Here is a 142470-nt window from a genome sequence, read left to right on the forward strand (position 1 = left end):
TGAAGGCGTCCAGGGATGTGCAGGGCCGGCCTCCCTCGGCATCTTCGAGCCGTTTTACTTTGTTTTACTTTGTTTTACTTTGTTCCTCTCAATGGACCATCTCTTCTGTTTCTTTGTATGCTTTGTGATCTTTTGTCAAAGTCTGGGCTTTTAATTCCTTTGGCTTCTTGACTCTGGAATTCTACCAGATGTTAGGGTATATTGGCTGTGTGTTGAGATTCTTCTTCAATATCCAGCCCAGTTTATACTGAATCTACAGATCAGCTTATGGTGAAAAGTTAGATTCTTCACACGGTTTCTAAGCATGCATCTTGCCCTGGCATGTTTGGGACCTTTCAAGAATTTTTCAGTATGTGCAACTGTTTTCTCTCTACAAAAGGATTTTCTCTTCTCCGGTTCTCCTCTTTGGGCCCTGGATTGTGCTGTTTGTATCAATTACAGTCTTTCACCCCAGGCACTGCAGTCATCTCAGCTCTGTTCCCCTGCTCTGCTCCTCCTTTCTGCACTGTTTCTCCATCCTTGGCAAATTCCATGTTAGGCAAAACAAACATGTGCTTTAAGTCAGTCTTCGGAGAAGCAGATTGGAGCTGATGTACAAAGACATATAATGTGTGTGTTTGGGTAAGAGAATCACCAGGCATCAGGGACCAGAACTTCAAGATGTGCAGGCTGCCAAACCATCAAGCCTAAGATGCTGGGCCAAGCCAACAGCTGGGGAGGGGCTCACAAGTGAAGGTGTTCTGCAGCTTTCCAACCAATTTTAGGCTTTCTTTTTCCTGATTCATTGTTTATTGAAAAGTTATCTATTGCCAGTCAATTTCCAGAATTCTGGGAAAGTTGTTTCTGACAGAGTCTGCCAGGTTTCCACTATTCTAGGAAGAGCCATTCACCAGGAACATCTTATTCCATTTTGCTGATGTCACCACCTCAAGTTTTGGGTTCTTATAAATAATTACTTTTTTTAAAGTTTATTATTATCTTTAATAATTTGGCATATTTCATGGATCTGACTCTACAGTTGATATTCAAAAGGATTTGGCAGTTGATAAATCATGCAGAAGTGAACAAAAATTTGATATTGTAGAGGAGCATCGTAGCGTGTTGAAAAAAAGAATTTTTTCACTCTAGCTCAAAGAATGTCAGAAGAAATCATAGTTTTATATGAGGAGCTTTGATTTAGGAGACTTATTTTTTTGGATTGAAGAGTTAAATTGCCTTTTAAATCATTAACCAATTTATCATAATATTGGGGGGTGAAATGCATGCTTTCAAAGGATCTAGAATTGTCATGTCTGCTTTGTTTAACAGAATATTTCCTCAGAAATACCAGAGGTGGCATTAAAAACAGGTAATCAGACCAATTTTTAAATATAAACCTAATTCTTGAGCTGCAATGCTTTTAAACTTCTCTTCCTTCACTAAGTAGGTTATGTCTCTTTTTAGAGCATAGTGTCCTTCTTTCTAGTAGATGAGGCCATTGTTGGCCTGTGGGAGGGTCTGGCTGAGTAGACTGATGTATGAACCCTGGACTTTCCCTTGCCAGCATGCGCAATTAAGGAACCCATGCTCCCATCAGTAAGAGGAGGCTGGAGGGACACACTGGGTATGCCTATGACCAGAACCACATGCATGCTGTCCATTCCCTTTCATTTATGGTTCCATAAGCATTTAGATGTCACTTTCAGGAGATAAGTTCAATAATATTGCAAAATGCAGATAAAATGAGGATGAGATTAGTTTTTGATTCAGAGAGATATTCAAAACAGGAATTACAAATAGACTCAGGTCTCCTGAGTACGGGGTCCTACACCTGAGCCATCCAATATGGGAGCCTCGAGCCACGTGTGGCTGCTGAGCACATGGCTGGCCCAAACTGAACTGTGAGTGCAAAGAATACACTGGGTAGGAAGGTTTGGTATGAACAAAACAATATAAACATCCCATTCACTTTTATATTGACTGTGTGGTGGTTTGCAGCTGTCTGTACACCCGGAAACATGTTCTTAAATCTGACCCCGTGGGTGTGGACCCAGTGTAATAGGGCTCTTTGATGAGGCTTCTTCAGTTGAGGTGTGGCCCAGCTCCCTCAGGACAGTCCTTAATCCTATTACTGGAGTTCAGAGAGGGAGCAAGAAGCTGAAATCAATGAAACCCAGAAGAGATGGGTGCCACCATGTGCCTTGCCATGTGACAGAGGTGCCAAGGATCACGGGCAGCTGGTCTTTTGGCGAAGAAAGTTTCACCCTGATGAGCCTTGGGTTGGACATCATCGTGGCTTCAAAACCATGAAGCAAAAATTCCCATTGTTCAAACTATGAGCCACTTCTTGAAATTTGCTTTGAGCAGCATAGGAAACTAAGACTGCATTTTGAAGGGAACGTATTTTGGACACAGTGGGTTAAATAAAACATTATTAAAAGTAATATCTGTTACTTTTAATAATAGAAAACTTAAATGCTGTGGCGGCTTGCATACGTGGCTCACATTCTATTACTGTTGGGTCATATGCAGTCCTGGGGGGTTGCAGACCCCCAGGGTGTCCCCACCACCCAGGCTGCCCTCCCCTCGAGTACCCCACCCTTTTGACATGCTGGATCCAATCACAGCCACCACCCACACTGCGCTGCATTTGCCATGCTTCTCACCGACCTTCTCCACCTGCCAAACACCCATGTGCTCCCAGGCTCAGAGGCCACGTGCTTGGGGAAGCCCCCAGCTCCATCTGGCCCCTCCCTGAGCCCTTTTTGACCCCCGCTGAATCACGCCTGACACCTCCTGACCTCTCACCTCCTCCCTGGCCTCTGTCCCCTCCTGACCTCTCAGCTCTTCCCTATCCTCAGGCACCCCATTCCTCTCTCCACATTATCAGCCCCACCTCCTCCCAGTCCTCAGGGGTGGACACTGTCCTGGGCATGTCCCCTTCCATCCCCAACCCCTGCCGGGCACACAGGACAGGGGACGGCTCAGCTCAGACAGCCTGAGGGAAGGCAGGGCCCAGTTCCCAGGAAGGGCGAGGCTGAGGGGGATTTGCCTGGCCCTCTGGGGGGCTGCAGGGAGTGAGGCTCAGCAGGATTGCAGGAGCCTGAGGCCTCCCTGTCCAGGTGGGCAGGGACAGGGGTCCCGGGAGGCCCGGCTGGGGCGTGGGTGGGAGCATGGAAGATGAAGGGACTGGAAAGGCCCCAAGTGCTCGGGCCTCACCCAGGCAGGGCCTCAGCCGGCTGTCTGGGCAGGGCCCTCAGGGGTCCATCCTGGGACCGCAGGATGGAGGAGGGGTCTGGGGAATGAGGGGCCATCTCCCCAGAGGTCGTCCCCAGGGAAGGGGAGGAGCAGGGGGGCTGCAGAGAGGACCCAGGGACATGTGAGACAGAGGAGAGCCGGGCCCTGCACCAGGATACTGCGGGCAAGGGCAGGGTGACCAGACGGCGACGACCACCCGGGACCCGGGTGTGACGGGTCTGGGACTGGGGCTGGGCGCTGAGCCGCATCCAGGGAGTCTCCGTGGGGAACAGGCCACGTCTCTGTTGGACAGCGCATGGACAGAAGGACAGAGCACCTCACCTTCAGGGCCTGGGGGCTCAGCCCAGCCCCGAGGCAGGGGGCCTGGAGAGCTGGGGAGCGCAGCACCCAGAAAGGCCATGATGTCCCCGGCACCTGCACCCCACCTCGCCCGGGGTGCACTGCGGGAGGAGCCCGTGGGCCCCCAGCCCTGCTCCCCTCCTGCTGGGCGCACCTCTGCAGCCGCCTCCCGTGGGCCCGGGCCCAGGACGGCCGGGTCAGCTGTGGTGAGGTCCCCGCTGCCCACGCGGCCTCAGGCCCGAGAGGAGTGGCCGAGGGGAGGCGCGCGGCCCCGCAAGCTCCTGGGGAAACCTGCCCCCGCACGCCCCCCGCCTGGGCTGCCCTGGTGGGAGCCCCTGGCCACGGCCCTGAAGGCAGAGCCTCCTCCAGGCAGCCAGGGCAGCGGGGCGAGGCCCACGGCGTCCTGCCGGGTGACTCGGGGGGAGCGGAAGGCAGGCGTCGCCTCGTCCCTGCTCCTCCCACCCGCCCTGCCCCCTGTCGGGGCGTTTCCAGTCCTCTCTGCTCAGAGCTGCGCCAGCTCAAACATCGGAGAAGGAGGTTTTCAAGGAAAGGGTTCCTCTAGGGATTTTGCATCTTGCTGCATGGTCTTTAGGCCCCCAGCCTGCATCCTGAAAACTGAACCAAAATTACGCGAGTCACCCATCACCTCCCCTCCTGGAGAAGCAGCCTGCAGGGGGCCTGCCGCCCCCGGGGGTGCCGCCATTTCCAAGGCCAGGGAGGTCCCGGGCGCCCTGGGAAGGGCCTTGCTGATGCCTCACCCCTAAGCCGGGTCTCCTGCTCCCGGGGGAGCAGGGTGCTCTGCGCGAGTTCAGAAGCCCCCGGCGCAGCTGGGCCTGCTGAAGGCTAGGGCAGAACAGAGTTGGGGTCCATGCCCTCCCCCAGCAGTCCACAGCCGCCTCCCCCTAAAGGCCTCATTTCCGGCCTCCCCCAGCCTGCCATCTGCCGGTGCCGGGAGCTGCTGCCCCGTCTCCCAGGACACGGCACAGGCGCCAAGGGCCCACCCCCAAGCAGGGGGCTCCTCGCACCTTCACCAACCTGTGGGATAGTCGTCTGGTGGTCAGAACCCCGGCCGGAAGGTTCTGGAATTGGCAGGTAGTCAAAATCTGGAATCCTGGCCTCGTGGTGTTTTATTTCTCTCCCACATAAAGATGGAAAGAAAGCCAGTTCTTGACTAAAATGGATCACTAAAATTCATCTGAAATCAAAATGTCTTATTCTAGTCTCATTGGCTCATTGTGGCAAATTTCAACATCTTAATTTAGCCGCTCATGCTGGAAGATAACTTATTGAGATGTGATTTCATTTTTCCAGGTACATATTTTCCCTCCTCTGTTCTGTGAAGTGAGCCACGCCCTCAGTTCTGCTCAGTACAGGCCTGCAGACAGCTTTGCAGAGACCACCACCACCAAGGCCTCGACCCTCTGGGAGGTGGAGGGGCAGGACAGAGGGCTCTGGGGACAGGGACAAAGAAGAGGAAGCCCAGGAGCTGCCTGCAGGTAGGAGAGTGTATTAGTCAGCCCAAGAGGTGCTGCCGCAAAATACCAGAAATGGGTTGGTTTATATAAAGGGTATTTATTTGGGGTAGGAGCTTGCAGATACCAGGCCATAAAGCCTAAGTTACTTCCCTCACCAAAGTCTATTTCCATGTGTGGGAGCAAGATGGCTGCCGACGTCTGCGAGGGCTCAGGCTTCCTGGGTTCCTCTGGGCTCAGCTCTTCTGTTTTCTCCACAAGGTCAGCTGTAGACCACGAGGCTCTCTAGACTTTGCCTCTCTCCACAAGGTCAGCTGTAGACTCTCAGGAAAATAGCTCAGTCTCTCTCCCTGGGGCTCCAGCTTCAGCATCAAACTCCAACATCAAAACTCCAATATTAAAAGGCCCCCCAACTCTGTCCTTTGCCACACCTTTTATCTGTGAGTCTCCACCCACCAAGGTTGCGGAGACTCAACACCCTAAAGACATGGCAAAATTAAAGCCCTAATCAAAACCCAATCATGCCCAAGTACAGATCAGACTACAAACATAATCCAATATCTATTTTCAGAATTCATGACCATATCAAAGTGCTACAGAGAGGATGGGGTGGGGGGCTGCCTGAGGGTAGCAGAGGATGGGGAGTCCATCCGAGGCTCAGAGTTAGGTTAAATCCTTGGGGTGGGGCTGCTGGAGAACTTTCCAGGCACCAGAGAGACAGGGAAAAATTCAGTGATGATATGGTCCCACTGGAACCATAGGATTGGGATTCAGAGTGATTCAATTGGATAGAAGGGATTTATGGGATGTGAGCAGCGTATCCCAGAATTGGATTACAATTCACGCCTGCTGACGCGAGGCTTTGTGACAGTCTCACCTGCCGTCACTTAGCTGGGTGTGAAGGTGGCAAGGGCCCTCTGGTGCCGACAGGAGGGCAGGAGCCCCAGGCCCAGCGCCTGGTCCATAGCCACGGGGTGTGGGCATCGGTCACCCACAGTCTCCACAGCACCACGGGGCTGTCGCTGGCTGAGCAGCGTGGCCTGATTGTCCTCACGTGACGGTCACGGGGAGCAAACCCAGGCTTTGGCCGAGGGATGGGAGGGGGAGCAGGTGCCGTGGAAGGTGGAGGATGTGGGTTCCAGGCGTGAGGCAGGCACTCCGGAGGGTGTCGTGGGGGGACGTGGGCTGTGAGGAGAGCATGGGGGAGCTGGTTGGGAAAGGGGGACTGCGGGGACAGGGGAACAGGAAAGCAGAGAACCCGAGGGCTTGGGCGATGACGGGACCAGCTGGCCTGTGCGGCTTCCAGGACTCAGCTCCGCACGTCGCCTGTGGTCCTGCATGTCCCTGGAACTAGGGTGGCTGCAGGGGGCTTGGGAGCGGGGGCTGGGGCCTGGGGCTGCTTCCCATGGCCTGTGCGGTGAGCTCATGTGTGAGGAGCCTCACGAGGGAGCCTGGGGTTCAGCAAAGAATGTGGAGTCAGGCCCTGGGTCCCCAGGCAGGCACTGACCCCCTGGCCTGACCTTGGGCATGGGGACCTGCAGAGGGGCTGGGCCCACCTGGGGGCTCAGGGTCGGGCTTGCTGATCCCAGCAGAGGCTGAGCTTTGGCAAAGGGGCGCCATAAGCCTGGCGCCTGCCTGCAGAAAGGGGAAAATCAGCCTAACCATGGAAACGTGGTGAAATGTGTGACACGACGGTCAGGAAACCACCTCTAGGTGAGACAGAAGTCCTAGTCCTGTGTGTCCCCTGACTGCAAACACTGCGGTTTTGAGATCTGCTCTTTAAAAGGGCAAGGGATGACTGCAAGCCATGAGCGCCATCTTCTGGAGCCAACTGCACATCACAGGGGACTCCCCAACCCCCAGCCCCCACCTGGGCACCTGGGCATCTGGTGCTGAGGCAGGAAGGCGCTGGGGGGTGACCCTCAGCCCCAGGCCTTCTGGCCCTGCACCCTGGCTCAGGCTTCCCAGGCAATCTCTGAGACAACCCCCATCCAGGGCAGGGTCCCCCATCCCCAGTCTCCTGCCTCTTGTTGGTTTCTGGGTCCCAGGGAACACCTCCCAGGGCCGGTGCTACAGGAGCCAGAATCGGCTTCCTGTGGAGGCCCCACCCAGTGGGGTGGTGAGGTGGGGGGGCCAGTGGGGGGGTCCCAGACACAAGGAATCCTGTCCCTCGGGCTTGAGGGCCCCAGGTCACCTTTGGGCTCAGGAGCTGCCCTGCTGGTCATTCTTCCACAGGACGTCACTGGGGCCCCACCCCATCCCACCCACTCTCCTGCTCCCACCTGAGCCACCTGAGCCACCTGAGCTGAGCAGCGGGGTCCCCGTCCAGCCCCGCCCCCGGGCCCCTCATCTGGGGGTTGCTGGGAGCTGTGCAGAGCCTCGTCCACCCTCAGGACCACCGGGCTCCACTCCCCCCTCCTGGTGGTGGCTGCACAACGTGCCTGGGGCCACGGGGTCAAGCCTTACCGTTGCCAAAGCTCGGGGGTCTTTTCAGAGGTCACCTTTACCCCCAGTACCTCCCACTTCCTGAGGGGCTCCTGAGGTGTGGGCTGAGCGCTGACCCCCACTTCCTGCACGTGAGGGACAAACCGCCCTCGCCTCCCAGGCAGCACAGCCCTGTGGAGGCTGGGGCAGCAGGGGGGACTGTGGGGGGGCAGGTGCTGGGCAGGGGGCAGAGAGGAGCTCAGCGTGACCCCAGGGCTCAGCTTGCCATGAGGAGGAGCAGCTGTGGGAAGAGGAGCAGGAGGGGGCAGGGCACCCCGAGAGGACAGAGGCAGAGGCTCCCCAACATGTGCAGAGAACTCCGGGAGCGCCTGACAGTCCCCGGCGCCCCCTCCTAACTGCCCCTCCGCCTGTCTGGGCCCTGACAGCAGCTCTGTTGGAGTCACGTGACCAACGGGTCACCAGGAGGGACCCTGATGAGTAGGGGCACCGGGCAGCTGCCTGGGAGCCCCTCAGTCCTCCGTGCAGGGGCTGTGGTGGGGGGAAAGGGGTGCGGGCAGCACCCAGAGGGCAAGAGCCTGCAGGAGGAAACGCTGCTGGTTCCCAAGGCTTTCCAGCTTCTGGAGCCCTGGGCCTGGCTGCTGCCACGGCCTGGCCCTCAGGCCCCAGGCCTTCAGCCCCCAGGCCCTGCTGCCGGTCTCCGCCTGGCCCCCCAGGTCCCGCCCTTCAGCTCCACCCAGGACCCGCCCCCAGGCCAGAGACCCTGCCCCAGGCCCCGCCCCTCGGTTCAGTTCTAGGCCCGCCTAGGCCCCACCTCCAGTTCACTCCAGGCCACGCCCCTCGGTTCAGCCCCAGGCCCCGCCCCCTCAGCCCTGTCCTCTGCTCTGGGGTGGCTGCCTCTGCGCAGCCTGAGGCAGGTCAGTCCTGTGCTGCTAGAAGCGGCCTTTGGCAGGGCTGCTTTGATGTTTCCATGGAAACGCCCCTTGGACAGAGGCACTGAGGGACACCGCAGGCTGGGGGCATCTGGAAGTGGCCTGTGGAAAGTTGTGCAGGTTTCATGGTTCCCTGGAAGCTTCCATGTTAGGCGATAGAAGCCCCTACATTCAAGATGCAGCCTTCCAAGCTCCTGAAGCCCCCCTCCCATGATGGGGGTTCCCCCTCCCCAGGCTGGTGTCAAAGTCCAGAGGGGCCTGGCCCTGCTCCCGTCCTTGGGGCTGCCCGGCTCACCTGGTTGTGGCCTGCTTGGGCCTCAGGCCCTGGGGCCTCTGGGAGGGCAAGTCCTGGTCACCACACAGCCCTGGGACCAGTGACCTGCTCAGGGTTCAGCCCTGGAGCCTCAGGCTGGTTCCCTCTGACACCTGACCTTGACCTCTGCCCTCTGTCCCTGTTGACCCTGCCCGTGTTTAGAGACACAGTGTCCCTTGGGATGAGCATCAACCTTGGTCCATGCTGGGAGGGGATGCTGACCCTAGGCCTCTCATTCCCCTGCCAGCCTGGGCCACCTGCCTGTCCCATGGATCAGAAGACAGAGGACAGCAGTGGCCCAGCTGCCACTGCCTCGCCTGGCCCAGGCTGCCCAGCATGGCACAGGCAGAAGCATCTGTGCACATTTGAGAAAAGCAGTTTCCTCTGCGAGTCCTGACCCCCACTCCATCTCCATTCTGGGCTAGGCCTCGATTTGGACATTTTCTCAGCCTCAAGCTGTAAGCTGACAAACTTCCATTGTCTAGGCCACCTGATTTCATGGTATCTGCTTTTTAGCAGCCTAGGAACCCAGAACAGATGTGGGTACCAGGAGAGAGGGGTGCCTCTATTGCAAATGCAAAAGAGTGGAAAGGGCTTTGGAACTGGGTTGGGCAGAGGTTGCAGGAATTGTGAGGTGCTTGAAAGATAAGCCTTAAATTTATTTGAAGAGCCTGTTGGTAGGAATATGAATGCAAAAGGTATTTCTGATGAGTCCTTAGAAAGAATGCATGTGTTATTGAAAATTGGAAGAAAGGTAGTTGTAGCAGTTTGATATGTTTATGAATTCCAATAATAGATATTGGATTATGTTTGTAATCTGGTCTGTACCTGGGTGTTATTGAGTTATGATAAGGGCTTTGATTGGGCCATGTCATTAGGGCTTTGTGTCCCCACCCATTGGTGGGTGGGGACTCACAGATAAAAGGCATGGCAAAGGACAGAGTTGAAGTTTTGATGTTAGAGTTTGATGCTGAAATCTTAAGCTGGAGTCCCAGGGAAAGAGACAGAACCCTCCACTTGATATTCTGCAGTTGACCTTGTGGAGAAAACAGAGGAGCTGAGCCCAGAGGAACCCAGGAAGCCTGAGCCCTCGCAGACATCGGCAGCCATCTTGCTCCCACATGTGGAAATAGACTTTGGTGAGGGAAGTAACTTATGCTTTATGGCCTGGTATCTGTAAGCTCCTACCCCAAATAAATATCCTTTATAAAAACCAACCAATTTCTTGTATTTTGCATCAGCAGCCCTTTGGCTGACTAATACAGCAGTCTTTGTTTTAAAATGGGAGAGAACTTGGCAATATTGAGTCCTGATGACAGACGGGAGAACTTAAGAGCTATGAACTTGAGGATATTTCCAAGCTAAGTGTGGGTGGAAGGTGCAGCCTGCTTCTCCTTGAACCTTATAATAAAACGTGAGAGGAAAGGGATAACTGGAAACTGAACTCTTGGGTACAGGAAAAAAAAAAAGAAATTGATGATTGGGAAAATTCTGAGCTTTGAGAAAGCAAGTCCCAGAAAATAGCGCTCCCTGTGAGGGTTTAGCTGAGCATGGAACCGGGCAGTGGTTTCCTTCCAAGTCAGGACTGGAAATGCGGCTCTCCAGGTCGGAGCTGGGAACGCCCTGCTGCCTGATGGCTGGGACCCCTGTGCAGCACGTGAAAACCAACAAGCTTCTGTGAGATCCCTATGAAAGGAACCCCTGCCAGCCTGGGCTGGAAGGGACAGAAAAGGACAGATGGAAGGAAAACCCCTTCAAGGGCAGAACATGGGAGGCTGAGGTCTGGACCACAGGCATCCACTGGGGCCCAGAGAAGGGGCCACCTGTGCATGTGGGAAGGGCGAGTGTGCCCACAACTGGAGGCTGCGCCTTCCCCCCGTCGCTCAACCAGCGCTGCTGCCCCCAGTTGCTCAACCAGTGCTGCTCCTAACTCCTGAGTGGGCGGAGCCCCCACCCAGGATTGCGGAGGGTCTGGCCCCCAGCCCAGGGCTTGAGGGGGGGGACAGTGAATGGGCACTGCAGGAGCCCGGCCAGGCCAGCGCCTGAAGAGGAGGAGGCAGTCGGCGAGCCCGAGGCCCTGGCTCTGGAAGGCGGGGGTTCTCAGGGTGCAGGGGACCCCGGGCTGCGAGGCCAGTGGGGCCCATGGCTCCAACCCCATCACCGCCCCTCCCTGGGCTGGTCTCGCCCCTGCCTGTGGAGGCCTCAGCAGGGAAGGCCCTGCAGGTAGGGTGGGCGTGGGTGGGGGACCCTCAGGACTCACCTTGCCACCAAGCCCTCAGGTTCCAATCCCCTGCTGCCCTCCCCATGGGGGCTGTTGGGCTGACAGGTGCAGTGCAGGGCCCAGGAGAAGCCCCTTCATCCGCGTTTCCACACAGGGCAGCCCCCGTCCCCCACCACCCCTTCCCTGGCAGGTGATTTGGGACGACAGCCACGTCACATCCTGCCGCCACCTCTCCACGGGGTCTGGCTCCAACTGTGCCTCCCCTCAGCATTGTTCCCAGAGCACATCCTGACACACTAATCACCCCCTGGCCTGCCTGCATCCCCGGGTCTCCTCTAGCTCAGGTAAGCCACCTGGAAGAGGTCAGCTAGCACAGGTGTGCTGACCTGGTCCACCAGGCCCCGTGGGTGTCACTGCCATAGCCCCTCCGCGTGGATGCCAGGGTGACACCAGGAGGCCGGCTCTGAGGTCCTCCTGCTCATGAGGGGTCTGTGCCAGAGCCTGGGGACTCTCCACGTGTCCCTCCTCCCTACCTGGGCTCACGGCTGGACTGAACCCCAGGGCCTGTGGTCAGGTGGGGCCACATCTGAGCTCACGTCAGGGCACATGGCCAGGCAGGCCCCTGCCAGCCTCTCCAGCTCTTCCCCCTCCTGGGTGACGTTCCAATTGGCAGGGCCGCCACTGTCATTGGCCTCGAGTGATCGTGTGGCGGCTCAGCACCCACCGTGGCCAGGAGCCCCTCTGCCCTGTCGGGGTGAGGAGTCCTCCCACATGGCATTTCATGAGTGGGGCTATTTGTTCCCACACCCATTCCAGCTCATTCTGACTCTGCAGGGTCTGCTTCATTTCTGCCTCTCAGGAAATGTGCGTTTATTGCTCTGATTTAAAATAAGGAGGAAGAATTCCCCAGGAGAGTCCCCCTTTCACTCCTCTCAGACGTGGGCAGCTCAGAGGGAGGGCTTGGTTTCTCCAGCCCCGAGGACTCAGGCAGGGGGGGTCACAGAGGGCTGCACCCCTCCTCCCCCCACTAGGGTTGAGGGGCCCCCAATCAAGGCCCCAGCCAAGGGTCAGCTGAGGGGAGGGAGGGTGGGAGAGGGCCAGGGAGGGACTGTCCATGAAATCCTATTTTTCTGAAGCCTCATGTTCAGTTCTCAGCAGAAGCCGAGGTCTGAAGTCCCAGGTGTGGCCATCAGGGGGCCCGGTGACCTCACAGATGACCTCTGACCTAAGCCTGATGCTGCCGCTGTGTCCTCGTGTGCAGGGACAGGGAAGGCATGAGGGGCCACACCAAGCTCGTGTTGGTTATACTAAGAGCGCCCTCAGCCTCCACTGTAGGAGGACGTGGTGGCTTCAGCGGGACTGCGTGGAGTCTTTAGGAGGGACAGATCCATTTCTCCAGAGTCCAGAGCTCCAGGCATGGGCAGGGGTCTGCTCGGTTCACACAGGGTCAGGGGAGCACAGCAGCCAGCTGAGGCACACCAAGCCTTCGGGCACAGCCAGCTGAGGCACACCGAGCCTCGGGGACAGCCAGCTGAGGCACACCGAGCCTCGGGGCACAGCGAGCTCTGAGGCACACTGAGCCTTGGGGCACAGCCAGCACTGAGGCACACCGAGCCTCGGGGCACAGCCAGCTGAGGCACACTGAGCCTCAGGGCACCAATTATGGTCGATCCAATGTGTCTGCCAGAGAAGGAAGAGAGGTCTCTACGCTTCCAGGTGATTGCAACCCCCTTGCTATACTTTTCTTTTTTCAGTGCAAGTAGTTTGGGGGCTGATCCCAGGAACCACCTCAGGAAGGGGGGGTGGAGACGGGGATGAGAAGGAGGCAGAGAGCACAAGGCAGTGGGTCTCAGCGGATGACTGCTGTGGGTAGGACTGAGCCCAGGGGCTCTTAGGAGACAGTGTAGACCACTCGACCGAGTTTTCCCTGCAGAAGTGGATAGGACTGGGGCAGTGGCCCACCAGCTCCTGTGTCCCGTGTGTCTCACTGCAAGGGGCACTGACTCCCTGACATTTCCAGCACGCCCAGTGTGTGGACAGGGCAGGCTCAGGTGACTTGAAAAGCCCCCAGGTGAGACCTGCAGGTGCTGGCAGGTGGAAGTCTTGTTTTGGGGTTTGGGTACACAGTGGGGTGCTGAGGGGACATGGGGGGCAAAGCTACAGCATCTGCCACATCTTTACTGAGTGCTTACTGTGCGACGAGGCATCATCACGGTATAGCTCCCAATCCAGAAGATTAGAACCTAGTAAATTAGAGGCAGCGGGACACCCAGTGAAGCAGGAAGGGGACAGTTTAGTTACAGCAGGTTAGAGCAGGCTTCCGGAGGAAATGGCATCTGAATCTGAATGTTGAGAAGATCCAAAATCCAGACAACTTGGGGAGCAGCATTTTAGGTGCAGGACAACCAGCAAGGAAGGCCTGAGAGGACGGAGGCAATTGTAAAGATGAAAGGAGCTGATACCTTAGAGGACTCTCGGCTTTCCATACTTTTGATCCTAGTTCTGCCCCAGTCCCCCAGAGCCATAAATCCAAAGTCAGTCCTTGAGAGGCATCTGGAAGGGTTTGGACTCCCCCATCCAATTACCCCCACTCCTCAGAAGCCCTTTCACCTTAGACAAGGCCTTCAGCTCCGAGCCTTATTTTCCTCCTCTGCAAAATGGCAGGGACAACTGTGTCTACCTTGTAGGATTGGGATGCAGGTTGGGAGGCTCCCTTTCTCCCAGGCAGAGGAGAAGGGTTCCCAGTGCATGTTACTCTTGTACCCAGGTTGTTGAATTTGTTATTGGCTCTATTACTTTTTTTGTGAATTCTTTGGGATTGTCTATATAAAGGATCCTGTCATCTTGAACAGAGTTTTACTTCTTCCTTTTCTATTTGGATGACTTTTATTTCTTATTCTTGTCTAATTGCTCTGGCTAGAACTTCCAGTACAATGTTGAAGAACAGTAATGAATGCAGAAACCATTATCTTATTCCTGATCTCAGAGGGAAAGCTTTCTGTCTTTCATCATTGAGTAAGATATTAGCTATGGCATTTTCATAAATGCCCTTTAGAATGCCAAGGAAGTTCCCCTCTCTTATTTTTTTCTGAATGTCTTCATCACAAGCAGGTGTTGGATATTTTCAAATGTCTTTACTGTGTCAATTGAGATGACTGTGTATGTTTTTTTCTTTCATTCTATTAATGTGGTGAATTTGTTTGATTGTCTTCTGTTGAACTAGCCTTGTATTCCTGGGATAAATCCTACTTGGTCTTGGTGCAAAATAATTTTAATATGCTATTGGATTCATTTACTAATGTTTTGTTGATGGTTTTTGCATCCACATAAGGAAAATTAGCTCAGGGTGCCCCCACCTCCCACCTACTCCCCAGGCACTGAAGCCCCTCCCCGATGCTTCACGCTGCAGGCTGCAGGGACAGAGCACAGGACGCAGGCGCTGTGACCAAGGGCTGGCTCCACTGAAGCTCTCACCGGGTTAACTACTCCCCCCAGAACCTGGGTCCCTCCAAGTTCAGCCCCACAGTCTCGGGGTGGAGGCAGGACCCAGAGCCCTGATGGAAATTCAAGCTCCAGCTCCCACTCGTTAGCCCCCCAGCTCCCAGAGACAAGGCCAGACACCCCCAAATCCACCGTTGCCAGGCCTCGAGCCAGACCTGGCAGGGGGTGTTGGGGTCCTGGGTTGAAGGCAAAACCGCTGCTCCCACTCCCGTGCCTGAGCTCCGCTGCACCCGTGTGAGCCCCCGCCCTGCTGCCACCGGCCCTGCCGCCTGCTGAGCCCCCACGCTGCCCCTTGCAGGTGCCAGCTGTTGCGAGGGGAAGCCTGCTGCCCTTTCTCTCCAGCAGCTTCCAGGTGACAGGCCTGGCGACGGGAGGGGCCCCCACACTCGCAGACCCGCCACCAAAAGTCACTGCCGAGCAGGTCCCCGCTGGCCGCGCTCAGCAGGGGCCCACGGAGGTGGCCGGGGAGAGGGCTCCTGCCCAGTTCCCGGGTGGGCGCAGGGCTCAGGATTCCACCTCAGGGAGGAGGCAGCTGCCGGCTGATGAGCGGGCACACCTGCCAGGCTGGGAGGCCCTTCTCCCCCTGCGCTGAGCTGGGGCATCTGGACGTCGGGCTTGGCCATGTCTTTCCTCCACGCCTGAGCCACGCTTGTCGGGCTCCCCGTCCTCTGACGCTGTGACTTGCTGGTTTCAAATGGCCGCTCAGTTTTTTTTTTTTTTTTTTTGAACTTTCTCTTTTTTTTTTTTTAATATTTATTTATTATTATTTTTTTAATTACATTAAAAAAAATATATGAGGTCCCATTCAACCCCACCGCCCCCGCCCCCCACTCCCCCCACAGCAACACTCTCTCCCATCATCGTGATACATCCATTGCACCTGGTAAGTTCATCTCTGAGCATCACTGCACCCCATAGTCAATGGTCCACATCATAGCCCAGACTCTCTCACGTTCCATCCAGTGGGCCCTGGGGAGATGAGATGTGGAGGCGTTTTCGGGACGTGGAGTTGTCCTGGATAGTGCTTCACGGACAATTATGGCCGCTCAGTTTTGCGCGGCGGGGATGATGGCTAATTGCTTCTGTGTGACTTCCGTCTCGTGTGTTCCTGTAGTCCTCCCAGAGGTACCTGGCACAGAGTAAGGGCCATATAACTGTTATTATCCCTGCTGCTTCCTCAGGCCTCAGAGCTCTGCAGCCTCTCTCTTGCAACTCGAGAATCTCTGATGACGTGCTGTGCTTCAGCACCTGAAGACCAGAGACGCCCCTCCCCTCCCTTCATCCTCTTTTTTTTTTAATTAATTTTTTTATTGACTTTGTAATAATGTTACATTAAAAATTTATATGTGAGGTCCCATTCATCCCCATCCCCCCACCCCCCCTCTCCCCCCCCCCCAACAACACTCGTTTCCATCATCATGACACATCCATTGGATTTGGTAAGTACATCTTTGGGCACCTCTGCACCTTATAGACAATGGTCCACATCATGGCCCCCACTCTCCTCCATTCCATCCAGTGGGCCCTGTGAGGATTTACAATGTCCGGTGATTACCTCTGAGGCACCATCCAGGGCAGCTCCATGTCCCAAAGACGCCTCCACCTCTCATCTCCTCCTGCCCTTCCCCATACCCATCGTCCACCATGTCCACTTTTCCCAATTCCGTGCCACCTCTTCTATGTGGACATTGGATTGGTTGTGTCCATTGCACCTCTATGTCAAGAGGAGGCTCAGATTCCACATGGATGCTGGATGCAGTCCTCCCATTTTCAGTTGTAATCACTCTAGGCTCCATGGTGTGGTGATTGTCCTTCTTCAACTCCATCTTAGCTGAGTGTGGTAAGTCCAATAAATCAGATTGTAGGTGCTGGAGTCTGTTGAGGCTCAGGACCTGGCTATCACATTGTCGGTCCAGAGATTCAAATCCCCTAAATATATCTTAAACCCCAACGTTAACTGCACCTCCAGCACATTAGCATGAAAGACTTATGAAGGGAGATCCCATCTGAGTCCAGATTCATCACACATAAACACCATTTCCAAAGAGGGGCCATCTGCCCTGATAGTTAACCCCATCGGCCATGACCATAACTCTCATGGGTCTCTTTAGCCTTCAAAGGAACCATTATCTGGGGGTTGTATCTGCTTTATCTATCCTTTAAACCCATCGCTATATGCCATTCCCTAGTAAGGGACCATGACATTATATTGGGCCTCAAATTTCGGGGAGTTCTGGATCACAGAGTGTTTCAACAATGGCAAAGGAGGAATACTGGTATGGGATACCAATTACAGGTGATATATGGCTGACAGGGAGCTATGCAGAACATATGTCCAGAGTGCATGGTAATGATTGGATATACTCATGGTGGCAACAATTGGAAACCACAGCAGGGGGGGTACTGGGTTCCTGGCCAGTGGTGCTCTGTTGTGGTCCCTAGGGGAGCAGCGACAGTCTCCCAGGTACAGTGGTGGGGACCGGGAGGGAGTGAGGGTTCAACGGTGAGCCCCTGATGCTAATGACTATGCTTGTGAGCTGATAAACCTAAAATAAGAACAAGGCCTAGAGCAACATTGTGCCTGGGAATTTCCTCCTGTCAGCCTTCATGTTACTCAAATGTGGCCAGTCTCGAAGCCAAACTCAGCATGTAAATGCAATGCCTTCCCTCCAGCGTGGGACATGACACCCGTGGATGAGCCTCCCTGGCAACGAGGGACCACTATCAAATACCAACTGATGATGCAACTGGAAAAGGACCTTATACGGAAGGTTCAATGCGGATCAGCAGAATATCCATGTCTACATAAAATACCATGACTTTAAAATGCTGTTTGACCTAAAGTAAGGGGGAAATGGAAAGGAGAAATGAGTTTATATGGCTACGAGTTTCTAAAAAAGAGTCTGGAGGCTGGCAGAAGGATTGCCCTCATGCACAACTGAGCAGAGTCAGAGAGACAGATAAAGCAGATACAACCCTTCATCCTCTTGTTTGCGCTGGGGTGAAAAGGTGGCGAGGGATGGGGGGCTGTGTCCTCTGGCCTCGAGAGGCTCAGGCTGGCCCTACGAACCCCGCAGGCCCCCTGGAAGTCGGGGAGGCAGGGAGACAACTTCTAAACAGATGCAGAAGCCCCTCGAGGGGCTCTGAGTCCTTGGGCCAACTCCCTTGGTCTCTGTAAGTCTCATTTTTTTTATCCCTACCTCGGAAGGCTGGAAGCATATAATCTCCCGTTTTCATCCCTTTAAGCTCTCACATTTTAGGATCTGCCTTATGCTGAAAGGTCTCTGAGTAACCTGTGGATTTTAGAATCCACAGAACCTAAATTCAGGGACTGTGGAAGATACCCGATAGATATGGGTTACTGTGGGAAGGCAAAATCTGAGTTAATCAAAATCAGCATCATAAAAGGGCTGGTTTTCCAGATAGCTAACCTTCACTTTTCTAAAGCACCAAAACTTGGAACTCATTACAAAGGAAGACAGCTTGAATGTTTTCAGCATCTACTCTCTCTCATCTAAACCCCCCTTAAGGGAAATTTTCAGAAAAACCAAGTTACAAACTGAATTTTAAAAAGCTGTAAGTGGAGAGAGAATACTGAGGTGCATATGGAAGGGGCTTGTGCGGGGCTGCTTGACACAACCCTGGGTACCCTGGTGCGGTCACCCCTCGGGCTGAAGAGTGGTTTGCTGGCCCGGCGGGGGAGCGGCCGTGGCAGGCCAAGCCGCTGCCCCCATAATAGGGTGGCTGGTCGGACCCACCGCCACCCCTGAAGGAAGCTCGGCATGGGCGCAGAGTGCCCTCAGGTCTCCCCTTCTCGGCAGCCATGCTTCCCCGGCCGCCCCTCCTCCCGGATGGCGCCACACAATGCCTGTGGGGCAGCACCCTTCTTCTTCTTTCTCCCTGCGCAGGCGCAGGGCAGAAAATTCCAGTCTGCCCTTTTCCCCTCCCCCGACAGCAGCAACAGCCAGGCGTGGGCGGGAAACTCCAGTCTGCCCTCTACCCCAGCAACAGCAGCCACCAATCCCTAAACCCTGCCCCTTCCCCCAGCAACAGCGACAGCCAATCCCTAATCACCACCCCTCCCCCGTCCAGTACCGCCCACTGACCTTTCTCCAGCAACCAATCAGAACAGGGCGTGGCTTCGACCAATCAGCCTTCCCCAGCCCCTATAAAACTGTTGCCTCTCCCTCAATAAAGGGGACTTGCATGTTTACCTTGTCTCTGCGGTAGTTCTTCTGCCGTGCGCCCTCCAGTCCTGAGAGCCCCCAACAAGGGCCTGGCCTCCCTTGCCCCCAGTTCATCGCCTGCTTCCCCGGACGACCCCTTTGTCGCTGGCTTCGCCGGGCGACCCCGTCAGCCGAACCGCGCAACCCCTTGTGAGACCGATCCCTCGTCTGCTGCCGGACCGACCCCTCGTCCCAAGTGGGACCGACCCCTCATCCCAAGCGGGACCGACCCCTTGTCCAGAGCTGAGCCGACCCCTCGTCCGCAGCCAGACCCCACTTCTACCGACCGAGCAAACCGTTGCAGCCTGGTATGCTCACTTCATGATTTATTGGTTGTACAGTTGTATTCCCTCCACCTCCATGGTTCCTTCATCTGTCTGCTCGCTGTGCCTGCTTTTGTCTGTTCTTTTTTTTTTTTGTCCCTGCTCCATGTGCCCACTTATCTTCTTTAGGAGACACTGGGAACTGAACCCGGGACCTCCCATGTGGGAGGCAGGTGCCCAACTGTTTGAGCCACATCCGCTCCCTACAGTTGTATTTCTATACATTACTATGCATATAATTCTTCCCAGTTATTAAAAGACTCAAAAGAGCAGCAAATAGGTTACTTGGGCAGTTTTGATAGCCATTGTTTGGTATAAAATACTTGGTGTGTGCAAAGTAGCACTGCTTGAAAGCCACTGACCTGGCCCCACCCTCGTTTAGCCAGCATGTCGTGGTGGACAGGCCTTCTTCAAGAGCACAGATGGACAGCCCCCAGCTCCTGCCCCAGTTGTGTCCAGGCAATGACTGGGCACTCGGAGGTAGCAGCACCGGCCGCTTCCTGCCGGACACCAGACTCTTCTAAAGAGCTATTTGTGCTCGTGGCCTCCCCATTGGCCTGGGTGCCATTTTCTCAGAACTGCGCTGCAATTGAGGCTCTTCCTAGTCCGTCTGTCCTTCCCTCTCTCTCCCTTTGCAGGAGCCTGATGTGGCTCCAGTGTCAAGCCTTCCTGGCTGTCTCTACCATTCACAGGCCATGCTCCCAATAAACCTCTCATATGTCTAATCCCATCTTGGCATCTTCTTCTCAGAGGACCTGAATGGACTCCTTTGTGAATATCAAGGTTTTTTCCTTATGCATATTTTTTTAAATTGAGACCATCCTGGTGTGTATTTTCATATAACATTTTGAGCATTTTCCATACTATTAAACATTCTTCAATATAGGCTTATAAAACTGGCTTAATATATGTTATGAATGCACCATTATTTATTCTTCCTATTTGGGACATTTAGATTTGTGGTGTACACATGTGCTTGAAGCTGCCCAGCATCCTCTGAACATGTTCCTCCATTTGGGAAGTTTCCCAAATTAACAGGCCTTGCCTCCCTACCTAGCAGCCCAAATTTGCTTTCCCAGACTCCCTTGCAGCTAGAGTGCAGAAACACGACTCTGCCAGACATGCCTGCAGGGACCCTGAGTAAGAAGGAGAGCAGTGAGCTGGGAGTGGGGTGGGGGTGGCTTTTGTTGATGATGGCAAACAGAGATGCGTGGCTTTCCAGGGCAGCAGTCCCTGTTTGTTCTTCATCCTTCAAAGTCACCATCTTATTGGTTGTCAGAAAGTAGCAGCCCCCTTTATAAAAAAAGAAAGTAAAATTTGAGGAGATAATTAAGGGTTCAAAGTGACCCAACCATTGTGAGCGAATCCAAACCAGTACTGAAGTCCTCTGACTCCTGACCAAGTGTCCTAAAATTATACACAAGGTGACTGATTAGTCTCTGGGAGGCTAAAAAGGCCAAAGAGGGGACACTAGAGGAGGCATCGGGTTTATGAGAATGGTTTGGCAACATGGTATTTAAAAAAAAGATCCCAGGGTTCTAGAAGCAACACGGTGCAGGCTTCAGACCTGTCTCTTCTCTTGGCTGTCTTTGGTCGAGGCACTGGCTCAGTTCCCTTTACCACCTCTCCATGGTTTCTTTGAGAATAAAATTAGATTATGCTTCTCATAGCAGAAAAGCTAAAAACCAACCAACCAACAAAAGCTAAGTCATTAATATAGAACTGACTAATGACAAATTCATCCAAACAAGAACCGTGCACAGTTGTTTAAAAGAAAGAGGTAGAGCCACATGCTCTGACACAGGAAAACCTCCATGGCTTTGGGTGGGGACGAAATTATCAAGTAGGTTAACTATGATTTTGGTAGGCAAAAATATGAGGGGAGGCATTACATAAGTTTGTTTTTTTTCCCTTGCGTAGGCATAAAACTATAACAGTGATTACTTCACAATTGGAGCACAATAGACTCTTCCCTGAGCTTTACTATAAAACAGTCTAGTCTGATATTTTTTTGAAATGGAAACCTAGATCGAAAACTGACATTTTGCCAAGTCATATTTCCATTTTTGGCTGACCCATTTCAAAGGAAATGGCATTAGCCAGTCCATCTCTGAAGAGTTGAGCACGCATCACCACAACATATTCCCCTACACAATTCCATAAGCACCCGAACATAGCAACCCCCTAGTATAACACCTAGTGTAGTACATAGTCAACTTCCCCCTCTTGTCCCCCGAACATCCTCTGCAACTTTTCTCTTGTATTTGGTTATTAGTCTTTCAGGACTTTTCCAGTCAGGTGCCACTGGTGAAGAGCTTGCGCCTGCACCCGCGTGCCCTCCAAGGGCCCACTGCATTCTGGGCGGGTCTCAGGAGGCAAGGAGACAGCTGCACTCGTGGCACCCTGCACATGGGGCAAAAGCTTCCTTCCACTCGACACACTCCATTTTTTTTATCCATACCACTGAAGAGACCAGGTCACTGGTTTGTAGAACCTGTATTTTAGATTTGCCTGATTGTTTCTTCATGGCATCTGTAGTATCCTGTTCTTCTATTTCCTTAATTTCCTGTAAACTGGCAGTTGGACTTAAAGGTCTGGTGAGGGCCAGGTGATGGATTTTTTGCGGGAACACATTGCCTCATCTGATGCCACCCCCCCCCCCCAGTGATTTCGTTATTACTGATGCGGGATGATCACAGGCAGGTGGAAAGCGCCAGACCGCTCACATTGTCAAAGATTAGGGCCTCCTTTACTTTTCATTTCAAACTCTGCTATACTGTTTGTGTTTTTGCCATGTGCCTATATTAATATTTGCCGTAAAAGGATGATTTCCTTTTTAATCAGAAGTTATTTTAATCTAGAATTTATTTTAACCTGAAATAAGTGCTCCCAAGGATGTAATTTTAAGTCGCGTTTTGAATACCTGGCTTGATAGATCAAAACAACCTTGTTTTAAAATGACAAGGTTTGGCCTTCTTCTCATTGTTCATTACATTTTGGTTGAATAAAAGAATAGTATAAATGAATACTGATCATTAAAAAATTTTTTAACCATGGGGAGATTTCTAGTATATGAAAGTCACCTAGTATGTGGCACACAGTAGGCGTCTTACAAACTAGAGTCCATTCCCTTGGCAGTGCATACCCCACAAGACGGCCACTCAGGTTACATTTGGTTACGACCAGGTGTCCTAACGCCACCCCCCACACACACACAGCCGTGGCGTTGCTGAGCTGCCGTCAACTTGTCCCAGTCCTCGGTGGCATCGGCGCCACCATCGTCCTCCTTTTGCGGCCATCATACAGCCTTTCCCTTTGAGAAGGAACACTTGGCGTCCCTTTCTCCAAGCCTCTTCCTGTCTCGAGGTCTCTCTGGCAGCTCCAGGTGCCAGCACAGCAGTGAACACAATGCTGGGGCAAAAGCCACCCCCAATATTTTGGGATTTTGTGTTATTGTGAAAAAATTAAAACACAGAACACCGAATGCTACCTCCGGGGTGGGAATTCATATTTGACTTGGCTTTGTACACACCAAGCAGCAAGAGGAGTGAAGAAACTGATTTTAAAATGTGTAACTTTCTGGGCTGCAGGGTGGAAGAGAATCCTCTTTCACTGCTCATTTTTCCACATCTTTTTTCACTTTTGCCGCAACCTCTGCCCCTTCCCCCACCTACCCCCCCCCAAACCCTTCAGGGAGGTCTGACCACGAAATCCTTCCAGAGAGAGGTGTCCTAAGCCAAGGCGCAAGCCCCTCTCAGCTTGCCTGCTGAAATCGTGAGGGCCTCGATTCACCTCGCCACCGCCCCCCCTGCCCGTGGCCGAGGGTGAAGAGAGACAGGACGGAGAAGGCCGCCCGCGTGCCTGGGCCTGGGGAACCAGCGAGGCCTGCCGTGGAGAAGCCATGACAAAGAACTCCAGAAGCCTTTCCTCCCAGCACCTCCCACAGGGGCCACGGGCTGCCCCGGGACCCCCACAAGGGGACACGCACCTCCCCGCGGTCCCCTCCAGCTCTCCCTCATCTCTGCATTTTTAAGGACCAATTTCCCGAAGTAAGGAACCTGGCTTCTCATCTTCGAGGGTAGGCGCAAGAACACATACCTTCTAGATTCAACTCTGAGCGTTCTGGTTTAAAACAAATGAAGAGCCCCTCAAGCAGCAGCCTGCTGGAGGGTCCTGGGCATGGCCCGCGCAGTCCAAAGATTTAATACACTCACGGGAAAGTTACAAAAAAATGCAATTTTCAGGGAAAGTTACAAAAAATGCAATTTTCAAAAACGCACTGGTTTTATGAACAAGGAAATTGTTCAGAAGGCATCAACTATGTTGGTGAAAGTAAATGGTTAATATATACTTCAAACACAAAAATGTAAAACCATGTCACTGAACCTCAAGTTAAATAAATGTAAACTGGGGCAGAGGACTTGGCCCAGCAGTTAGGGCGTCCGTCTACCACATGGGAGGTCCGCGGTTCAAACCCCGGGCCTCCTTGACCCATGTGGAGCTGGCCCATGCGCAGTGCTGATGTGCAGGGGTGTCCCCCACGTAGGGGAGACCCACATGCAAGGAATGTGCCCCATAAGGAGAGCCGCCAGCACGAAAGAAAGTGCAGCCCCCCCAGGAATGGCGCCGCCCACACGGAGAGCTGACACAACAAGATGATGCAACAAAAAGCAACACAGATTCCTGGTGCCACTGATAAGGATAGAAGTGGTCACAGAGGCACACACGGCGAATGGACAAGGAGAACAGACAACCGGGGTGAGGGGGGGAAGGGGAGAGAAATAAATAAATCTTAAAAAAAAAATGTAAGCTTGCAAAATGCAAAAGTTAAACAATATTCTCTTTGTTCTAATTATTGAAGGTAATTTTCCAAAAAAGTTAGTTAAAAAACACACTGTCCCTTCCAGTCAAACATCTGACAATTTTAGTTTTATCATTTTTATATTTCCGTGGAGAACCAATACCAGCACACATTGTTGCTCAACTCAAAGCCGCTCTGGTTCTGTTCTTTAAAGAAAAAAAACTAAAAAGATCATTCCATGCTCAGAGGGGCAGATGGACGTCAGCCGTGACTCCAGATGTGCTGGGGGAAGGAGGGACCCGGGCCCTTCATCCCACTGCTTGACGGCAGTCACAGAGTTCCCAGCATCTCTGTGCACCTTTACTTGTCTTAAATGGTGTGCATAAAAATAGCTAAGGTGGTTTACTTCCTCAGAGCAGCTGATGACTGCTGCTACGATTTTCTTGCAAGGATCAGCATCTGAGAGGGGCCAAAGAGGCCCACTCCAAAGCAAGCACATGTTTTCTCTCCTCCCTAAAGGTGCCAGGACATCACGAAAAGGGCTTAGGCAATCTACCCTGACTGCTCAAAGCCTTGGCGTGCTTGTCTGTGAACTCCTCACAGAAGCTTCTATGAGGATAAATTTAAATAAGTCCATCAACACAAAAACCACTTGATCCCAGTGCCTGTTTGTTGGGAACAGTGAAGTTGTTAAACCCAGGTGATGGCTGCTGGACATGGGCCTTGCCAGGATCCAGTGCCCAGGTCCTCAGGCGCCACGCTAGGGGGTGGTGGGGAGGCGCTGCGCAGTGTCGCTGGAGCCCCTCATCAGCAGACTCGGGGTAAGCGAGCATCCTGGATAACCTCGGTGAGCCCGATGCAACCAGGCAAAAGGCCTTCCACGCAGCAGAGGGATCCCCGGGAGGAAGAAATTCCACCCGGGGACAACGGCCTCGGCTGTGCTTGTGGGGCCCCACGTGGCTTGTGATCTTCCTTTTCTGACATCCTGCAGACAACAGCTTCGGCCAGCGCCCGAGAGCGCCACCCTGCCCGTGACCCTCCTTGCCTTGCCCGCCAACCCTCGGGGCTTAGGAGCAGCGTAGCCAGCACCCGCACTCACGCAGGCCAAGTCCTCGCAAGAAATCCACACGCATAGCTTATCTATGCTGTACAGGCTCTTACTGGTTCTCCTCCTCTGGTTGAACCTGACAGACACACCTTCCAACTGCAACAGGATGCTGCTGTTAAAAGAATGAGGCGTGCCTTCCAGCTCTGTCCAAGACCCCAGTAAACGATGAGCAAAGTAAATAATAAAGGAATATAAAGAAATACAAAACTTACTTCTGGGTTAAGGAAGCAGATTGATACATAAACTTAATTTTGTGCCTCCTAAAACTCTAAGAAAACACAGAAATACAGTAAAAGAACTGCTTTTAAAAAGACAAACCTAGAAATATGAAGACGGCTGGGGAGGCAATGACTGCAAAATCATTTCAGAAACTGAAAAGTAGATGGGCCAGTGATGAATTACTCAGCAGATCGGAGAATGCCAAATCCCAAGTCTGCAGAGGGCAAGGAACTGTTGCGTGGTTACTTCTAGAACTTGGGGGAAGAAATGAGGAAGAGCTGGGTGGGAAACAGACCCAGATTCCAAGCTACAGGGCTCCTGGCTCCCCCTCAACTGAGCAGAAGCATGGAGGGTTCTCCTTGGAGTGAGAGAGGCTTTCTGCAGTAGGGCGCCAGGCACAGCTGGCAGCGTGGGTACCACACTGAACAACAGGACTGTGACCACATGCGCCCCACTGAGTGCTGAATGCAAAGCGCCCACTGGGCTCACAGAACGCTGCCAGCCTTATCCTCCAGTCAGGAGCGGAAAGACTCCTCTAGGGAATCTGACAAACTCCAGAAGAAAAACCTAGAAAGACCTTCACTGAGATTCCCCAACAAACAGTGCAGCCAGGTCCTTAGCGTGAAAGGCAGAGACGACAACCCTACCGTGCGTTCTGGAGCTTCCCTCTCTCATGCTTATCAACCAAGGCAACCCAGGAGTACCAGATACCTGAGGTTAAAGCTTCTAATAAAGAAACGAGCAATTAAGAAAGAAAACAACCTCGGAGGAATTAGAAATATGGTGGGAAGAGGAAGGAAACTAAACTATGCTCAGATGAGAACACGTCATAATTGAAACAATTACAAGATGCTAGAAAAATGGATATTCAGAAAATGAAAGAGTTCTTGGAAAATAAAAACGATAGCAAAACCAAAAAACCAACTGAAGGATTCAAAAGATGAAAAGTTGAGGGAATCTCTCTGAAAGAATACCGTAAAGACAAAACCTAGGGGACGGGAAAATGCGGGGACCAGTCCATGGTCTCCAACACGAGCAATCAAAGCTCCAGATCCAGGGGCAGCTCCCCAGGGGTCGGTACCGAGGCCCTCGGGAGCCCGGGGGGGCCTGTGCGTCCTCTCCAGGGCTTCCCAATGCCCACGTACATATGTAGGCAATGGGAAACACTCGGCGCTGCCTTCTTCTCGGCCCAGAGCTTTCCCAGAAAACAGTCCTGGGAGTAATCACCTTTCCGTGGAGAAGGAATTTGGATCTGCGTTAACCTTTTGTCTTCACACATGATGCAGGCAACAGGAGTGTGACAAAGAAGAGCAAGAAGGGAAAATCAGAAATAGATGGTGAAAATTCCCAGTAAATTCTCAGGAAGTGGGGAGAAGTACCAGGCTGACAGCTGGCACCAAACCCGGAAGACAAACTAGCCAGTTTGGGGCAGGGCCTCAAGCCAGGATGTCCCGAGCTGCCTGCACCGTGGCCCCTGCAGCCTGGGTGTCTGCTTAGCACCAACGGTGAGGCGGTCGCAGCCCAGTTCTGGACTTCTATCACGTTGGCCTTGACAATGGGCTGATGAACTCCCTGCTCTCTAAATAAATCAGCTGCAGGTCCTCCTCTCCTCCCACAGGAGAAACCTACAGGGCAGTTGTAGCGGGTGTAAAAACAAACAAAAGCAGCCCACTCCCTCTGACCATCTTTCTGCCAGACAACCAGTACCTGGTCTGGGGACTGTGCTGGTACCCGCCCCAACAGTGGTGGCCTTTTGTTCCCAGGGCCCACTCAATCCCCCGCTCACTGACTTCTCCGTTAGCAGCTCTTGTCAATTACCAGGGAAGCTGAAGTCCACTGTGACCCCGAGATCCCCTCGCCTTCTCTGGCAGACTTCATCCAATGGTGCCAACTAGGGCATTGTCCCCACATAGCTGGGTTTGTGCCTGAAGCTCAGTTTTCAAAACTGAGCAATATACTGTTCCAAGATACCTCCACAGGGGCGTAGATGATACCCCTAAGTCAGGGCGGGGCTTGCTTTGGTGGAGAAGGCGGGAGGGCTCCCGAGGCAGTGACAGTGTTCCACCCCCTCACCTAAGGTGTTGGGTGCCCCGTTTGTTTCCTTCTTCGTGCAACTGCCCATTTGGATTGTAAATGCTCTTCTGCACGCATGAGAATATCATTTGGGGGGGATTCAGATCAAAAGGCATAGACCCATACTAGCAAGAACTGAAGGGGAAGGTCTGACAGCAAGAGGCCAGAGAGGAAATCCCAGAGGGTGCGAGCAGGTGAGCGAGCACGTGGACTAAATACGCTGAGGAAACCCGCGGCAGGGGAGCCAGGGCCAGCAAGCAGCAACACGGGTCCACCCTGCTCCCAGGATCCTCTTCGCATGCCCCTGCCCCGAGAGGACCGTCATTCCAGCGCCAGGCCCTGCTCCGACTTTGAATCCATGCTTGCTCTGGCCCCACCCTGCCCTGCCTACCTCTCTCCAGCCTTGACTCCCCTGGCCCAGGTGGCCCCCTGCCCTGTCAACCCCCAAGGAGGCGCAGCTCGGCTTCCCAGTGCCGATCTCCGGGCTGGTCGGTTGCCGTTTGGCCTCAGTCAGGCCTTCATCTTAGTGGCCGCTCCTCAGCGTTAGGTATGTGGGCGTCTCCTCCACCTCACAAGAAAAAGTCAGGTGAGTCAAGGCTGCCGGGGTTTTCCTCAGCCTCTGCAAGTCCACTGCTGCCTCCCCGTACCACAGAGTCATAGGTGTCTGCTCTGATCAGCAGAAGGCAGAGATGCGGAGGCGCCGTTCGTCCAAGGCCTCGTGGTTAGAGCCGATCATCAGCTCTGCCTCTCCGACTTCTTGGCTGGGCCCTTCTAGAATGATCTAGAATGACGGTGTTCACATGAGACACACACCAACTTGGGGCAGGGCCCATCTGGCTGTGGAACCAGCACCCACCAAGTGCAGTGTCTGGGGGGTTCAGAGACGAGCCTCTCACATGGGTGAGGCGAACCCCTCCTCTCAGCACTACCCGGCAGGGCCCCCGGCAAGGCCTCAGCGGGCCCAGGTGAACGACCTGTGATCTCAGTGATGTAACGGGCCCTCCATTTTAAACAGCTGAGCATCTTTCCCCTTGCAATTATAAAATAAAACCAAGTTCACTGCAGAAAATTTGGAAAATACAGAAGTCTAAAGAAAATAAAATCTCATCCGCTGCTAAGGTTTTGGCATTGTAACCGAGCCCTTCCTAAACAAGTAGCCATGCCCCCTCCCCCTGCACTACCCCCCACCCCCTAGCCCCATTTGCTGGTGGGGGGGGGCTTAAAATCCGTGGAGCAGCTGCCCGCTCTGAGGTTGGCCCTGGGTCATGGCAGTGCAGGGCCAGGCCCCACGGCCGAGGACACCCGGGCAAATGCAGGGGCTGAGGATTTGCCCCAGCTCCCACCCACTCAAGAGCAGAGCCCAGCTCAGTTCTGTAGCTCCCATAGCCCCCAGGGGGCCAAGGCTGCAGGTCCACAGCGGAGGGAGGGACGAGGGAGGTGCCAAAACCAAATCTTCCCCCATGGGCCCAGCCACCACGCCAGCAGTTGGTTTTTCTAGAACATTCTGCCCTCAAGCCCCTCCAAGCCCAAAGAGCAGGGAAGGCAGCCTCTGCTCTGCCTCAGGCCTCTGTCCATCTGAGGCCAGTGCTGGCCTCCCAGGGGCCTCCCCACCACCCCGGCGCAGGGGCTTTTGGGGCCAGGCGGCTGGAAGCCCTGCTGACCCTGCCTGGCAGGCTGGGCGTGGCCTGGGCCTGGTCCCCTGCAGATGAAGCGCTGACTGGACAGCAGGACCTTGGCATCCTGCAGGGCCCCCGAGCACTCAGCTTCACTGCCCCCTTTCCATTTTGCCCCCCCCCGCCCCCCCAAGCCCACACCTGCAGGCCAGAGGGCAGGCTCTAAGGCCCCAAATCCGCTGCCTGGGGCAACGGTGGCCTTGGCCACCATGCCTATTCAATGCTGGACAGAGGGGAAGGATGACACAGGCTGAGGACGCAGGTCCGAGGGCCTCCTGATCGTCCTGAGCTGGGAAGAACGTCGCCCAGCAGCCACGCTCTGCAGAGGAAGGAAGCTGTGGCAAGTTTTAGGAAACCGGCGAAGCTGAGGGCGCAGGAAGGCACGAAACCAAGGGAAACACAGGTGTCTGCACACACAAGTTATAGAAATTGACCTTTATTTGTCGTACTAAAGTCTGTTTAACTTTTGATACAAAGTAACATTTTAGTACAGAAAATCCCAGTCTGCCAGAACAGTACCTGTCTGCTCCCGCGTACCACCCTCAGCCCGAGGCAGCCCGAGGCTCCGAGAAACCACCCCCGAGGGGCCTGAAGGTAACACGGCGAGACCTAGTCTACAGTTTTTCTTAATTGTGTGAGCTAGAAAACTTGTACCTATAAAACAAAGGACAGCATTGAGGACTGAAACTTCTTTTTGAACAACTGTGCAAGAAAATATATCCCTTTAAAAAAAAAAAGTCAGTAATGGTTAAACTACAATCTAATGTCTAGAATTACAAAGAATAAAATGAAATCGGATTTCTTGCTAGGAAAATGAAATGTTAGGAACAGGATGAAAAGGCAGGGCACGCTCCCACAGAGCCCCGTACAGTACCTGGGAAAAGGACGCACAGCTTTAGGAGGACACCTCAACCCTTCCACCAGAGACGCCCGGCATGGGCAGTGCAAGCCAGCCCCAAATGGAGACACCTCCATGGGGCCCGGTGCAGGCAGGGACGGCTGCCACCTAGACTGGAGAGGCCCTTGTTTCAGTTTTAGTTTCAGCATAGAATGCGCCAATGCACTCGCCACACTCTAGAATGTAATAGCTTATGAGGCACCCCGCAAAATCTCCACTGGTCAAGGCTGTCGCCAACTACAGAACCTAAAAAGGACCCTGCGGTCACCCCTCGGGCTGAAGTGTGCTTTGCTGGTCTGGCAGGGGAGCGGCCGTGGCAGGCCAAGCCGCTGCCACCATAATAGGGTGGCTGGTCGGACCCACCGCCACCCCTGAAGGGAGCTCGGCATGGGCGCAGAGTGCCCTCAGGTCTCCCCTTCTCGGCAGCCATGCTTCCGCAGCCGCCCCTCCTCCCAGATGGCGCCACACGATGCCTTGTGGGGCGGCACCCTTCTTCTTCCTTCTCCCTGCGCAGGCGCAGGGCAGAAAATTCCAGTCTGCCCTTTTCCCCTCCCCCGACAGCAGCAACAGCCAGGCGTGGGCGGAGAAATCCAGTCTGCCCTTTTCCCCTCCCCCGACAGCAGCAACAGCCAGGTGTGGGCGGAAAAATCCAGCCCGCCCTTTTCCCTTCCCCCGACAGCAGCAACAGCCAGGCGTGGGTGGAGAAATCCAGTCTGCCCTCCACCCCAGCAACAGCAGCCACCAATCCCTAAACCCTGCCCCTTCCCCCAGCAACAGCGACAGCCAATCCCTAACCACCAGCCCTCCCCCGTCCAGTACCGCCCACTGACCTTTCGCCGGCAACCAATCAGAACAGGGCGTGGCTTCGACCAATCAGCCTTCCCCAGCCCCTATAAAACTGTTGCCTCTCCCTCAGTAAAGTGGACTTGCGTGTTTACCTTGTCTCCGCGGTGGTTCTTCTGCCGTGCGCCCTCCAGTCCTGAGAGCCCCCGACAAGGGCCTGGCCTCCCTTGTCCCCAGTTCGTCGCCTGCTTCTCCGGGCGACCCCTTCGTCGCCGGCTTCGCCGGGCGACCCCTTCGTCGCCGGCTTCGCCGGGCGACCCCGTCAGCCGAACCGCGCAACCCCTTGTGAGACCGATCCCTCGTCTGCTGCCGGACCGACCCCTCGTCCCAAGTGGGACTGACCCCTCGTCCAGAGCTGGACCGACCCCTCGTCCGCAGCCAGACCCCACCTCTACCGACCGAGCAAGCCGCCGCAGGACCCAACGGTACACAGTGGCCCTAGCTGAACAGAACCTGTCACCGGGAGTCTACGAAGCTCCAAGGGACCAAATGCTTAAAGGATAAACCCAGATGGAGGAAAAAACGAGAGGCTGTGGAAGGCAGGAGAGGAGGAGAGAGGCGAGTTTACTGGACTGCTAAAGCAGTCTTCCCTCCCCAGGGGGGGACGCTGCCGCTGGCGAGGCGACTCCACAAAGGCACTGGATCTGCCACCTCAAATGGCCTGAGCACCTGCGGTCACGGGGCCCTCCCTGGACAGGAGGAAGGCTGCCACAGCTCTGGTCCCACCGAGAACCTCCCGGAGCAAAGCAGCCGCTAGTGAGGTTCCAGAGTCGTTTCGCTGAAAGCAGGAAAAGAAACAGATGGGGCAGAAAGATGGAGGGGAGGCGGGGCAGGGGCTTGGCACCAACAACGTGAAGCCGTTCAAGTAAACAGAAACCGCCAAATACTTAGAAAAGGCTTGTAAACTTGTGATCTGGAAGGTTCCCTTTGCAGCATCTCTGATTGGCTGGAGAAAGAAAGGTTGGTGTTGAACCCCTCTGTCGAAAGTCTTTTGTGTGTTTTTGTTCAGTCGAGTCTTAAGCACACAGGTGCGAGGAGCGCGGTCCGCTGCCCAGGCCTGGATCCATTTGGCCGCCACCCTCCGTCACCCGGGCGGGAGCTTCTGGAGCCTGTGCTCGTGGGAGCCTCCCCTTCACGCTCCCGTGCAGTTTTCTGGTTTTAGTCGCTAAAGAGAGCTGAGCCACGGGTTCACGCAGGCAGAACATGTGCAGTCTCTTCACAGGACGAGGTTTCCCTACAACGGGCAGGCTGGGATCCACAGGACTTTATTTTGTTCTTGATTGACCGTTGCCAGGATTTGCGTGCAGATGCTTGAGAGGGCTCCTCCCTGGACGACCCCTGCAAAAGAGCCCCCCAAACACACATTCAGCTCAGAGGGAGGGCCTGGGGTCTTAAGGCCCCTTTTGCTGCCTGCTCTGAGCTTCTGTGGCACCCCTGCCCCCCGCCCACCCCACTCTCCTCCACCAGGCAAGAAGGTGGGGAGGAGAAAGAATCATGAAAAAATAAATAAAAAGATAGAAGACAAAAAATAGAAGAGTGGAGCGCACATCAGTTCCGCATCCCCCCTGTCCCTCCAGCGGCATCTGGTCGGCTCTTCAGCAGGCGGCTGGAAACACAGGCTCCAGCAAGGCTGGGCTGGGCTCCGGTTTATCCTGCAACCCAGGCGGCCAGGGCCTGGCCCCGCGCACACACTGCCCACCGTCCCAATAACTCCCCGGGCTGGGGGATCCCAGCACATGGAAAGCCGCTTAGGGGAGGAAGGGTGGGTGTTGTGTGGCCCAGTCGGTAGAGGGATTCTAAAGGGAACTAGGATGAGTTTAAGGGGTCAGGCTTCCAGGCCCAGAGAAGATTCCAGCAAAGCCAATGAAATGCATTCCACTCTGGCCCAGCTCTGCCCTGCAGGCTTCAACCACAGGTTCGGTGGACGTGGATCGGGGCGACGCACCTCCAAGCTGCGCAGAACAGCGCTGGCCACAAGCAGGCCCCGGCTGCCAGAGGTGAGAGTGGAAGCAGACAGTGTGCAGAAGCCGCCAGAGACGGGCAGGATAACTTTGTGTCAGTTGAATGCAATAAAAAAGAGAGCTCGCATTTTCCAAGTCTGGGGGATTTTTAAGGTTTGTCTCTAGTAATTTGCTTTTAACGTGTTTGACAAAAGGACTGGTCTGTGATGGACTATGGACTGGAAATTAAAACACACGGATGCACCCCTGACCACGGGGGGGCAAAAGAAGGAAGCCCTGTTCTAGATCACAACCCACTCCACGATTCAAGTTCACTGCCCCTTTCTTCCCACGACCAAAACGTTAACCCCCTACGAGTGTCTGATTTTACTGAAGAGGCTGAAAACCAGGAAGGAAAAAGGCAGCAGGTAAGTTGGAGCCATGGTTTTTTTGTTTTGTTTCAGAGCCCAGAGATGGGTTTTCTTCACACAACCCCGTGGCCGAAACTGACCACTGGGGGGACAGACGACCACGGCGCACACGCTGCCTGCTCGCCAGGGAGTGCTCGGATCCGGGGCCGCAGGGACCCAGGAGCTGCGCTACGTGGTTCCCAGGCCCCGAGACGGACCCACGGCTGCCCACTAAGAAGGTGGGTGAGAAAGACCAGCTGGCGACCAGGTGCGCAGCTCAGAGAACTTTACATTTCCATCTTAAAACGCCCAGTGTCGCCCAGCGACGGAAACTCCAACACCTCAGCTGCGGTGAGAGGTGCCTGCAACCAGGCCCGGGAGGCGGCCCGTGAGCCCGGACTCCTCCTGCTCTCAGGAAAGACGCCCTGGAAGCCTCCGGCTCCTCCTCGCCGTGCCTGGCACCTACCTGTGAAGTACCTGCCATACTCCTGCTCGATCTTCTGCGCCGTCTCAAACTGCTCTTTGGAATGCCTCTGAGTCACCTTGTCCCTCAGGTAGATGGGGTCCCTCTGCTCCCTGGTGGGACACTCAGCATAGGCTGAGCCTCTCCCCTCCAAGGCCCTCTTTTTCCTCTCCTCATCCAGGGGAAGGGGCATCCCCCAGGCTGTGGGGCGCCCCAGGAGCACCTCAGAAAGCAGAGCAACAGCCCGCGGGTCCTGTCGGGGCTCTAGGCAGAGGGAACAGTGGGGGGCCCAGTGTGTGCACAGAGAGTGACAGCCAGCTGGCCCCCAATGCGTGGGAGCCCAGGAAGGTAAAAGGAGAAGCAGCCTTGGCGGGCTGAGGACACCCCGAGGAAACGGCACCTCAGCGAGAGCAGAGCTGGCCTGAGGCCGATCCGGGTCGGCCTGGCTCTGCCGGCCCTTTGTGTCCTCTGAGCCCCAAAGTGAGCAGAAGAGGAAAGGGGGGCGGAGAGGTGGGAAGGGGCTGTGCAGACAAAGCTGGGTGTGCGAAGGAACCGTGTGGCCCCTGAGCAGGGCTGAGGGGCTGCCTGGAGGAGGGGACACAGTTAAAGCGGCCTGGCTGAAATGGAACAGGGCCCACGAGGGGCACGGCCCCTCCCTTCCTCCTCCAAGCACCTCCTGCCTCTCCTTCGCTGCCCCCCGCAACCAGGGCCACCGGCCCCCAGCCCTCACCGTCCAGGCCGAGCCCTGGGGCAGCGGCACCTACTTGATCTGCTTTGCGCTCTTGTAGTGGGTGAAGATGACGATGGGGTAGATGTGCATGTTGTGCAGCCGCTCGATGGCGTGGGGCGCGACGTCCAGGAGGCAGTGCCAGTTCTGGGGGAGGAGGGAGCGTGAGTGCCACAGGCAGGGGCGAGGAGAGGGCGGCGCAGCCCAAATCCAGACTTCCTTCCCTGCCTTCGCCCAGGTGTGGGGAACTTCTGGGATCCCAACCACACCCCCAGCCCGGAGGCCTTATTTCTGCCAGACCCAACAAATGAAGAGCTGGAGCGTCCTGGAGGGGAGTGTGGCTTTGCGTGGCTGTGACTGACATACGTTCCCTGGGTCCCCTGAGCCTCCAGGCTGAATGGGGGACAATGAAAGGCCACAGGCTTGTGCCTGGGCCGCCCGCCCCAAACACCCCTGAAGCTGCACCAAACACCCCTGAAGCTGCACCGGGGAGTCCCTTCTTCCGCCCCCACAGGGCAGTGTGCACTTAGAGCCGCAAGAGGCCAACTCCTTCAACAGGAGGAACCAACCCAAAGAGGTGGACTGGCCAGCCCCAGTCGCAGAGACTGAGAAGGACAAGTCCTAAGGGGACCCCGAGTCCCCTGCTCTGCCGGGGTCTTTCCAACACGCCTTGCAGAGCCACCAGTCTTTTTCTCGGGCTTCCCGACAAATGGACCTGAGGGCGTTCAAATGCATACAGAGCTAGATAGCAACGGTATGGAGGCAGGGCCCCCCAGGCGGCCGTGCTGGAAGCTGCGCACCGGCCTCCAGACGAGGCACACAAACCTAAGAGTCTGCTCACAGGTTCAGCAGAATCTGTTTCAGAATTCCCTGCAGGAGGCTCTTCCCTGGAGTTCAAAGCTCTCATCTACCTCCTCGGAGGGGGAGCGGCCACAAGCTTGCCCTGGCGCCAAGAGCCAACGAGGGCAGGCCGCAGGCAGGTGGATTCTGCCAGAGAGCATGTGGATGAGCTCCGTGAAGCTGTGGGAAGAGCTGGGGGTGGGGGCTCTAGAGACACGCAGGGCAGGGATGCACAGGCAAAGGGCCCTGACGCAGCCAGGGGCGCCCAATCCCGACACACAGTCGGGCCTCTTCCCCGCGGCCTAACGCGGGGGATACCTTTTCTGTGATTTCTTTTATTGAAGCCACCGTGGTGACGTCGAAATGCCCGCTTCTCCGCTTGTAGTCGACAAACAGGCAGTCTTTGACGCCCCGCTCGATGGCCTGCTGGGAGGCCTTCATCACCTCTGCAAGGCAGGCACGTGGCATCAGGACTCTGCACCCCAAGGCCCCTTCCAGGTACTGGGCACTGTTAGCCCTCACAGCCTCCCCCGGCCCCGAAGGGGCAACGAAGCCCGCTGTGCACCAGCGCTTCAGGGACACGCCACTGCCCTCGCCCCGGGGGAGGCAGGGCTGGGGCCGCACACTGATCTGACCCAGTCTGTGGTCGCCTGTCCTCTAGGGAAGGCTCCGGAACAGCCTGCTCTGGCTGACTCAGGGACAGACGTGCCCGGCAGGCGAGGGGGCACCCCTTACCAAGGGGGCATCTGCAGAACTTACTGGGCGCCTCGTTCACCAGCATCTCCTTCACCACGTCCAGCAGAGGCCCCAGAACCAGGACGGGCCGCAGGGATGTGCACTCGACCTTCTGCACCCGCTGATAGGCCAGGCTGCTCGCTGGATCTGAAGGAGAGAAGGCGGGGGCATCACCAGGCTCCGTCACTCCCCGATGGATCTGTGGGGTCCGTCACACGGATCCACAGCCCGGCTGGGGACCAACTCGTCCCTGCTGCCTGGGACTCTCCTGCAGGCAGGGGCAATGGGGCCCCTCTGTTGTTCCTGGAGACCAACACAGTTCTCTCCCCCACATGAACAGCCAAGTGTCCCCCGGTCCTTCAGCTCTCACATGCTTCCTTGTGTGCCCCGTGCCTGCTTTCCTTCCACCCAGTATCCAAGCTCCTCTTGAGATAAAGTCTGAGCTTAGCCAGGCCTGGTCATCGGGGTGTGAGCAGCTGCAGCTGCCACTTCCCAGCTCCCTCCCCATCGGCTGGGATGAAGGATGCTGGAGCCAGCCCTGGCCAGAGCCAGCCCTGACCACCAAGGTGAAGACAGGCCTTTGGAAACGGCCGCAAGACAGAAGGGAACTGGGCCCCTGGACGGACCCCACAACACAGCGCCTCCCCCAGGCAACCCACCAGCTTGGACAGTTAGAGGTGACAGAAACAAGCTTCTCATCAAGTTTAAGACACGGTTGTTCGGTCTCAGTGAAGGCAGTTGAAGCAGCATGCACTGCACCCTGCGTCCCACATAATGGACATAAAAGCCCTGGCAGGAGAATACTGTGCCTCAAAACCTGCAAGCATCTTCTTTGCATCCAGCTGGTTCAAGTCACCGCGTTGGCATCTCAGAAGTACAAAGAGTGCACAATAGAAAGCTCAGACTCTGCCTGGCACCAGGAGATAACCGATGTGAAGAGACAACACAAGAGCTGCTTAACAACACTAGGCAGCGGAACAAGGGCCTCCAGATAGCAGCAGGGGGTGGAACAAACGCTAGGGGTTGGAGTAGGGGATGAAGAGGCCACCAGAAGGCCCGGGAGTGGGCGGGATGACAGCTGGGCCCGAGGCGGAGCATGGAGGGATGTGCAGGGCGCCAGGTGAGGGCGAGGGCCAGCGCCAGGCTGAGCAGCAGGCAGGCCTGAGGGCGAGGCTGAGCAGGTCTCCCCGCTCCCTCAACCTGCCCCAAGCGCGGCTTTTTTGACTGCCAGTTGTCCACGCCCATCCATGTGGCTCTCTAAACAACCTAGTGTTCCACAGAAGGCCAGAGTCACAAGACAATCTGTTTTAAAAAAAAGTGAGGGAGGATGTGGTGGTCAAATAAGCTTGGGAAACGCCACACACATCACATTCACCACCTGAGAACCTCCACGCATTTGGGAAAATATCTAAGGAGTCCCCGGAAAAAGATCTTCCTCCAAGAAGAGACGAACATCTTCTTGCGTAAAGAAAAAAAAAATTACAGATAAAGCTAAAGTCCTCTTTGATGCCCATTTCCCAATCCTGGTCCCCTACTGGCCTCTTCAGAGGTGACTAATATTATGGGATGGAAGCATATCCTTCCAGTCATTTTGTTATTCTCAAACGTTGATTTTTATATATTCATAAAACTATATATTGCTATTGCATGTGTTTGACAAAAATAGCATGATAATATATTCTGCAACTCTTTGACTTAGTGTTCTGTTTCTGGAATGCACCCAAGCTGATTCAGACATATCTCATTTACTCCTTTTGAGCTTCACGAATATGCATCCATTCCCCCGTTTCTGGACATTAAATCAGTATTTCCCTTAACTTACTTGAACAAGAACCATATTCTCTTAACTACTGTTAACACCCATTTAACAGATGCACGTCCCTCCCTGACTAATCCCCATCAGAAGTCCTCACAATTACAGAATCGTAGGGCTAGAGAGCATCTTTCCTATCACTGAATCTAACCAGGTAAGTTAGAGGCCCAAAGAACTGTGGGTGTTCCGAGGTCACAGCTAACCAGGGCAGAGCAGAGGGGTGGTCTCAGGGGCTCCGTCCGTACCGTAATGACCTCTTGAAAAGGAAGCACCAGTGCTCAGTGCATAGCCCTGAGACATGCCTGCACAGGTCCCTAAGGGGTCAGGGACAAGGCCAGCCCGTCCTCCGTGGCGGTGGACAGCCCATGATGGTGGGTGTGCAATCACGAGGAGGAGGCCTTCTGGGGACACACGCGGCAGCTGGAACCAATGAACTAAAGCAGGAATTCAAATGCCACATAAAAGAAGAAACACCTTTCTGGAGGCATCACAGAGCTGTTGAAGCAACCAGGAATTGAGATGCAAGATCCTGGGGAGAAGGGAACCCCGAAACAGTAAGCCTCCCTCCAACACAGCATTTGCAGTTTTTGGAGTATAAGCGAGAGGCAAAGAAGCCAGCAGAGCTGTTGGCAACCACCAAGCAGGTGAGATGAAATATAGTTTAGGATTGCCAAGGCAGCCAGGGCTTGAGGGGCCAGGATTCCAGAGAGAAGGGAGAGGCAAAGAACTAAGCCTGATATTCACCCGTTTTTTCTTAAAGTCATTTGCCAAATTCCTAAGCAGAGAAAAGAAGCTGAGAGTTTAAGAAAGTCACTAAATTGCAGAACTGAGGTCCCTGCAGTCTCATGGTGCTGAGGAGACAGAGTCAGGGAGTCAAGGACAGCTAGCAAGGAGGGGCCTAAATGACACCCCAGGCTCAGACGGGACCACTGAAGGGCCATGCCTAGATTTCAGGATGAACCTCCAACTGCACAAAAGCTGCAGCTCAGCCTCAGGTCCGTTCAGTGCCTGCCTGCAGCAAGGTGACCCGCCACTGCTCTGGAGGACAGGGCCCCAACAATTTCCTAAATGCTGACATTTCAGCCAAAGATGACCAGGTATTCCAGGAGAAAAAAGAAAGACAATAGGAGACTCACAGATAACCAGGAAGAATGATGACCCAGTCTTTAAAATTAATGTGATTGATACGTTTAAGAAAACAGATAACAAGAAGGAAAATTTCACCAGGGAATTAAAATCTACTAATGAAGAAGCAAATGAAAACGCTAGAATTAAAAGATGCAATTTATGAAATTAAGAACATACTGGACACAACAGAAGAGGAGATTAAGGAACTAAGAAAAAAGGCCAGTAGAAAACATACATACTGGAACATAGAGAGAAGAAAAGAGACAGAAAACGGAGAAAAAAACATGTCAAAGATAAACGGGCATGGTCAAAAGCACAAAGGAACAGGAGTAGAGCAGAAAGGTAGATAGTGGTTAAAGAACCATGATTTTATTTTATTTTTTTTAATGGTGGAAATAATTGAAAAGCCTAAAACCTAGGGCCATTCAAATAACCAACAATTATTTGAGTGACATTCTGCCAGGCACTGTCAGGGAGACCAACCTAGATCCTCATGACGTGAAATTAGGAAGCTCTGATGCTTATGAATGTGGGAAAGCACTGATGAAAACAGTAAATATTAAAAAGGATATTGAATTGTACACACATGTATATATGTAGTTATGTATGTATGTACAAGTGTGTTTAATACATTACAATAACTATGCAAAAAAAAAAAAAAACCTATGGAAAGAAGACACCACAGTAAGATATACGAAAATATTACAGATTTAAAAACAAAAAAGAAACAATGGCCAGAATTTTCCAAAACTGACCAAAGTGTCAAGCTACGGTATTCAAGAAAATGTTAAGAACTCCCCAAGCAGGATAATCATAAAGAAAACTGAAGACAAATCTTAAAAGCAATGGGGGGTTGGGGAGCAAAATATTACCTTCAACAATAAGGGTATGAAAAATGACTTCTCTCCAGAAACCAGAAACAGCAGGCTCTTCAAAACCATATTCAGGTCCTAATCCCCAGAACTTGTTACTATTACCTTATATGGCAAAAGAGGTGACGCAGTTAAGGATAGCAAGAGGAGGAGCTTACCTGGGTGAGCCCTAAATGCAATCACGGGTGTCCTTGTAAGCGGCAGATACACATGGCAGAGAAGATGGAGCAGAGGGAGAAAGATGCAGGTGCTGTGGTCACAGGCCAGGGAAGGCCAGCTGGCACCAGACCTGGAAGAGGCAAGGAAGGACCCGCCCCAGAGCCTCAGAGGGAGCCTGACTCTCCTAACACCGGATTTCAGTCCAGAGATGCTGAGTGGGACTTCTGGCCTCCGGGCTCTGAGAAAAGTGTGTATTGTTTTCAGCCACATGGTTTGTGGTAATTTTGTTATGATGGCCCAAGGGAAATGAATGTATCATGAAAGCCAGGAGACAGTCAATAACACCTTTAAACTGATTAAATAAAACACCTGTCCATCTAAAACTCTATACTGTCCCCAGTGAAAATCATCTTCAGAAATGATGGCAAAACGGACATTTTCAGACAAACTGAGAGACTTTATCAACAACAACAAACCTGTTCTAAAAGACATACTGAAGGGAGGTGTTCAGCAGAAAGAAAACAAAATCAGAAGTAAACACGTAACTGCAAGAAGGAATGAAGGGGGAAATGGACTTGGCCCAGTGGTTAGGGTGTCCATCTACCACATGGGAGGTCCGTGGTTCAAACACCAGGCCTCCTTGATCCATGTGGAGCTGGCCCATGCGCAGCGCTGATGAGCGCAAGGAGTGCCGCACCACGCAGGGGTGTGCCCCACGTAGGGGAGCCCCATGCACAAGGAGTGCGCCCCCTAAGGAGAGCCACCCAGCACGAAAAGAAAGTGCAGCCTGCCCAGGAATGGCACCACCCACACTTCCCCATGACGCTGACGACAACAGAAGGGGACAAAGAAACAAGACGCAGCAAATGGACACAGAGAACAGACAACAGGAGGGGGGGGATTAAATAAATAAATAAATCTTTAAAAAAAAAGAAGGAATGAAGGGTAATGGAAAGAGTAAGTATAAGTGAACAGTTGGCCGGCAAATCAATAATACTCTCTTGTGTTTAAAGTATACATAGAATTAAAATGCTAATATAAAAGGTGGGAAAGAGGTAAATGAAATTACAGTATTCTGATGATCTAGAATCTTTCCTTATAACTTATATCAGTAGTAAGTCAGTGATGCATGTTGTGTAGTCTACTGTAACCCCACAAAGGAATAAAATGAAAATGAATAACTTTAAAAACTAAGAGATGAGGAAAGGGGTGGGATGAAATAGCAAATATACTTGATTAATACAAAAAAAAAATAAGAAGGGAAAACAGGCAGGAAAAATAGAAAACAAATAGACAATAAATGTAAATCCAAATATATCAGTAATTACATTTCATGTAATGGATGAAATACTCTTATTGAGTGACCAGAACAATTACATGTATGTTCAGGCTGTGAAAACTCTCTATGTTGTTCATGTCTCAGTAAATGTATGTGCCCTTTTCTGTACATATATTTCAGTAGAATTTTTTAAAAAGATATATGGTCACAGTGGATTAAAAAAAAAATCCACATGCTACTTATAAGAGATATTTAAATATGAAGAGACAGGAAGAATTCAAAGTAAAAGGATGGGAAAAGATGACCCAGAAGAAAACTTGTATAACTGAATCAGACAAAATAGATTTCAATGCAAGAAACATGACAGACCTAAAGACATTTCATAATGATAAAAGGGTCAATTTACCAGAAAGATATGTATTAATTTAAAATGTACTTAATGACAATTTCAAAAATTATCATGCAAAACTGAAGGACTAAAAGGAAGATTTGACAAATGGCTGTTTTTCAAAGATATATACATATCTAGGACATACCCCAAATGCACTGGAGACGGTGCCTGCGAGAGGGAAGAAGGGGACAGGGGAGAGCAGGCAGCGAGGAATGAAGGAAAACCCAAATGAGGGAGAAGCGTAGCCCTAGCCCTAACTGAGGCGCTGGCAAACTTTTCCTGTGAAGGGCACGGGAGTATGCATTTCAGACAAACGGCAAAGCTGAGCGAGACTGGGGTAACAGTCCCTTTCACATTTTATATTTAAAAACATAAAAACCACCCTTAGCTCGCAGGCCGCGGAAAAACAGGCAGGCAGACCTGGCCCCCGGGCTCTAGTCTTAACGGAGAGTAATGGGGAGCCCGGGACCCAGGGTGTGGGTAACTCCACTCTCTGAGCCCCAGGCCTCCATTTTAAACACAGAGGAGAAGGGACAGGAAAGGGAGGGAGGAAGGAAACCACCCCCCCTTCTGTTCCCGCCGGCCCCTGCACGCCTTTCCCCTGCCCGTTGTGCCCGCCCTGAGCCATGCCCACCATGCCCCATGCCCGTCCTGCCCCTGCCCGCCCTGCCCAGCTGGCACACATCCTAGGGCTACAGGCCAAAACCAGAGCAGCCTTGGGAAGGGCCTGCTTTACAGGACAAATGCACCCTACCCTCGAGGCCATCTGCCAGGGTCCACCTGACCTTCCCTGGTACTTGATGCCAAGGACCTGTGGAGATGGGTGGCCCTGGGTCACCACCAAGCAGCCTGAAATGCAGCCATTCTGGAAGGAACATCCCTGAGCAGAGACTGCTTTTGGCCTCCCCACTGCCCATCTTTGTCTCTCCCTTACTAATAGGGCTTCCTGTAACGTTGAGGCCACAATGCACCCAGCCAAATCCCTCTTTCCCCATGTCCCTGGCAGATGAGAGTGGTCAGTGAGACACAAGTGGAAGCCACAGCATGGGGCTGTGATTTAAAGAGAGTTGTCAAGCAGAGGTCCAGCCTCCTTTCTGCCACCTGAAACAAAGACATGATGACTAGAGCTGCAAGGACACACATGGTGACCACAGGGAAGCCCCAAGACGGGAGCCACACACTATGGGTGGCAAGCAAAATGATCATAGACTCTGAAAACTGCAGCGCCACCCAACCAACCCAGATGCCTGCCGCCAGCCTTCTTGCATTTGAAAGAAAAATAGACCCTGTGTTGCTTAAGCCACTGTCTTGAGGCTTAAGTGATAAACCTCAATCCAAATCCTGAGAGTCCACTGGAAAACCAAGTTTAGCCACTTGCCTTCAAAGAGTGGAATGGAGTCATTGGAAAAGGCGTCCAAGGCCAGAAGATCCCTCCCTTCTTTGGACCCACTGCGCTTGTGCTTATGTTTCCTTCAAAAGAAGGACCTGAGTGTGGTGGCTGACAGCGTCTTTGCAGCGTTGTTATCATCTTTGACTTCGGACATGCTGAGCCTCCTGGAGAATCCTTGGTCCATCCTGTGGCCACAGAGAATGGCAGCGCTGGGCAAGGCCACTGGGACCGTCTCCCTGCCCACACTGCTCAATGAGGAAGGTGAGAGCCGACACAGGACCAGGGCCTCTTCCAGGGCTCCCCTTTGCAGGTTTCATAGCTACTTCACCCAGCCCACCACCGAGGACCCCTTCACGCACCTTTGCAGGGGGTTGCACAAACACCAGTGCTAGGGGCCAGCTCTTAGGAATTTCTACCACTTTCTACTCAGATCAGTGTCAAAGGAACTGCCACGAAAGCCCTCGCTTAATAGCATTTTCTTGAGCCTGTTTTTCTTCTTTTCTTTTTTTTTTCAGAAGGTACTAGGGATTGAACCTGGGACCTTGTACATGGGAAGCAGGTGCTCAAACCTCTATGCTACAGCTGCTCCCCAGCTTAACAGCGTTTAAAGTTATGCTTCCTGAGTCACCACTGTCTCTCTGCACAATTCTGATTTATGCCAGGGGCAGTTCCTTAGATAATTGATCTTGGCCAACCAGAGGTGGGAACGAGCAGCTTAGCCCTCCCCGCAGCCCAGGCCCCTGCCCTTCATCCCTGGGACAGCTCCATGGCTGGCAGCCCACTCTGCCCCTGCCCGAACCCCCGGCCCGGGGCTGGAGAAGACGTACACATATTTGCTGGGAATCTGCCCGCGCTGGATCTTCTGGGCGTTCTCGTCCATCTGCCAGGCCATCCAGTAGCCAAACGTGCCCTGGGGCAAGGTGTCATCAATATAGAGGATGTCATCCTTCTTAAAGCTCAGCTCATGCTCCACCTCTGCCAGCCGGTCGTACAGGGCCCTGGGTGGGTTGAGGACGCGATCAGGGGGAGCTGCACCCTGAAGGAGCCGCCCCCCAAGACTGCTCTCCTGCACTGTGCTTCCCCCAGACCAAAAAGTCATTCCAGAAACTGGAGCTGGGCCTTCCCACTCTGCAGCGGCTCCCCGAAGGCGGGCGCCCGTGCTCTGCACAGGAGGACGAAGGTGGTGCCTTCCCCTAGGACTAGGGCAGCACCATCTCCCTCAGACTGAGAACTTCTGGCCAAGACCTGAGGCCCTGCCCTCCCCTTCCAAATGGGTCTTCTTGCATGCCTTCCCTCCTGAGGCAAGGACCACAGTTCCGACAGACTAGAGACCCCAAAAGATGGAAATAGGCCATGGAGACAGGGAAATGCACCACATGGTACTTCAGGATCAGTGGTTCTTAATTTTGGGGGGGCTCTCAGATCTGAGGGATCATGAAGAAAGCTAAAAGTCCCTCCCAGGAAATGCTTAATCCTGTGCCTGCACCCACACCATGTCACAAGGCACCCCAACGTCCACATGCACACTGCTGGGCAAGACAGGAAGAGGAGTGCAGACCAGAGGGAAAGGGGGATCTGTGGCCTCCAAATCCCCCCAGGCCCTAAACCCCAAATAAGGAAGCCCACCTGCTCCTCAAAGCCCGCAAGGGTGTTTCGAAGTCACGAGCACCGTGCTGTGACTTGCAGATCAGGCGGTCAAGTAACAGCTAACACGGCCCTACCCTTAGGAGGCAGGAAGCACAGGGGCACTGACGAGGAACGGAGCGCCACTGGAGGCCCCTCCACTGGCCCCGACCCCCCAGGCCCAGCACCTGATGTAGAAGCTGTCGCCAGGCAGGCCCTTGATCCTGGTGAACTCCTCGGGCCGGTACTGCACCTTCAAGCGGAAGCTGTCCTTGGGCTTCAGCATCTCCACGTAGACCTCCTCCACCGTCTTGCTCCGGACGTCCAGGGAGCCGTACTGCCCGGGGACGAGGGGGGTTGGGGTCAGAAGGGCAGAAACCAGGGGGCGGCCTGGATAGCCGGGAGAGGCCAGTGTGGCGAAGAGGCAGAGAACCCACATCCCCCTACCTGGGAGCCCCCCTGCCTCCCCTCTGGAGGAAGGGCTGAATCCTTGGGGTCTCCCCCAGTGCCCAGGAAAAGCCACGTTCGAGTCCTCGTGCAAGTATGAGATATTCGAAATACAGCACTCCCTCTCGTTGCACTTGAACCTTTAAATATCTATGCATCAACTCTCCCATCAAAAGGGGACCCTGTGCAGGGGAGGTACAACTCTCCCCGTCAAATCTGAGGCTGCTGCGCACAAGAGCAGAGCATCTTCCCCTGGACCCCCGCAGCCAGGCTGGGGGGCTCTGCCCACAGCTTCTCAGAGGCCTGCCCGGCTTCCCAGGGGTCTACCCAGAGGGTCTATGCAGCACCCTGAGTTTATGAGGGTTTAAAATAAAATCACCCAGGGGTCACCCGGCATCAAGTCTGCGCTGTCTGTCCCCGGGGCCATCTGAGACAGACCCCCAGGGTGCAGCTAAGGACTCACCTCGAGGAGGAGGTCCCCTGGCACGAGGCCGTCGGGACCCCTGGCAGGGCTGTCGTCCTCCACCTCGGCCACAAACACCCCGTGCAGGTTCCCGCCACATAAGTGCACCCCGAGCTCCAGCTGAGACTTTTTGATGAAGATGACTCGCGGCTCTGGGGTCTTCTTGTTGGCATCTCCCACCATCCTTTCGGGAAGAAAAACGAAGTTGCTCGATCATGCACAGACGGGGAGGCGGGCACGGGCAAGTCAGAACTGCGGCTGATCCGGACCCGGGCTCTACTTGCCTCACGGTCTCCCGCCTCCCCCTGCCACCCTCCTGCAGCCTTTCAACTGCGCCACTGAGCCTGTGCCCAGGACCACGCCCTCTAAACCAGGAGCTCCCTGGGGGTGAAACTGCTCTGACGGCCCCAACCCAGAGCCTGATAAACAAGTGAGGGATAAAAGGAAAAGAGAGAGGAGAGGTGGGGCAGAGAGGGAGTCAATGGGAAAATGAGAAAAAAGAAGGGGGGGAGGAAAAGAGCGGCTATGGCATGCACCTCCCCGCCCCTACCAACACCAAAGACCCGGTGTGTGGCTGGGGTGGCTGGGGTGGCTGGCAGCCGGTGGGGGCGCAGCAGCTGGGGGGTGGGGAGGGCTGGCAGCAGCCCCAGGCCCACGCGCTCAGAGGAAGAGCTGGGGCTCACAAGGACCCCCCGCCTGGCTGCCCGCACAAAGGGAGGGCTCCCAGCCCGTGCCGGCTGGCTGACCTGGAGCTGGGCGCACTCTGCTTGCACGGGGGCGTGCCAGGGCCCTCGTTCTGCTCCATCAGGGGATCGATGGCAGAGGCGTGCTCCGGGGTGGTGGCACCGTTTCCCTGGAGCGCGGAGTGGGTGCTCGCAGGGTCCAGGTGGGAACTGGAGTGGGGAGGGGCAGAGAGAATGAGGGGCAGCCGCCCAGAGCCACACCCCTCCAGTGACAACGCGGGTCCTAAGGGGGAATGGGGTCCACGTGGGTCCTACCCTGAAGCCCAAGGAGATGCAGGTGCCTTGGAGCTTGAACGCGCGTGGCCGGTCACCTGCAGGAGGCGCCGGTCCACCTCTCCCCTACCCAGGGCCCACTATGTCCTCAACCCCGAGGTCCTCTCAGACCACCTCTGGCCTGATGCCTGCGGCACCCCGGTGACACGTGAATTCTCTGTCCCTTTTCCTTGGCTCATGTCTCGACCCCCCACTAAGCTGCAACGTGCTAGGCTACTGGAACCCTGTTTCCCCCTTCTCTCACCTGCCCCACGGCCCACAGCCCGGGGTAAGACACAGGCAGGGGCGCAGGGTCTGCTCAGGACAGAGTGTGCCTGAGAATCCCGCCCTGGGCTTCAGCCTCTGGCTACCCAGTGCGACCCTGGCCCACAGTTAACTCGCCCAGTGTCAGGAGGAGACATGTCCCTTTAAATGTCTCTCTCATCCAAAATCTAGGCTGGTCAACTCTCCTAATCCCAGGAGCGGGAGGCCCAGGAGATGCAGCTGGTAGCCCTGCTCTCCAGCAGCTCGCCCGTCCCGCCCACTCCCCAGCCCACAGTCCAGGGCCTCCAGCCTCACCTGGAGCGTGAGTGGCTGCCCAGCTGGTGCATGTGTGGGTTGTACTGGGCCAGGATGGTGACAGTGTCGCACTGCTGTCCGATGATGAGCCGGGCCTGCTGCTCCGTGGCACTCCGCAGGTTTATGCCATTGAACTGGGGAGACACCCACAAAGGGCTGGGGACAGGATGTGGGGGGTGGGCTAGGCAACAGGGACATGGGGGGTGGGCTGGGGGATGGGCACATGGATGTGGGGGGAGAGCTGGGGGACAGGCACTTGGGGTGCAGGCTGGGGGATGGGGATGGGGACGTGGATGTGGGGTGCAGGCTGGAGGATGGGGATGGGGATGTGGGGGGTGGGCTGGCAGATGGGGAGGAGAGGAGGCCGAGGAGGAGAATGCTGCCACGAACATGCTACGGAGGGCAGCCCTCTCTCACCTCAAGTAACTGATCTCCGTACTCCAGGCCGGCCTGGTGGGCGATGCTTCCCCCGGTCACCTTGGAGACGTAGATCCCGCCCTTCTCACCACTCACGATGGAGATCCCCAGAGGTTCCAGGCCCTTGTGCACCTTGACGTGGCGTGGCTCCTCCACGTAAGGCCTTGGAAGAGAGCCAGCAGTTTGGGGGACTCAGATCCAAAGAGTTCTGGGGAAGGGTCTGTGCTCAGGCATGCAACTGGGCTATGCAGAAGAGGCCAGGGAGCGCGGGTGCTCCTGGGGTGACACAGGCGGGTGGAGGAGTGGCTACCCCAACTCTCTCATGACAAATGATGCACGTTCCTGCTACCTCATGTAATGTGAACATGGCAGCAATGGACACCAAAGCACCCCATCCCAGAGACACGAGAACGGTCCATGTGAACTATAAACACTGATACGTGCAGGGGAAAACCCTGAGATTCTCCACGTGAGCCGAGCTGCCTCACACAGCATGCAATTTACAAACTCCAGCAGGGTCCCAAGAACCCCCTCCTGGGAAAAGAGATGGCTTCTGGGGTGACATTCCCTTGAGGAAAGACAGTATAAAATATCAGTTTTTATATTTATTGGCTACCCAGGGTGATGCAAATTGATTATGGCCCCCTTTGGACGGCTTGGGTTTGCAGCGGCAGTCGGCATGGAAGCCATGGAAAGACCATGCACTTGCTGCGCCCCCGGGGAGCCGCCCCCCGCGCCACGGGCCACGGGGGAGAAGGACCTGGGCCCGGCAGCCACAGGCAGTCTCAGAAGAGGTCTGTGGTGGTACAGACATTTGGAAGGCGCAAAAGGTTGACAGAGAACAGAAGGAACGCTCCGAGGAGGAAGCTGGCACAGCCGCCCAGCGAGAAAAGACGACCGTGTGGGGCTGACCGCTCCCCCAGGACCGGGACCGCACACAGCCGAGGCTCCACTCTCCAGGGCCTGGAAACCCCTCTCCTCCTCTTCCCAGGACAAGCTGAGGCAGGCAGCAGGCCTGACCCCCTCTTTGGAGCCCCTCTAGAGCACAAGGTTGGAGACCCTGAGCCCCCCCAACTCCACGAGCTCAGCGGGCTCAGGTGGGTCCCCGCCGCCCACAGCCAAGCCCTCGCAGGAGAGCTGAGATTACACCTCTGCCGGCACGGCCCTTCCCCCGGCGCCCTGCAGCGCTTCCCTCGGCCTCCCCAGCTCAGACCAGGCCTGGTCCATGGCCAGGTCCTCTCCATGACTCAACCTGCATCCAAACGCAGACGGTTTAGAGGTGCAAGACCTCAGAGAGCAGGTGCCCCCAAGAGGAGGTGCTCCAGCCGGGGACGCCACAGTCCTCCCTTAACACGCCGCCCTCTGTGCCACTTCTAACCAGTACCCTTTCCTCAAAAGAGAAAAGGACAACTGTAAAATAACAGCCATTCAACAGAAGCCATGGAGCCATCACAACTGACGTATCGATCACAACAACTCCTCTGGAAAGACGAACAGGACACACTGGGAAACGAGAAGGCAGGTCCGTACAGCACAATTCCACTTCCACAAATGTGCACGTGCAAACTTACATGTATGCACACGCATGACGACATCACAGAAGACCACCGACATGTTAACAAAGTGGACCTCTAAGTGAGGGCATGTGTGGTGATTTTGCTTGTTAATCTTCTGATTTTAATTTTTTAACATAAGCACAATTAATTTTTCTCAGGATAATGAGGTTGCATTTTTGTGAGCGGTTAAAACACTATTTCCTTGAAATCTTGTTCAATTTTTTAAGGTTCCTTTTAAATAGGTTTATGAAGTATACTTCATGTGACAAGGAGCTTAGAGTAAGTAAAAGATGTGACTATATATAACAAATAAATAATGAAACAGGAATAAAATACACAGACATACACATCACAAACAGTTAGCAGTTATCAAATCTCTGGTTGATGAGATTAGTTTTTTCCTTCTCTCAGGAAAAAAAGGATTATTTTAAATAAGTAAAGTGTTCTCTACTCTGATGACTTGTGTTTTTGTCCAGTTTTCTATGAGTAGTTATATGACAGTATGCTTCAAAATCAGGGGTAAAAAGGATTTTTTTAGGAGGTACCAGAGACTGAACCCAGGACCTTACACATGGGAAGCGGGTGAGCTACATCCGCTCCCCAGGATTATTTTTCACACGTGTTGTCTGTTCTGGTTGCTCGTGTTATCACATTTCTCTGATGAGGCCGTAAGCTCACAACACTTGTGTCCTTCCCAGTGGAGTCCCCAGCTCTCTGCACGGCACAGGGAGCGAAGGGATTACTGGACTGCGACATGACGAAACCCCCTCTACTTCTAAGGACGCACTGACTTCAGGGGAAGGTCTTGGTCTCGCAATGACCAGAGCCGGGGTCGAGAACCTCCAGCCCCGGCCCCACGCCTGCAGGCCGTGTCCCTGTGTGCACACATGGGAAATCCCTGTGGGTGAGGACCGGCCCTCCCCGTGGACTCACACTGTCCCCTAACGGGCCAGGCGCTGGTGAACGGGGACACACCCCTCTCCCAGGCTCTCGGGCTGTTTGACAAGGTCACGCTTTCAAGTCAAACACGAGATTTTCTTAACGGAGCCGCCCTCCCCGACCCTGCCGGCAAAGGTCACTTTTGAGGCTCACGGCTACGGAGGGTCTTCAGCTTTTTGGTCTCGCCTGGACAAGGGCAGCTGTGTTCTTTTTTACGTGATTAAATAAAGGCAAGTTCAAGTTTAATGAGATGGCCTAAAGACCCACACTCTGGACAGGACCTTCTAAATGTAAACACGATCCACCAAATCCCATTTGGAGGAACGACAGAGGGGGACGAGGTGTGTGTGGGCAGCGTGTCTGGAGGGGAGTACGGACTCATAGACGGGGTGGCCTCGGACAGACATGAGGCCTACAGTGAACCTAAGAGCGAAGCAGGGACTGGCCTGCACTTAAAATTGAAACCACGCTGGCTTAGCTGTACATTGAGGCTTTATATTCTTTCTTTGCCCCTTTATGTATATTTCACAATAAAAGGTAGAAATAATAATAACCAAGAGCTATAGCTGTTCTGGGACCAAAGAACAAGGCAAAGAGTGAATCCCAACGCCCACTGCTAAGACGTGACACAGACAAAACACTACAACTTCCCAGCCTCAGTTTTCTCATTTGCAAAATGGGGCTAATGACAATCATAACAACGTCACTCACACTGGGGTTAGTCTGAGGCTCTCATGACTTAATGCACTCACGGTGTTTACACAGAGCGACAGCCGCGGCCGTGGAGCCACCCTCAGGCTCGTGTCCAGCACCCTCCCCGCAGGCCCACCGCGCCCCGCGGCACTCCGTGGAAGGAGCCCACCCTGTTCCTTGCCTTGTCACCTACACGTGCCCACCCCTGGGGGCACAGCAGGCTGGGCTACGGCTCCCACATCCCAAGGCCCCGTGGGTGGCACTAGGGACGCACCAGAGCAAGACACGACCGAGCACCAGCGGAACCCAAACCCAGGTGGCCCAGTCCTGGGATCAAATAACAACGGACCCCGCCAACCCCTGCTGTGTGCGCCCACGAGCCCCCGTTGTGGGATGCACCACCCACCAGTGTGGCCATGACACGGAGCCCAGGCAGTCCTCACCGGTCCTTCCTGCGCTCCCCAAGGGATGCGGGGTTGACTGTGATCCTTGGCAGCGTGGAGGCCGAGGCCTGGGACTGGCTGCAAGAGGACAGGGTGTCAATGTTCAGGGGCAACCGAGGCGGCGTGCTGCACTCAGAATGTGACAGGGAACCTGCAAGAGAGCGTGGGAGCTCGTGGGCCACCATCATCTCCGGGGGCCCCAGCTGCCACGGCCAGGAGGAGGACGTGTCCCCGCCGCTGTGCGCCGCGGGGCCTGACTGCACCACGGGGCCTCCGCAGGGCCTGACTGCGCCGCAGGGCCTGGGTCCATCCCAAGTCGCCAAGCCCAGGGCTGACTCGGCAAACGCTGATCAACGGAAGCAGGTGCAAGTTATCAGCTGTACCCAGACACTCAACAGTGAGGAGAAAGGGAAAGAGCAGGGCTGGCAAGGACGGGGCTGCGAGAGGCGCTTACCTCGATCAGAGCCCATGACAGACCGGGGGTATCGGGGCGTCGACGGGATTTTAATGCGTTCCGCCTTGTACTGCAAGTTACTCGAAGACCCTAGAGTTCCAAGGGGACGAAACTTTAGTCCTACGATTAAACACCAGCCCTCACCACCAATTTGGAAGACCAGAGAGATGTACAATCACAACAAAAACTCTGAGCTGAGCCTTGCCATTCACCCCCTAGAGGTCTAAACGAGAGGAGATGGAGAAAGATAGGCGCTGAGCCCCTGTCCTTGAACAAGCCACACAGCCGACGGCCACTCCAGACAGGACCGCACAGGCAGGGACAGTGACCCAAGCCATGCAGCGGCTGCTCCGTCTTCTCTCCCCAACACCGTGAACCACCCCCTCAGGGTGTCTAGGGGGGACCTGCGAGACCCTACGTGGGGCTACGGTCCCCACAAGTGGACAGCAGAATGCCTCCCCCAGGTCGCGTGCAAGCTTGGGTGCCCAGAGCGAGGCTCCCTAGCCACGGGATTCCTCTGGAGCTACTGCAGCAGGAAGGCAGCAGGGTCACTGAAGGAAGCGAAGAGACACGGGGAGCGGCTCTGAGCCGGGCGGGGTGGGACCGGCCGGCAGGGCTGCGTGGAAACGAGCCGGCCTCCACGGGGGGCGGGCGGAGGCAGCAGGGAGCAGGCCACCGGGAGGCTCTGCCCACAGGGAAGGGGGAGGTAAGCAAGGGCGGGGGCCAGGCGACAGCAGCCGGCGCGGTTACCGAGGCGGGCGCTGGAGGGCAGCGAGTTGGAGCCGTGGGAGGCCCTCATCTCAGGGTCGTCGCTGCAGACCCGGGGGCTCAGGTCCAGGCTCAGACGTCCTTGGTGCTGGACACTGGAGAGAACGAGAGGGGCGAGGGGGCTCAGGGAGGAAGGCCCGAGCGGGGCGCCCGGGGAAGACGTGCGCGCGACGGGCGTCACCGACACCCCCTGGGCTGGCAGAGGGCGGCCCGCAGCCCTGGGACTCTGCTGCTCACGGGCAAACCACTCCCGGGCAGAGGGCCCCTGGAGCAGCACAGAGGGCCACACAGCCGGAGCCGCCAGCCAAGTGCACTTCAGCCAGGGCTCCCGTGAAAAAGGGACTTCCGTATGGGAAGAGGAGCTCCCGAAGCCGGCGGGCTCAGGCAGCTGGAACCACTCCTCCGAGGATGTGGGCCAGGAAAGGCTGGCCCGGAGAGGGGGCTCTGTGCCTTGTTCAGAGGGCATGGCAGGTCACAGAAGAGGGGCTGGCCTGAGCGCAACCCAGGGACGGCTTCTTCCAGCTGTGCAGAGAGGACGCCTCTTGCTTATGCCCTCCCTCCCACAGACCCCACAGGACTTGGGACAAAATCCAAACCTTTGCTTTCAGGCCCCTACGACCTGTGACCCCCTCCTGAGCCACTGTCCCCCACCACACTCCAATCACTCTGCCCCCCAAGCCAGTGCACTGCCTGCTACCCCCCACCCTCGGCCCAGGCACCTACCACTCTGCTCCCCCGGGGCGCTCCCCAGTCTTGGGACAGCCAGCGTCCCCTCCTGCCTCACAGTCACTGCAGCACCCCCCCATCAGGCGGCCCACCCTGCCTTCGAGTCACAGTCCAGCCTGTTGCCATGTTTTCCCGTCTCCAGAGCCACCACCCTGCCTGCCTCCCCACACGTGAACACAGAGCACTGCCGGGCCAGCAAGCTCATCCTTCAGTGCCCCGCTGCATCCCCTTGAAACTAGAACAGTCTGTGGCATCTAGGAGGTGCTCAGTAAATACTTGTCAAATAACTAGATGAATGAGCCCAAGAGTGGCCTCCACCCAGCCCCCTCCTATGCGGCCATCTCCTCCTCCACGACAGGGTCAGTGCTGGCACTTAGCGCACAAACACGCTGCGGACACAAAGCCAGACCTTTAGGGAGGTCTGAGCCTCTGTGGGGTTCAAGAGCTTTACAGATCCTGTGCTGGTGGAGGGAGGGGCCACCTTTAAAGCTCACCTTCCAGGGGACCCCAGGCTGCTCTAAGCCCCTTCCTGGCCAAACTGCCCATGAGCTCTGGGTGCCTGGCAGCCCGGGTAGGCTTGGACAGCAGGGGAGCCAGGGAGGCATGGGGGGTTCGCATACCTGGGGTGCAAACCCTGGGGGCCCAGCTCTCTGGGGATGGGCGGGGAGCTGCAGGGGCCGAGCCTGTGGCTGCGCACGGTGTAGATGGGGTTCCTCAGGATGGAGCTCACGGCGGTGCTCGGTGTCACGCTCCGGGGGATGGTGCCTGGAAAGGGTCTGGGTGAGAACCACTGCCCCAGAGCCCCCTGTCGGCCCCGCGCCCTGCCCCTGGCCCTGAGCACCACCAAGAAGCTGCAGAGTAATTTGGGGAAAGGACTCAGAAGTCCAAAAGGGCGCCAGCTGCCAATCCGCTACCCAGCAAAGAGCTACCTGCCTTTCTCCACCGGTAAAACGGACAAACCCACTTTAATGCTTCCACTTCCCGGCTCGCACGGGGGATAAAGTGCTTTGAGAAATGACTGTCACCGATGCCAGACAAAACATCACAGGTAGGGACCACCTCCAGTTCTTTGGGCCGTAAGCCAACGCCCCCCACCCTCCCAAGTCTGGGCAGACCCATGCGACCACACGGACCTCTGCCCCCACCCATCTCATCAACTCACCCACAGACGCCCTGCTGGGGTAGAGCAGGGGGTTGCCGTGCCGACCGGAATGGCCTGGAGAGTAAGGGGACCACTCCGGGAGCTCCGGGGAGAGGTCACCACCTGCCGGGACACACTTCTGATCCTGAGGAAACAAAGGCAAGAGGCGACTGCTGGAAGCAGGCAGCGACGTGGGCGCGCCTGAAAGCTGACGTCTGCCCAGGAGCTCCTCCCGACACCAAGGCGCTGCTCGTTCACGTTGTGCAGACATTAGCGGAAAGGCAAGAGCTTCCCTTAAAACCAATTCGGAAGAAAAGCAGAGACAGTATCCCTGTTCTTTCAAATAAAGAGGGCTTATGTGTAGAAATGGTGAGAACACGGGTGCTTCCAACACACAGTCACAGCCCGGCTTGCACCGTGTCGTGCTTCCTGTCCGCCAGGAGCGGCACAGCTTCCCTGAATGCTGCCCGCCACCTGTGGCATTCTCTTCCTTCTGGAAATGACTACAGCACACACCAAAACAACCACACTATCCCAGGCTGGCTGAACAGGTACGCCAGCCTGTCTCCCTAAACCTTTCAAGGCAAGTCTGCGCCACCGTGTTTTCTCGCAGATGCTCAAAAGCTGTTTGAATAAGCAAATCAAATGCTACTCCTAAGAAAGGGCTCCTCTTTTAGCTCCGCATTCCCACCTCCCATTGGGGCTGCTTCCCCCCTCCACCTCCTTCACTCCTTTCCCTCCCCTCGGGCGAAGGAGCCAGGGCTAAGCAAGCTTGGGGACCTGGTGCAGGACGCCTTGGTGTGGCTCTCGACTGCTATGACCCCCCATTCCCACGAGGCCCCACTCCCAGGCAGAGCTCTACCTCCAGGAACGGAGCGGGAATGACCACTGGGGCGAGTTTGGGCCGAAAACTGGGAGCAGACTTGGGTCTGCGGCGCTTCTGGCCCAGCTCGTCAGCCTTCTGGGAGGTGAGGTCCTCGTCACAGGACTTCTTGGCCGGCAGGTAGGAGGAGTCCCCGTCACCTTCAGGGTAGTAGCTGGAGGCGATGCGGACCTTCGCCTTACGAGGGGGCGAAGTGCACGTGGGCTCCCCGGGGTCCGCGCCAGGGGGCAGGGCTGCCGGGGGGCTGGTGGATGGGGAGCTGCCCACCAGAGTGGCCTCTGACTCGGAGCTGGTCTCCAGTCTGTGCTGAAACTTCATGGAGTCGCTCCTCCTGGGAGGTTTTGGGGGTGTCAGGGGCCCCACTCTCTTGGAGGCCTGGGGAGAGTGAGCAGGGATGGGGAGAAGGTAGTCTATCTTGGGGGGTGTCTGGGGGCGTTTGAACGTGTTCGGGTCAAAGATGGACTTTCTTTGCTTTGGCTTCTTGTACACAGAGAGCTTCTCCGGCTCCACCACGGAGCTGAGCACGGCCTTGGGCCACGTCCCGCCACTGTTGGAGCTCTCGGGCTCTGCCTTATCCAGGGGGGCCTCAGACACCCCGCAAGGGCCCGCCTCTGTCTCAAAGGGCAGCAGGGGCCGCCGGCTGCACACATCCACCAGCCCATAGCCACGCTCCCCGGAGAGGTCCGAGCGGAAGGAGCTGGGGCTATGCTCCGCGGCGCCTGGGCAGGCCTGCGGGGAGCCCGGGAAGGGCCCCCCAGGGAACGGCTTGTGCAGGAAGGAGCTGCTGCCCCCAGGGGGGCCTGGCTCCTTACGGTCCTCCAGCCTGTCCACGGAGAAGATGTCTGTCTGCGTGGAGTTGTTGTGTTGCATCAAGTTCCGTTTATTGTAAGCCTGGACCTCAGGGCCCTGCGCTCGGAAACTCAACATCTTATCCGAGTCCTTGATATTTTCAAAGATGTTCTGGCCGCTCCATGAGGAGCTCTGAGGGAACACCTAGAGCAGAGGAGCGAGAGCGAGGGAGATGAGACTGCAGGACCTGAAATGGGCCATCCAAAGACCTAGAGGGGCTGATGCACACACCTGCATACACACTCACACACCCCCGTCTCTCTGGCAGGTGCGCCTTGCACCTGCAGTTCTCAGTCCTGGCCCCTTGGAACTCACATGAGCCACATGGTTCCTTTGAATCTGAGCACTTTCTGAATTTACCTATACAACATCTTGCACATTTTTTTAAAAATTATTAAACATAAAAGCAAAATTACAGTGTTAAAAATACACAGCTCTTATCGAAACGGACAAGTAATTTTGTTCTATTATAAATTTTGCCAACTATGTAGAAAAATTAATAGGAAAGTACAATGAGCACCCATAAACCTACCATCTGGATTCAACATTTTACCAAGTTGTTTCTTCCTGTCTGAAAGGAAGTTGCAGATATGACATTTTACTCCAAACAACTTCAGCACATACCTCTCAAAATAAGGCTATTCCCTTACACAAGAAAATAATTCACTATTATCATCTGAATAACTAGATATTATTATATGATAACATCATATTAGATGGTATTCAAATATACCCTACTGCCCCCAAAATATACTTTTGTATATAAATATACAGTTAGAGCTGCTTTTTGTTTTAAGCCAGGATCCCGTCAGGGCTCACGCACGCCCTACATGTTGTGAAACAAGCTTCCGGCAATGCCGAGAAGTAGAGCTGGGGTCCGCAGAGCTGAGGCTCTGTCTGTGTCCCAGACAATGAGAGCAGAGCCAGGCACAGGGAGGGAGCCTCACCTTTAGGAGAGAGAGGGTCAAGGAGTCCTGGCAGCTCCGCAGCAGAGATTCACATTCGTTCAGAGACTTGTTGTCCAGTGCAATGCCATTGATCTAGGACCAAACAGAGAGCCCGTCAAGCCCACCTGCAGGGCGGCCCTGGGCAGACCCCAGGCAGGGGCGTGGCCCGGCTGCCATCCTAGGGGAGCAGGCCTGGTTCTCTAAGGCCACACCTTCTGGAGTGGGCAGATGAGAGAAAGCCGCTCAGTGGTAAGACACAAGGAGCCAGGCACAAGGAGCCAGGCAAAGGTTTCTGAGGCCAGTGAAACACACACCCTTAAAGTCACTCCAGCGGAAAGCGCCTGTCTGTCTGGGGCCAGAGCCCCAAAGATCTTAGGGGGTCATTTCTGTCCCACCACTTCCTGCTGCGTGATGCTGGACGCAGCTCAGAGCTTCCAAGCCCCATTCCTTCATATTAAAAAATGGAAAATAAACTCGAAGCCCTCCCAGAGGCAGTGAGGAGACTGGAAACACGGTTGCAAAAGACTTTGTAAACAGAAAGGAGCCACGTGAAATGAAGGCTCATCTCTCAACCCTTGTCCCTGAATCTCTGCCAACAGCCCTCCAGGCATGTCCAGACCTTTTTTTTTTTTTTTTTTTTGAGGTCCTGGAGCTGGGGATTGAACTCAGGACCTCAGGTGTGGGAAGCCGGTGCCCAACCACCGAACCAGACTGGTTCTCCTGAGTGCTTTGTTTGTTATTTTGCCCAGGGACCGAGCCCAGGACCTCCCTGGGCTTGTATGAGAAGCAGGTGTGCAACTGCTTGAGCCACATCCACTCCCCCGATCTTTTTAAAAGGGCATGTGCAATGTGTGAATGGTTAAACAAACCGTGGTACTTTCATGCCATCAATTAACACTCGGCAATAAAAAGGAACAAACAGCCGATACACAGAGTACCCTGGATGGCTCTCAAAGGCATGAGGCTGAGCGGAAGGAGCCAATCTCAGAAGGTCACATACTGCAGTTCAACTGTATAACATTTTCAAAATGGCAAAATCACAGAGCTGGAAACCAGATGAGTGGTTGCCAGGTTTAGGAATGGTGGGAGGGGAGGGCTGGCTGTTACTACAAAGGGTCAACTCGAGGGCGAGCTTTGTGCAGATGGAACAGTTGTGTGTCTTGACTACACTCGTGGTTCCATGCAACCACACGTGCTGGAACGGCACAGAACCACACATACACATCGTACAGCTGTCCACTCCCTGGTCGAGATGTTCTAGTTGTGTAAGATGTAGCCCTGGAGGGAGAATGGGTAAAGGGTACAGGGGAGCTCTCTAGGTTCTCTTTGCAATTTCCTGTGACTCTATAATTATTTCAAAATCAAGTTAAAAAAAAAAAGTATATGCAGGGTGATTATCAAAGTGCAGGATTAATTTGGTTATTGCTCTCCTTGTAACTTTTCCACGACTTAACATTTTTCACAATGGCCGTTTTAATATGCTTTTAAACCCCAGCTCAAAAGAAAATCTGCGAAAAACTGGCAAAGATGTGAAGCAGGGAGCTCTCTCATATACTGCAGGTGGGAATGAAAAGGCCAGGAGTGAGAAGATCCTATCAACTGCTAAATGCATAGGGCTCCTGGCCGAGCAGTAACACCAGGAATATACCCCATCATACACTTTCCAGGACAGCCTGGAGCCCTCTCCAGCAGTACTTGTAAAGACAAAGATGTCTTGAAAGGAATGCAGAGTGCTGCAGGCACTATAGAAAACAGTAAAGAAATTCCTCAAAGAGTTAAACAATGAATTACCATGACTCTACAACTGCACTCCTAGGTATACACCTAAAAGACCTGACAACAGGGACACAAACAGATACTTAGACACATGTTCACAGCAGCATTACTCACACTGTTAGCCAAAAGTAGAAGCAACGCAAGTATCCATCAGCAGAGCAATGGGTAAACAAATGTGGTCTAGACATACAATGGAATATCCTTCAGCCATAAAAAGGAATGAAGTTCTGACTCATGCTACAACATGGGTGAACCTTGAAGACATCATGTTGAGTGAAATAAGCCAGACACAAAAGGACAGATATTGCAGGATTCCTCTTATATGAAATATCTAGAATAAGCAAATTCCGATGAACAGAAAGTAGATTACAGGTCACCAGGGCTGGGGAGTTGTCTCAAGCGGACACAGAGTTTCTGTTTGGGGTGAGGGGGGAAAAGTCTTGGTAGTGATGGTGGTGATGGCAGCACAACATTGTGAGTATGATTAATGCCACTGACACACTGACATGTACTTAAAAATATTAAAATGGGAAATCTTATATATGTTACCAATGTATATATTTAATTTTTAGGGAAAAAAGTGTCCTAACGACCATCAGGAAGGGACTGGTTCCACAGCTCGTGCTGCTGCCGTCAAGGAACACCATGAAGTTAGCAAAACGGGGAGGCAGACCGGGACATGCAAGTGTGCAAGGACCTCCAAGCCACGCCGCTAGAAACTAAAAGCAAGGCTGACACCTGAGCATGCTCTGATCCCATCTGGATGAAAAGTCAGAGTAGGAAATACCCATGTTTTAAATATTTCTGCAAGAAAACCCAATCAACTGTTAACAGTGGCTGCCGTGGGAGGTTGCCGAGGGAGGTTGGTAGATGCAGAGTCTGGAACTGGAGGAAGAGTTACTTTCACTGCCAGCACTACGACTGGAATTTTGTGGGTATATCATGAAAAAGTTTAAGACATTTTCAAGTTCAGAAAGTGAGTTTAAAATATTAAATGTGCATGCCCTATGACTCAGCAACCTCCCAGCACTTCCTAGAGTAGAGTCACCAGAGAGAGACTCGTGTACCCAAAGCAGCTATGCACACAGGTGACGGTCAGTGCAGAACTGAGCGCAATTCCAAAACTGGAAACGATGCCTATGTCACTGACAGGGGAGGGGGCTTTACATTACACATAATCCAACAGAACATCACTGAGGGGATAGAAATGAGGCTCGATATGGAAAGACAGCCACAATGTAGAGGGCAAATCGTAGAGTAACACAGTATGAGCTCACGTACTCAGAAAGAAACACACACCCACCAGAGCCCTGTACGTGCACATGTGGGTTTGTATAAGCACTTAGGGTCTGGGGGCACACCCAGCAAGTGGGGGCAGAGATTAGCTCTGGGAGCAGGACTGAAGGAAGGAGCCGGACCACTTTTCACTGTATGCATGTATCTATCACTTGAAGATTTTACAGTCTTACTTTGACAATAAAAAAATGAAACAAATAAAGGATATAATGTTTAGTATGAAAGATCCAAAAAGTTACACACCAATGACATCAACTTGTGAAAAAGAAGTTCTCCTAAATGTACATTCATGCATAGAATACAGGCTGCAGGGAAATTCATTAAAATGTTAAGGAAGCTTTTCTACAGGTGGTAGCTATACAAATGACTTTTATTTCCTCCATTTTCTGTATTTCTTAAGTTTCTAAAATAAATAGAAACACATCATCAAGACATCAGGATCAAAAATCTTTTTTTTTAGAGGTAGTGGGGATTGAACCTGGGACCATGGCAAGCAGGAGCTCAAACCACTGAGCTATACCCGCTCCCCCTAAAATTATTTTTAAATGTTCACACGGAGCAATGCCCAAGAACATTTCTTTCTCAAACCTTCCAACTGTAATTCAACTATCTGTCTGCAGCAGGTCATACTGGCCCTAACCTTGTCCCAGCAAGACTTACCGCCACAATCCTGTCTCCCACTGCAAGAGACCCTTCCTTGGCAGCGGGGCTCCCGGGTACCACGGCGGCAGCGTACACTCCATTCTCCAGGCTGACGCCGCTGTCTGCAAGCACAAGGCAGACCATGATCACCGCCTGGCCTGACCGGTCACGGTCCTGCCTCATCATTGCTAACCAGACATCAAAAAGGGGGGTGCTGGCCGACTGCACCCTGCCCGAGCCGGCACCCTGCCCAGGTCAGGCCCCGGATGCAATGCACATCTGGTGAACTGAATCAAGCATGCAAAGGGAGACCAGCAAGACCAGACGGGGAAGGCGCGTGGGCAGCGCTGGAATGACATCCACGCCTTGCCCCTGCAACGAGACCCATCGCCTGCCTGGGAGGAGGCGGCGCCCTGCCCCCTCTGCCGGCCCCTCTACCTTTGTGTCCACTTAGGTTGATGTGCAGCGGTGTGACCACCTTCCCGCCCAGGGATTTGCGCCGCCGCACAACCATGTTGATGGCCCCCCCTCCGTTGAGGAGCGCCTTGACCGCCTGCTTCTTGTCCTTGTTGATAAGATCCACATCGTTAATTCGCAGCAGCCAGTCGTTGACCCTGAGGAGGGGCAAAGCCAGGTCAGCACCCTCACCCACGCCGGACCAGCCGTGCCTGTTTGGAAAGCGGGGACCCCGTGTACGTCCAGAAAGATTTCCTCTTCCCGGCACGTAATGGTTAAACTATTAGGTTGGTGCAAAAGTAATTGCAATTTTGCATTGCTGAAATTTGCCATTTGATATTGGAATACATTCTTAAGTAACTGTGGTTATGTTATACATCATTTTAATGTGCATTTCTAGTTTTATGGTTTTTTGCTAATGACATTACTTGCTGTTTATTTTGTATTTATTTTGGACTATGGAAATGATGTTAGAAAAAAAACAAATTCGAGTGATTTTCTTATTTGAGTTCAAAATGGGTTGTAAGGCAGCAAAGACAACTCACAACACGAACAACACACTTGGCCCAGCAACTGCTAATGAACATACAGTGCAGTGTTGGTTCAAGAAGTTTTGCAAAGGAGATGAGAACCTTGAAGATGAGGAGCGTAGTGGCTGGCCACTGGAAGTTGACAACAACCATTTGAAGGCAATCGTCAAAGCTGATCCTCTTACAACTATAAGAGAAGTTGCCGAAGAACTCAACGTTGACCGTTCTATAGTTGTTCAGCATTTGAAGCAAATTGGAAAGGTGAAAAAGCTTGATAAGTGGTGCCTCAAGAGCTAACCGAAATTCAAAAAAATCGTCAAAGTGTCATCTTCTCCTTTTCTACGCAACAATAAGGAACCATTTCTCGATGGGATTGTGATGTGCAATGAAACGTGGATTATATATGACAACCAGGAATGACCAGCTCAGTGGTTGGACCAAGAAGCTCCAAAGCACTTCCCAAAGCCTAATTTGCACCACAAAAGGTCATGGTCACTGTTGGTTGGTCTTCCGCCAGTCTATCAACCACAGCTTTCTGAATCCCAGCGAAACCATAACATCTGAGAAGTATGCTCAGCAAATCAATGAGATGTACGAAGACTGCAATGCCTGCAGCCAGCATTGGTCAACAGAAAGGGCCCAAGTGTTCTCCATGACAATACCCAACCACATGTCGCACAAACAACGCTTCAAAAGGGAAAGAACTGGGCTACTAAGTTTTGCCTCGTCCGCCATATTCATCTGACTCTCACCAACTGACCACCACTTCTTGAAGCATCTTGACAACTTTTTGCAGGGAAAATGCTTCCACAACCAGCAGGATGCAGAAAATGCTTTCCAAGAGTTCATCAAATCCCAAAGTACGGATTTTTATGCTACAGGAATAAACAAACTTATTTCTCATTGGCAAAAATGAGTTGATTGTAATGGTTCCTATTTTGAGTAATAAAGATGTGTTTGAGCCTAGTTATAATGATTTAAAATTCATGGTCTGAATCACAATTACTTTTGCACCAACCTAACAGCAGACTTAGAGCTGGGCTGCCTGGACTGAGTTCCACCCAACCTTGAGTGACCTTCCGCAAGTGACATAGGCCCTCTGTGCCTCAGTGCCCTCATCTGTAAAAGGGGAGTAATAAAGCATCTTCCTCATAGGATGGTAAAGATTAATGAATTTATTTATATACATGGAGCAAACAGTAAGGACTGTGGAAGCACACAGTATTTTCAGTCATTCCTATTCCAAGGCATGAGCAGGCATGCCCTATGCTTTTACTCATTCCACCGAGACCTTTCCTAGTCAGAGGAGCAAGCGGCAGCACCTTGGTGACAGGGGGAAAGCAGAGGCAGAGGCAACTGAGAGGCAGGGAGGTTCCTACAAGAACAAAATTAGCAGCCGCGCCTGCAGGCCTTGGACGGACGCCCCGCGGGCACACGGGTTTAGTCGCTGCCTGGCGATCTCGGGGCCCGCTGGGAGACGGCCCCTTGCATTGGGTTGGAGGGGACCCCTTCCCTCCAGGGCCTGGGGCTCCTCGGCTCTTACCTTAACCTGCCATCAGCAACACTCCCTTTGTCCACTTTAGTGACAAATATGCCGCAGTCCCCCGGGAAGCAGGGCTCGTTCACGCCTTCTGCCATTTCAAACCCGAGTGCCTTCAAATCCACATCCTCCTGTCAAAGCAGCAGCACACTTGACCGAGCGCCAAGGAGGAAGGTTTGGCTCTCAAACCCCCAGGTCCCCTCACCGTGCCAGACGGAGCCCGGGCCCCCGGCTGGAAACCTGCGAACAGCTGCCCCGCCTGTCAGCCACTGCAGACAGACACATGTCCTCGCGGTGCCACCTCCCCCCTACTCTCTGCTCCTCCCTCTGCCTTCTGCATGCATGCTGGCATCTGCCATGTGACACAGGGGACCGACGTGCTGCCACCCAGCTTGGGGGCCACCCTCACACTCCCTAAAGGCAACTCACCGTCTCCCTCTCAAACTCTACCACTTCCATTTCCCACTCCATGGAATCCGTGTCGATGGCCGAGTCGTGGGAGCTGTGGGCCATCAGCTGTCGGAACCGGGCCTCCTTCTCTAACTGGGATTCCATCTGCTCCCTGCGGAGAGGGTCCTGGGGCAGTTCTCTGGGCGGGGAAGCACCCAGCCTGTCCCAGCTCCCAGCCCAAGCCGAATGCACTCCTTTCCCCCTCCCCTCACACTAGCTTCCCAATCAATCTGGAGGGTCAGTCATGGCCCCTTCAGTCTCAGTGGGTTTTCACGGTGGTTGGTTACTGTGTTTTTTTAAGGAAGACTCAAATCCTTTACAAATTGATCTATACGTTCGATGCATTTCCTACCAAAATTCCAGCAAGATTTTTTCTTGTAGATGTGAATGAGACTATCTAATATTTATACAGAAGAGAAAAGGAACTAAAATAACCAAAACAATTTTGAAAAGTGTGGCAGTTTGATATTACTGAGGAATTCCAAAAAGAAATACTGATTCTGTTTGTAAACTGGTCTGTTCCTCTGGGCTAGTGATACCCTTAAATTGTGTTGAATTTAGGTTTCACTTTTACTTGATTAAATTATGATTAGAGCTTGGATTGAGCCAGTAGGATGTGGGGGCAGACTCACAGAAAACAACATGGCAGAGGAGGCAGTTAAGAGTTTTGGATGCTGGAGCCCTGGGAAGTAAACACACAGGAGAAGAACACAGAGGAATAGATACGGTAGAGACCCCAGGAAGAGAGAGAGCCTGATGGTCCATAGCTACCTTGTGGAAGGAAGAGAGCAGCTGAGACTGGAGAGAGAGATGGGACTTATCCCAGCGATACTGGAGGAAACTTGGACATGGAGCCTTGATGGGGGGAAGGAGGCGGAACTCGAAGACGAGGCAGCCATCGTGCTCCACCATGCAGCAACTTTGGTGAGGGAAGTACCTTACGCTTTATGGCCTGGTGACTGTAAGCTTCTACCCAAAATAAATACCCTTTTAAAAGCCAATATATTTCTGGTACTTTGTCTCAACACCGCTTCGGCTAATACAAAAAGGAAGAATAAATTGCGGACTCACTACCTGACTTCAAGACATATTATATACTACATTGATTGGGACTGTGTGGTACTGACACAGATCAATGGTATGAAATAGAGAGCCTAGAAACAGACCCTCACAAGCAAAGGGCAACGGATTTTTAACAATGTGGATGAAACCAACGCCAGTAGTGGAAGGATGGTCCGTTCAACAAACAGTGCTGGAGCAACTGAACACCACAGGCAAAAAAGTAATGATCTAAACCTCAAAACTTCTACGAATTAACTCAAAATGGATCATGGGTTCAATTTTTAATTTAATTTTGTATATTTAAATGTAAAATTTAAAACCACAAAACTCTGAGAAGGACATATAGGAGAAAATTTTCAAGACTTGGGCTAGGGGAAGATAAAAAGGACTTTCGTGAAATTAAAAACTTCAGCTCTGCAAAAAGCCATGAAAAAGATGACAAAAGACTCGATATCCTGATGACTTGCATGTGATGCCCCTTCTTCCTAAAACCCAAACCCCCTTTCCGGGTTCATCGGTGTGACCCTTCAGCCCCAGGGACGCTCTTTTGTAACCTGCTCGATTCCTGCTCAAGTGTGCCCTCCCCCAAGCCCACAGCTCTGGCCGGCCCGAGGTCTCTCTGGCCATCTCCAAAGGCTGCTTGGCCTTCCTGGGACACCGCCAGTCCCCACCCCAGACCAGGGGAAGGGTGCTTCCACCAGGGTCCCACAGCCCACGGCCAGCGCTCTGCATTTAATGCGTGCTGCACTCGCCCCCGCTGTCATCTGATCGGGTGCACACCTGTGCTCCCACAGGCTGGGGGCTTCCTCGGGAGCAGCACTGACCCCTCGTCGGCATCATGGGTTAGAGAACTTAGGAGCTTAGCAGAGAGAAGGTACAAATCCAAGTATGCCAAAGGAACAAATGGAAGATGCTTGAAAGTTCCCGGCATCTCTGGTGCAATTAAAATGCAAAACCTTCTCCCAGGTTCAAGCTCCAGAGGTTCCAGGATTTAACTTAATTTAGATCCATTGCTCATGAGAGCCAAGGCGGGCGCCTGGCAGGGGGAGCTGGACACTTAGGTTCCAAACGCCTGAGACTTTTCTTAGAGCACTCAAACCCTGGAGATTCTGGTTTGGTTTTTCAAAATAAATATTAGGTTTTACTGAATGGAGGAGGAAGCACTGTCAACTCCCTCAAAGGCCACCACTCAAGTGTGTGCAGGCTTGTACACTCACACAACACACCAGCTCTTACCTCCCCTTCCCCACACTATCAGCATAGGAAAACTTCCAATGTACAGAGAACCACTGCTTCTCAAGTTCAAGTTCTCTATTACACTGATGGGTATTGGGCTCTGCCACTTTCTACGGTTAAAGTGTGATCTTTCTTTTATCAACCACTGCTAAAGGCCACCATGCCTTAAATGGCTCTCCTGGGAGCAAGCTGGAACCACAGGGAGGATGTCTGATACCCCAAAGATTCTCCTCTAAATGGACAGCCTCATAACACAAGCAGAGTGGACGGATGAGCCTGAGATATGCTGCCTTGGAAATACTGACTCACAGTCATGACTATTTTCATTGTTGACATATTTGTCTCTCTAACGGCCCCATCTATCCAGCTCCTCCTAGGGACTTTGCTGGCTCAGCACTGTCTGCCCATGGCTGTCCAGAGGGCCTGGCCCATACCGAGGACATCCTCAACCAACATCACAGAATGAATGAATGGCTGGCAAGTCCCCAGGCAGACTGCCTGGACAGACTGCATTGCAAGGCTTTCCTCCTTTGTGCCTTCACACATGGCTCCTGCTGATGGAGGGGTTGGGGACATGTTCCGCAGCGCTCTAAAGAATTTCTAGTGAGGGACGCAGATGTGGCTCAAGCAACTGAGCTCCTGTCTACCGCACGGGAGGTCCCTGGTTCGGTTCCTGGTGCCTCCTAAAGAAGACAAGCTGAAGTGATGGGCAGGTGCAACAGGGTGATGCAACAAGAGACACAAGAAGAAAAACACAATGAGAGAGACACAACAAAGCAGGGAACAGAGGTGGCTCAAGCGATGAGGTGCCACCCTCCCACACCGGAGGTCCTGGGTTCAGTTCCCAGTGCCTCCTGAAGAAACAAGGAAGACAAATGGACACAGCGAGTGCAAACAATGAGGGGATGGGGAGAAATAAATCTTTAAAAAAAAAGGCGGCACTGAGACCTGCCCTACAGACTGACGGAGCGGGGCAGAGAGAAGGACACGGTGCCCAGGCTGCACGCGGGGAAAAGCCCCTGCCTCGTCCCCAAGGCGCCCACCCCAGCGTACTTGAGCTCCTTGAGCTCCCGGCTGATGTCATTCTTCTGCTTGCGCGTGTCGTCCAGGCTGCGCAGGGCCTCGGCCAGCTCGCTCACCGCCCGGTCCCGCTCCCGCCGCAGGTTGTCACACAGAGTCCTGGCAGAGAGGGGGCAGCGGGCAAGGTCAGCACAAGAGGCGTGGAAAGCTCGAGGGCCTGCAATGGACACTTCTAGATGCACAGAAGGAGGCTGGGGAGCTGGGGGGTGATCATCCAGGCCGGGTCCATCATGAGACAGAGGGGACAGGGAGGACCCCCGAGCAAGCAGCATCAGGTTCCAGGCTCTTCCCACTGTTTCCCCCTCAACGTGCCTGGAGTTACAGACCACCCTCCTCCCCGCCCCACCCTCCTGCAGATGCTCACTCCCACCTGGCTCAAGACCCACCTGGGAGGTCTCTTCCATGAGCCCCCCTGCCCACCTGGCAGCCTGTGCTGCAGAGCCCATGTGTCTAGGGGCTTTCTGGAGCCACCCCCCAACCCACAGCCAGGCGGGAGCCCCAGGCTCACACCTCTGCAGGTCTGAGCCCCTCCAGGGCACAGGCCAGGTGTGGCATGGCTCTCCTAAAGCGACCTGTGGCTTTGAGGACCCTAGGACTACCTCAGCTGTTCCAGAGAGGAGGTGGGCATGGGCAGCCTTGGCAACATGGGAGCCTGGGCTCTGTGCCACTTCCGGAACCGCCTGATGCTGCTGTGCCCAGGGGCTGGTCCCCACCTCTCCACGGCCCCAAACCCCACACCCGGGCCCTGAGCAAGGACTGCACCCCGGAGAAACCACGGAGAGGGTCAGAGCAGGGTCAGAGCGGGAGCAGACAGGGAGCCCGCCACCCCTTCCCCACCTCCACCGGGGCCTCCTGGCCACACCCTCCAGCCCACACTGCGCACTAAGGGGCTCGCTACCGGCAGGGTCCCTGGGGGGGGGCGGTGCCTACCGGATGCTGTCGCGCTCTGCCACGATCTTGTCTCGCTCCTGGAAGGCCCAGTCCCGCCGGCACTTGGCCACATCTGCCTCCTGGAGGGCTTCCTTCAGCTCCTGGCACAGAGCCTTGCACTGCTTTCGAAGGATTTCGACCTCCTTGTTGGCCCTCCCGGCGTCCATTGTCACTGTGTCTTTGATCTGGGGGGGTGAGGGGACAAGCAGAGGGGACTTTTGTGGGGCTTTCTGGCTCCTACCAGGATCAGGGCTGGAGCCGAAGCTCTAGGTTTGGGGGAGGCGCGGATCACAGCCACAGCCGAAGCCAACAGCCGCTCCTTCTCCTGGGCCCGCAACCCCCATGTCCACAGCCACGGCTCGGGCTCCCGATGAGGGGCCCAGTCCACGCCCGGCTCAGGGGAGGCCCCGGCTGAGGGCTTTGTCAGACACCCTGGCCAGCCCCTAACTGGCTTCTATCTGCAAGAGCGTGCTACATCTCTCTAAAGGGCTGGCAACAAAACGTCATGGGGCGAGGCTGCACTGCCCACATGCTCCAGGCAGGAAAAGAATGCTTGCCCCACCTTCTGTGTCTGCCATACTGGTTTTTATAATCTGGCAGACTTCATTATTTTTAAAGGCTAAAACTCCAGGAATTTTTGCTGAAGAACTGTTTATCTCAGCTGGCTTAAAAAGCTGAAATATGAAGCATCTGCATTTTGACACCTCCTCAAAGAATTGCATGCTCCACTAAAATCTCAAATTGAACTTTTATAAGCACTCATGTAGAAAGCTCTCTCTATGCTTCTACAAACCTTAAGAAGGGGAAAAGGTGAAATGACAAAGCAAGTGTCTAGCGCAAAAACCATCTCTGCTTCGAGCTCAACGGCAAGCCGCGTATGACCATGACATTCATTTCCACATGGGCCATCTCCACCTCTGCATAAGGCCAAGGAAGACAAATGAAGAGCGTACCCAGCTACCTCTCCATGGAAGAGAAGAGAACCGCCTCTGCTGAAAACAAATTCAAAAAGACCTCGGGTCCTCACCAAGACACCAGGACGAAGGAGACAGGGGAAGATCCTAGGCGTCACCCTGGAGCTGCCCCCACCTCTCAAGCAGCATCGGAAAGGGCTGGGGCAACTGCACCACAAATACGCCGGAAATCAGCAAGGCCTCTGACCCGCTCTGCTCAGACCTCACATTTCACAAGATCAATTTCAATCACTTTACTTTCCATTTTCCGCAGTTCTCTTCACTCTTATGCAGTGTTCAGTTTGCTATTTTGAAAGGAAACCCTTATTTGTATTACTCTTATGTCAAGTGTTATAATAAGCAACACGTTCAGCAATCACACTCTTAAAACCTGCCGTTTTACTCAATGCTCGGGATTCATTGAGTTCAGGATCTGAGAGGTCTTAGTCCTAGTTCCACTCTGGTAAGGAACCATCTCACTTTGCCGTCCAGAGGTGGAGACCCCAAGGGGGGGGGCGGCTTTCCCCCTCCCCCTCTCCCTCCCCCTGGGCCCCTCAGCCCTGTGGGTCCCAGAAGTGAATTCATCCAAAAAGACTATTTCCTTGTAAGCAGCACAGCAGCTCTGCACTTAGGTCTGTGGAGGGGCACGAAGGCGGTAACTCATAAGGAGCGCTGCAATTCGGGAGCTGAGAGGCCCCGAGAGGGCCCTCTGTGGGAGCCTGGTTTGCTGCCGAGGAACCTCAGGATCCAAGAGGTCCCCCAAGGCCCCTGCTGGTGGGAGCGCTGAGCCCGGACCCCGGCCTTCCAACTCTCACTCCAGAGTTCCTCCCTCTACACCGTGCACCCCCCAAGGTCTCTCCCCACGGCCCCTGGGCAGGGCTGGGGCCCCAGGTTGGGGAAGAACTTGCTGGTTTTCCCACCACTCACCTGGTGCAGGCCTGAAGCCAATTCAAAAGGCCCCTGGGCTGCAGCCCAGCCCCCCAGACGCTCCTCTCAGAGTCCCGTCTCCTGCTGCCTTCCCTGCCCCTGAATAGCTCCAAAACTCCTTCCTGCTCCTTTCCTCTCCCGCACTGCTCAGGCTCTCTCCACCACAGCTGAGCTCCGCTCCTAAAGGGGCACTGCGGTTGCCCGGGCGATGGGGGGGCAGGGACGCAGCAGCCACTGTGCCAGGCAGCCACGCCATCCTTTCTGTGAGCTGGGGGCTTGGTCGGAGGGGCCTGACCTGGGAAGCGACCCAGCACCTGGGGAGAACTTGTGACCAATGGCAGTGCCCACCCCACCCTCCACTGCCCCAGGCAGCACCTTGGTCCACCAGAGGGCCACAAGCCCCAACTGGACCAGGTCAGCTGATGGCCAGAGGCTGGGGGCGTGGTCCAGGACAGGCCCACGCAGCAGCTGGGAAGCAGAAGGGAAGGCAGAGGGATCTGGTGTCCAGAGCTGACCCGACACCCAGAGCAGACCCAGATTCTGGAGAGGACCTGGCGTCCACAGTGGGCCTGGCGCCCAGAGCAGAGCTGGTCCCAGGGCTGGGCAAAGGCCCTGACTGGTCTCCGGACCTCCCGGGCCCCTCCTGCCCATTCAGGAGAAAGGCATGGGAAGGGGAGTGGACCAAGGGAAGGAAAGCAGAAGGGAAGGAGGGAAGAGAGGTGCAGAGAGAAGGGCAGAGACTGCCAGGGAAGCCCGAATCGCACCAGAGACAAAAAGCAGCTGATTCTGAGATCTGGGGGGCAGGTCACCATGGCGGAGGTCCTGGACAGGGCACTGTGGCAAGGCATGGAAAGCAGGGAGGTGTGCCCAGGGAGAGGGTCAGACCCAGGACGGCCCAGGCCACCGGGTGAAGTGGCGCGTCTGGAGGCCAGGCAAAGTGCAGAAGGGAGCCGAGCATTTCAGCCCTGGAAGCCCTTGGCTGCCAGGGGGGGGGAGAGGCTCTCCTCTCCCGCCTGCCGATTTGCAACAGAGCCTAGAAAAGATCTTGGCTCAGCTGGCCGGCAGGCTCCAAGCCCAGCCAAGACCCCCCGCGCAGTCCAGGAAGCGGACTCTGCTTTCGAGTGCACGGGGCAAGCAACTGGCGGCAGTGAGCTCGTTCCTGGAGCTAGCACCCAGGGCAAGGCGGGCATTGATCTGCCCACACTCCCTGTGCTTTCAGTCTTCCTCAAAGGGCACAACTCCTCCAGCGGCAGGCGCCCCCCAGGCAGCCCCGCCACCCCACTGCGCGTCACCTGCGCGATCCACTTTTCTGCATCTGCTCTTCCTTGACCCTTTTGTTTACTTACTGACTCAGTCATTTTCCGTTTTCTTCCTAGTCATTTTGTTTCCCTTTCTGATATGGACAATATCCACTCGCCCCCACCCCCAAAATTAAGTACTTAAATCCCAGAAGGTGAAAATGAGTTGATAGTTTTCCGGGGACCATTACGGAGTTCTAGTGCATTAACTTTGCTTATTAGAAATTCCTTCAACATCTTTTCAAAAATTCCATCAACATAAAAAGTATACCCTATTGCTTTTCAACCACCAGCTAGAGAAGTCTCAGTCCTTTTGAATGAAACTGCCATTATGTGACCCTCTTTTACCTACAAAAACACGATTTCGTATGGTTCAACCTGATATACACAGGGCAGTAAGCTTCCGATGAGAATAATACTAACCTTAATAATAAAAGTAGAGTCAAGTTGTTCCTAAGTCGCATGGGGCCCCACTCTACGTGCTTTTTCTACATTCAACCATTTGATCGTCACAGCCCTGGGAGGCAGCTGCCACTGTCTTCCCCACTTTGCAGGTGAAGAAGCCGAAGCATAGAGTGGCCCCCGGCTGCGGAGGTCCCCTGCAAGCACAAGGCTGTGTCCCTCGCATGCCCGGGTCCCTGGCACCCCTGGCATCCCCGGCACAGGAAGAAAGCCTCGCGGGGCCCTGGACGCCTCTCAGGCACCAGCCCTGCGCCATGCTTGGTAGAGGGGAGGGGTCTGGCTGTGACCACCCAGTGCCCACCTCCCCCTGCCAAGCTGCCCCACCCGTAACACCTTGCTTCTCGTTTCTCACAGACCAACCTTAAAACCTACATTCTGACTGAGCTGCCAAGGAAAGCAGCAACGTGGAGAGGCATAAACAGATGGTTTTGATGGGGGAAGACATTCACTACGATCAAGTTCAGCAGCACACAGCAGAGCTGAAAGATGTAAAAGGGAAGCTCAAATACGGGGGGAGCTCCTGCTGGACACAGATGGCCTCGGGGTCAGCAGCGACCATGAGGAAGGCCTGGGGTGACCAGGTAGGAAGTCTTCAAAAACTCCACACTGAAGGCACAGGATTCCAGCAGAGTGGCCCCATGCTGGTGCTAATGAGCAAGCCTTCCCTTGACCCTGGAGGTAAGGCCCCCAGGGAGCAAGGCTTGAGGAGAAGGGTCTCAGGGTCAACCCAGGATAACATCTTCCCGGAAGAACGCTGACCACCCCTTTAATAAGCAAATGCCCACGACTGAGGGAACACTTCCAGACCCATCGACAGCTTTGGGGACTTGGTTGGCATCTTTCTCCTTCACGAGCAAGCCCTTGCTCTAGCCCCTGACTTTTCAAGATTATCTACTATTGCTTCACCATGGGTCTGGGAGTGAGGGTGCCTGGGCAGCGTCCGAAACTCAGCCAGCGTTTCGGGCGAAAATGAGCAGGCCTTCGTGCCAACTCGGAAGGCGGCTTCTGACCGGCCGCTGTGCCCACTGCAGCCCCCTCCTCCCTGGCTGCTTTAGAAGATGCTGGACGGCCACCGTCCCCCTGCCTACCTGTCGCAGTGCCTCCATCTCCTCGCTGGCCGCCTTCTTCTCAGATGTGCTGCTCTTGAGCTTGGACTCGGCCAGCTCCACCTCGGTCTGCAGCTTGTCCAGCTCAGAGATGACCTGGTCCCGCTCGCTCATGATGAGCTTGTACTCGCTGTACACTGCATCCCGCTCCTCCTTGTACTTCTCCGACTCCTTGGCGGTCTTTGCCTGCGTGGTCCGCAGCTCCGTCAGCTCCGACTGCAGCAGCTCCATCTCCCACTGCAGGTCCTTGTTCTGGGTCGTGGCCTTGTTCAGCTCGTGGTGGATTGCCTCGAACCTAGGAGAGCGGCGCCCAGCGCACCGGGGAGGGGCGGGGGGCCTGCCCAGTCAGCTGCTAGGCCGAGGCCACTGCGCTGGACCGCCTTTCTCCCACACCCCCGACAAAGGAAAGTTATGGAGTCCTGGTGTCCGTGAACCTGGAATCTTTCTCAGCCTTTAACAAATACCAGAAGTTGAGCTGAGGATTTTACACCTCCCGTTTTACTAGAAATAACACCTTATATCTTCCACAGCCAAGCCATGTTCTTTAAAAAATAAAAATAAAGGCTGCAGCAGCCCAGCACACGGGAGCTCAACGCAGCTTTGATCTAAGTTGAGTCCGACCGCCACGTTTTCACAGACACTAAGGCCTCAAGTCAGTCAGCACAGAGACCACAGCTCCAGCCAGCCCCGTGCAAGGCAGCCCTGCAAGTCAGGGCCTGCAGCGCGAGACTGGCATTCTCAAAGGCTGTTCCTTGAAACCCCAGTCCTGCACAGGGTCCCACTAAACATGCTGGGTGCTCTGGAGGCTTATGTTTGGGAACACTGCATCCTGTGCCCCACTCTTGGCAAGTCACATTGCACAATACCAGAGTAAAAGGCCCGGAGAGGTCCTGATGTAAAGAAACCTGTCTGCAATTCAATCCAGCAATTTCCAAACCTATTTATCAAGAGAAAACGTCTACTTAAGAAGCCCAGGAAGACTGCTGAGAATTGGCGTTGTGCAGGAACGTTCCTTACGAAACACTATTTGGAGGAAGGGAGCACACCCCTGAAGAAGATCATATTCCTTAATTTAAAAATAAAACTTTGGAAGGAACAATGCCTAAGACAAGTGGCTGTCCTATTCTCTGGGTGGGTAACTGACACAGATGGAAACGCTTGTGGTGAAACCTGGATGAACTGCATGCTTTGTTGATATGTATCAATAAAATAGATTTTTTTTTTAAAAAAAAAAGAATTACCAGCATTAGAAGAAAGAAAGAGAGAGAGAGAAGGGAGGGAGGGAGGAAGGGAAGAAAAGGAAAGAAAAGGAAAAAAGCAAGCTCAGAGCACTCAGAGCTACTCAGGGGAGAGGAAGGAGCCACAATTCATGAGACTTACTGGGTGTCAAAAACAACGCTTCCTGGAGACCAGTAGCCTGTGCTGGTTTTAATCCCGGAAGGCGCTGGGAGCCTCGCAGATAACCACCAGCCCAGAGGTTAGCCCCCTTCCCCCCCACGCCCAGGGGAGTTCAAGCAGCTCCCCCGCCCTTCTCAGAGAAGGTGGGGCAGGTGCAGGCTCTGCCTGCGCATGCCCCCCTCCCAGCCCCCCGGCTCCTACCTCCTCAAGGAGAGGGCGCACTGGTGCTGCAGCTGGATGGCGGTGTCCCTCTGCTGGGTCAGCATGTCCGTCTGCTTCAGCAGCCGCTGGTTCTCCCGCTCCAGCTGCTCCAGGCGGTTCAGGTCCGAGTTGTGGATGGCCACCTTCTCACTGAACCTCTTCCGCAGGGCGTCGTAGTCCTTCTTGACCCCCTCCAGCTTGTCCATGGCCGTGTCGTACAGCTTGTTGAGAATCTCCGAGGACCCGCTGCGCTTCAGCACCTGGAGACAGAGACTGCCTGGCTCACCCAGGGCCTGCAGGGGCTGGGGGGGCTGTGCCCAGAGCACACCACGCCCACACTTCTATCTGGGAGGGAAGGCCCCACCCTCTAGCTTGGGGGAATCTGGCTGTCTCATTCACAGGCCCTGCAGTCACATGAGGCTGATTCATTCAGATTTATTCATTCACAAATCTCTATTAAGTACTGGGCAGAAAACCATAAACATTGCAGACCTAAGGCTGTGTTTAAGGACAGAAATCCATAAAAAGGCCTGTTTGCAAGGCTGGCCCTTGGCTGGTATCTAGGAACTTGAAGGGTAAACAGTTCCCCACAGTGACATAAAACCTTCCCTAAATGATCAAAGTGGCTCATGGTGCCTAAACTGTACAAATAACATGTTACACTCTGAGCACCTGCTCTTCTTCTGGGAGTCACACACTTAGTCAACAGAAAGCCCTCATGACTTTTAGAGCAAGCAACACCTTGTACCCAGGTCTGGCAAAGTTCCAGTAACTACAATGTATTGCCCTTATTCATGGGAAATAACTCAAAACTTTGAAAAGAAAGACTTCAAATATTCAATTACCAAACATTCCCTAAACCAGGTGAGAACCCGATTAGCTCCAATCTGGTTTACTGTGCGGCCCCGGCACTGCAGTTATTCCCAAAGTAGCCCACAAGGGGGCAGTCTGTTGCAGACCAGCCAAATGCTCTCCAGATTTGTCTCACAAGCTTCACTGAGAAACAAAATAATTTAAAAGGCCATCTGGAGGTGAATGAACACAAACCTGGTAGAGCCCAATTTCACATGTCTGGGACAGAATTTGGAGTCTATATGATGGTTTGGCATCTCTGCATTGTAAGTCCTTCAAATACCCCAGCCTTGAGTTTAAACCCTGACAGTCCGGGGACAATTCAGGGCCGAGTGAATCACAAGTTCGCAGTGAGCAAGGGCACGCAGGGACAAGCCCAGGGATAAGGAGATGACAGAATCTCAGGGTCACAGGGGACCCCGAGGGGCCACTTCCACCAGTGTTATAACCACGCTCACGCACAGGCAGACTGCACAAGAACGCCTGGCTTACTCTGAGCTGAAATCCACCTCCTCTAACTTCAAAGCCTGTTCTTCTACCCCTGGAATCCTACAGAACAATCCTTTCTCCACAGGACAGCAGCCGAAGAGGTGCTCGCGTGCCCACACGCTCCTCAACCTCTTGCCACAGGCAGGTGCGCCGGGGCAGCCTCTGCGCATCACCCTCGACGGCCTCTGGAGAAATCGGGGGGAACCACCGCCTCAGCGCAGACCAGGAAATTTGAAAATTTGAAAAGCTATCCTAGTAGTCCAGACTTTTCCCTTTACACCGTTAGAAGACAGTGTTCTTAGGAGCTAGTTTCCCACACACTGAGTCGCAGTCAACGGTGAGACGTACATAAATGCACACACAACTGCAGCCAAACATTCAGCCTGCCAGCCCAAGGGCGGTGGAGGTCCGAGGGAGAGCATTTACACCCAGCCTGGGATCCTACCATCCTTCTCGTCCCAGGCAGGCAGCGGTCTCCAGAGATGACTCCCCAGGCCTGAGCTCCTGACAGTCTGCCTGGGAGGACGGGGTGGGAGTGGCGGGAGGGAAGGACCAAGCCCCGCGTTCCGCTCTATCCACGCTGCACGACAGCCGCGGCAGGAGCGGCTCCAGAAGGCAAGCAGAGCAAGAAGAGAACGCACCTGGGGCTGCACTCAAGGCGGGTCAAAACGCTCATTATCTGGGCTTCTCCCCAGACGTGTCCTTCAGGGACCAAGAAACCCCTTTGCCCCTCCCTCTGGGCCCATGACAGGGCATTAGCCTGTGGTTCCTGGGAAAAGAAAGTCAACTTTCAGGAACTACAGAAGAAAAATACTGTATTTTAAAGACAGGGGCTAGGGCAAGAAAGAGAAGAGAGAAGGCTCCAGGGGCCTTATGAGTTTCTCAAATAAACTGGCAGAGCCTATAAAAAGAGAAAATGTGCTTTGCCTTGAACCCAGCAATTTTATCTCTAAGAGTCGAACCTAAGAAAATGCGGAAAAAAGAATGAGGGCAGACGTAAGCATGTCCCGGGAAAGATTATTTGTAACAGGATGAAAGTGCAAACAACCAAGGTGCTTAACACACGGAGAACAGGGTTAGGCCATCCCTGACAACGAAACCACGGAACACTTGGCTGGGAGTTCCGAACTGAAAGAAAACTACAAGGAAACCCACGGTATATTGTTGGGTTAGGAGAAAAGGCAGGTTGCAGGAAATGAAAATGAACGCTGTGCATATGTTAAGTATGACACAGAAAAGTATCTACGAAATTAGATGTCAGGGGTGACCGGAGGAGTCCCCTTTCAGGAGGGAACCTGGGGCTGCAGTAGGGGTTGGTAACTGCACGGCTGTTGAAGAGGGTGTTGGTTATTTCGTTCATGGCCTGTTTGACCAAAGAAGACGTACGATTTCAGTAAAGAAAACAGACAGGCACACATCCTGTACCTGCTTCCCCAGCCAAGGCTCGGCAGCCCCTGCCCTGGTCACTGGGGCATCCCCAAGACAGCCAAGAAGAACCCAAAATGCCGCAGCCCGGGGATGCCACATCCGGGCCGCGGCCCTCCCTGTCCCCTCCGCGCACTCAGAGGGCGAAGCGCCCATCTGCCCAAGAGGGAACGGGGCCCGGACCCAGGCCCACGAAGCCCCGCCCACCAGGGCAGACTCACTTCCCGTGAGATAAACCGTACCGAGGGCAGGAGGGCCCCACAAATCCCTCGAGTAAACACACAAGTCAAACAGCACCTTCTACCCAGCAAGGGCCTCTTCACGTTGACAAGGCGTGGGAGGAGGCGAGCCACAAAACCGCCTTGTCCCTGGAGACCGACCTTTAACCCCCAGGCCCCGTGGGGCACAAACCTGGGGCCTGCCACCCGGGCGGAGGGGGCACGGGCAGCCCCGGCAGCTGGACACAGTCCCCGCAGTGGCCAGGCCACTCCTCCCCCAGCCGCCAAGGCGGCGGCACTTGCCCGGTGACAGCCAGTGCCATGAAGGACCTGTGGAGCCTGGAGCACGGGCATTTAGTCCTGGCCCGCGGGACAAGCCTTCAGGAAAAAGAAACCAGGGGATGGGCAAAGGGGCCGACAGAAAACACCCCCACTTTATTTGGGAGGAGGGGGACAGGACAGGGAAGGAGGCGAAGAGAATGGAGATGCAACTCTCAGTCTGGCTGCCTGTCAAAGCCGTGTACCTCCGGAAGAAAGAGTCAGATTTGGAGGCAAAGTTTTATGCTTCATGAGGGCAGATTTTTTGTGTGTGATAGAGTCTTTCTGATATCTAATTCACCCTTTTAAAGTAAAACTTCAGTTGGTGTTTAGTATCTTTATGAGGTTGTGCAATCACCACCGCCACACAATTCCAGAACATTTCCATCACCCCGAAAATAAATCCTGTACCCATGAAGCAGGGGCTCTCTGGTCCTCCTCCCCTCAGCTCCTGGAAATCGCTCATCTGTGCTGAGTCTCGATGGATTTACCTCTTCTGGACATTTCATGGAAAGGAATCCTGCAATACGTGACCGTCTGTGTCTGGCGGCTTTCATTCAAAATAATGGTTTCCAGGCTCATGCACATTGCAGCGTGCACCAGAACGTCATTCTGTTTCTGGCTGAATAGTACGCTGCTGTACGGGTAGACCACATTCTCCTCATCCATCCATCCGTCAGTGGACGTTTGTGTTGTTTCCACCCTGCGGCTACAGTGACCGATGCTGCCATGAACGTTTGTTCAGTTTTGTGTGGACAAGTTCTCGGTTACCTTGGTTTTATACCTAGGAGTGGGTCGCTGCGTCACCAGGTAACACCCGTGCTAACTTTTTTTTTTTTAATATTTATTTTATTTATTTATTTCTCTTCCCTTCCCCCCCACCCTGGTTGTCTGTTCTCTGTGTCTATTTGCTGCATGTTCTTTGTCCGCTTCTGTTATTGTCAGCAGCACGGGAATCTGTGATTCTTTTTGTTGTGTCATCTTGTTGTGTCAGCTCTCCATGTGTGCGGTGCCATTCCTGGGCAGGCTGCACTTTCTTTCGCGCTGGGCGGCTCTCCTTACGGGGCGTACTTCTTGCGCGTGGGGCTCCCCTACGTGGGGGACACCCCTGCGTGGCAGGGCACTCCTTGCGCGCATCAGCACTGCGCATGGCCAGCTCCACATGGGTCAAGGAGGCCCTGGGTTTGAACCGCGGACCTCCCATGTGGCAGACGGACGCCCTAACCACTGGGCCAAGTCCGCCACCCCATGCTAACTTTTTGAGGACATGCCAAACTGCCATCTAATGTTCCCACTAGCAATGTATAAGGGTTCCAATTTCTCCACATCCAGATCTGAAAGGCCCAGGACAATAACAGCAAACATCACCGAGCGCTTCAGACATGCCAGGCCCCTGGTGCTGTGCTCTGCATGCAGGCCTCCTTTAATCTCCTCAGCAACCATGAGATGAACTCAGCCAAAAGCCCACTCTGCCACTTCCCAGCAAGGCTCGAAAGGCAGAGCTGCAAACTCTCTCGAAATGATGAATCCCCCAAAGAAGAATAAAATCTAAATTAGACTCCAAGGCAAAAGGTTATCTGATAATTAAGGTAAGCAAACTCACAGAGACAGACTCTAGATGTAAGTTATGAGGGGACGGGGTAGGGTAAGAAAATGAGGAGTGAATGCTTAGATTGCCCTGAAGTTCTGTTTGGATTGATGGTAAAGTTTTGGTAATGGACAGTGGTGCTGGTAGCACAATGCTGTGAACATAATTAACAGCCCTGAAATATATATTTGAAGGTGGCTAAAAGAGGATTTTTTAGGTTGTATACACGGAACTAGAATAAAAATTGAGAGGAAAAAAAAAAAAAGATGACCTGAGCCAAGGTCAGAGCAGGCAATGGCCAGGAAAAAAGGAGAGGCAAAGGGTGAAGTCAGGGAGGGCCGCCCACCCCTCAGACCAGGAGTCGCCCCTCGCAGTAGAGAGAGGCACGAGGCCTCGGCTGGGGCTCCGTGACCGACTGCCAGGCAGCTCCCGCTGACACCGGGAGCACGGGGGCAGGCCGGCCCGGATCGGCCAGAGCTTCCGACAGGTGAGGCCCACAGTCCTACACGGCTGCTCCGGGAAGCTCGGCGCACAGGCAGGGCAGGCGCACGGGCGCTGGCCTCAAGGCGGCACTTCCTGTCAGCGGCACCTGCCTCCTCTCATCCTTGCAGCAATGCTCCAGGAGCATCGTCCCTCCCTCCTGGGACTTTTACCAGGACAGGGGAAAGGAAGGCGAGGGTGCTGCGGCAGCCGCTCTGAGGTCATGTGTCGGGTCAGCCATGGAGGGGGCATGGGGACCACGTGGTCCATGGCGCTCCCCACGGGGCCCGGGGCCTCCAGCTGCTGTCCTGGCCTGCACCTAACTCCCCTTCCTGGGAGCCTTTCCTCTTGCCAAGAACCAGCCAAGCCCTACAGCTAAGTACCAGCCCCCACCCCAGACTCAGGCCTGACCCTGGCCGGCCATATCCCCCAGCAGGGGGCTCACGGGAGGGATGCAGGGGCATCTCACAGCAAGGCCCTCCCAGGGCCCCCCACCCGGCCTGCCCCATATGCCACACAGGACCTCAGGAGTTATCAGCCAAACAAAATAAACCACGGAAGCAAATTTTTAAATAGAATATAGTGTATAATGGGAAAATACTGAAAATAGCCCTAGGTTTAGTCAATAGGAGACTGGCTGAATCATTTAAGTACTTTCATGGAATGCAATACTCTAGTTAAAAACAATGAGGTAGCCTTGTACCGAAATAGAAAGAAGTACATGACCTATTAAGCAAAGGAAAAAAAATTCTGGCCAGAAATTGTATCGTTTGATGCCATGTCTGTAAAATAAATGGAGACAGAAGGGGTTGTGTTTGTGTGCAGATAAAGTCTCAAACCTTCCACTGGTAGTAGGCTAAGGACACAAATGGCAGTTATTTCTGTGTAGTGAGAATATGGGAAGAATTCTACTTTTAATTTTTGACATTCCTGTATCATCTGATTCTTTCATTATTCAGTACAAAATGTTTATTAATTTTGCAATTGGAAAAAATAACCATAGCATAAAAAAAGAAAAAAGCGCCCCCCCCCCCCCTTTCTGAAGAATTGCACCTGAAAGCGATTAGGTGTGGCAGAGCAAGGCAGGCACCCTGGAGGGGAGGCGCCCTGAGGGGGCTCAGGGCCTGAGTGGGATGGGGAGGGGTCCCCGTGGAGGTGAGGCCCGGAGCAGGAGGGCCCAAGAAGGGCAAGACGGGCCTGGCATGGGGAAGGGGACAGAGTGGCTGGAGACAGGTTACAGAGGCGGGCACTGATCAAAGTTAACAGCTCAAAGAATAACAGGCACCAGGTTTCTCATCGTGTGAGGACCGGGGTAAAAAAAAAAAGGGGGGGGGAATGGGAGAAACCAGGCTAACCCCGTGGTGTCAGTGTAAACTCATGGTGATAATCAATCGAGATGCAAATGTGTGTGCATACACATGTATGTATATACAGATATTCCCTACTTCTATCCACTGAGAAGGCCTAGGAGCAGTGACACCCCAATACCTATGAGCATAGCTGGCATTCAGATCTTGCCCCTAAGTACTGTTCTCCACTAAAAGGAATGAAGGCTCCTTGGAGAAATGGCTAATTTCCAGGGCTAGGGCAGGAGAGGTATAAAATAAGCCTGGAGCATCTTGTACCAGAGAGCAAGGAAGTGCTCAAATAATGATAGAAAATGTCAAAAAAAAAAAAAAGATATAAGTGCAAGGCCGAAGAGGGGGTTCCCACTGGCCTCAACAGATTATAGCCTAGTGACTAAAACAGGAAACCAGAGATGGATAGGTAAATGGATACACAGATGGAGGGATGGAGGACAGGTAATTGAAAATCTGATGACAAATGGGATATCTGCAGTTTCAATGGACAGCCCTAGAAACACTTCTGAATCACGAAGAGGAACTTTACAGTGGAGAAGCTTGGAGACATCGCCTCAGTCAAGTGATTCTAGTGAACAGCATGAGGAGCGGATCAGAGGGCAGCATTTCCCACCGACAGGATACAAGAGAAGAACGCAGGATCCCTTCTGTGACACTCCTACCAAAAATACACTAACCGATTCTAACCATGAGGATCAGAGAACTCTACATTGAGAGCCACCCTACAAAATAACTGGCCTCACGCCCGGGTCAAGAGGATGGGGCGAGGCATGCCAGGGCTCCACCCCGACACAAACTCTGAATAACCTACAAGAACTGGCAGAAACGTCTTTCTCAAACAACGCTCAAGAAAACGGTTAGACAACAGTACCAGGACGAGAACCGAATCAAGAAAAAAAGCTACCTACAAAGCGTTGGCTCTCATGGCACCCTGGCCGGCCCCTCGCCCACCCCTCATGGCTGGGCACGGGGTCAGCAGCGCTCCCAGGGTGGGTCCCTGACCCCGGATGCAGAGGGAGCAAAAGAACCCTCGTGCATATCCTGGCAGCATGCACATCCGGCCCAGCCTGCCTGGCGGTGGCCTGAGGGACTCGCTGCCCCAGAGCGTGCCCTGCCACGGAGGGCAGCTTACCCAGCTCTCCTGCAAAAGGCAGAAGGCAGCCGGGGGCGGCAGGCTGTCAAGCCATGCTGCCTGGGGCAAGGGACTGCTGGCTGGAGGACACAGAAGGCCGTGCTGTGAGGAAACTGCCTCCTAGGAAAGAGGGACATTCCTGTGTGTGTAAACGGGAATTCCCGGGGCCACAGAGCAAGCCCAGGGAAGACCTAACCCGCAGAAAGGGCTCTGAAGGAGAGCACAGGTCAATTTGCAAAGACTGGGAACGATGCATGCTTTCTCCTTTTTTAGCTCTTAGGCTAGCTGTTTACTAGCTTAAGGAACAAACACCTCAGACTCTAAATTCCAGCGATAACACATTAAAAAAATCATTTAAAAAATCGAAACATCCAGCTTTTAATGAAAGATTACAAAACATACAAAGAAAAGGAAGTGATGGGCCAGGCAAAGGAGATGATTAAAGCATTTGAAATTACCCATGAGGAGGGGCCAGACCTGGGACATAACAAAGACTCAAAAAAAAAAAACACCTCTAAATATGTTGAAAGAGCTAAAGGAAAACATGGACAACAAACTAAAGGAAATCAGGGAAATGACAGATGAACGCAGAATAGCAATAGAGATGGAAACTATGAAGGGAGTGGATATGGCTCCAGCAGTTAAGCACCCACCTCACACCCAGGTTCGGTTCAGGTGTCTCCTAAAAAAAAAAAACAAGCAAAACAAACGGAAAAGTCAACCCAGGGAAGCCGATATGGCTCAGTGGGTGGGCACCCACTTCCCATATACAGGGTCCTGGGTTCAATCCCCAGCCCCCATATCTTAAAAAAAAAAAATTATGAAAAGGAATGAAACAGAGCTGAAGACAAGAGTAACAGAAAAATTTAAATTCCTTTAAGGTTCGGTTCAACAACAGATAGGGGCTAGGAAGAATCAGGTAAACTTGAAGATAAGACAGTTGAAATCATCCAGTCTGAGGAAAGACAAAAGAATGAAGAAAAGTGAACAGAGCCAGAGGGAACCTGTGAGACACCATCAAGCACTGTGGGAGTCCCAGGAGAAGAAGGAAAGAAAGGGGCAAAGAGAAAATTCAAAGAAATTATAGCTGAAAACTTCCCAAATTTAACAAAAGACATGAATAACATAACAGCAATATAACAAAAGATATCCAAGACGCTCAAGGAACCCAAAATAGGATAAACCCAAATAGACACACAGTACAGTACCTTTTAATCAAACAGTGCAATACCAAAGATTAAGAGAGAATTCTAAAAGCCCTGAAGAGATGTGTCTCATAAAGAAGCCTCAGTAAGATTAAGTGCCTATTTCTCATGGAAAACCATGGAGGCAAGAAGGCAGTGAGGTAACATATTTAAAGTGCTGAACGCAAACAATTATCAACCAAATTAAAACATTTCCAAATAAACAAAAGCTGAGGGAGTTTGTCTAGCACTAGACCAGCCCTACAAGAGAGACTAAGAGTTTTGAAGGTAGAAAGGAAAGGACACTAGACAATAAATCGAAGCCACATGAAAAGCATCTCCAGTTAGGGTAACAGCTGGGGTATATATAAATACTAGCACCCTTGTGTTTTTGGTTTGTAACTCCACTTATCACTTCCTATAGAATCTAAAAGTCAGATGCATAAAATGTCATGAGAAATCAGTGATTTTTTATAAACAAAGTATATAAACCTGTAATTTACAAGAACTACATGAAATAGTTGGTACATACCATTGAAGTTAAGTTGGTCTCTACACAAACAAGAAAGTTAAGGATAGTGGACTTGGCCCAGTGGTTAGGGCGTCCGCCTACCACATGGGAGGTCCGTGGTTCAAACCCTGGGCCTCCTTGACCCATGTGGAGCTGGCCCATGCGCAGTGCTGATGTGTGCAAGGAGTGCCGTGCCATGCAGGGGTGTCCCCCGAGTAGGGGAGCCCCACGTGCAAGGAGTGCACTCCATAAGGAGAGCTGCCCAGCACGAAAGAAAGTGCAGCCTGTCCAAGAATGGTGCTGCACACACGGAGAGCTGAAACAACAAGATGATGCAACAAAGAGACACAGATTCCCAGTGTTGCTGATAAGGATAGAAGCGGACACAGAGAGCAGACCACTTGGGGGGGGTGGAGGGAGAGAAATAAATAAAAAAATAAATCTAAACAACAAAAAAAGAAAGTTATAGACTTAAAACTATTTATAGGATGTTTACACTTAAGCTCCATGGTAACTACAAAAAAAAATCAGTGAACCGCAGTCTCACAGAGATGGAAGTTACAACATGGGTAGTCAGGGGTGGGGAAGGAGGGGACAAGGTGAATGGGGAATTAACACATAACAGGCACGGGGTTTCTGTTTGGGAAGACAGGAATGGCAGGTGGTAAGGGCACCACAACAGGGAAAATGCGAGTAATCCCACTGAGTGGTTGAGATGGAAACATCTGCTATATGTGTGTGTGTGCATATATTCACACATACACCAAAAAGAGCAACTGAAGAGACAAAGACAACTAAATGCAATACGTGATCTTACACAAGAGGAGAAAAGGCTCAAAAGCAAATTTTTGGGACATATGAAAAAATTAGAATATAGACTATAAGCTTTATATCAATGTTAAATTTCTTGAACTTGAACACTGCACTTAAGGTGATTACATAAGTGAATATTCTTGTTCTTAGGAAATGTGCACAGCACTATTAAGTGTTCAAGCAGCATGATGTATATAAACAATAAACAAATGTTAGAAAATGGACTGATAGATGATTATAAGATAGACAGACGGACGGGTAAGTTGCTGCATAGATAGAAGGAGAATGATAAAATGTTAAAATTAGTGCACCTGGATACTGGGGCATAGGGTTATTTTGAAATTCTCTATATGGCCTTTATTTTATTTCTGTAACTCTCTTGTATATTTGTAAGTATTTCAAAATTAAAAGTTTAAAAAATAATAATTGGCCTGTAAGCTTCAAGTCAAGGTGACAAAGGTCAAGGGAAGCCTGAGGCACCGTTCCCAATTGAAGGAGACTAAAGAGACAGAAGACGTACATTTTATGCTACAGACAATCTGAACTTGACCCTTTTCCCAAAAAAGACAGGACTGAGACAACTGGCAAAACGTGCACAGGGTCTGATGATTGGTGGTACTGATGTATCGTGCTAACTTCCTGGGGCTCGTGGTTGTGTTGCCGTCACACGGGAGAATGTCCCTGTCTGCAGGCAACACGCGGTAGAACCTGTGTAGGGGATCCTACTCTTGAATGAGGCAGGGGCAAAAAAGGTTCTTTGAACCATACCTGCAAATACTCTATAAGTTTATAATAGCTTCAAATTTTAAAATGTAAAATATGTTCACATGAAAAGAAAGCAAAGAATACAATGTCATACTAAATTATTGGACGAGTTCAGACTGTTACCCATTAGTTTATAAGCAAAACCCAACAGCCCTGCTTTAACTCTCGAGGGTCCACAAATGCCCTCTGGTGGGGACGGGGCGCTCTGCTGCACCGCATCCTGGGTTGCGGTGCTCAGAGCCTCTGCCTCGCCTGGGGAACGCCTTCCGACCCCAAACATCCACAGCATCTACAGACCCACAGCACGTCATGGGCCCTGTCCAGATAGCTGGGCAGCTGCAGACTGTGCGCTAGGAGAGGAAGACCCCGCCCAATGCCACTCATGGCAAGCCCATGTTCTGACGGGCCTGCCGCTCATGCCGGCCCATCGGAGTGAATCAAGAGCTGAACTGAGGGAGGGAACTGGCTGGGACTGGAGAGAGCCCCAGAGCAGAGGCCACACTCCCAGCCACAATAACGACAACAACCGCTCCACCTCATATCCGCGCAGTATTAAAATTTCCAATCTTCTTTCCATCCATAATCTCACCTGATCCATACAAAGGAAATAAGATACAGAAACCCGACCCCCCCAGATTAAGTCAAGCCCGTGTTAGGCCACATACACCATACACCTCCTGCTCAGCAGCCCCTGCAACACCCGGTGTGTGTTATGAGATTCATACTCCTCCTCTCCCCCCGCTGGATGGCAGCCTCCAGGAGAGTGTGGGCTGTTTGCTCAGGGATATCCCAGGACCTCCCAGGAGGCACACACCCCAGGGGGCACTGGGGGGAGGGAGGGAGGGAGCCAGCCCTGCTCTGCCCCCCGCCACCGGCCCGGCGCTACCTGCTGCTGCTGGGCCCGGAGGTCGCCGATCTCCTTCTGGTCCTCTTCGTGGAGCCGCTTCATGTCCTCCCACGACTGCTGCAGCAGGTTCCGCTCGCGCAGCAGCTGCCCGTTCTCCCTCCTCAGCATGTCCACGTCGTCCTTCAGCTGCGTCTGGTCGCTCAGGAGCCGGCTGTGGAGTGTGCTGAGAAGCCCACGCAGTGAGGCCCAGCCGGCCTCCTACCCCATCCGGAGGCCTCGCCCCTCCAGGTCCCAACACTCCCAAAACGCCCGACGGGAGCCGGCACGGCCAGGCCAGCAGCGCTTGGAGGCAGACCCAAGCCCAGTACCGGCCACGTTCCAGGAAGACCCAAACCACTTGTTGAAAACCCGACATCAGAAATGGCAAATGTACAAAGACCAAGGAAAGGAGATAAGCCCTTGGCTGGTACGGACCCAGCACCTCCCAGTTCTGAGGTCCGGGCAAACATCAGGAGGGGGAAGGCAAATACCCTCAAAGGGGCGCCAGAGCCAAAGAAGTCCGTGCCACGTGCCCATCTGCCCGTCCTGCAGCCACATGCTGCGGCAAAGCCCGGGCAGCGACTGGACGGGGTCTGCCTGGCCCACTGTCTAAGGCAGGTCCAAGGGCACACATCCACTCGCTGAAGGCAGGATGCTTGCTAAGTGGGAGAAGAGGATCAGGACCAGAACCCCAGCTCCACATCCAGAGACCGGCGGGAGCCCCGGCCGGGCAGGCCCACTCACTGGTAGAAGTCGGTCTCCTTGGCCACCTCCTCGCACCTCTTCAAGGCGTTGGTGTGCTGGTTCTGGAGGCTCTGCAGGTCCGACATGGCCCGCACACACTGGATCTTCAGCCTCTCGTAGTCGGGATTCAGCCTGTGGTAGGGCCTGGCCCAGACCAAACAGCCCCATGAACAGAGTCCCTGAGATTTGCACTGACAATGAAGGTCTCTCAGCCGGGAGGCATGTGGACTCCTACATGAAGCTCTCCTGGATTACCCCAGTCCAGTGGTCCCCAAATACTGGTCTCCTATGCACCAGCATTCCCTGGGGGCTTGAGAGACCCAGAGGTCTCAGCCTCCCCCAGATCAACAAAATCAGAATCCCCAGGATGGAGGGAGGCTCGGTTGTCTGAGCTCCCTGCATGTGTCTGAGAAGGTGGCGCCTCGTCCCCTAGGAGCTCGCAGCAGACCATGCAACCAGCCAGTATGCACAGTGGGTCCATCTGGAAACCTGGGAGGGGACCCTTGCATTCCCACGATGGGGTGAAGTTTCCTCCTTTTAACCAGTGTGTTTCAATCTCGGATACTCATTAAAATACCAATGCCCAGGCCGATGGCATCGGCATATCTGAGGCTGGACCCAGGGGTCAAGAGCTTTTTAAAGCTCCCAGGTGATTCCAACATGCAGCCAAAGCTGAGAACTATGGCCAGGTGCAGAGGTGCTCAAAGTGTGCTTCCCAGGGCGTCAGCACCCGGACCTCCTGGGGACTCCTTAGAGATGTGAAGTATCAGGCCCAGCCCTGGACCTAAGGATCAGTGGCTCTGGGGGAGGGTGTGGGAAGAGGATGACTAGACCAGAAGCCCATGAGTCATCAACAAACCCTCGGGTGATTGTGCTGCATGCTCAGGTTTGAAAACCCCTGCTCTAGAAAGTCAACTAACTTTTCCTGTAAAGGTCCAGAAGTTAAATATTTTAGGCTTTGTGAGCCATACAGTCTCTGCTGCAGCTACTCAGCTCTGCCTTCGCAGCATGAAAGCAGCCGGAGACATTACACCAACAAATGAGTGTGGCTGTCTTCCAATAAAACTCTTTAAAAAGCCCAGGCAGTGGGCCTGATTCGTCCTGCAGGCCATAGTCTGCCTGCTCCTGCTCTAGAGCATCCTTAACTTCACTCATCCTGCCTTTGTGACAGCTGACATAGGGGCATATTCTCATAAAAAACAGTTTCAGGAACCAGGCTTTGTAGCCCTGACATCATCCCAGAGGAACTCCCTTGGGAGGAGGCACAGACCTGTGATGGTCCTAAAGGAAAGCAGTTAAATCACTCCCTCTGTCCTCAAGACTCCTGCCAGCCACTCTGGACCCGTGCTCCTTCCCCTCCTCCTCCACGAAGCCCTCCTGGATCATGCAGGTGCATAAGGACACTTCCTCTGCCCTGCTCTGTGGCCGCCCTTCCCTCGATCTACCTCTGGTCCCAAAGAAAGAGGGGGATGAGGATTTTCTTCCAAACAAGAAACCAGGTGGAATACACCCTTCCTAACACCACGCATGGCAACGGGAGGATAAACGTGCTCACAAGTCACACAGCGAGCCACTCGATGTGAGGCCAGCCGGGGTCTTCTGGGAGGCAGCAGCACATGCAGACACACAGACAGACGGACCCACCAAGGGTGGGCGGCAATGGCCGACTGTGCCTACGAGAGCAGGGGCTTCACGCAGCCCCTGAGGGATACACAGGGGACGCACTCTCTCGGGGCGGGAAGGCGGAACCAGAGAGCGGAGTGGGGAGCCCAGGGCCATGCAACAGACAGCAGGGCCACCAAGCAAGCACCACAAGGGACAGGCAGGGGCTGAGGGCTGCGCCCCAGCACTCCTGTCACCACACACACATCCACAGCCATCGGGGCCTCTCCACGCATATGACAGGACGGACAGATGGACACAGTAAGCACAGCCATCGGGGCCTCTCCACGCGTATGACAGGACGGACGTATGGACACAATAAGCACGGTCATCAGGGCCTCTCCACGTGCATGACAGGACGGACAGACGGACACAATAAGCACAGCCATCGGGGCCTTTCCATGTGCATGACAGGACGGACAGATGGACACAAAAAGCACAGCCATCGGGGCCTCTCCACGTGCATGACAGGACGGACAGATGGACACAAAAAGCACAGCCATCGGGGCGTCTCCACGTGCATGACAGGACGGACAGATGGACACAATAAGCACAGTCATCAGGGGCCTCTCCGCGTGCATGACAGGACAGATGGACGCACGTGTGCACACACAAGCACACCTCTCACACAAATGCACCCCCTAAGGGGTCTCTCCAAACGTGGCAGGACAGACGGACAGACAGCTGGATCCGTGCCCTCCCCTGGATTCCTGAGTGTCAGCTTGGATTTGGAGGAAGCCTGCACCCCCTGGGCCCACAGGCAGCACCTCTGGGTGCCTCTCCAGATGTGAGGTGGGGCCCGGGGACGCCAGGAGCACAGCCAGACCCTGGGAGCTGGCTAAGCACTTGGGGACAACGGCACCTGCATCAGGACGGCAACCCTCGCGCATTGGGCCTGAAGAGGAGACCGGTCGCAACTACCTTTTGTCACAGGTGGTCCCGTGGGAGGCAAAAGCCAGGCGCTTCCGCAGCTCGTTCCTCTCTCGGGTCATGAGGCGCAGCTGAATAGAGAGGTTTTCCACCTTCTCGTTGGCTTGCCGGTCGGCGAGGAGCGGTGGGGACGGCGCCTTCCCGGTGGTGCCTGGGGGAGGGCAGCGATAAGGGCAACTCGTATTTAGACTGTGCTCCCCAAGTGCTGGGCAGGGTTCTGAGCTCCTGCTCCTGCTCAGCCAACCCGGCAGGGCGGGCACTCCAGGTCCCCTTCACAGACGCGAACGCTGAGCCTCGAGCCCGGGCAGACGGGCTCCACCACCCACACACCCACCCACATCTGCTCCTACACTCTTATAGGACCAGGGCCTTGGCTCAGGACCCTGACAACACCCCTCAACCCCCAACCTGGCTTTGAGCCTTCCAGGGGGATGCTGGCTTGCCCCGTCCCTGGATCCTTACCTGGTCTGGAAACACCAGCTGTCATCCACCCCTGCCCACGGATTTAGTCCGGCAGGAGAAACTGCACAGGCCTCGGACCCAGCCCGAAGACAAAGGCGCCCAGGGCCCCGCAAAGCCCCCACAGACTGGGGCAGCTTCCTCCCCCACCAGTGCTGGACACCATGCCCTACACAAGCTCCCTTTTCCAATCCTTCCAGCTGCCTGCTGGACCTGTCCAACTGGCCACAGGTGTGCAGGCTGGGAGGAGGCAGCCAGGGAGAGCGGCCCACAGTCCAGGTAAGTGGGCGAGGCAGGTAAGCCCTGGGGCCTCCAGCTCTCCAGCCCACAACAGGTCCTGATAAGCTGCCCCCAGGACCAAAAATGTCCTGAAGGGAGCCCCACGCCTCACGCTCTTACTAAGGAACAGCAGCCAACACCAGCACATCTCACAAGCTACAACTCTGGTTCTAGCAGGAAAGCAATCCATCCATCCAGGAAGAAAGCGCCTCACGCAAATGTCCTAGAGAAGTGGGACAGCACAGCGGGTTATTCTCAGCTCTGTAAAGCACGTTCTCCTGATATCAGCCATCCCGTTTTATGGCTGTGATCCATGGCTGACTCACCCCACGGGAGACAACATTTGTCCCCCTGGTGGAGCTGCAGAGCGGGCAAAGGGCAATCACTGCATCTTCCAACTCTCTGTGCCATCCTGAATCACACGTCCCCTTCCCCCTCACCTGCCTAATCCCTTGGAGGTCAAAAAATCCTCAGCTGATCGGTTGTCCACCTTCAGGAGCTCCCGGGAGGGAGCGAGTTCAACGCTGGGGTTGGGTCAGCTGGGTACGAGACGGGGGCCTCAAGCTCCCAGCTCAGTGCTTTTCAAAACTGGATCCCGTGCGTCCTGAAAGGTCTGTTATTTTAACCCCGACACACCCTAACCACCAGGATTCCTGCTGTCCAGCACAGACCTCTCTCAAAGTGGGGTCCAGAATCAGCATTTTTCGTAAGCACGGCCCTTCTCCAACGTGGTTCTACTCTACAGCTTGAGAAGCCCGCCCTTGCTTCTCCCCTCAAAGACCCTGGCTCCATACCCCTGTCCCCAGCAGAGGTAACAGGCTAGTTACAGCTCTGAGGGGGCTGCAGAGCTGCCTCCCCTTCTAGCAAATGAAATCACTGTGGTGGGCGTGAGCCAGGGCCAGTGCCCCCGCCAAGTCTTCTGGTTTGCAGCAACTTGCTTGACTTTCGGACAAACAGGGCTTTCTTTGGACACGTCTGAGGCCCCTGCTAGAGGTGCTTACTATTCACCCTCTAGCCAATTCGGGGCAGTGGTGGGGGCGGATCATCAATGGAAGATCGACAAACCCAAGACAATGGGCTGGAAAGACTCTCAACGAGCACCCAGCGAAAGGGAGCTTCCACGTCCAGTCATGGCTAGCCCCCCAGAACAGCCCAGAGAGATGACTTCTACTCAGTGCTTACTATGTCCCTGACATTAATTGGATCTTCACAACAGGTAGGTGCTATTGTCATCATTCCCATTTCGCAGGTGAGAAAACTGAGGCACTACAAGGTTAGGTAGACAGAGCCAGTGAGGGCACTGGGAGGTGAGCTGAGGCACCCTGGATTCAGGGCACATGCTCCTCAGTCATCGATAACATTTCATGCCCAGCCGTTTCTGAAGTGCTTTTCACACATTATGCCATTTAATCCCCATGAAGTAGAGGCCGCTGTTATCTCCATTTTATAGATAAGGAAACAAAACCTTACCAGGGTACAGAGCCATGGCAGAGTTGGGATTTGAAGCCCTCTCTGTCTGACCCCAGAGCCCAAGATTAATCTAAAAGTTTGCAAACTTTTTGACCCTAGGACCTCTTCACACTCCTAAAAATCACAGAGGACTCAAAGAACTTTGGTTCATAAGGGTTCAATCTATCCGTATACACGAGATTAGAAATTAAAACTAAGAAAAAAAAACTTTTAAGTTTATTAATTTTAAAGTAACAAAAAAGTATTAATATTGTTAGGAAAAATGAAATACATTTTCCATAACAAAACAAAAACCGTAGTAAGGCGTGACATATTCCATTTTCATTGAGTTCTTTACTAGGGGACGGCTGGATTCTGCCAGGGCCGCACCATCACACAGCGCGCTGTAACCTGTGAACGCGCCACTCCACCTTCGTGGGAGGACAGCGGGAAGAGCAAACGCCGTCCCAGCGTCATCGTGAAAACAGTTTTGACCTCACAGACTCCCTGAAGGCGCCTCAGGGACGCAAGGTCAAAAACCAGGAAACATGAACCCTCCAGCCTCACAACTGAAAAGGACCAGCTGCCCGCAGCCTGCCCGGGAGCTGAGCGTGTGATCCCCACACAAAGGAGCGACAGGAAGACGGAAGCCAGGGCGAAGGCGGGACCACGACGCCCTCCCAGGGCGCGGGGGCGAGGCGGCATGCTCTGCGGCTGGCGGACCCCCGGTGGGGGTGCGGACCGCGAAGAACGCGGCTGCAGCTTATGGCCGGAGGGACCGCGTGAGCTGAAGGCACGCAGCGTGGGCGCATCACCCCCAACACCCACGCCAGGGCGTGCTACGGTCACCCCTTGAGGAACCATTACACAGCCGGGAAAACGGCGGGCCCCGCGCAGGCTCGGGGCCAAGGGCTCCACCAACTGCCCACCCAGCGGCGTGGGGTCCTGGGGGCTTCACCCAGCAAGCGGCCCTCTCAACTCAGCCGACGGCGCTTCCTTCTGTCCTTTCACAATAATGGGAGAGAGGGGGCGGACGAGGGGCACGAGGAAACTTCGAGAAGAATCCCAGAATGAGGCAAGCCAGGAAGTTCCAAAATAACAGCAAGTGTTGCTGAAAACCCTCTCCATTCCCGTTCAAATTAAAAAAAAAAAAAAAAGCTTTTGGCTTTTTACTTCCATTTCAGAGTTCAAAGACATTTTGAAATCGGCACAGTCTTTGCATCATCCCCCATGTGGCCACTGAGACCCTTGGAAAACGCTAATGCAAAGTGTTAATAATGGTGGGGGGAGGTGTCTACAGGAACCCTCTTTTCTGCATGACTTTTCTGTAAAACCTACAACTTCTCTAACTAAAAAAGAAATTTATGTTTAAAAAAAAAAAAAAGACCGACCTCCAGAATGAGGGGCTTACTATCACAGCAAAGTCCATTCTCTCTCTCCCTGTCTTAGTTTTCTAGGGCTTTCGTAAGTACTTCCCACAAACCGCATGGCTTAAACAACAGAAAGTTCACGTTTCTAAAGGCTACAAGTCTGAGGTCAAGGTGCCGCAGGGCCAGGCGTCCTCTGAGCTCCGCAGGGCTCTGGTGGTGGCCGTACTGCATGATGCTCTCTGGCTTGTGGCAAAACTCAAATCACCGCCTTCGTCACACAGCTGTCTTCTCTCCGCGTGTTTCCTGTCTGTGGATTACGACCCCTCTGATCCCGTTTGGCCTCATCTTAAATAACATCTTCAAAGATCTTACAAATAAGTTTACATTCACAAGATCTGGGTAAGACTCAAATGAGTCTCTTTGGGGGACACAGTTCAATCCATAACACTCCCCATAAAACGATTCTCTGTACTGACCCACCCTAGTTCTACCCGAGGGTCACAGGGTACATCACAATGCCTCGTCTACAGAGCAGACCTATTGTCCTTTTGAAGACAACGATCATGATCCTATACCAGACACTCTTATCAAAATGGGTAAAATAAAGAAGTGACAACACGAAATGCCGGCAAAAGTGGGAAACGCAGTAAAATTGCATGTTTAACTTTATAAGCTCGTTGGTGAGAAAACAAGATGACACAACCACTTTTGAAAGCAGTTTAGCAAGAGCTCATAAAGTTAAACACGCACTTACTACAGCAAACAGCCATCCCACTTCTGGGTAATTTACGTGAGAGAAATGAAAAGTTATGTTCTCACAAAAACCAGCCTGGGTGGGAAGCAGATGTGGCTCAACTGATACAGCTTCCACCTACCACATGGGAGGACCTGGGTTCGATCCCTGGGGCCTCCTGGTGAAAAAGAAGATGAGAAAGTGTGCCTGCATAGCAAGCCGTGCCCACACAAGTGCCTGTGTGGTTAGCCAGTGCCCGCACAAATACCCGCACGAGTGCCTGCGTGGTGAGCCAGTGCCCGGCAAGTGAGTCACGCAGCAAGATGATGATGCATCAAAAGAGAGACAAGAAGAGAGTCAAGGTGAAACGCAGCAGAAACCAGGAACTGAGGTGGCACAACTGACAGGAAACCTCTCTCCCCATCAGAGGTCTCCAGGATTGAATCTCAGTGAATCCTAGGAGAGAAAATGAGAAGACAACACAGACAGCAAAAACAGCAGGGCAGGAAGAGGGGAAGGGGGATAAATAAATAAATAAATCTTTAAAAACAACAATAACAACAAAAACCCAGCCTGGGGGGAGCAAATGTGGCTTAAGCAGTTGAGCACCCACCTCCCACATGGGAGGTCTAGGGTTCAGCTCCCAGTGCCTCCTGGGGGGGAAGGGGAACAAAAAACAAGGGAAACAGATGTGGCTCAAGTGACTGGGCTCTTGTCTACCATATGGGAGGTCCTGAATTTGATTCCCAGGGCCTCCTGGTGAAGACGAGCTGGCCCACGCCATGGACACGGAGAGCTGACGGCCCACACTGTGGAGAGCTGGCGCTGAAAGATGACATAACAACAAAAAAAGGGAGACTCAGAGGAAAGACCGAGACACAGCAGACCAGGAAGATGAGGTGGCGCAAGCAACTGAATGCCTCTCTCCCACACGGGAGGTCCCAGGATTGGATCCTGGTACCTCCGAAAGAGAAAGAGGAGAAGAAAAGCAGACATGGAAGAACACACAGCGGATGGACAAAGAGAACAGACAGCGAGCACAAACAACAACGGGGGGGGGGGGGGACATGCACAAACAAACAACAAGCAAAGCAAACAAACAAACGACAAATCAAAAACCAACTCAGAGGAGCCAACGTGGCTCAGTAGTTGAGTGCCGGCTTCCCACATAGGAGGTCTTGGGTTCAATGCCTGACCCCAATACCTCAAAAACAAACAAACAAACAAACAAAACCAGTCTGCCTCTGGCGATAGAGTGTATGGACAAACAACTGTGCTATATCCATACAATGGACTTCTACTCAGCAATAAAAAAGGAATGAATTACTAGTATGCACAGCAGTATGGGTGAAACTCAAATGCATTATGGTAAGTGCAAGAAGCCAGACTCCAACAGCTGTGTACTATGTAATACCATTAAGACATTCTGGAAAAGGCAACAACTATAGGGATGGGAAACTAAAGGAACTGGGTGGAGGGAAGCGCTGACTACAAAGCTGCAGGAGGGAAGTTTTCAGTTGATAGGAGAGTTCTGTATCTTAATTACGTCGGTGGTTACACAACTGTGCATCTGTCAAAACTCACTGAAATTTATTTTTTAAAAGGGTAAATTTTACTGTATTCAATGATACCTCAATAAACCTGGTTTTTTTTTTTTTAATTAAAAGTAAGACAGTGTGGTGCCCTGGACTGAAGCCATCATCCCAGGAGTGGGGTGACTGGTGAAGAGCTGAGGCTTGTCACCCTCCCTCTGCCAGTGAATGCAGTTACAGTAACCGTTAAAAAAAAAAGCACAGTGAAATAAAAACGAACACCAAGTCAACCATCAACAAAAACCTCCAATGCCTTTCCCACAGCTCCTCTGTACGATCCTGGTGCAGCTCTTCTTTTGGATTCAAATGTAAAACTGTCACCTGTCCCTCATTTAAACCCTTCCTCTTCCTAAGTCAGGAACCCACTCAAGAAGGCAGATTTTACTTTTCCTTGGAATGTCCAGGACAGGATTCAGAAGGTAGGGGCTTGGGCTGCAGAGGCCTGAAAAGGGGTGCTGGGAGCCGGCACAGGCCCTGGACCGTGGACCAGGGGCAGAGGAGCAGAGGCCCTGTGCCCGTCACTGGACCTCTCCTCTGGCCACCCTGCAATGCAGCTCCCCACCAATGCCAAGGCCCAGGCTCTCTGTCCTCGGTCCCCTGGTCACCACTCTCCAGCCTCCTTGGTCTTACTGACAGCTGGGCAGGTCCCAACTTTGCTTCAGAACCCTGTGGGCCTGTGGTGCCAGGAACCGGGGAGAACACCGGCACAGGCACTCCGGCTGGTGCAGGGGAAGCTTCTGGACCTCCGCCAGGCACTGGCTATCAGGGAGAAGCAAAACAGCCCCACAACTGGTCATCAGAGGCACCACGGAGCCGAGCCAACCCACCCTCACCTGCAGCCGGGAGAGCCAGCGCCACCCGAGGCCTAGGCCCGATTCCTGCAGCGAGCTCGCTCGGAGAACTTCCAGGACCTCCCTCGGACCTACTGAACCCGAAACCCTGGGACAGAGCCTGGCGGCGGGGGCGGGGCGGTCCCCCCTTCCCCCCCGCAAGCCCTCCAGGGATTCTGGCTTCTGATGCCCACTAAATTTTGGAACCGCGTCTGCAGCCAGGGTGCATTTAACGGCCAGCGTGGGCTTTGCTTTCCCTTGTCTTACTGGCTGTCCAGTAGTCACACCTGAAGGAAACCCCAGGGATGAAATGCAGGGCTATCCTCCGACCCCCCAACTACAGAAATGGAAGGGGGCTTCCTCCTTTGCCAGTACGCAACTCTAGCTCAGCTCCCTCCTGGGACTCAGAAAGACAGAGCCAAGGCGGAAGGAGGTGACAATTCCAACACAGCAGCTGCAGCTGTGCCTAGCTCCCAGTGCTCCTTCCAGACACAGTACTTGTTCTAGAATCCTTGCTTCAGGGTCTGCTTCTGCAGCAATGGCCTATTGCTTCCCCATCACTCCCTCGTCTAGAGCACCATCCCTGAAAGGCCCAACTCAAGTGCCAGCTCCTCCACAAAGGTCTCTGATTCAGAACTAACGACTCCACCCCCTGGGCTATTTCCTTCTGTTTTACACAGGGCAGAATGGCCACTTATCTCTCTGCCTCCCTGGCTGGATGTGAAGAGTAGGGACCATGCTAAGGAATGAAGAGAAAGCAGGCTTTCCAGAAGGGGGAAGGAAGGGTGAGAGGGCACAGAGAGCCAGAGAGCAACCCCTGCCCCCTGACGAATTATCGCTACCTTCCCCTACCAACCAGAAGCCACACTTTCAAGGAATCTCCACAGGGACATGAGGGAAATCCTGCAGCTCCTTCTCTTGCCAACCAGCCAGGAGATCTCTGTTTAATAAAACATCTCTCCTGTTACTTCTATTTGCATGGAATTTAAGGCGTGCTTTACAAATGCTGCCCAAGAATGTCTCTTCTCCTTAAAAGCTCCCCGGTCATCGAAGAAGAGAAATGAAACGCAGCTCAGAAAATTAGGTCAGGATGAATAGGGAGAAAGAAATACCAATTGCCCGAAACGAGCGTGCATTCCCTGGGCAGACTGCACCAGCTACCCACACAGCAGGGTTGGAGCCAGGCTACAATAATGGGCCAGATGGCATGGGGGAAGCCATGTGCTGAGCGGAAGAATGTCTGAAAAGATCTCAGCAGGGAGACACTGCAACCTCCCAGGCTGTTAGCAAAGGTGTGAGGAGTCGGTAGTGGAGTCCACGTGGAGAAGCGAAACAGGAGAGAGTACCTGACGACCTAACGCCAAGCAGGTGGACTTACCAGGTGTGAGTTATGGGGGGGAAACGCTACACCCCAGGCTCCCCCTACCAATACTCTCCTATGCCGAGTATAACCTGCCAGACTTTTCCCAAATGTTCTTTTTAGAGAGATGAAAGTGGGAAAGTAGAGGTGGTCTTATTTTAGAAACCTTGCCCCTACCTTTGTTTTCACAGAGACCAAGCACATGGAAACAACCAGGCTCCATCTAAACGCTCCGTGCCCTCCTGCCAAGGGCAGTGGTGGCTCCCAAAGGCTGGCAAGGGAAGAGCTGTCTCCTCTCACCGAGGTGGGCTGAGCCAGGAGGAATTCCCCAGGAGGTGCTGGAGCCCATCACCCATTCTGCCCCAAGCCCACCGCCAGCATCTGGGACCTTGCCAGGGGCTGAGTGAGGCCAGAGCGAGCCTCGGCATCACGTGGAGGGCTCCGAGAGCAGCCCCAGCCAGGCCCCACCCTGAGTTTCTGACCCAGCAGGTGTGGGGTGAAGCTGAAGGGCTGGTTTTCTCACGAGTGCCTGCACGGTCCAGGGGCCACACTTTGTGAGCCACCGGCTTGGGCACAGTGGGAAGAGAGGCACATCTGTGCAACGGGCCTTCTGGGGAAGGAGACCCAAGAGGACACAGCCGTCTTCTCCCTAGGGACCGTCTGTGCTGGGGAAGGTAGTCTATGTCCCTGCTAAGACAGTTGCCACTAGCCACAGGCGGCTACTGAACACTGGAAATGTGGCTGGGAGATGTGATTTCATTTTAATCAATTTAAATTTGAATAGCCACGTCTTTCAGCTCTGAACAGGATGCTGGAGCTGCTGCCGCAGACACCCTGCCATCAGCGTGACGCTCCCAGGAAGGAGAGGGCAGAGCCAAGAGGGCCACGTGCCGCAGCGGGCCGACCTCGGCGCTGCACCTCTCTGGTTTAGGGCCGTACGTGTGTCCCTGTTGCAGCCACGGGCCTCCTGGCCAATACAGCCGAGAGCGCCTTTAAGGCAGCCTGTGGGAAGATGTTGCTGCACACCCAGAGGACAAGGGCAACGGAAAAGAGAAGAGCGAGGAAACCAAAACGTGGCTCCCTGGGAACCTAGGAGCGTTTGTTCCGGCTGGGAGGGGTGACGAGTGCTTTCTGCGTTAAAGGCCTGGGCACAGGCGGGGAAGCTGCCCCTGCTCCAGAGGGCCTGTCAGAGGGTTGCACCCTGCCTGCCTGTGGCCGGTGGCATCGCTGACCCCTCCACCCCAGGTGCAGAGCCGGCATCACACGGGATAACATCGGCCAGCGGACTGCCCACACGAGGCCTCCCCCAGGGCACGCAAAGGGCCAGCCACACAGAAAACATCTTCCCACTCATGCCTCAAATTCCACCGTTAATAATAAGGGTTAAGCAATTCCTCTGTCTGGAAGCCTTTTTTAAATTTCAAAGGCTCCTAGGAAAGGTAATACTTTAAACCTTAAATGTCAAGGGGAATGAATTTGTCAGATCATTGTTACTCGTTCCCAAGGGAGAAATGAGGCACCATAAATTCACAGGTTTTTTTGTTTATTATTATTATTGAAAAAATGAAAATGCTCTAATGATGATTGAAGTGATGAGTGCACAACTATGTGATTATACTAAATACTGCTGATGGTACACTTTGGATAAACTGTATGCTTTATTAATATATATCAATAAAATTGATTAGGTTAAAAAAAAAAAACCCACAGGGAGCCGAGCAGAGGTGAGGCAAGAGGGGTGCATTGAGGGTTTACCCAGTTCAATTTTCTAGAAGCCCCCACCTTACCCTCTGTTGACCCTGATGCCCCACCCCCATGCCCTTCCTCAAGGGGCAGTCCCGTGTTCAAAATGCCAACCACCCCACATTCACTCGATGAGTCTAAAGACGTCCAGAGCAGGCAGAACAACAAAAACGAGCATGCCACGGCCGAGAACAGGCCCCTGGCTGCTCAACAGGATGAGAGCACCCTGTTTGTCCTCTCTTCCCCTCACCACAATGGCCCCACTTACAGTAATCACTAATTAACCATCTCCCCCATGCACCCCACTATGTGTGCAATGAGGGACCAGTCCTTCCCATTCCCCACCAAACTCCAGAGCCTACTCTGGCTCACGGGAGGTCTTCAGTAAATAGGGGTCAGATTCACCTATGAAAGCTCTGCCTATGGCTAATTCTGGAATCTCAGGCATGAGGCTTCCCTGCCCCGGATGTCAACTTCCGCCTCTGTCGATATAGGGAGGAAAGAAATAATTGGACCATGACCTCTGCAAGCCCTTCTGGCTCCACAACTCCAACACTCACCACTGAGGTGACACCCAGCAGACTGGAGCCACAGAACCCACACTGGGGGTGCTAGAGGATGTCACCCAGGAACCCTATTGCAGAGGTGGTGTGAAAGACAAGAAAAGAGACACTGCCTTTCTGCCGGTGTGTCGGTAGTGATGCAAGAGCAGGGCCGACCTCGCCTTAGGGGTCTCTGAAACCCAGGATCAGAAAGACACATCCAGTTCAGCACGGATGGCTGTCCCTGGCCCCAAGGTCACACGCTGTCCAGGGGGCTGTTTCTGGTTACAGCGGAGTCTCAAAAGGCAAACAGTCTCACGGATAGTGGTTGCCGAGGGGAACAGGCTCCCTGAGAGGGTCGACATCCTGATGGGGTGGGGGGGGGGTAATGGCAACACATGTGCCTCCCCTTGCACCCCCCTCCTTTCTAACACCTGAACCAGAGTTCTGCCCTTCTCCATGATATGGCAGGGACATTATATATCCTGCCATAACCACTGGGAGGACTGGGAATGTGTGAACTGCAATGTAAACTGAAGTCCATGCGGTGTAGCAGGGCTCCAAAATGTAATCACCAAGTGCAGAGAAGGTGCCGTGCTGATGGGAGAGGTTCTGATGTGGGAGGAGTTGGGGGGGTGGGTAATATGGGAACCTCTTACATTTTTTAATTTAACATTTTGTGTGATCTATGTATCTTTAAAAAAAGAAAAGATAAAAAAAAAAAAGAGGACTAAGTGCTGATAGGAGGAAGAGAATGGAAATGATGGGAGAGGATAGTCCTGAGGGATGTGACAAGTGAGGGCCAGAATCCAGCCCAGGAGCCGGGGGCTCTAGCCCACACCCAGACCCCACCCACCTGGCCACCTCCCAGCGGGGTACTCACCCACACTGCTGAGGGAGCTGCTGCTCTCCGAGTCCGAAGGCATGATGGACAGGACGCTGTAGGTGGAGCCTGAGGGCAGAAGGAAGACAGATGGTTACCAGCCCTGGAGGAGCCGCTCGCCTCACCCAGACAGCTGCCAGGCCAACTGGTCCTCAGTCAACACGGGTCCATGACGACCAATGCCGGGACTAGAACTCAGGAGCCAAGAGCCAGGCAGGGGGAAGCGGGTGTGGCTCAAGAGGCTGGGTGCCCGCCTACCACATGGGAAGTCCCGGGTTCGGTTCCCAGTGCCTCCTAAAGAAGACACAGAGCAGACAACAAGTGCAAATGATGGGGTTGGGGGGTGGGGAGAAATATATAAGTAAAATAAATCTTAAAAGAAAATAAAAATAAAGAGCCGGGCAGAGAAGGGGCAGTCCACCTAGCCCTCCACTGCACCTCTCTGCAACATTCTGGCTCAGGGGAGCAGCTCAAGGGGCAGAGTGGCAACTGGGAGTCACTGCACTGGCTTCCTGCTGGGACATCTGGGGAAAGGCTTAGCCAGGGTACAACAGGCCCCAGGGATTTCCTGCAGATTGTTATCAACGTGATTCTGGCAGAGGCAGCAGGGCATCAATTAAGCATCAACCGAACTATTTGTTCTGCTATGTCCTAGCTGTCCTTAATAATTTAGTCAGTGTCTTCTTCCTGATTAAACATTACTCATAAACTTATGAGCAATTACACCATCACCAAAGCCAGGGAGTAACACAGGCTTTCCTTTTTCCTTTTTTTAAGTCTTGGTTGACAATGTTAACTCCTGATCTTTGGACACAATTAATTTGAATTCAGATATTTTCAAAGCCAAGATGTTGTCCTCCTGGCATCTGGGGGAAAAACAAACCTTGGATCTGGAATCCCCATTTCTGAACCCACAACTCAAGTCTACCTAAAGAAGCTAAGTCAGGCCCAGCAAGTCACTTCAGTTTTCTGGGACTCTAATTATTAATGATTTTAGAAACAAATGGTGTGCTTTGCTTATCAAGACTACAAATGTGGGAAGCAGATTTCGCTCAACTGATAGAGCGTCCGCCTACCATATGGGAGGTCCAGGGTTCAAACCCAGGGCCTCCTGACCTGTGTGGTGAGCTGGCCCATGCACAGTGCTGATGTGCACAAGGAGTGCCATGCCATAGGGGAGCCCCACACACAAGGAGTGCACCCTGCAAGGAGAGCCACCCCACATGAGAAAAGCGCAGCCTGCCCAGAACTGGTGCCATGCACACGGAGAGCTGATGCAACAAGATGACACAACAAAAGAGACACAGAAGAACACACAGTGAATGGACACAGAGAGCAGATTGGGGGGGGAGGGGGAGAGAAATAAATAAAAATACATCTTAAAAAAAAAAGACTGCCAGTGACAGAAAATTAAGAGGGAGGGAAAATCAACTCCAATTCTTAACTGGGAGTTGGGGGTGGAGCACAACATGCAGAGATTATGGATCAAATAAAATAGGCTGATGAGAGGAATGCAGTGTTTTATACTTGGAATCAAAAGAACTATGCAGTGAAGAGTTGTGCACCATGGCACTGGGAGGGCAAGCCAGAGGTGGCTTTTTGCAGTGGAGTCTTTGAACAAGCCTTAGGGTATTGGTAACAAAAAGCTGCCAAGAAGGAATAAATTCTTGGGCTCAGGAACAGAAACGTGGAGGCCAGATTTAAGGGGTTCTCTTCCACCTCCACTCTGGACTAGCCACCCTACACCTGGACATCCTCAGAAGGGGAGGAAGATGCTGAGGAGATGGGGCAGAAATAGCCAGGGGGACTCAAAGACTTGTACAGGGGGCAGGAGACCCCAAGGGGGGAATGGAAAGACCACGCGTGTAAGCCGAGTGGGAGGGGCACCTGAACATAAAGGTGTGCAGGTGAGCGGGCACGTGTGCCCATCAGAAAAAGAGACGAAAGGGGAGGGAAAAAGAGAAAGCAAGGAAAAAGAAGGATTTGGGCAATGGGGAGAACAAGGACAGTGGCCAGGAATGACCGCAGCCTCTTTAGCACACTTTCTGGGTTGAAGCTCTGAAGAACCTGAGGGTGTTTAGACTGGGTGGAAGGGAACAGGGAGGTGTTCTAATCCAAACAGGACTGTCTGAAGGGATTAAATGCATCCTATATGGCCTTCAGCAACAGAACTGGGAACAGCGGTTGATGCTGGAGGAAGCTGCAGCTCTCCACAAGCTAGGACACGCACTGACACGCTTCCTGCTCCAGGGGCCTCCAGTTTCTTGGGGTGAAATCCCCTCAGGCGCCCGTGTTCGCAGCAGGCCCGGCGCTCACTGGGCTTGTGCTTATCACCCAGGATGTGTCCAGCTCCAAAGGGAGATGGACCCAGAAAACCCTGATCCATCCCGAACTTCTACGATCTCACTGAAAACTGAATGAGGGGAGCCGACGTGGCTCCAGCAGCCGAGCACCTGCTTCCACATGGGAGGTCCCGGGTTCGCTTCCGGTGCCTCCTAAAAACAGCAAGCAAACAAAGAACCAACTCAGGGGATGGGATGTGGCTCGGTGGCTGAGCACCCTTTTCCCACAGACGAGGTCCTGGGTTCAGTCCCTAGCCCCAGGACCTCAAAAAACAAAACAAAACCATATTCAAGGCTCAGCCTCCCACATTTAAAGTCAACCCACCCGCTACAGCTTTCCTGTCCATTCACACCTCCACATTTTGGTCTCAGCAAAACAATGCGCAACATGATGTTTTCCAAAGTCTCTCTCTTCCCATTCCATAAATATTAATTGTTGCTTACAGATCTGTGAAACCAAGTCAAATTTCATGTTAGGCAAATCCACTGGTATCTTTCAAGATCAAGAACCCAATGCAAGGTCTATCTCCTAAACTCAATCGCCATTTTTAAATTTTTATTTCTTAAGCGGTACTGGGGATTGAACCTTGGAACTCCTGCATGGGAAGCAGGCACTCAACCACTGAGCCACATCTGCTCCCCAGTTTTTTCTTTTAATGGGAGTAAGGGAGGCTAGCTGGGTGGCTTTTTTTTTTTTTTTTTCGGTAAAACGCCTCCTAAGAAAAGCCGGCACAGATGGGCGCAAACATTCTGCTCGGAGGCCTCTGCTATGCCCAATCCTCCTTGTGACGCTGCGGCCTGCTCTCCACTCATTTTCAAGGTTGGCATCAACAGCGCCCCACCTTCCACTAAGGTGCCCTCCTGTTCACCCCCCCATGGTGCATTCCACTGTTAATTAACATGGCAGATGCCGCCTCCCTTGGCGGGGGGAGTCCCCCGGCCAACCCCGACATGTTCTGTCCCTCTGCCCGGTCCCCCAGTCCTGACCCGGGGAAGGGTGACATCTCTCTGCATCTCTGGGCATCACCTCCCCCCCCAAGTCAGCTGGCAGGGCTCCTAGGAGCCGGGGGCGGGGGGCAGGAGCGATTGTAATTGGAAAGAGCCCAGATTTTACAATGTTCTCAGCGCCTCGGACGTCATGAGGGTGGGGGGAGCCCGAAGACGCTGTTGTCTTGGTCACACCTTGTCTCTGCCCCTATTGTTGTCTTAAAAGCCTGTGTGGTCAGGGCTGTCGGGAACAGGCAAAGACAGACCCTCCTGGAGTCACGCCGCGTCCTTCCAGGCTGGTGTCCTGGGAATTTCACAATCAAATCCGGAGGCCGATGCGAGTCCCGTCCACTCCCACGCTTCCCTGCCCAGTGGCCCTCAGGGTCCGCCACTGCCCAGTCCAGTCTCCACCCCAACCCACCCTATAACCTGAGGCAGCTCCAGACGTGGGCCGCAGGGAGAAACGGGAGATGATGAGCACTCCCCAGCGCACGGAGAGGCCCGGGCTAACCAGGAAGCAGAAGCAGCCCCCTCCCGTCCCCCACCCCCCCACAGAGCCCGGACGGGTTCAGGAGGCTCAGAGGCTCCTGCAGCGCCCCAAGCCCAAGCCTGTGCAGAAGTCCCCAGGGGACCCAGAGAAATCAGTAGGATGAGAGCGATCTGGAAGCATTTCCAGAAAAGAAAAGGCTGAGGCCACGCTTCAGTGGGTCAGAGTGATAGATCTGCAATTTTGCCATCAGAGGACTTATCCCGGGACCTCGTCAAAGGACAGTTTCCCACTCCAATGGGGGTGGGGCCTGAGGGTCTGCACTTCTAACAGGCTCCCAGGAGATGTGGTCTGGACAGGGGCCCTCGCACTTGCAGGAGATGGGCAGATGGGGTGCCAGTGCGAGTGGTGGCAGAGCCCTGGGGGGGAGGCCGACTGGGTCTGGGGACCCCCAGGACTACAGGCCTGGCCCCTGGGCAGTGTCTGCATCCTTCCCAAGGCCCGGCCTGGCCTCTGCGAATTCTGTTTACTCTGTGACTCAGGCCCTCAGGTCACAGGGACCACTTCAAAAGCACTTCCAGTAAAATCATCCGAGCGAAAAAAGAGAACACCCCAGCCCTAGGGCCCGAGCCTGCAGGGCCCAAGAGAGTTGGGGGTGCCCTCTATGCAACCCTTCATTCACCTGCAGCTTGCAAAGGTGGGGGGTGACGGACGACACACCACGACGACCACGACACACTCTTCTTCCACCCGGCAATGAAGCCCTTCACCCGGGACTCGTCCGCCTCAGCCTTGAACACCAGGCGGAGCTCTTCCCGTTCTGCCTTCCCAGCCTTCCAAGGAAAGGCTCACTGGCCGCGGGACCCCGCCCACTCCGTCCCCCTCCCCAGCACCTCGGGACAGGGGAAGCGGTGCTCCCGGGGGCTCTGGGCTCCCTGAAGGCAGAGCAGGGGGTGCTGCCCGTGCACTCCCAGGCCCCCCCTTTGCCCACCTCCAGATCACACCCTGAGGGACCCACCACCCCACACTCATGGGTGTCGGTCAGGATCCCGACACAGGCCCTGAGCCCTGAGAGGCACCGGGCTAGGTTTCAGTAGAAGACAAGCCCGGGGCCCAGAAGCCTTGGGGGCTACTCGCCTGCTGTGAGACTCTACGGAAATCCCTGCCCCTCTCTGGGTCCGTAAACCGAGGCAGCACACTGCCGTGATGAGAACATGGATGCCAGAGCCAGCCTGCCTGAGGTCACCTCTCAACTCTGCCATTTACCAGCTGTGTGCCCTTAGGTAAAGTGACTTAGCCTCTCTGTGCCCACCATTTGCTTATCTGTAAAATGGGATCATAGCAGGACTTACCTCATGGAGATGTTGTGAGGTCATCTGAGTTAATAAATAAAAGGCGCCTGACACAGCAGCTGGCATGGACAGCAGTCCAAGGGTATGCTCCTGTTTTTATCTTCAAAGGAGACCACTAAGTGCCAGGACTGAGCTGAGCACGTCACATGCACTGTCTCATTTCATTCCTCTAACAATCCTGTGGTTATCATGATCATCATTTTACAAAGGGGGAAACTAAGGGTTAGAAAAATGGAGCCACTTGCTTAATAAGGGTCATGGTACAGCTAATAAGGGGACAACAAGGAAACAAAGCCAGGCAATCTGGCCCCAGTGCCTGTGCTCTTAGCCCCTGTATACAGTACTTCTGCCTGGCTCTAGAAATGCAAATGCAGTCAGGGAGGACTTCCTGGAGGAAGGGGTCTGGAGTGAGTGGTCCCTGGGGGCTGGTGGACTTGGATAAGTACAAGAGAAGCCAGATCAGCTTGAAGCCAGACAAGCAGCAGAACCTGCACCCTGTGCAAGTGAGAAGCCTCCAGGCCCAGGGCCGCCCAGAATAGATGCTCCAGGGGCGGGGGTCCTTGTTGCCTCCCCGCCCTCCTCCCCCCTCTAAGGCATTCTGAGCTGAGCAAGAAATGAGACTGAAAAGGGGAGGGGGGTCAGCCCTCCCTGGAGAATCACTCAACTCAGTGCTGCAGAGATAAGGCGGTGGGAGGGGGAGCTGTCCGCTCATCACCCGGTACAGAGCCCCCTTTCTGCTTCCGAGGTCCCCGAGGTGCTGGGAGGGCGCCTTCAGCTGCTAAGAAGCCTCCCTGCAGGCCTGTGCCCAGGGCCCTGCGGCTCCCCTGGGGGCCTCAGACTCCCGCACTGTAACAGCTCAGTCAAGGCTGCGGGCCCCGAGACCCAGACTTGAAGGCTGCCAGCCCCCAGCATTCCAGGAGAGGTGACCGAGGGATGGGGGACCGAGGGATGGGGGACTGAGGCCCCGCGAGCGGCTGCACTGCACATGCACATGCCCACCTTGGGTGGGGGGGAAACACTGTTCTCCTGACATGCCCCGAAGAAGTGGGTAACAGAGGACCCTGGCTACCTCTGGGTCAGACAAAGATTCACCCAACCGGGCACCTTTCAAAGTATCAGGTTCATAAGTTAAAGACCTAAAATTGGTTTTCCCCAGCTGAGATGCAGCTGCAGTGTCCTTGACAAAGTTTTAAACAAGAATATTCAGGGAGAAGATGTGGTTCAACCAATTGGGCACCTCCCTCCCACAAGGGAGGTCCCGGGTTCATTTCCTGGTGCCTCCTAAAAAGAACACGAGCACTCAACGAACAGACACAGAGAGCAGACAGCGACGTAGAAACCACTGGAGGTTAGGGGGTGGGTAGAGAAATAAATAAATAAAATAAATCTTTAAAGAAAAAATAATCAAACTGCTGACGTACCCGAGTAATGATGCTCATTTCCCCCTTTTCGAGTCATTGTAAGGACAGCAGTCTGTCTTTCAAGGGTGAATGGGAGTATCCATTTCCCAGGTAACCGGAGAGTTAAAGCTGAGAGCGTGCACAGAAAATCTGCAGGGGGCAGCACGACCAGGAAGCACGCCTGCTGGGCTCCAAGCTCATAGTTTAAACCCTTCTCCCACAACTCTGGGGACCACCTATAAAGTAACAGGCTGAACGAGCAGATTCTGAGAAACTCTCAGCTGTCAATTTTGCCCCCTTACCTGCTCAGAAGGCAAAAATAAGAAAACAGAGGGAAAGCAAAGCATACACAGCCATAAGTAATCATTTGACACTATTAAAATAAAGGCCTTCTCTCACTAACTTTTGTTTCTTTTTTTTTCTGGCATATGAAGAAGGAAAGATGGAAGTCTTGAATTTTGGAAGAAAAAAAATAGCAGTCAGGAAGCTTGCTTTCCCTTGTCAGCTAAGCAAAGGTTCCTGGAGGTTTTTGGAAAGGCCTATGTCTGATGAAAGTCACCTTCCTTGGTTCCTCTCCTTTTTAGAGCCTCGGGATGGAGGCAGGAGAGGGAGAAGGGAACCGGGCAGGGGGGTGAGGGGGGGGGAGGTTTCCAAGACCTTCAACTTGGCCCCAGGGCCTGAGGTGAGAACACCTCTCCATCCTGCCTCTCCATCACTGAACACAAGTCCTGCTTCCTGCTGTCATCTGGCCAGCCACGAGACAGTGTGCCACCCAGGAGGCCCAGCAGGAGGGCCCTCAGCAGGGTCTGGGGAGCTGGGCCACAGTGCACACCCCAGAGGGTGGAGGATGGACTGGGACCAGCTCCAGGAGCCCCCACCACCATGCAAGGATCATCAGGGCACACGGTCATGATCAACGGATGCGGCCCAGCCTGACCTGCACCCCAGAGGTGGGCACAGAGGCACCAGCCACAGCATCTGCAGCAACAGCAGCAGCAAGCTCCCCTCTTCTCTGCCTGCTCCACACAGCGAGTGTCCCCGGCATGAGGACAAAACCGAGAGGGCACAGGGAGCCTGAGCAGCCACTGCCTCTGCCCTGGAATAAACCTCTGAGAGCACGAGAGGACACGCGGGCAGGAAGCAGCTCCTGGAAAGGCACAGCACTGGCTCCCTCCAGCTCCAGCGCCCCAGCAGTGCTCCATGTCCCCTTCTCAGCAAGACACAGAAGAGGCAGCTGCCTCCCTCGCACACTGCACCGCCCCGCGTCCCCCACAGAGCACACCAACCACCTCGGGCACAGGCACAGGCTCCGGGGCCAGATGGCCCAGCTCAAACCCGCCACCTTCCAGCTGTGCAACTGGGGCAAGGTGCTTCAGCGTTCTGGCTGTTTCCTCATCTGTACAAAAGGAAGGAGAGCGGTGGGCTCTGGGGACTCAGTTATGCCGCAACAAGGAGAGACAGGAAGAGCCTTAGATTGGGCACGAGGCAAAAGGGCCATAAAGCCTGCCTCTCCCCGGTAACCTGGCTCTCCTGGCCACCTAGGTATGGCAGGGCACAGCCTCGCCTCTGCGGTGTAGACTGTGAGCTGCTACTAGCTAGTCTTGGCAGATGACCACCAGCCTTCCCTAGAACATGGGGCAGCTTTATGGCTCAAGCTGCTTGAGCCCCTGAGGTGCCTCCTATTACCCCACCCCCAGGACCTGACGGCTCTCCTCCAAATGGGTGTCCCCCCCGCTGCACACCAGCCTCTCGATGTCTGAGTGCAGCCCTGTGCCTCTGCTTTCTTCTCCTTTAGGGAAAGGGGGCCCCCGCACCCCTGCCACCATTCCGCCAGCCGTGGCCAATTCCCAGCCATCCCCCTTCTCCCCTCTTGAGCTCCCAATTCCACCATTCCATCAGAACAAATACGGGTGTCCACCATGAGCTTGGCATCGCACCAGGCCCTGCATCTGCTTTCTCACCCAGTCCTCACAGCCATGTGCACGTGGCCTCAGGCAAGGAGCCGGAGGCACCAGAAGAAGTGCCCGTGCTCTGGACAGGACACTGCCCCCGGGACTCAGATGCCCCCGAGTATTGACCAGATGCTCACTGAACACCATTCCAGGTACTCGGGATGCAGCAAAGAACAAGACGGACAAAGTCTCCGCCCTCATGGAGCTCACGTTGGCGGGAGGCGGGTGGTCAGCAAAGTAAACCAATCAACAAATATAAACTGTATCAGGTGATAATTGCTATGGAGAAAAATGCAGCAGGGTGCCTGCTGTAGGGAGGAGAGGTGGCTGTTTTGTCCAAGGGTCAGGGAAGCCGCTCTAAGAAAGCCACATTTAAGCAGAGACCTTAGGAAAATGCGGAGTAGGAAGCAGATGTGGCTAAAGTGATTGGGTTCCGTCTATCAAACAGAAGGTCCAGGGTTCGAGTCCCAGGTCCTCCCGGTGAAGGTGAGCTCGCCTGAGTGGAGTGCTGGCCCATGTGGGGGGCTGGTGCAGCAAGATGACACAACAAAAAGAGAGACAGAGAAGAGACAGTAAGAGATGCACAGACCAGGGAGCTGAGGTGGCACAAGAGACAGAGCACCTCTCTCTCACTGCAGAAGGTCCCTGGATCGGTTCCCAGTGCCATCTAAAGAGAAGACAAGCAGACACAGAAGAACACACAGCGAATGGACACAGAAAGCAAATGCAAGCACAAAACAATGAAGGGGGGCGGGGTATAGAAATAAATAAATAAATCTTAAGGGGAAAAAAGAAAATGCAGAATGCTGGAGAAATGTCCTTTCAGGCAGAGGGAAAGCAAGTGCAAAGTCTGGGGCAAGACTGTGCTTGATGAGTTCCAGAAACAGCAAGGAGGCCGGTAGATCTGGGTGGAGTGCAGAAGTGAGAGGGGCAGCAGAAGCTGGCTCCTGCAGGGCCTGTCCACCCCAGGGAGGATACTGGGTTTTATCCCAAATGAGATGGGAAACCTTGGGAAGGTCCTGAGTGGAAGACAGACACAGTCTGCCTTACATTACCTTAAGATCACCAGACACTGCGCTGAACACCGTCCACAGGTCGGGCAGGTGGAAACCAGTTAGGGAGCAACTGCAGCATCCAGGAGAGCGACACTGGTGCTCAGACCAGGCTGGCAGGAGTGAGCTGGAGCAAAGTGGCTGGTGGGCAGGGATATTCTGGACGGGGAATAAATGGGGAAACCTGTCAGAGAACAGGCAGGAGGGGCAAAAACAAGGCGCTAGCGTGTGGCCAGGCTGCGTCTGAGATGTCTACAGACTCACGAGCGGAGCCACGAGGGAGGCCCTGGGATGGACCAGTCTGAAGTTCAGGGGAGGGGTGAGCATCAGAGAAATAAGCTGGGAATTATGTCAGAATACGCTTAGTATATGAAAGTGATTAAAATGGGGAATTTAGGTTGTGTGTATGTTAACAGAGTAAATAAATAAATAAATAAATAAAAGAACTGTATAGCACAAAGAGTGAACCCTAATGTAAACCATGGACTATAATTAACAGTAGCATTGTAATAATATTGATTTACCAGTTGTAACAAAGGTACCACACTCATGCAAAATATTAATGAGAGGGACAGGCATGATTATATGGAAACTTGGAACTTTGTGCATGATTCTTCTGTAAACCTATAACTGCTTTAATTGAAAAAAAAAGAGTGAAAAAAAGAAAGAAAAAGGCAACAAGAGTTGATGGGATCACCTAAGGAGGATAGAGGAGGATAGAGGAGAGGTCCAAGGACCAAAGCCTCAACATTTGAGGGTGGGGGATAAGAGGAACCAACAAAGACGACAGAGGAGGAGTGGACAGTGGCGTAGGAGGAAAGTCACAAGTCCAAGTAAAGACACTGAACACAACAGCATGTACTCTTGATGCTTAGAGTGACCTGCTATGCCCAGGCTGCTTAATAGCGAAGGTGCGAAAGATAAGCCACTCACTCCTGACCCAAACTGTACCTGCACTCCACCTATCTCCTGAATTTGCATAGCAAGGAGACTGGTGGAGGTGAATCAGAGACCTCTTTAGGGAGAGCCTACAAGGTACACTGGGCATCTTACATGTTATGGCTCAAGGCTTGAAGTTACACTCCCAACTCCTAGTAGCTGCTAACACTGAGTACTTATTGCAGAAAAGGCACTATTTATATGGATAATTTCAGTGAATCCTACCAGACACATACTATTATCAGCAAATCTTCTAGATGGTGAAATGTAGGCTCAGGGGGAATAAACAACTTGCCCCATGGCCACAAAGCTAGTAAGTGAGTCCAGATTCAAACATGACCCATCCACTGACCCTATCCTAACTCACCAGTCCCCTGCCCCAGTGGACAGCACAGGACGAGAGCAGCCATCCCCCTGCTCCATGAGGACACTCAGGAGAGCACCTGAGAGCTACCAACTGCTGGATCACTGACAAGGGGGGTGCTGCCAGGAAGTGGCCTGGGGGCCATCTTTCAACTCTGCAGCCAAGGTTATCCTTTCCAACAGTGGGAAGGAAGGAAGAAGCAGGAGAAATGGGTTTCTGACTCCCTGCTGCACATCCTCAGCCGCAAGCCTTCTCCTCTGGTCCTGGCTTTGGTCCCCACTGCTTGACCCTGTCACTCATCCCACCATCAACTTCTCCAGGGCCACCCAGGAAAGACCAGTCCAATCTCTGAAACAAGCTAGAGAAATATCTCTGGGTTAGAAGGCAGCAGGCAATGGAATGGGCCAATGGGGTTTCGAGAACCTGTTCATGACACCAGTGCCTGGACTAGAAGGCAAAAGAAGTGCAAGAGGCCTCTGTGGAAGACGGTTTGGTGGTACCTCAAGAAGGTGAATATAGAGCTGCCATATGATCCAGCAATCTTGTTACTAGGAGGATATTCAGAAGAACTGAAAGCAAGGACACAAACTGACATTTGTACACCTATGTTCAGAGCAGCATTATTCACAATTGTTTAAATATGGAAACAAACTGAGTGTCCATCAAGCAGTGAATGAATAAACAAAATGTGTATATACATACAATGGAATACTATTCAGCTGTAGGAAGAAACAAAGTTGGGATGCATATGGCAACATGCATGAACCTAGAGGATGTTAAGTTGAGTGAAATAAGCCAGACACAAAAGGACCAATATTGCATGGTCTCACTAACATGAACTAAATACAATGAGTAAACTCATAGAGGTGAACTCTAGAGTATGGGTTATAGGAAACAGAAGATGGGTTTAGAATGGGAGCTGATGCTTAATGTATGCAGCATTATTAAAATGAACAGAATTGATGGCAACACTTAACAGAGAGTTTAACTACCACGGCTGATTTATAAATGTGATTGGGGCTGAAAGGGGTACTATGTGGAAGTAAATGCCAATTGAATAGAAACCAGACAGTAATCCAGGGCATGTATAACAGTGATTTCAGTGGTAGATGAAGATTGTGTTTGACAGCATAAATATAAAAATGCTCTTCTTTTATATAGTGCTAAGAATATGGTGAAATGCTGGAAAATTACAACTAATGTAATTTGTGGACAATAGTTAACAGTAATATTATAATATTTTGCAGCAACGGCAAGATATTTCAATACTAAGGGACACAATAGGGGGAGATAAGAGGCTATGAGATTTTTCCTTTTGGAGTAATGAAAATGTTCTAAAATTGACTGAAGTGATGACAGCACAGTTCTGATGAAAACGAGAGCCACTGAGTGTGCACTTTGAATGGACTGTACAGAGTATGGGACTGTATCACACAGTGAATTCTGTGGTAGATGACAGACCTTGATTAACAGGACAAATATGAGAACATTTTCTCCTGAATGATTAACAAATATAATATTAATACAGGGTGTTGATAATTGATTAGGATGGAGGGAAAATATACCAAGTGTAAGATAGGGGCTATATTAGCAGTAATATTTTGACGATGCTCTTTCACAGTCTATAACGAATGTTTCACAGCAATGCAAAGTGCTGGGGGTGAGGAGATGCAAAGGAGCCTTGTATGAGGACATGCATGTTTGTTTTGTCAATTCACAAATGCTACTGTGCATTTATGGTTTATGTGTGTTCATATATAAATGATATACTTAAATACATTTTATTTTAAAAACTGCAAAAGGTGACTCTCCCCACTGTCTCCTTAATGCCACACCACCCCTCCAAGTGGTCACTTTCCATTCATCTCAGATCAGGGGAAGCCAGGGAGCAGCTGGAGGGAATGGAGACCCTGGGAACAGCTCAAGTCCCAAGGCCTGAGCTGGAAGGTGGGGGCAGGACATGACATGCCAGGTGCAGTCAAAGGTCAGGGTTCATTCAAGGAGGTGCCAAAAGGTCACTCATGGGTGATTTCAGTCCACAAAGGTGGAGGAGGGGGAGATACAAAGGAAAGGTCGTGTCTTCATCAGCAACCCTTCTTATCCCAATACTGGCAACGCCAGCGATGGGCTGCTCGGTTCCTTGCCACCTTCCTCGTAGACTTTGTGGGGCACCTTGAAAAGTCCTCCAAGCCTGGGCCCCCAGGAGCAGCAAGGCCTGGCAAATCCCTCCCCTACCACAGTATTCCTGCTGAATTTGAACATTTCAGGACCCCTGCACCAGGTGGGGGAGGCACAAAGTAACTGTACAGTGGTGACAGGACAGGCCAGGGGACAGATGCACCTGGGCTCTCCCTGGCTTAGCCACCTACCAATCCGGGGACCACGGACATGAGCATCAGTTTCCTCATCTCTCCACGGAGGCTAAACAGTCTTTTTTTTTTTTAATTTTTATTTTATTGACTTTGTAATAATATTACATTAAAAATATACATGTGAGGTCCCATTCAACCCCACCCCCTCACCCCACCTCTCCCCCCCCCAGCAACACTCCCTCTCATCATCATGACACATCCATTGGATTTAAACAGTCTTTATCTGCATTTCAGGGGGGTTGTGCCCAGGAAATGTGATAACAGATGCCACAGTGCTTTGTGACTGGAAAGGAACTCCTGACGAATGTTACAGCTAACATGTGCAGGTGTCCCGAGTATCACCCTCTCCCAGAGGGCACTGTGTGCCTTTTCCAGTCCCTTTGCTCCTCTACTTTCACCATTAGCCAATTTGCTTCCAGAAGCTACTCCTCATTTCCTCTACTCATATTTAAAACACACACACAAACAAGAAGGAAAATAAACACAAAAACAAGAGTTTTACATCCTCTCTCTCTCTGTTACCTACTGCTCATTCCAAATCCTTGAGCCCTGAGGGTACCTCAAGCCCCACCCAGTTTTGCACAATCCTACGGTGAATTTGCTTCCTACAGGCCAGTGCCCCAGCTCCTCAGTCTTGGAATTCAAGAATGCCAGAGGCTTTTGAGCACAGGACGGAGCCAGCAGGGGTGACCTCCAGCAGCCAGGAGCTGAAAAGACTGCTCTCTGCTTCCACAGGAACAGGGGAACAGTTGGGATGTTCTGGCAAGAGCTCCCCTGAATCCCCGGTCTCGGGGGAGTTGAGGAGGGAAGGCACAAGAGATTGTGCAGAGGTGGGGGAGTGAGGTCACGGAGACACTGGGTGGGGAGTACAGGAGGGTGCTGGGGTTTCTGGTTGGGGCGTCCACTTCATAGGGGCAGGGCACCCAAAAGGGAAGAGCTACCTAGGCAAGAGGAGAGAGTGTGAGACACGCCAGGTGGCAGGCGCTGAAGAACGCCTCCACGAGGGCGGTCAGCTGACGCAGGAACTGGAGGCTGGGCCGGGGAGGGCGTCCCCAGCCAGCACAGCCTATTTGGGGGTCATCCCAGGGAGCCTGCAGGGTGAGTGGCAAGCCCAGAGCCATGGCCTGACCACGTGAAGTCCTTGGATAAAGAGAGTGGAGGGGAGAAGTGGGAGGGGAGGGGAGGAATGGAGGAGGGGGAGGGAGGGAAGGGCCTGCTCCAGGACTTAGGAAACACTCGTGAGAGAAGTGCGGTTCTAGGCATACACAGGGCAGAACCTGGGAAATATCACCTATGAGGACAGGAGAAGCAAGAAGGCTTTCTGGAAAAGACACAAAGGAGACACAAATTGGACACTCAGGGAGGCAGGAGCGGTGTTCCACAGGGGGAAGGAGGCACTGGCCTGCCACGGGGAATGTGGAGGGTGGATGTGAAAAGAAAGGAAACCAAGTCTTTGATTTGGTCGTTTGGGGGCCAGGCAGCAGCAGTAAATACAGAGCAGGAGGCCACACTGAGGCCCTGCGGGGAAGGGGCCCCCAGTGGATGGATTCATTCCTGAGGTCTGCTCTGGGCCAGAAGAGGAAGCTCCTGGGCCCACCACGGGGGGTTCGAAGAGCAGATATGCCTCCCAGAGCTCCACTTCACAGGGCTTACTTCTTAGCAGGCTTACTAATACCAATTGCTGACGTGCATTAAACTCCAAAACCCAATCTGCTTCTCTAACATTCTTGAAGTGGCTGGGATTGGAAGAGCCTTCAGGGAAAACTGAAAGGACCATTCTCCTCCTCCATCTAGTCTTTCTTTAAGGCCCCTGGGTCTTTCCGGGAGGCCTAAGGCAGATGGCTTTCCAACCCAAGAGGAGTCTTAGGATACTAGAGAGGGTCCGCTCCCGAAACCACGGGCATCTGCCACGTTTTCCAAAAAGGACAGCTGCACACACGCACATGCAGAAACCCACTTCCATATGAAATGTACACCAAAAGCAGGGCTGAGGAGTTCCTAGAGTGGACTCTGGCCTGCAGACCCATGGCACCAGCCCACTCAATGAGGCAGTGTTCATGCGGGTAACCTGCTGGCCGGGTCCTCCCCGCACCAAAGAAAGATGAACCACCACGAGTATTCTCCTCGGTCAAATCCAGGAACAAAGCTCTCTGTCGTGTTCCGGTTTACAGCTACATTTCCGTGAGTCCAAGCACTCACATTTACCTTCAACTTGACTGCAATTTTATATTCACTCCAATGCTCAGAAAACAGACCCACGATCACTCTTGTCTGAGCTGCAGAGAGGAGCCCCTCCCCAAGGCAAAATCTGGGCACGCACTGCAGTCTCTCAATTGCCACAAGTCAACCACAGGAAATGGGGGAGGAGATCAGAGAAGTGTTTCACATGTACAAAAGGATGTGGGTTATCCTTCACACTGGCCTCCCTCAAGAGAAAACGTTGATTTGAGTAAAAAGAGAAAATATTTCACTATTTTGTGCATAGGGCATAAACCAAAATTTCTTATCCCCCCAAAACCAAGGAGTACACCAAATGACAGCAAAATGCACCAACCCCAAAGATGTGAGCTTCCTTTTTCCCCACCCCCCCCACTATACCGAGTGCAGATGCCCTGCCTGGCTCACTGCTGGATCACTGTGCTTGCTCTCTCTAGCTACTGCACCAGCTCAGTAAGGAGTGCAGAGGAAGTTTGGATCCAGGCTTTCTTTTTTTTTTTTTAAAGATTTATTTTTTATTCATTTCTCCCTGCCACTCCCATCCCCAGTTGTCTGCTCTCTGTGTCCATTCACTGTGTGCTCTTCTGTGACTGCTTCTATCCTTATCAGCAGCACCCGGAATCTGTCTCTTTTTGTTGCATCATCTTGCTGAGTCAGCTCTCCCTTGTGTGTGACGCCATTCCTGGGCAGGCTGCACTTTCTGTCGCACTGGGCGGCTCTCCCTATGGGGTGCACTCCCTGCACATGGGGCTCCCCTATGTGGGGGACACCCCTGCATGGCAGGGCACTCCTTGTGTGCATCAGCACTGCACATGGGCCAGCTCCACATGGGTCAAGGAGGCCAGACCTCCCATGTGGTAGGCAGATGCCCCATCCACTGGGCCAAGTCTGCCTCCCCAGGCTTTCTTTTAAACTTCAGCCTCCTTAGAGCTTAAGGAGGTCCATATCCCTGACATTTCACAGATGTCCAGAGGAGGACAACTTAAGCTAGGTCACACAGCAAAGGTGGTGACAGCACCAAGAACTCCCAGTCCACAAGCCAACCTACAATTCTGCCGGAAGGGGCTGAAGGCAGAAGACGCCAGCACCTGCAGTTAAAGCAGCTGTGCAGCGTGGCCCAAAGCAGCCCGAGGGCGTCCTCACTAAGCTTTCTCTGCCTGCTGTGGGACTCGAGGGGGAGGGACAGTCAGTCAGTTTGGCTTCTGGCCATCAGCCCCCAAACCTGGCCCCTCATCAGAATCATCCAACTGCTCTTTGAAAATGCCAAGTCCGGGGCCCTTTCCTACATCCAAGAATCAGCACATCCAGGAGTGCAGCCCGGGAATCCGGCTTCTGAAGGTGCTCTCCAGGCGATGCTGATGGGCCGCCCAGTTTGGGAGTCCCCGTCCTGGCTGCACATGCCCCACAGCTACCCATGACCTCAGGGCCTCCTAAAACCCTACACTGCCCCTGGGTCCCCCAAGACCACCCTCAGAGGCCACCCATGCCACAACTCGGGCCCTGTATCCGATGAAAACCAATCCAGACTTTGCCCACAGTGAGAGCAGGAGACTCTAGCCATGAAAATCATTAACTTACTTAAAACTCCCAGCACTCCGGCACAGGAAATATTGAGAGTACCCTTTTTACAGACACAAACCTGAGGTTCAGAGACCTTCAGGTAGACTTGAAACAAGATGTATCCACCTCCAGAGCCCAGCACCCTTAAATGCCACTAAGGCCTAACGCCTCCTCCCCGCCATCCTCAACGGCACCTCCTGCCCACAGCACGTAGACTGCTCTGCCTTCCCCATTCTGGAACCCCCGGCAAATAACTGAAGGAACCCCAGGCTTTCTACCATGTATATTTCTGGAATATTTTTCTGTCTTCTCTTTTTTAAATGAACATTGCATTGCTCTGGCAATAAAAATTTAAGAAAAAGTTAACAAGATTATGGGATTCTATAGAATCTCCTTCCCATAGGCAAGTAAATGATTAAAAGGGATATCTTTTAAAAGAATCTTCAGAAGAAAACAGAGGGAAAAAAAATACAGGCAGCCCTTGCCAGTGTACCATCAGCAAAGATGAGATAAGGAGCTCATGGGGCAGAAGAAAGACTGACACAGCCAGTGAGCCCAGCCAAGCAATCTCCAGAAAATATCTATTTTTACAAGGACATTTCAGAAAAGCAAAGAGGAGACCTGAGGGGCAGACCGGCAGGCTCCAAAGTGCTTGAAACAGCAGCAGCAGTGGAGGCAGCCACCCATGGCCGACTGGCCACTTTCATCTGAAAAATCCAGATCTGGTGGTAGACAGACCATCGGCGTCCAGCCCGACAGAGCCCCAACTTTCCTACTTACCACAGCCTGCCGGCGGCCTGCTTCCTCACTTAAATGGAAACCATCAGGCGTGGCTTTGTGCAAACATGCAAGTTTTCCTCTGGGGCAAACATTCTGAGTCTACGAACTGTTCTTGCACTTTCCAAGCCTCTCAGTCTTCAGTGACAGCATCAAAGAGGAGAGAGGAGGGTGAGGTGGGCACCAGAGAGCAAAGCAAACACGAAGCACAGGGAGATCCAAATGGGTTTCAGGCAGGAAAATGCAGTAGGAGTCTGCCAGCTCGGCTGCTCCCGGGCGAGGGTCAGCAGCGCCCTCCTCTCCCAGCGCCCCACCGGCCAGTCCCATCTGTAGTAGAGAGACTTCCCTCCATGGGACTGAGAGGTCTGGGAGAGGGAAATGATGGGAAAGTGAGTGCAAAAAAAAATAAAAGTTGTTTCAAGGTGAGAGGAAGGGCAATAAGACACTGATGACCAGAAGTCCGATAGGCAATCTACAGGAATAGGGTTAGAGACGATGGTGGCTAAAAACAGTATTACTATTTCATCAGGCAGAGCTTTTGGACCGTTTTTGGTAATGCCATTGATTCTTCTGGAACCACTTTTAAGGGTCAGCCACTTTTTCATTCTAAGGTCATCCATTTAAGCCTCTTAAAATGGTCTCAAAAGATAGACAGGTACGCGCCCAAATCTGCCTTAACACAGTCACCGCACGTCGAGCAAATGGAAATCCGAGGCAAGGGCCTCTGAGAGACTGTCCCAACCCCTGTTATAATACATACTCCTCTCTAGCTTTACGCATTAAACCTAATCAAACCACGTCGATTATGGAGCTCCTTTGAGGTGGATGGTGTGTGCAACACGTCACGTGTTTTGGGAGTGGGTTTGGGGCTGCTAGGGGTGGGGGCAGTTAAGGAGCGATCCCTCAATTTAACTGAAAAAGAGTAACTTAAACTGAAACATCCCAGTCTCCAAAAGCCTCCGCTGCCTTTGAGACGATGGTGCCCTCTGTTTGCATTTCAAGGGTCAAGATGAAGAACTGGCCGTGAAGACTCCCGCCCAGGGCTGCCCTCCCAGGCCCAGGCCCAGCCCAAGTATCAATTAAGGCTCTTGATTCCAGTCACTGTAAAATCACCAGGAACCTTCCCTGCAGCTCTGTGCTCCCTCCCCACGTCTTCAAGAAAAACAGGGTCCGTTCTGGGGCTCGCAGCACAGAGCCGGCTGGCCGGGCTCCGGCCGCCCTGTGGATCCTGGCCGTGTCCCGCCTGGGGACGGTGCACCCCACGCTCCGACTCAGCACGAAGGCCACTTGTTTCCCGTGAGTGCCCAGAACAGTGGCTTCCCCAGTGAGTCCAGTTGGGGACCGTACATGTGAAGCAGGCACTCAACTACTGAGCTAGACCCACTCTGAAAATTCCTGTTGTTTTTTGTTGTCACTGTTTTTTTGCGGTACCGGGAGCCGGGGACTGAACCCGGAACCTCATATGTAGGAAGCCGGTGCTCAACCACTGAGCCTCACTGGCTCCCTCCTGTTGTTGCTTTGTTTATTCCTATCTGGGTGTGTCCACATCTTTTTGGGGTGTTGCAGGGGCCCGCACCTCACCGTGCAGGTCCGGGACACATTTTTTCCTTTGTTTTGACCAGGAGGTCCCGGGGATCAAACCTGGGTCCTCCGTATGGGTAACGGGAGCTCAACTGCTTGAGCCACAGCCGCTTCCCCCTCCTGTTGTTTTAAGCTCCCAGTGTGTGTACTGTGCTATGGGAGCCTGGGAAACCAATACACTGTCCTACCTGGAAGTTACCTGTCCCACTGCCACCCTGCCTGAACATCCCCCTAGGGCTCTGAGTTCCACCAGGCCGGTGCTCACCTGCTGACCACGGGCCGCTTCACGAGGCCCCGCGCTTGGGCAGGCTGTGCTTTTTTTGTGTAGGGCAGCTCTCCTTGTGGGGTGCACTCCTTATGCAGGGGGCACCCCTGCATGGCAGGGCCATCCTTGCACGCATCAGCACTGCGCGTGGGCCAGCTCACCACACAGGCCAGGAGGCCCTGGGTTTGAATCCTGGACCTCCCAGGTGGTGGGCGGACACTCTATCAGTTGAGCCACATCTGCTTACCTCCCTCCAATCTTTTAGTTTTCTTCCTCTTGTAACTCTTGGTACTTCCTACCTTCCAAATTGGTTGTGGCTCTAGTGCTGTTGTGGTCCAGGAGCGGTTGTAGCAGCCGGCGTACGTGGGATCGACTTGCAGTGCATCTCAGCAGGTGCTGGTGGCTTTGGGGTCTTCCTTCACTTTGCAAGAAGGTCACCATCTCTGGGTGGTGGCAAGGGCTCACTGTGACCCCACAATTAGCAAGGTGGGATCAAGTCACCACGTTCCAGCAGTCACCAGCCTGGTGGGATGGGGTGCTGTGGGGGACTCTGTGGGGGCACCACGGGATCTGGCCTCTGGACAGCTGGGTGGGGGCTGGGCAGGTCCCTCCATCTCTGCCCCGGCCTCTCCATGTGGGACCTGTGGCTGTCACAGGAGTCCAGGACCTGAGGAACCTGAGCGGGTTTTGGGGGAGGGGAGGTAGCACCCCTAGGAGGCGTTTGGCAATGTGTGGGGACATGGTTCAGTGGGCTCGACTGGGTTGGGGTCGGTGCAGTTGGCTGGGTGGGCTCTCCGGACGGGGGCTGCCTCGCGGTCGAAGGAGAGGAGGGGGTTCGGCACGAAGCCGTTGGGCCCTCGCTCTCTCCACTCAGGCACGGGGGATGTGCGGTGCAAGCAAGAACACCACGGAGACAAGGTCTAGGCACAAGTCTACTTTATTGTTGAAGGGGACATGGTTTTATAGGGTCTAGGGATACGTAAAGGGACTTGATTGGTGCCGGCAGGTGCTGTTGCTTGCGTAGACGGTTACTGGACAGTAGGCGGTTACTGGACAGTAGGCGGTTACTGGACAGTAAGCTGGCTAAGGGGTTAGGAGCAAGGGAGGGGAAGGGAAAAGTGTGGGCTGTCTAGATAATGGCTAGGCAGAAGACGGAGAAGGGGAGAAGGAGGGGCAGCGCTGGCTGCCAATACTGGGCGGGAAGGAGATGGGGACAGGCTTGCAGATTAGGTAGGTGGTCCTCTGTCACCTTGTCAAGGACAAGGGATTTATCTCTCCATCCCCCAGTATGAAGTAGTGTTTGGTAGAGACCCAATGAGGGACGAAACGAGGCACAACTCTGCATCTCTGCTCTGGGTGGACAGTTAACGTCCCTGCCACCACAGCCCATGTACATGCCAGCGGGCTCGCCTCTCCTTCACACACCCATAAAGGGAAGCAATTCACCTCAGCTCTTTCCTCACTGCACATGACCCCACAGGACACCATGAAAACTGTCCTTGGATTTTAAAAGGCAGCACTGGGGGGCATAGATGTGGCTCAGGCCATTGGGCGCCCACCTCCCACATGGGAGACCCCAGCTTCAGTTCACGGTGCCTCCTCAAGACAAGCAGATGCCACAAGCGCTGGAACCAGCAGATGCTGCAAACAGCAGATGCCACAACTGCCGCAACCAGCAGATGCCATAATGGGAAGGCACTGCAATGAGCAGACACAGCAACGAGCAGACACAGCAAGCAGACAATGAGCAGACAGATGAGGGAGCCACCCCGGGGGGCAGGGGTAAATAAATCTTTTTAAAAAGGCAGCGTTGGGGATTGAAACCTGTGCCCTCTGTTCAAGTCCTAATCCCCAGTTCTGTGGGTCGGAACTCATTTGCCAATGGGATTTTTGAAGCTCCTATACTAAGATGAAGTCAGGGAAGGGGATGTGGCTCAATCGACTGGGCTCCCGTCTACCATATGTGAAGGCAAGCTGGCCCCATGCCTGCGGAGAGCTGATGGCCCACACCCGCAGAATGGGTGGGGCAGACCCTGTGCCTTCAGGGGCCACCTGCAGCCCCCAGCCTCATGTCCCACAGTGGCCCAGGGCCGTGGGGAGGGGTCCTCCTTCAGCAGACACTCGCCAAGGCCCAAACCAGGCAACGCTGCGGCCCCAGGGGGAATCAGAACATGGGGAGAGGCCAAGGTCAGAGGTCAGGCCTGGGGAGGGTGGGGGGGGGCCCTGCAGAGGAGGTGACAGCCGAAACTTGTCGCCAAGTGGAGTGGAGGCTGGAGGCCAGCACCCAGGGAAAGGTCCACCAATGGGTGCAGGTGTCCTGAGCCCAGCCCACCGTGCCAAGGGAATTGCCGCCTCTGCTCCCAAGTTGGATGACCTTCCTGTGACCTTCTCTCTCTTCTCTGACCTAGAGGGGAGGTGCCTCACCTTCACCCCAGTGAGATCTCCATGCATGCCGGTGGTCTGTGACCCAGCCCTGTGCGCCCCACCCTGTTGTGAGTGGGTCCCTGTTGCTGTGTGCCTGCAGTACTGCTGTCCCTCCACTGCATACCCCCATCCCTGCTCCCAGGCACTGGCCGACTGCCCTCCACGAGCCCTGCCTGCAAAGTGCTAAGGCTAAAGCACCAAAGGGCCAGGATTGTTGACTTGCTGAGGTGGACACATAGTTTTGGTTTTACAGTCAAAAAGATGTTGGCATTTGTTGCTGATGATTAAAAGAGTTTATTACATGGTGAGTTTCTGTCCTCTCTGAGATGCATGTACGCTCCACCTGCTAGAATAAGGCACCCCGGAGCCCCGTGGGGGATGACATGGATTGTGCCTCTCACAGCACCTCTTCTTAATCCATCTGCCAAATTCCGCTCCATGAAAAAGCCCAAAGAGCCTGTTTCATGTGAATCCAGTCCTGTGTCTCCCTCCCTAACTTCATGCAAAGAGAAGCCTTTGAATTTCTCCTCTCCTTTCTCCATGTCCCTGGTCTCCCACTTTGGAGTCCCACATTCTGAATGTGTCATAGAAGGTGGTGAGGAGCCCCCAGGGTCACTAGCTGGAAGCACGACTTCTCCGTCCAGGTGCCCCAAAATGTGTCCAAGCCCAGAAGGATTCCACTGAACCGTGTCCTCTCCACTAGAGAAGAAAAACAACTCCCCATCTGGTTCCATCTGCCCCTGCTGGAGAATCCACGCCCAAGAAGGATGAGTTTTAGTGAGCAGCGTCCTCCCACCAGGCGTAGCCCACGGTCTCTCTGTGTCTGTGAAATCACCAGGCCCATGGGCCCCCGGAACCTGGCATGGGGTCCCCGAGCACCTCAGGAGGGTCTGCAAGGGCAGCTGTGACTGAGGGCACCCAGGCATTCACTTCATTAGGGAACTAGGCTGCTCTCCACCTCAATCCCGTCTTCCTGAATGCTACATTTCTGCCTTTCAATTGAGTGCACGGCAAGAATGGGGGGAAAGATGGCAGGTTTTGGAGTTTAATATCGATTGAGTTAGATGGCTAGTGAGGGAAATAGCCATAATTTCTCCCATGTTTAAAAAAATTTCTCTGGAGGGGCCCGTTTCTGCGTATGCAGGTGTGTGTGCAGGCTTACCCTGGGACAAATAACCATTGACCTTCAAAGCCTTCCTGTCTGGCATTGCTGCTGCTTGAGGGAGCCCCCTCTCCCCTCCCTGCCCCTCGCCCTCCTGTGCAGCCGAGTCCCCCATCTGTCCAGCCAGCCACCAGGACGGGCTTGGGGAGAGCATTCCCCACTCGCCTCCCAGGCTGTCTGTGTGCCAGCAAATCCTCTCCCAAGCTGGTGGTAAGAAGGTTGCTCCTGTGACAAAATGCCGCATAAGGTGAGGCCGAGCAATGGGCCAACTCAGAGCCAGGAGCGAGGGAGAGGGGCTTAAAGCCCTGGGGAGGGGCTCAGCAGTTCCATTTTTGTTGTGTGTGTGTTTTTTTTAATATAATAAAATTTATTTTTAAAGAGCTTTTAGATTACAGAAATGTTACATCGAAATTATGAGGAATTCCCCGTACCCTCCTCACTCTCCCACATCATCCCCTATTTTTCAAATGTAGCAGTACACTTTATTATGATGTATCTGTAAAATCTGCTCATTAAAAAAAAATGCACATTTAAAAAAATGACTCATTGTGGTAAGGACTAACCTACCTAAGTGATAATCTAAAAAATAAACCATCATTGTGACATTTATCAGTACTTCACACATCCGACAAATACTGCAGGTTCACAGGGTGGGTCCCATTTAGTGCATCTGCCTGTCTGCACACACAACGGCTCCTGAAAGACTGACTCAAGGTGATCACTGGTTTTGCCTAATGTGGAAAGTATGCAGGGCAGAGAAAATGGGTGGAGAAGCAGGGCAGACAGATCATGGGGAAGAAATAAGCCACAGCCACCAGGGTAAAATGTGGTGAAGATATAAAAGCTGCCTGGCACACAGGAGGAAGAGCTGGAGAGTTTCTCTTTAGGATGGGAAGCTGGGACACAAAAAAGAAATTTGTGCATGCCAGAGAATTTTTGAAAGCTCCTACACATGTCCAGGGCAAGATGCATGTGTTGAAAGACCAGAGAGGAACCTAATTCTTTAATATGGGCTGGTTTATGAGAGCTCAGTACAAATAGGCCTACATGTAGAAGGAGACCCTCAACACAGAGTTGATCCACATTACAGCCTTCAACGATCACTAAACAAACATTACAGAACACTGGGAAATGGTAGAATCTGACTTTAAACATTAACACATGAAAATATCCAATGTTTAGACTTCAGCAAAAATATCACAAGTCATACAAAGAAACAGGATATGATGGCTCATTCAAATGAACAAAATAAAATGAATAAACTACCCCTGAGAAAGGTCAGACACTGGAATTCCTAATCAAAGACAGTAAGTCAACTTTCCTAAATAAGTTCAGTGAGATGAAATATGGACAACGAACTAAAATAAATCAGAAAAATTATACATGAGCAAAAGGAAGAATTAGAAATCTAAAAGAGGATCAAAACAAATTATGAAGATAAAGGGTACAGTAACTGAAATAACTCACTAGAGGGGTTCAACAACAGATCTGAACAGGCAAAAGAAAGAATCAGCAACCTTGAAAATAAGACAAGAGATTATTCAGGCTGGTGAGGAAAAATGAAAAACAATGAAAAAAAAAGTAAACAGAGCCTAAGAAAGCTGTGGGACACAATGAGCCATATCAACATATAATAGTTCCAGAGTAGAAGAAAAAGAGAGAGACAGAATATTTGAAAGAATAAAGGATGGAAATTTCCCAAATTTGGTGAAAGGTATGAATATAACATCCAAGAAGCTCAACAAAGTTTAAATAGGATAAATTCAAAGATATCCACATTGAGATGCATTATAGTCAAACTGTCAAAGGGCAAAGACAAAGAGTCTCCTAAATGCAGCAAGAGAGAAGTCACTAGTTACATACATGGGATCCTCATTAAAATTAATTGCTGATTTCTAATCAGAACCCATGGAGGTGAAAACGCAGTGACGGGACATATTTAAAGTGCTGAAAGAGAAAAATTGTCAACCAAGAACTCTATATCTGGCAAAACTGTCCTTCAAAAAGGAAGGAGAAATCAAGGCAGCCACAGAAACCCCAAAATAGAGGGAGATTGTTACCACTCTAACTTCCCTATAAGATATACTAAAGGGAGTCCTCCAGGAGGAAAGGACAGGACACCAGACAGCAACTTGAAGTCATATGAAGAAAGGAAGAGTTATTGTAATGTTGGTTTGTAACTCTAATTTTTTTTTATTTTTTTACATGACTTAAAATATAAAAGCATAAAAGAATAATTCTATGTTATTGAGCACATACTATATAAAGATGCAATTTGTGGAGAAAAAAAACACTATGCGAGGGTTTGGAGGAGTATTAAGAGCAGAGATTGTGTATTCTATTGAAGGCAAATTATTAGTATCAACTCTATCTAGATTGTTATATATTAAGGATGCTAAATGTAAACCTCATGAGAACCACAAAGAAAATATCTTTAAAATATCCAGAAAAGGAAATGAGAAGAGAATCATATCATTTCACTACAAAAGATTAATTAAAACAAAAGAAGGAGATGGAGGAAATGTAGGGTACAAAAGGCATCAGATTTACACACACACACAAAGCAAAATGGCCATAGTCAATCCTGCCATATCAGTAATTACATTGGATGTAAATGGATTACACTAGCCAACTAAAAGGCAGAGATTGACAAAATGGGTAAAAAGCATGACCAGCTATATGCATTTACAAAATGACTCACCTTAAACCCAAGGGTGAAAGGAAAGAAAAATATTCCAAGTGAATAATAGCAGACAAAATGGACTTTAAGTCAAAAAGAGTTATAAGAAATAACTTCACTATATATTAATAAAAGGGTCAATATATCAAGAAAATATAATGATTTCAAATAACTATGCAGCTAATAACAGAGCCCAAAAAAATTTAAAACAAATACTGAAAGAATTGAAAGGAGAAACAGGCAGTTCTACAGTAGTAGTTGATGGCTTCAGTACATGACTTTCAATAATCAACAGAACATCTAGTCAGAACTTCAAAATAGAAAGAGGACTTGAAAAATATTATAAACCAATGGGACCCAGGAGACACATGCAAAATTATCCACCCAAGAACAGCAGAACACATATTCTTCTCTAGTTGACTCAGATCACTCTTTAGGACAGAATATATGTTAGGTCACAATAAATAATAATTTTGAAATAATTGAAATCATGAAAAGTTTCTTCTTTGACCACAGTGGAATGAAGCTAGAAACCATGAACGAAAGGGATTTTGGAAAATCCACAGATAATTTGGAAATTAACACACCTTTAAACACAAAATCAATCAAAAGAGAAATTACAAGAGAAATCATAAAATTCTTAGAAAATGATAAAAATGAAAATGCAACATACTAAAATTTATGGGTACAGCAAAAACAAAGATCAGGGTGAAAACTATAGCTGTAAATGTGTACATTAGAAAAAAGAAAGATCTCAAATCCAAAACCTAATTTCAGATCTTGAGGAACTCGAATAAGAAGACCAACTAAATATGAAGTTAGCAAAACTAAGCAAATAATAAGTATTAAAGCAGACATGAATGAAATATAGAGCAGAAAACCAATCAAGAGAATCAACAAAATCAAAAGTTGTTCTATGGAAAAATAAAATTTATAAACATTTGAGAAAAGACATACAAAAGACAAAATTGGAAATGAAACAGGATGTATTTCTACTGATCTTGTAGAAGTTAGGATTACAAAAGACAGCTATTGTATTATTAGTCAGCCAAGGGGTGCTGGTGCAAAAAGCAGAAATGGGTTGGTTTTTATAAAGGGCATTTATTTGGGGTAGGTCCTTACAGATATCAGGCCATAAAGCATAAGTTACTTCCCTCACCAAGTTCATTTTCACATGTTGAAGCAAGATGGCTGCTGACATTTGCAAGGGTTCAGGCTTCTCAGATCCTCCCTTCTAGGGTCTTGCTTCTTCCTGGGCTCAGGGTTCCTCTCTTCCTGGGGCTTGCTTCTGTTTCCTCTGTGTGCTTACTTCCCAGGGCTCCACCTTAAGGCTTCAGCATCAAACTCCAACATCAAAACTCCAACATAAAAAACCCTCAGTTCTGTCCTTTGCCATGCCTTTTATTTGTGAAGCCCACCCACCAAGAGATGGGGACTGAATGCACTAGTGATATGGCCCAATCAAAGCCCTAATCATAACTTAATCATACCCAGGTACAGACCAGATTACAAACATAATCCAATATCTATTTTTGGAATTCATAACCATATCAAACTGCTACACTCCACCCTCTGAATTCCAAAAAAAAACATTACAATATTCAAAAAAACCTTAAATCAGTAACTATGCAAGTACTAAATCATATCACAATCAATGTAAAGAAATATAGTTTGTCTTGGGGCCAAGTCCTGTCTACTACAGACTTCTGAAACTTACAAAACAATTCATCTTCTTCCAATACACAAATGTACAAAAGATAAACATTTTCATCACAATATGGAGAAATTGGGAGGGAAACATGAGTCATGAGTCCTCTACAGTTCAGTAAACCTACAAGGCATCCTCCATTCCATTTCAGACTGAGAGTCATTCTTTTTTTTTTTTTTTTTTTTTTTTTAATTTTTTAATTTTTTATTGACTTTGTAATAATATTACATTAAAAATATATATGTGAGGTCCCATTCAACCCCACCCCCCCACCCCCCCCCAACAACACTCGTTCCCATCATCATGACACAGCCATTCTTAAGATGATGGTTTCTTCTTCTTAGGGCCATATGGGAACCCACCCTGTCCACCTGCTTGTCCAATGACTATTTTCTTGGTTCCACCTCATCAAGGATCTGGGTGTCAACCAAGCTCCAGACCTCTCCCTCCAAGAGTGTTGGGTGGTTGCCACACCTCATCCAATCTTTAGGTTAGAGTCTTAACCCCTCTAGTACAGTGATGTGAAGACAACATTCCCTCTAACCTTTGGCATACAGGCTCAACTCTCCCAGAGCAATGAGTTGACCACCTGACCTTCCCTAACCTTTGGGGGACAGGTCCAACCCTCTCAGACCTGTGGGGTGCTGATCTTAACCACCATAATCCTTGGGGAATGTGCTCCACCCTCTCTGTACCCTGAGGCAGCAAAACTCTCCCAGAACACTGGGTGGGAACATCTATCCTCTTCAGCTGCTGGGGCTAACTCACCCTCTCTGTACACATGGGTGGGGTTCCTCTCTTGGCCCAAGGTGATGTCCTAATTCCAGATCTCAGCTTCCATGATGTTCCTCTTAAAGCTGTTTCTCCTTCAATATCTCCTTTTCATGTCCTTTTGATTCCAGACTGACAGTGGTTTTGTTCATACAGCTCTCCCAAAAACCTTCTTGGTTTAGCATGCAGGAAGCAGGGGTCAAAGCCATTAGACACTAAGACTTTCTACAAGTCTTTCAAGATAACAGCAACTTCAATCCTGATTTACAAGTCCCAGGTTTAGTTAAGTCCTCCAATGGGGCACTTTCATCTGGGAGCTTGATTTCCAGAGACTTGGAATTTCCAGAATCAGTTTCTGTTTTCTTTGTACCTGACAGTTCAGTCCTCAGCATATCTCTCTCATCTAGCATTTTGCTTAAGCTGCAAGCATAAGCCAAGGTGCATTCTCCTGGTTTACTTTGGATGTTTCTTCAGCTAAATACCCAGGCTCACCATTTTCAAATTCTGCCTTCCTTAAAACACCAGGAGTTAATCTTGCTAAGTTCTCTGCAACTTTAAAACATGAATCGCCTTTCCCCCAGTTTCCAATAATAGTTTCATCGTTTACTTCTAAGGCATCATAAAGTCTCTCTAGCATCCACATTGCTTTCAACAGTCTCTTCAAAGCATTGTAGGTCTTTTTTTCCAAGCATCTCACAATTCCTCCAAAAAATACGCCTTACTCATTTATAAAACCATTCCAGCATTTAGGTAATTGCAAAAGCACTTCCCCACTCCTCGGTACCAAATTCTGTATTAGTCAGCCAAAGGGGTGTCAGAAATGGGTTGGTTTATAAAGGGTATTTATTTGGGGAGGACCTTACAAATACTAGGCCATAAAGCATAAGTTACTTCCCTCACCAAAGTCTATTTTCACATGTTGGAGCAAGATGGCTGCTGACATCTGTAAGGGTTCAGGTTTCTTGGATTCCTCCCTTCCAGGATCTTGCTTCTTCCTTGGCTCCAGGTTCATATCTTCCTGGGGCTTTCTTCTGTTTTCTCTGTGAGTTTAATTCAAGGGGCTCCAGCTTAAGGCTTCAGTATCAAACTCCAACATCAAAATTCCAACATAAAAAACCATCAACTCTGTCCTTTGCCATGCCTTTTATCTCAATGTCCTTATGATGCGGCCCAATCAAAACCCTAATCATAACATAACCACACCGAGGTGCAGACCAGATTACAAATCCAATAATCTATTTTCAGAATTCAAATCATATCAAACTGCTACAGCTATGAACAATTATGCACCAACAAATCTGATAACCTAGATGAAAAGGTCAAATCTAGAAACACACAGTATACCTAAATGGACTCAAGAAAAAAAAAATAGAAGAACTTTTCAGACTTATAACAAGAGAGTGAATCAATAATCAAAAATCTCCGACAAAAGAAAAGTCCAGAACCAGATGCCTTTATTGGTGATTCGACCAAACACTCAAAAGAAGAATTAACCCAAACTTTCTCAATCTCTTCCAAATTTGAAGAGGAGGGATCTCTTCCTAGCTCATTTTGTGACTACTGTTATTCTCATATGAAAACCAGAGAAAGATATGACAAGAAAAGAAAACTAGGGGACTGGGTGTAGCTCAGTGGTTTGAGTGCATGCTTCCCATGTATGAGGTCTTAGGCTCAATCCCTGGCACCAACAGAAAGAAAGAAAGAAAGAAAGAAAGAAAGAAAGAAAGAAAGAAAGAAAGAAAGAAAGAAAGAAAGAAAGAAAGAAAGAAAGAAAGAAAGAAAGAAAGAAAGAAAGAAAGAAAGAGAAAATTGCAGGCTAATTTTCCTTATGTAGATGCAAAAACCAAAACAAAATGAATCCACTCAGAGATGTATTCACCAAATGCAATGAATGTCTCATGATGATGGAGGAGATTGTTGTTATGGGGGGAGGAGTGGGATGAGGGGGATGGGGGTATATGGGGACCTCATATTTTTTAAATGTAATATTAAAAAAATAAAGACAAAAAATGAATCCAATAGCATATTAAAATAATTATGCACCACGACCAACTAGGATTTATCCCAGAAATACAAGGCTAGTTCAACAGAAAACAAACAAATTCACCGCATTAATAGAATGAAGGAAAAAAAAAATATAGTCATCTCAATTGACACAGTAAAGACATTTGAAAATATCCAGCACCTGTTTGTGATGAAGACATTCAGAAAAAAATAAGAGAGGGGAACTTCCTTGGCATTCTAAAGGGCATTTATGAAAATGCCATAGCTAATATCTTACTCAATGATGAAAGACAGAAAGCTTTCCCTCTGAGATCAGGACTAAGATAATGGTTTCTGCATTCATTACTGTTCTTCAACATTGTACTGGAAGTTCTAGCCAGAGCAATTAGACAAGAATAAGAAATAAAAGTCATCCAATTTGAAAAGGAAGAAGTAAACCTCTGTTCAAGATGACAGGATCCTTTGTATAGACAATCCCAAAGAATTCACAAGAAAATAGAGTAAAAAACAAATTCAACAGCCTTGCAGGGTACAAGATTAACATGCACTGGGGACCCCTTCTCCTCTGCCTGGGAGAAAGGGAGCCTCCCAACCTGCTTCCCAATCCTACAAGGTAGGCACTGTTTTTCCTGCCATTTTGCAGAGGAGGAAAGTAAGGCTCAGAGCTGAAGGCCTTGTCTAAGGTGAAAGGGCTTCTGAGGAGTGGGAGTAATCAGATGGGGGAGCCCAGACCCTTCCCCTGACCCCTGGATCAGGGGCCTCTCAAGGACTGACTTTGGAAGAGGGAGTGGATTTATGGCTCTGGGGGCCTGGTGCAGAACTAGGGTCAAAAGTATGGAAAGCCATGAGTCCTCTAAGGTATCAGCTCCTTTCATCTTCACAATTGCCCTCCATCCCCTCAGGCCTTCCTCGCTGGTTGTCCTGCACCTAAAATGCTGCACCCCAAGATGTCTGGATTTTGGATCTTCTCAACATTCAGATTCAGATGCTATTTCCTCCAGAAGCCTGCTTGAACCTGCTGCAACTAAAATGTCCCCTTCCTGCTTCACTGGGTGTCCCGCTGCCTCTAATTTACTAGGTTCTAGTCTTCTGGGTTGGGAGCTATACCATGACGATGACTCATCACACAGTAGGCACTCAATAAAGATGTGGCAGATGCTATAGGTTTGCCCCCCATGTCCCCTCAGCACCCCACTATGTACCCAAACCCCAAAACAAGACTTCCAGCTGCCAGCACCTGCAGTTCTCACCTGGGGCCTTTTCAAGTCACCTGAGCCTGCCCTGCCTGCACACTGGGCATGCTGGAAATGTCAGGGAGTCAGTGCCCCTTGCAGGGAGGCTCACGGGACACAGTAGCTGGTGGGCCACTGCCCCAGCCCTATCCACCACCTCTGCAGGGAAAACTCAGACAAGTGGTCTACACTGTCTCCTAAGAGCCCCTGGTCTCAGTCCTACCCACAGCAGTCATCTGCTGAGACCCGCTGCCTTGTGCTCTCTGCCTCCTCATTGCCATCCCCACCCCTCTTCCCGAGGTGCCTCCTGGGATCAGCCCCCAAACTACTTGCACTGAAAAAAGAAAACTATAGCAAGGGGGTTGCAATCACCTGGCAGCGTAGAGATGCTCTCTTTTCCTTGGCTGGCAGATACTTTGGGCCATCCATAACTGGTGCCTTGAGGCCTGGTGTGCCTCAGCTGGCTGTGCCCCAAGGTTTGGTGTGCCTCAGCTGGCTGTGCCCTGAGGCTCGGTGTGCCTCAGCTGGCTGTGCCCCGAGGCTCGGTGTGCCTCAGCAGGCTGTGCCCCGAGGCTCGGTGTGCCTCAGCTGGCTGTGCCCCGAGGCTTGGTGTGCCTCAGCTGGCTGCTGCACTCCCCTGACCCTGTGTGAACCGAGCAGGCCCCTGCCCAGTCCTGGGGCTCTGGACTGTGGAGGAACAGGTCTGTCCCTCCTAAAGGCTCCACACAGTCCCAACTGAAACCACCACGTACTCCTACAGTGGAGGCTGAGAACGCTCTTAGACAGGGGCCCTGGAAGCAACCCACCTTCTAGCCCCTTCACCAGCCTACTTGAGGGTATGACTCTTGATAGAGGCAATGGTGTAGCAGGGTGGGAGATTGGGGTCTCAGCCCAGCTCTGCTGCTGGCTCCTTATGCAACCTTAGAAGAGGTGTTTTGTATCTCCAAGCTTTGGATTTTTCTTCTGTCAAATGAGTTAATACCACCAGCTATGACTCACTCGCAGGGCTCAATCCCCCAACAAATAATTACTGAGCATCTACTATGGGCTGGATATGGTTTTAGGTACTGAAGCTCTAGAGACAAATTAAATGGGCAAGAGCCTTGCCTCATGGAGCTAATACCCCAGGGAGGGGATGGGACCTAATAAGGAGAAGCACGTATGAAGGCTCTGAAAAATTACAACATGCCTTGCTGTGCCATGGATGGTGACACTATCTTGCCACACTGGCCACTCAAGGATTAGACCCACAGAGCAGACCCACTTGGAATAAATCACTGGCAATGGTTACCAGGAGAAACCATTCCAAATGCCTTGTATGTATTAACCCAGCAATCCCAAATACCTGTCCATGCTGAAATAGGCACTATAAATACGCATATTCTGCAAAGAAGGAAACTGAGGCATAGAGCAGTTAAGATATCCTCTCAGAAGGACAACTCGAATGAGGCAGAGACAGGATTAGAATGCAGGTGATCTGAGGTTAGCCACATCCAGCCACTATCTTATCCTGCCTCCACCAAGACCAATCCAAGGGTCCTGCCCTTAGGGTGTCTCCCAGGCTGGCTGGAGGTGTTGAATGAACTACTTTGAATTCTACCACCACTATCCTGGGGGGTCGGGGGATGCGCCTCTGGGCCAGGAGGAAATGTCCCTGAATGGGGGAGGAGGCTCTTGTTCCTTCACTAGTGATCCCTGGAAGAGGAGGTCTTCTAACAGGAGACCCAGAAGATGAGCCTTGACCTAAGGAGGGAGTGGCCCTCACAGCTCCCTCTCTGACCTCCCTCTCCTGGTTCTGGGTGTCTAGAAGAGCAGATGATCTAGTTGTGGACTGGGGAAAAACGGGTGGTCCCATCTCATGGAGGCAAGCCCAAATCTAGGACACAGTGGAGGATTTGTGAGCTATGAGGGATAAACTAGATGCCGGGAGGCTGCTACCTGGCTTTTACCCTCAGTTTCCTTCACTTTTGCTGTCCCAGAGTCTTTAGTAAAGTCCCAGACCAAATTCCAACATGATACAGGGAATTAGAGAAAGGTGGGAAAGCTATGCATCCAAGTTTGAGCCACCAAGTTTAGAGGGAAAGAGGGACCCTGTAACTAGTTTTGGCGGTAGTACCGATAAGCAGGCAATTTTTGAAGAGAAAGGTAAAACTGGACAGTCAGGGACATTGGGCATATTTTGTCCATGTGGAGAAATTTCCTCCATTGCCAACCCTGGAGGATTAAGTGCTAGTTTATTCAGAGAGAGAACAGCTTCAGAAGATGAGGGTGCTAAGAGGAGAAAAAGAATGGAGTGTAAAGGAAAGGTGTAAGATTCAGGAGTTGTGCAGGGACCCCCAGCCTCAGCCCCTTAAGAGACTTTCCCAAACCAGGCAATGGTGCTAGCCTCTGGTCTGCTCATGGCCATGGCCAGGGAAGAGCAAAGAGAAAGGATGAGAAAGAAGAGACAGCCAAGGGGAGGTCCTGGGTGTCTGCTTGGGATGGAGATGGCTTGGAGAAGACAGAGGTCTGGCCCTACTTCCAGCCCAGATGTGATCATCATTTCCCAGAGGCTCCCATTTGAGCATGGCTGGGTCAGGGCTGCCTCGCTCCCAGTGCCTGCAATGGGAGACTAGCCCATGCTTGGCCCCAGGGGGTGCAGCAGCAGCCAGAGTTGCCTTTACTCCACTGCTGGAAGCACTGGGAAGTTCCCAGGGCCCCCGCTCCCTCTGGGATTTCATGCTGCTCTCTCCTGCCTCAATTTCTCTTTTCTCTCTTGGATGAACATATTGTGGGGCCATCTGCAAAGCTGTGGGCATGCTTATCTTAACTTTGCAATCCCACACAGACCCACAGAGCTGAGCTGGAAGGGGCCTTGGAGAACATCCCCAAGCAGGCATGTCAGTCTCGGGCATGCCTCTCCCCAGGGAAGGTGGCTGGGTCAAGGCTAGGGGGAGAAGTGGGACTGGACATGCTCCCTCTGAGCACATTTTCAAAAAGTGGAGCATTTTTAAGGTAAGATGTTGACATAATTGTTAAGTCCGTGAGGAAACAATACTAAAAGCAATGCGAAAATAGACATGCAGAAAAGGTAGTCAAAGCAGAAGAATTATTTTCATATACTGCCTTCCCCAATCCAACCTCAAAATTAGCCTCCCAGAACTTAGGCCTCAAGGAGAATTATGGTGTGAGGGATACAGTATACAAAGCCACTCAGGAGACATACTAATAGAATATAAAATTGGTTAAAAGATGTAGGGAGGGGAGTGGATATGGCTCAAGTGGTTGAGCACCCGCTTCTCATTTGGGAGGTCCCAAGTTCAGTCCCTGGTGCCTCCTAAAAACAAAAAGAATGTACAACAAACAAATTCATGGGGGGGGGGAATCCAAACCAGGGGAGCCAATGTGGCTCAGTGGTTGCACACTGGCTTCCTACATACAAGGTCTCAGGTTTAATCCCCAGCCCTAGTACCTAAAAAAATAACATGGAGTAACATAGAAAAACCTACACAAGTTTATTAAATAAATGTTGTGTGTAGAGTGGCTGACTTTGGATTAATCTCCTATAATTTGGGAGGAGGGATGGAGAAGGGCTTGTTTACCTTTATTTTTCTCTCCCCTGAAAGATTTTCAGTAGAAAATTCTGAAAAGTACCGTGATTCTAACTCAGTGGCCTCATTTTACAGATGAGAAAACTGAGGGCCAGAGAAAGAGAACAGCAGAATCAGACTGAATTCTAAGCTCCCCAACCCCACAGTCCATTCCATGTTCTTTCCATTAATACATCACCGTCTCTACATTTAGGTCCCCCACCCAAGAGGCCAGGCACTGTTTCCAGTATATCTTGCCCAGACAAGAGCCCAGGAGAGCATGCTTCTAAGAGGCATCCTCAGTTGACTATTTCTGATGAGTGCAATGATGCTCCAAGATTCCACCCAGAGATTCACTGATGCTTCGGCCTTGGTCCTTCAAGGAAGGTCCTCTTTCCACCAAGTACATACATGGAGCATCAAGGAAGGATGGTGGAAACAGATGTGGCTCAACCAATTGGGCTCCCTTCTACCATATAGGGTTCAATGCCCAGGGCCTCCTGGTGAAGGCAAGCTGGCCCATGCAGCAAGCTGGCCCAGGCTGAGTGCCACCCTGTGTGGGAAGGCCACCCAGCACAGGTAATCCACACTGCACAGGAGTTCCAGCCAACGGAGAGCTAGCGCAGCAAGATGAACCAACACAAGACACAGAGGAGAGAAAATAAGACAATGTAGCAGAACAGGGAGTTGAGGTAGTGCAAGAGAGTAATTGCCTCTCTCCCACTCCAGAAGGTCCCAGGATTGGTTCCTGGAGCCACTAATGAGAATAAAAGCAGACACAGAAAAACACATAGCAAATGGACACAGAGAGCAGACAATAGGGGGAATGGGCAGGGGGGAGAAATAAATAAAATAAAGCCTTAAAAAAAAGGAAGGACAGGTACCCTACTGTAAAGCCTGATCAGCATCATCTACTCTAGCCATCATTAAGATGACAGATATGCATTTAAAGGTCACCCTCTCCTCCTGAAGACAGCTTGGGAAGTTGATTTCCACTAAGGGAGCACTACAATTAAAAGCTTACAGGTGCCTACAAAGTCCACTGAAAGGCCAGAAGCAACAAGGCCAAATATTAGTTGACAGAGTCATAGAACTTCCTTTAGCCAAGGGGGGAAAATACTCCCTGGACAAATCTACAATCTCCAAGTGTTTCTGGGACCTGGACAGAGAGTAAAAGGGTTTAGATGCAGGAGGCTAAGAGCTTGTATGTAAAGAGATGGGGAGATTTCTATCAGTGGAGAGTCCCGCCAAAACAAACACGAGGTTTGCAAGCGTGATGGAATTATGTACAGTGGGGCTTCCTGAGCAGAGTCATCTGCTACATCAGGAAAGAGCAGAGCAGTGCAGTGGATAAACCCGTGACTTCTGCAATGCACTTGCCTGGGTTTGGGTCCTAATTCTACCATTTCCCAGCTGGGAGACCTTAAAAAGGTTATTTAATTCTTTGGGTCTGTTTTCTCATGTGAAAACAGGGACAGTAACTGGGCACATGCATTGCGGGTGTGGGAAGGATTGAAGGGATAATAGGTCAAGCAGGTAGCATGGAGAAGTACTAGCTAAGTGGTAACCATCATAAACACCCGGTGGAGGCACGCATCTGCCAGGTGAGTAGACAACCGATACACCTGTCTGCTGGTGCTCTCTGATTCCCCTTCAGCATTTGGAATTTCCAGCACCAGAACTTAACCCCCCAGAGGGGATAGTTTTGTTCTTCCTGAAAATCATGTATATGATTTTCTCTTGTTGTGGACCCCTTAGACCTGGGGACCATGATGGCCTGGGCATCAGCTGTGGCTCAGAATCTTGATGAAGCCCATTATCTAATTAAAGAATGAAAAAAAGGTAGAAAGTAGCCTCTGTGCTGCTACATCATCATTAAGATTTTAGCAACAAAAAGGCAAAGCCAACTTTCTCAGTATTATTCCCCTATTTCATAAATCAGAAAATCTGAAATTGTTTGTGTGCTTTTTGCTTTTCCTCCTGGGACTCCATAAGCTATTTTTATTTTGATTTTTTTTTAATGTAACCCTTACATATTTTGAATGTTCCCAAATGGGCCATCAAGGATCAATGGCTCTGCACCACTGCCCACGCCTTCCTTTCCTGCTGCAGTAAAGGGAAGGGAAATGGAGAAATGGGGGCAGGGAGGAACTCCTCAAGGAGCTAACGGGTCCCTCAATTCAGGCCCAGGTTAAGATCTGGACTGAGGAATGCACCAACCTCTGCTGGGCAGTTATCAGGCAACTCTACGTGGCCATGAAATGAGCTGCCCACTTGCCATGCACATTGGGCCACAGCCTGGGCGCCATTGTGGGCAAGGAGGAACTGCTGAGTTTTTCAGTCGTGAACCCCCCTGTGATGTCCCAGGAGCACCCCACCCCCAGGAAGCAGCTTCTATCTCAGGGCCATTTCTCAGGGAAATGCCCCCACAGGGACTAGGGTGTCCTGCTGAACCCAGGGCTCAATGCCAGCAACAGGATGTTTCCAGATCCATGAAGCTGTGTAGCCAGGGGCTGAGTTCAAGTTGACCAGAAGGAAAGAAGGTGCTTGTCAAGTGTCATCCCCCAACCACCACCTTCTCCCCACTTCCTAGTCAATAAGTAAGGAGTCCCTGGTTCTCGTGCCTGAAAAGGCATCCCCTGTAGAGTTGGTTTTTAAAAAATACATGGGAAGCGGACTTGGCCCAGTGGTTAGAGCGTCCATCTACCACATGGGAGGTCCACAGTTCAAACCCCGGGCATCCTTGATCTGTGTGGAGCTGGCCCATGCGCAGTGCTGATGTGTGCAAGGAGTGCCCTGCCACGCGGGGGTGTCCCCCGCATGAGGGAGCCCCACACGCAGGGAGTGTGCTCATAGGGAGAGCCGCCCAACGTGAAGGAAAGCGCAGCCTGCCCAGGAATGGCACCGCCCACACTTACTGTGCTGCTGAGGACAACGGAAGCGGACAAAGAAACAAGACACAGCAAATAGACACAGAGAACAGACAACCAGGGGAGGGGGGGAATTAAATAAATAAATAAATCTTAAAAAAAAAAAAAAACATTATCACTGTACATGATAATTCCACCATGCTGGATAGGTCTTGATTGGATTGATCTCCTTTGTAGGTTCCAATGGGTGACTCGATGGCCAAGATCAGGAACCACTGGCATAGGCTACTCATAAAGCTCATGGAGAGGGGAGCCCATTGTGTCCCTGAGCTGGCAACACTGGCTCTTCAAAGCAGGCAGAACAAATTCCTTGAAGTCAGGCCAAAACCAGATTTTCCAGGGCCAATGGCATGCCTGCTCTTTCTGTAACCCTCAGACATCCCAGGTTATGCCACAGGGCCCAGGAGAGAAACTATCAAAGACTCCCTGAAAAAGCTCCCTTGTGTACAGTCCTTTCTGATGAGGTGAGGAAGAGTCCACAGAAACTGTTTTTGCAATTTGGAAACGAAGACTGAGGAAGAATCCAAAAGAACCTGAGCCTCTGGCTAATGAGCCCACATGCTTTCCAAGGCCTTCCTGTTCATGGAATCGCTGCCATCTCTAAAGAACGCTTTGTGTTTGAAAGAACCTGACTTCACAGGTCATGGCACAAAGCTCCAAGCCAACAGGGCTTATGAAAGACAGAAAACATCAAGCAAAGAACCCAGAAGAAGGGTCGACCAAAGCAGGGTGTGGGCCAGGTCGATGGTGACATATTACTAACTTCCTCCAACATATAAAAAATGACATTCTTTTCTGAGAAAAATCTTCCAATTCATAAGATCCCAACTCCCATATCTCTTTCCTTATCATCTCTTCACTCTGACACACATTTGCACAAACACCAACACATGTGTGCACCAGAGAAAAATGTATAGGATAAAGAATTCCTGATTGTGCCCACTTTTAAGGAAGAGGAAGAAGGTCTTTATATTAGGAGAAGTGATCTGGGTGGCTGGGGCCAGAGAGCATGATAAGATGTGTCCGATCTACTTTAGGAAAAGCTGGGGTGTTCTCTCCTGGGAAATTGACTTCAGCCCAAATAAAACTCTATGGATCAAGGGTCACTTTGACTATTGTAAGAAATGAGTATCCAGGACTGAAGACCCCATGGGGCAGGAAAAAATTTTTAAAGAATAACAGAAATGTAAATCTTGGAGAAATAATCTAAAAATTATCATCAAGGAATAGCCCACCTTCCATCTCTGGGGGGAAAAAAATCATTTACTAAAATGACACTTCAGCGTTACCTATTTTTCTAGCTTGTCTTTCTGGGCTGAACTTCCAAAACAATTGTTTATCTTTACAACATCCTATTGTTCAGTCAGTTTGATTTTTTTTAAATCCAAGTACCTCTTGGAGCTTTAAGCAGAGTGAGCTCTGTGCCAAGTGTGGTAAAGTGTTCCAACAACCCAGCCCCTATGTTGGTGTTAAGAATGATACATGAAGCAATGTGAAAACATCATTTTTCATTTGGCGCAGAGAACATGGTATAATACTTTGGAGGTTAAACTAAACAGATGAAAAGGGAGCAGTACAGAGACCCAAACTTAGCTCTGCAAGGCAGAAACCTCCCCCACATCCTTTGTGCACACACAGGCCTGACCGGGAGCGGCATCCAGAGATGAGAGCTAACACTACAGAGGTCAGGAGTCCTGGTTGCATTTTGGGCCCTCTGGTTCTGTGCTGGAATCAATCAAGTAAGCCTTGTTTAACTGTTAAGAGTCCTGATCAAGACCATTTGGAAATTAATGTAGGCAAATGCTGACATCCTGTAAAAGAGCAATAGCAAAATGCATGTTTCCTGAAAGCCTGCTGAGCTCCTTTCAAAGAAGAATGGATAAGAATTCATGGTTGACATGTAGTGTGGCCTGAAAGACCTTAAGCTTTGACCACAGATCAAAGCCCCTTTCTGTCACTGAAACCACTGGGAGACTTTGGGCAAGTCACTGAACCACTCTGAGACTCAGTTTCTTCATCTTCAGAAATGGAGCAATAATTTCCAAAAGTGGTTGGGAGGAATGAAAAGTCATAATGGAAGTGACAGGCCTCTATCAACTGTAAAGGACACTCCACAGAAATGTCAACATTGATATTGATGAAGACAGTGATACAATAAGGTAGGGTCTGCACACTTCATTCACCTCAAAGCCATGACCATGAGGCATCTGGTGGAAACCAGGACCCTGGAGATGTGGCCCAGATCCATCCAGAATTGAGGATCAAGATGAGCACAGGTGCCTGGGTCACAAACACTCCCCACCTAGTGTCTCATGCCCAACCCCAGGAAGCCAGCTTCCATCAATACCCAACAGTCACAGGTGAAGGTGCACAGGTGGGAGCTGAAAATACAATCATTGGGGCATTTCCCCAGCTCCAGCCTTCAGCCCATTAGTCACAGGCACAATCACACTCTAATACATCAAACCCTTCTCCTATAGATGCTGCCAGAGCTGGGGCTGAAAGTCACAAGACAATCAAATGTGCTCTATTTGATGGTCCTCTAGCTGCAAGAGCAGGTTGGTTTTAGACTAATATAAATAACTCACTCAGATAATTCTGGCAATTAAGTCTGGCAAAAGAGCAGTAGATGGATGTGACATAATGAGCATAGAGCAGGACAAGAGGCAGGTTTGTGAAAGGAAGGGAAAGCTATGGAAGGAAATTAACTCAAGCATTTTGCGGGGAATTGGGGGCTCCAGGCTCATTATTTCAATCTTGGCAGCTGCCAGTCACTGTCCAAAGGCAGTTTAATCTTGCCCCAAAGCTTTCAGGACCACTATGAATCAAGGCCCACAACTAGCCCTTCAATTTCCAGCTCATGAGTTATAGGCATTCTCCAGCTGGGAGGGTGCAAGCTTCTTCTGTACAGAGTGTGCACTAGACAGAAGAGATATGTAGAAAGACACAAATACCAAGCCAGCCAGAAGTGACAGAGAACCAAGTTTATAATATTAGCCCAACTGGGTTTACAAAAAATGAGTGTACAACTCAACACTGTTTAAACGGCTTATAGGGGACTCCTGGGCAGAATATAATTCTCATCCTCTTTAGGGTTTCCAGAATCGAACAAGGGGTATCAAAAGACAGCAATAATGGGCTATTAGAAGAGGGGCTGGATAATTCTGGGTCCCCCTCTTCCATATTTTTGTTTTTGTTTGTTTTAATTTACAATGTCAAGCCAAGTTAAGAAATTCAGACTATGCATGGGAAGTGATTTTTTCTCTTTATGCCATTCTCTAAGAAAGTCAGCCAACATCCCAGCCTGGATTGGTAGAAGATTGTACCTATCAAATGAGGCATTTGGGTATTCATAGTCTAAGAAATGCTAAATAACAATGACAATAATAATACATTCTTTTCTTTTGCCAAAGTTGGTTTTCTATCTCCTTTGATCTTCACAGTACATCTGTGAAATGGACAGTCCTTTCCCATGGTATGAGGGGGCTCAGAAAGTGAGTTCTTGCTTCTCCAATTGAGTCCTGGAAAGATCATAACCCTAGTCTTAAAAAAATAAGAACAAAGCTGGTAGGACCCACCTCCTGAGGCATGTGACACCCCAGCAGTATGGGACTTGGAGTGTCAACTTCAACTCCTCACCCAGCCTGAGAGAGATTTCCTCAGAGCCATTTGATGCTGGTGGAGGAGAGGAGAGGTTGGCATGAATGCAGT

The 142470-nt window shown here is 52.2% G+C and overlaps 2 protein-coding genes across 2 annotated transcripts; both read right to left on the reverse strand.

Annotated features, from left to right (window-relative positions):
- Window positions 1-31166: 31166 nt before the first annotated feature.
- On the reverse strand, window positions 31167-35874 carry LOC131278839 (disks large homolog 5-like). The gene is made up of 5 exons (XM_058299441.2): window positions 35761-35874; window positions 35320-35447; window positions 34199-34308; window positions 33438-33547; window positions 31167-31959 (listed from the first exon to the last, which is right to left on the reverse strand). Exons 1-5 carry the CDS (start codon window positions 35780-35782, stop codon window positions 31856-31858), a joined length of 474 nt encoding a protein of 157 aa, XP_058155424.1. The 5' UTR covers window positions 35783-35874; the 3' UTR covers window positions 31167-31855.
- A 1101-nt stretch (window positions 35875-36975) lies between these two features.
- LOC111760467 (disks large homolog 5-like) lies at window positions 36976-100708 on the reverse strand. The gene is made up of 26 exons (XM_058299440.2): window positions 100633-100708; window positions 89384-89543; window positions 86801-86944; window positions 86057-86240; window positions 74035-74294; window positions 72418-72730; window positions 67690-67874; window positions 66733-66858; window positions 63361-63493; window positions 62935-63062; window positions 60844-61019; window positions 60424-60527; window positions 56692-56784; window positions 54875-55888; window positions 54034-54157; window positions 53492-53636; window positions 52128-52240; window positions 51378-51467; window positions 50924-51074; window positions 47293-47455; window positions 46876-47009; window positions 46048-46194; window positions 45302-45485; window positions 44580-44728; window positions 43596-43766; window positions 36976-42953 (listed from the first exon to the last, which is right to left on the reverse strand). Exons 1-26 carry the CDS (start codon window positions 100673-100675, stop codon window positions 42851-42853), a joined length of 4737 nt encoding a protein of 1578 aa, XP_058155423.1. The 5' UTR covers window positions 100676-100708; the 3' UTR covers window positions 36976-42850.
- Window positions 100709-142470: the final 41762 nt, after the last annotated feature.

The sequence above is a fragment of the Dasypus novemcinctus genome, chromosome 6 (genome assembly GCF_030445035.2).
Source record: "Dasypus novemcinctus isolate mDasNov1 chromosome 6, mDasNov1.1.hap2, whole genome shotgun sequence".
Classification (NCBI taxonomy): Eukaryota; Metazoa; Chordata; class Mammalia; order Cingulata; family Dasypodidae; genus Dasypus; species Dasypus novemcinctus.

Bases quoted from the DNA above. Each gene is read 5' to 3' on its own strand.
- LOC131278839 (XM_058299441.2), bottom strand. From the start codon at position 35,782: ATGCTGGTGAACGAGGCGCCCA. The intron at 35,448-35,760 runs GTAAGTTCTGCA...CCTGCCTTGCAG, and splicing joins GCTGGTGAACGAGGCGCCCA to AGGTGATGAAGGCCTCCCAG. The intron at 31,960-33,437 runs GTAGGTGCCAGG...GCTCTTTTGCAG, and splicing joins GTATGGCAGGTACTTCACAG to GGGTCGTCCAGGGAGGAGCC.
- LOC111760467 (XM_058299440.2), bottom strand. From the start codon at position 100,675: ATGCCTTCGGACTCGGAGAGCAGCAGCTCCCTCAGCAGTGTGG. The intron at 89,544-100,632 runs GTGAGTACCCCG...GCCCTCCCCCAG, and splicing joins CAGCTCCCTCAGCAGTGTGG to GCACCACCGGGAAGGCGCCG. The intron at 47,010-47,292 runs GTGAGAGAGGGC...GTGTCTCCCCAG, and splicing joins ACGGAGATCAGTTACTTGAG to TTCAATGGCATAAACCTGCG.